The following is a 144,179-nucleotide window of genomic DNA, read 5'->3' on the forward strand; positions in this document are numbered from 1 at the left end:
AAATCCTTGGAATGGTGTGGGAGTAGGAATGGATTTTCAGAGGAAAAATTGGAGACTACAGGAACCAGGAGCACTACTTGGGTGATCCTGAGGACACAGATAAACTTCCAAGTACTTCAACCATCCTGTAAAAGGATGCAGATAACCAGCTGTCTGCAAGAAATATAAATCCTTCCATTCCCCGCCATCCTGTCAGTGCTGAAGAAGCTTCTTGGATGAGAAGCAGAATATCTTCAAAGAAAAAACAAGGAAGTCCAGTTGTCTCCTGAAAAAAGCACCTTTGGGACAACCATGACCTGGATGACTCAGAATCTCCATAGACGTTTAACTACACAATTTGGGATGAACACCCTTGGAATGGTGTGGCAGTAAGAATGGATTTCCAGAGGAAAAAATTGGAGACTACAGGAACCAGGAGCACTACTCAGGTGATCCTGAGGACACAGATAAACCTCAAGTGCTTCAACAACCCTCTAAAACAGGGGTGTCAAACTCAAGGCCGGTGGGTCGCATCTGGCCCGCGGGATGCTTAGATCTAGCCCGTGTGCTCGCCCTGGAAACAGTGAAGGACCGGCCCACAGTGCCTCTGCCAGCGAAAACAGAGCTCAGGATGGCCGCGTGTGGCCCTCCTGGGCTCTGTTTTCAGCCACGACAGCCTCCTGCATCCCTCTGCCAGCGAAAATGGAGCCCAGGGAGGCCGAGTGCAGCCCTCCTGAGCTCCATTTTTGCTGGCAGAGGGATGCAGGAAGCTGTCGTGGCTGAAAGGCCAGTCCTTCACTGTTTCCAGGAGCTTTGATGAGAAATGTTGAGCTGGCCATGGCCCCCCTGGCTCCCCAAGGTCAAACACAACTCTGATGCGGCCCTCAATGAAATAGAGTTTGACACCTCTGCTCCAAAATGATGCAAATGACCAGCTGTCTGCAAGAAATATAAATCCATCCATTCCCCACTTTCCTGTCAGAGCTGAAGAAGCTTCTTGGGTGAGAAGTGAAACATCTTCAAAAAAAAAAAAAAGTCCAGTTGCCTCCTGAAAAAGCACCTTTGGGACAGCAATAGCGATAGCACCTAGACTTGTATACTGTTTCATAGTGCTTTATAGCCCTAAGAGGTTTACAGAGTCAACATATTGCCCCCAAGCAATCTGGGTCCCATTTTATCCACCTTTGAAGGATGGGAGGCTGAGTCAACCTTGAGCCGATCAGGATTGAACTGTTGGCAGTGGGCAGAGTTGGTCTGAAATACTGCATTATAACCTCTGAGCCACCAGGGCTTTTAAGAGATTAAACCAAGCGGCTTGCCTCGGGTGAAAAACTGAAAGGATCTGGACAGGCTTGGGTGGTATTTCTGAGATGCAGAACCCTCCCGTGGTTGTGAGAATCAGTGCAGCCCAAACTGGGAACCATCAGAAGAGCCCTATTGGGTCTTCTATATGTATCATACAGCGGAGACCTGGATGCATAAGAGACACGCACAAACCAGGATTCGAGGGCTGCATCCCTGTCCCGTTTTGCATCCCAGATAATTGTGCAAACCAGAATCCAGGGGATAATAAACAACCATCCCGACTAGTAGTTACATTCTCCACGGAACCTGTCCCGTTTGCTTTTTAAAGTGGCCAGATTGCTAACATATTTCATAGTTTTAAGTGTGCCCACAGTGTGGAAATGGGAGGGGGGGTTAAGCTCCTCCCTTGGATATTTGCCATCAATTTGTTGAAATGGTCACAAGATTTGATAAAGCCAACAAGTTACATCCATGGATTTTTAAAAAATTGGCATGTTTTAATTTTACCATTGTGGGAAGAAATATCCATCTGGTTCAGTTCCAAGTTGGGAGAAAGACACTGGAAACATGGAGGCTGATTGGAAAGATCGTTTATTGATGAAGCAGAACCACATGGGTCCTGGGCAGCTAACAAAATGGAGTTGAGAGTGGCAGGGATGTTATACCTTCTCTTGGGCTTTGCACTTGAGCTTCCTGTTCCTGAGCAAGAACATGTATTCTATTGGCTGTTGTCAGATTCCCATTGGGGCATGTAGGGGTTATGTAGGGGTCATAGCTGGCTCTATAGGCAAAGTACAAATCCTAGGTGTTTGTCTGAGCTCCCAGGTTTGGTTGAAGTTTGGACTGCTCTGAGATGATGCAATGACTGAAATATCCTTAGGAAATTATGCAATGTAGTGAGCTCTGTGTCTTCTGCTAAATGGTAGTGGGTTAATCCTATTATGTGCTAAAGGATCATGTCCTGTTCTTCTTAATCCCATCATCCTGGATCTGAAGGTCCTATGTTTTGTAGATAGGCTGGTCCAGTCTTTCTTAATGGGCACAAAATATATTCTTGGGGGGGGGGGCTATTAAGAGTGAATCTGCTTCATGCCTCTGAAAAAACATGTATCTCCATTCCTCGTTCAATGAAATATAATATTCTGCTTTTTTAATATTCATCAAAATATTTCATTCTTCTAGGAGGGGGAGCCTCCCATATCATAATGTCTATTACAAGAGTGATTTTTCTCTTGTATAAAGAATAAAATCCCACTATTCCTCCTAAAATGGTTTGCTACTTTGTCAAGCAGTGGATTTAAAAAGAAAGCTAAGCTACTTCAAGACACAAGACAGAGGAGAAACAGCACTCCCAGATTGGGAGCTCTACTATCAAGCGGCGGTGTTATCATGGGTAAAGGACTGGATGGAATTAAAAAACAGCAGGATATTAACAATTGAAGGCCACGAACTGCAAATGGGATGGCATTCCTTTTTATGGGATGAAAGATATAAAACACATACCTATTTTAAAAGACACACAATTAGGAATACACTACTACTAATTTGGCTAAAAATTAAAAAACAACATTATACAAAAATTCCGAATTGGCATCACCATCAGAAGCGGTAAGGCACCCAAATTTAACAGAACCCAAAAATATAATTAGATATAAAGACTTAATTGATTATTAAGGGAAGCTGAAAACCAAACAACAATTGGAACTAGAGTTAAATAGAGAAATTGATTAGTGGATTTTCACACAGATCCAATCCAAACACAAGGAACACATAAAAACATATGAAATCCACAGAGAGAAACAAGAACTAGATAAAATTATATTAGACTCACAAGATAAATTAATTAGTAAAATCTATAATTTTCTATTGTGATATAAGATGGAGGAGGAAACAGTAAATGATACAATGATTAAATGGATGCAAAATTTTAAATATACAATAGATTTGGAGAAGTGGGAGGAATTATGGCAAATGAATACAAAATTAACACTAGCGGTGGCATACAACGAGAACCAGTTGAAGATGTTTTATAGGTGGCATATGTCGCCCACAAGATTGGCAAAAATTCATTCAAAGAATAGTTCATTATGCTGGAAATGCAAAAAATCGCAGGGTACCTTTTATCATCTATGGTGGACGTGCCCGGCAGCAAAGAAGTTTTGGTCTAACATCAAGAAATGGTTGGAACAAATAACAAAATTACAAATAGAGATGAAACCAGAAACTTTCCTGCTAGGAATCTTCACAAAAACATAACCTAAAGATATAAAATATCTGATAATACATATTCTAACGGCAACTCGAATAACATACACAAAGAACTGGAAACAAGAAAAAATCCCAACGGAAGAAGAGTTAACAGATAAAATCGCACAGTGTGCTGAAATGGATAGACTAACAAAAGAGATTAAGGAAAAAGAAGAGACAGAGTACTATAGAATATGAGACAAATGGTACCTATGGTATAACACCGCTAATAAAGATATATAGGTGCAAGAAAAATAGAATAAAGATGTAAATAGATATATTAATAATTTCCTATGGGCAAGTAAATATGAACAGGAGTTTTAAAACAAAAGTATAATTCAAATATAAAGATTGTTAAGAAATCCTAAGGGGAGGGGGAAAAGAAGAGGAGGGGGGAGAAAAGGGAATGGGAAAAACTACTAGGCTAAACATAAGGGGGAAATCACAACTGTATTAATTGAAGAACCACTACGAAATATTGCTTTAAGAAGAAAATTTACTTATACGTTGTATGTTTTGTAAATGTTTTTTATATGTGTTTTATATGTGTTTTAATAAAGTTTATAAATTAAAAAAAATAAAAAGAAAGCTCTGTGGAACATATCTTATTTTACTTTCATTCCACTGAGATATTTACATATTCTCGTGTTTTATAGCAACAATTAATTTGGCTACTAATAGGAGAAATGCTAAAATTTACTTTGTTCTATCAAATATGTGTGATACACCTAACTGGAGAAAATTTAGTCTTCAGTTTTCTAAACACCTCTCGTGTTTTTTTTTAAAGCTTTCTTAAAAGCTATGCTCCTTCCAGAGGACAGGAATTCCAAAGGTTTTTTAAACCTAAAATATACAATGAATGGTTGCAGGAACTGGATACGTCTAGTCCAGGGGTGTCAAATTCGATTTCATTGAGGGCCACATCAGGGTTGTGTTTGACCTTGGGGGACTGGGATGGGCAGGGCCAGGATGGGCGTGGTCAGCATGACATCACTTCTCGGGCAGCACTTGTGGCAGCCCGAGTGCTCTGCTAGCAAAAATGGGGTCCCAAGCTCCGTTTTCAGCTGCGATGGTCCCCCACAATCCTCTGCCAGCAAAAACGGAGCTCGGGAGGGCCACATGAGGCCTTCGTGAGCTCTGTTTTCACTGGCAGATGCACCACAGGCCAGTCCTTCGCTGTTTCCAGGGCGGCCCTGCAGGCCAGATCTAAGCGCCCAGCAGACCAGATCCGGCTCCTGGGCCTTGAGTTTGACACCCCTGATCTAGTCTAACGAAGAGAAGGACTAGGGGTGACATGATAATAGTCTTCCAATATTTGAGGGGCTGTCACAGAAAAGAGGAGGTCAGCCTTTTCTCCAAAGCACCTGAGGGACAAGACAAGTAAGGGATGGAAATTATCAAAGAGAGATTTAACCTAGAATTATTTCCCTGATAGTGAGAACAATTAATCAGTGCAATGGCTTGCCTCCAGAAATTGTGGGTACTCCGCTATGAAAGTTTTTTTTTAAAAGATTGGACAGCCATTTGTGTGGAATGAGAATTTTCTTGATTGCTGGGTCAACTGGAAGAGAATTTTCTTCCTCTTCCAGTTGAACCAAGAGAACAAGGGATATGAATGATTCTTCTTTTACTGCCCCCAATTTTATAAGAATCAGCAAATGTTACATGTGTGCACACTTACAATACCAAGGACACTTTAATAAAAACATTCGAAGCAATGAAAATACTTCTTTTTACACCGGATAAAAACATTAAAAGGCACTTTACTTATATATACATAATGCTTTAAGAAATAAAATATTTACATTTTATAATTGAGATACATGTGTACAATCAAAGTATTAAAAGTTGCAAATATTGCACTTAGATTAAAAGTCTGAAAGATAAAGACTAACCTCGTCCTCATTTCTGAATAGAAAAATCAATTTTTAAAATCAAAGTAATATCTGCTTTATCGTTTACCAAAAAGCTGTAAACTTTTCAACATTCAATAGCAATAATGAAGGAATGTACCAAGTCCATGTTCCTTAGAGATGAGCTCTGTTCATCCACCTACACAAATGTGAGGAACAGTTGTGAATATTGAAACAGGATCATTTGTTGCATGCTGAGAATATTGAAATGTAAACCATTTTCGAGTCCCAACACATTGAAATGTGTAGATGAATACATTTTTAAAAAGAACATCGTCCTCTTTTTATTATTAAAAAAAATCATGTAATAGATTCATTATAAATGCAAATTATTCTCTTGCTCCAGGTAGTGCTTCAATCCGTGCTTCTCATTCCCACGAACAAGACATATCATTCCCTCTGGTGAAGATGCTTTTGATTACGAACATGAACTTTCTGTGCCCAAATGTCTGAACATTATTAAAAGCATGCAGCCCTAACTGACCAGTATAACTTTTGTTGAATAGTGCATTATGCTCTTTCTTTCATAGATTTCACAGGTCTATAACACGGGATCAATTTTTGATGTGGGATAAACCTTCATACATCCCTTTTGCCACATAAGCATGGTGAAATTGGCATTGTCATCTTCAAGCATGATGCTGCTCAGATACTCCTCCTTCACACAAATCATTCCAACATAAAAGACAGTGCTATATAAGAATCGCCTCCTGTTGTTTAACGGCTAGATGGCCATTTCCCTTGACCAAGAACAACCCAAGGATGAAATCAATCAACATATCCAAGAGGAAACTCTCCACTGATTGACTCTGTCTTTCTTATTTCTCAAACCAATACAAATGACACAGTAAGATTTGGAGTAAGGTTGAAAAGGCTGGGTATAAAATACATTACCGGAAAGGCACATTAATTCTTGCTGCTACAAAGCTGCTACACATTTAAAGAGGGGAGATCCCCACAATGCCCAAAGTGAAAATATATAACAAGCTATTGTTTTCCTGAAGAAACTTCTGATGAAGACCCCTTTAATTACAAACTTGAATGCTGTTGAGTTTTTTCTGCCCAAATGTCTGAACATTATTAAGAGCATGCAGCTCCGATCAACCAGTACAACTTTGTTGGATCGTGCATTATGCTCTGAATGCTTACAACATAAAAATGCACAGCTAGCTGGAAAAAAAAATCATTCTTAGGCTGCCAAAGAAGAATGTTATGATGACAGAATAAATTAACGGAATGAAATGGCACTCAGAATTGTATTGCCGTGGAGCGGTTCATCTTTGGTGCTGAGGCATAAAATCTCTGTCAGGTTTTTCTTTAAAAAAAAAACAAACAAAACAGTACTGTTTAAAAACACCTTAAAATTGTTGGGTTTGATGTCCAAGGCTTAAGGATATCCTTCAGTTTCAAATAAAAGCAATGTTTACGCAAGGACGGAGAATTAAAAATACGGTCCATTCAAACCATTTGTTCTGTCCAATTTTAGTCCCAAACAAAGCAATTGGAAAAGAAAAATAATTAGACTCCCTTCATAATCCTGCACAGGTTTTTCAAAAAAGAAAAAAAAATCCATCGTCCGTTGTAAAAAAAAATAAACTTTTGGTGCTATCCTTTCTCTGCTTTCTGTGGGATTGGGAAGTCATCAACTGTTTTCTTCAGCTCGCCTAATTTCGGCCAAATTGTTGCCCAGAACTGCCGTTAGGGAGGCTCGCCTTCGACGCATGATCCGTCCAGAAGCGATGAGGTCAGCGTAACCTCGCTGATGGGAGAAGGCATACGCAGAACGACGGCCAGTTACCCCGCGACGGAGAACGCTCCGCCTTCGCTTCCACTTCTCCTCTTCGGCCTTGTACTTTTTGCGATTCTTCCGAATCTTTAAAGGAAAAAATCGTAGAACAGATTAAGAGGCAGAAAGAGGCTCAGTAGCAGCTATTAGAGAAGATTAAACCTCTAAGTCTCCTGGGATTTTGGGAGCACTTGCAGTGATTTTTTTTAAAAGAATAATTTATTTATTTTTAAAAATCCCTCTCTTTGACTGACAGGTGGCACCATAAATTTTCAGGCATAGACAATACAACAAATGCTCAGTCAAACTCGGGTCTGGACATTCCCACATTCCTACCCATGGCTGAACTGGTGGAGGAGACACAGATAGACAAACCGAGGGCACCACAGTTCCGGCTTGTTCCCATTATTCTAAATACAGGTAGACCTCAACTTATCACTAATTGGTTAGTGACCATTCAAAGTTATGATGCCCCCCCCCCAAGGGAACCTATAACCCAGTTCTGAAGTTCTGATGGCCACCCACTCCAATGCTTACTGACCACATATTGGGGGCTCAGCACCCAGTTCTCATTTATGGCCCTTCGAGCCATGTGACTGCATTTTACATTGGTTTTGCCCAGTGGTGAAATCCTCCCCGGTTTGCCACCAGTTCGCTGCCCACACACATGCGCATGCATGCAGATTACACACCAAACACGCGCTGCGCACAGAAAAAGGAGGCTTGGGAAGGTAAGTAGAACAGTGAGGGGGGAACAGCTGTGCCCTGCGATTTAGATTCACTAGAAAGCCGTATTTCTTGCTTTCTAGCTATTTTAAAACGAGTGGCACAGCTGATCATCGGAAATACCGGGTCGGACCAACCGGTAGCTTTTTTTAAACTACCGGTTTGCTGAACCAGTAGCTTTTATCACTACCAGTTTGCACAAACTGGTGCAAACCGGTAGGATTTCAGCACTGGTTTTGTCCCAAACAAGCATTTACTTCTGGCTTTTGGCAAAACTGGGACATAATGATTAATAGGTTTGCTTGATGACCGTTGCAAAAAAAGGGTTTCCAAATTGGGTGGTCACATGAGTGACCCAGTTTAAGACACTTATAACTCATGATTCTTTTGTGTGTGTGTGTGTGTCTTTTAATGACCCCGTAATCTCTTGCATCGGGGTGGAGTTGGTGGGGCAACTGAATGGAGCAGAGTGTTTACTGGCCGGATGCCCTTCCTATCGCCAACACAGAGTTCGCAGCTGATCAGTGGTGGGTTGCCCCCTGTTCGCACCTGTTCTATAGAACCGGTAGTAAAACTGGGGGGAGAGTCCGCCCACCGACCCCGACGTCATCAAAATGCTTCTGCGCATGCACAGAAGAGCACACACGAGCGCGGCCCTATTGTGAACATAGAACCCACCCGTGCAGCTGATATTTACTCATTGTGCCCAGAGACAGAAATACCTGCTGCTACCTAGGATCGAACTCAAAATCTCCTAATTGTGAGGCGAGAGCTCCACCTCTAGGCCACTGCGGCACACACAACTCAGGATTCATGATTATACAAAAAAAAACTAACCAGCTCTTCTTCAACTTGTTGGTAACTTGGATTAATAACCAGAAGTCTCCTACATACCTTTTCACTTTTTGTAGGCCAGATGGTCATCATCAAGAACCGGAGGGCAATGATGGGCAGCAAACAGAGAGCGACAGATAGTATTATGGTCAACCAGATATATGGCTGTCGGAGGGCATTTGCAGCGGTACCTGGGAAGGAGACATGACAGTTACAGTGAGGTGGTTGACACATGTGGAGTTCCTTCAAACCAACAAAACCTAAAAGCAAATGATGAAAGCCGCATCACACTGAGAGATCCACTCCCATATCTGCGAGAATGGAGGGCAGAGCTTCCATCGCAGTGATGCCATGTTGCTTTGTTTTAAGAAGTGCATCAGATCCTGCAGGGAACCTTGCAATTTGATATTACTAGTTTTGGGGTGCACAGGTGATACGTTTCTGTTTGTAAAATACAGGTAGTCCTCAACTTAGGACCATGATTGAGGCCAGAGAATTATGGTTGTAAATTGTATCGGTGGTTTAAGAGGGCCATCCTGTGATCAATCTGATTTTATGACATTTTTGGGGTAGTATTAAGCAAATCACTATAGCCGTTAAGTCAGTGGTGAAATCCAAAATTTTTTACTACTGGTTCTGTGGGTGTGGCTTGGTGGGCGTGGTGTGGTTTGGTGGACATGGCAGGGGAAGGATACTGCAAAATCTCCATTCCCACCCCACCAGAAGGATACTGCAAAATCTCCATTCCCACCCCACTCTGGGGCCAGCCAGAGGTGATATTTGCTGGTTTTCTGAACTACTCAAAATTTCCGCTACCGGTTCTCCAGAACCTGTCAGAACCTGCTGGATTTCACCCCTGTGTTAAGTGAATGCAAAAGTCGTTACGCGAACCCATTATATGCAATGGGTGGGGGTTTTTTGACAGAAATGGGAAATAAATACAGATTTCTGGCAAAAAAAATTGTAAATTGCAATTTACATGTGACTTGAGAGATGCTGCAAAAAGATGTAAATGTTGGATGGTTGCCAAATGCCCAAAATATAGTCATGTGATTGTGGGGGGCCCAGGGCAGCCATCAGAACTACAAATCTGGGTGGTAAGTATTCTTTTTGGGATCTGTAATAACTTCAAACTGTTGCTAAGTGACCAGTTGTAAATGGAAATACAGTATATGCTAACATACTAAGTTTTTTATCCTTTTGCATTTGTTCTCCATCCGCAGTTTTTGTACAGCTCAGAAAGTGGTTGTCTTTCAACCTAATGGTTGGTTCATGCATAATCTAAATAAAAATATTTTTTGAGGTGTTTTGGGTTTAGCATTCTGATTTGTAAACCTTGTTGTTTGGCTTCATGGAATGTATGATCCAGGACAATGTGGCTTCTTCCAGGAATCATACTTAAATTGTAGCTTGTGCAAAGGATGAGTCTAGTTAATTGCTATTTTTTTAAAAAAAATATTCAAACGTATCAAGTTTTTTTTAAAAGTATAAACTCATTTAATCTCATAACTAAAGGCAGTGGTTAAGGTGTTGGCATTATGCTAGGCATAATGCCAGGTCCAACTGAGTTCCCCGCCAAGAAACCTTACTGGGTGACCTTGAGCCAGTCATTCTCAGCCTAGTCTACCCTACAAGCTTGTTGCGCTGGGAGTAAAAATCTAAGGTGCCTGAGCTCCTGCAGGAAAAATGAGATTATAAACCTACCAAATCAAAAGAAAATAGGCATGAGTTCAAATTCTAAATCAAGTAATAGAGCCATAAAGTGCTAGCATATTTTAATCTAGCATTATTGTCATAGAAATAGTCTTCGACTTACAACAATTCATTTAATAACCAAAGTTACAATGGCACTGCAAAAAGTAATTTATGACCTTTTTTCACACTTACAACCACTGCAGCATCCCTACAGTCACATGATCAAACTTCAGATGCTTAGCAACTGATTAATATTTATGACGGTTGCAGAGTTTCCAAGGTCATGTAATTGCCTTTTGTAACCTTCTAACAAACAAAATCAATGAGGAAGTCAGATTCACTTAACAACTGTGTTACTAACCTAACAACTGCAGGGATTCACATAACAACTGTGGCATAAAATGGGGCAAAACTCACTTAACCAATGTCTCACTTAGCAACAGAAATTTTGGGCTCAATTGTGGTTGTCAAGGACTATCTGTATTACTGCCAAGTTTCATTACATTCTTTAAATTGTGTTGGGTCATTTTAGTTCGTTACCTTTTGAAGCTTACAATCTTTTTCAGTCCAACCTGAGTTACTAAGCTTTTCTTTTTAAAAAAAACAAGATCAGCTGGGATACACAATTTTGACATTTTAAGAGAGTAACTTGTTTGCAGATAGAAAAAAAGAAAGAAAAATCAGTACCAACCTGTAAACTGAAACACGGAAGGAAGGAGGACGTGGATCCCAGCACTATGCAGATCAAACATGATGCCAAAATAAAGTGCAATACTGCCAAATATTGAAAAGGCATTAACAAATGTCCAGTAAGATGTATCCATTCCAATCTACAAGCAAACAGGAGAACAAGACAGAAATATGAGATCCATAAACAAGATAGGAAGAATGGGAGACAGAGCAGCATTTTTTGAAACTGTGGACCAATCAGCTCCCTAGGAAGATCATGAGAAATTTAGAAGCAAAGGGGATGACATGATTTTTTTAAAAAATCTGTCAGCAAATTGGGAAAGCTATCAAAACTAGTTCCAGGTTTTGCTTGTGCAAGTGCTGTTAAGCGATAGAAGTTTGATATATACATTAACTGTTAATGTTTAGAAGGGAATGATATATTAATTGCTTGTCCTAATCCAATTACATATTATTTGGGAAGAAGGAGTCATATAAATTTCTGGAGCTTCTGGAGTAGAATCAATTCTCTTTATGTTTAATATGGAAAGTCTATGGAGATTCTCAGTCATCCAGGTCATGGTTGTCCCAAAGGAGCTTTTTCAAGAGGCAACTGGACTTTCTGGTTTTTCTTCAAAGACGTTTCGCTTCTCATCCAAGAAGCTTCTTCAGCTCTGACTGGATGATGGGGAATGGAAGTTTAATATGGAAAACTGATTGGATTCGCCTATTGTCCAATTTCCATTTCAGCATGAGGAGGAAGAAACACAGCTTCTCAAATTTTCCTTCCTACTGATTTCACTGCCTCTACTTCATTTCTCCACAATAGTGAGTTCCTCCAATCAGCATTTTTCCTTTCTTGGCAAAAAACAACAACAACCTGTCAGGTTTGATGGAAAGGGAAGACTTATCTTGGTAAAGACATTAGCAAGAACTACAAAGTTTCCAACCATGAATGAATGAACCATGAATGCCAACTTGGCATTTTAAAGGAGTGACAGGTAGTCCTTGAGTTATGACTACAATTGGCAACAGAATTTCCTTTGCTAAGTGTGACAGTTATTAAGTGAGCCATGCCCAATTTTACAAACCCTTTTTGCTGCAGTTGTTAAGCAAATCAGTGCGGTCATTAAATGAATTATGCGGTTGTTAAAAGAATCCAGTGTTCCCCATTAGCTTTGTTACTTGGAAACTGGTTGGGCAATCACAATGACAATCACTGATGCTTCAACTATTGTAAATGCATGCTGGTTGCCAAATACATGAATTTTGATCATGGGGAGAGTGACCATGGGAACACTGTGATGATTGTAGGTGCAAGAACTGCTCATAAGTCACTTTTTTCTCAGCACCGTCATAACTTCAAATGCTCGTTAAATTAATGGTCGTAAGTCAAGGACTGTCTGTTTGGAACAATGAAGGCTGATTGACTTGCCTGAAAATTAACCGCAATTATGAGAGAAGATGAGGCAGTGACTGCAAATGACTGGTAGTCGGAAGGAGCTTCTCCATCCTGTCCCATGGTTTGTAGGTAAGCACCGTACGGTATGAAGAAAATGATCAGTGATGTTATAACACCATGCAGCAGGCTTAAGAAGAACTTCTGGTAGTTAAAAAGCAAGTCTTTTTGTCCCAAGATGTACAAGTTAGGAAACCGTATGCTCAGTTTATCACTCACATCCTGAAGTGAAAGAAGTAAGACAAATGACATTCCAGTTGTGGTTTTGCTTGAAAATCATTTACCATGTAATGCATCCCCACAGCAGAGGTGCAACATCAAACATCAAATAGAAAAATAGCCACATTTTAGCTAATGCATCAGTGGGCAAAAATGAGTTGGCAATGCAAAATATCTGCAGAAAATTAAAAAAGAAGCTAGATTCACTTTTCTGTTGTTTGAGAATGTTGCAATATTTTCAGGATCAGACTCAATAAAGATAATAGGAGTTAGAGTTTTAAATATATTTCCTTTTAATTATGATAGGCATTCTATATTCACTGAATATTCAAGGTAGAAGCAACGAGAATGGTGAGGGTGGCTCCTTATATATACAAGGGGTGGAGCTAGGAATGGGAGTGGTAAGTTATGAATACATTAAAGTCCAAAGAATAAGTTAACCTCTGATGTTCCATATATACATTATTTACACATTGGAGAATAAGGCATTTACATCTGACAAATCCCCCTCTAAATGCCGGTTCGTTACACAACACCAATTACATTCTGATTCAGGACAATATAATACATATAATTTAGAAGTTAAATATTTGTGTTGTTTAGAAGGTAAGGGTTTTGTTAATATGTCAGCTAATTGTTCAGAAGTATCGCAATGTATTGCTTTAATGAATCCGTCTTGAGACAGTTGTCTCACATGTTTAAACTTTATATCAATATGCCTGGACCTTTGTCCAATTGCATCGGATCTGGATATTTCAATGGCCGCTTTATTGTCTTCATGCATAATAAATGGTAAGGTGGGTTTCTTCCAAACATCAGTGATCAGATCATTGAACCATACAAGGTTATTTGCAGCCTTGGACAAACAAACATATTCCGCTTCTGTAGTAGAAGTGGCTACTAGTTCTTGTTTACCAGTATACCAGTAAACTGGACAATCATTCAATAGAAAAACATAACCAGAAGTACTCTTTCTGCATGATGTATCACCAGCCCAATCTGCATCAGCATAACAAGTAATTTTTGGTTCTCTGTCATTATTGGGTTCCAACATTAAACAAAAATCTAATGTACCCTTCAGATATCTTAGAATTCTTTTGACAGCTTCCCAATGATACAAGGTTGGTTTACTAACATATCTTGACAATAGATTGAGAGGTAATGCAATATCTGGCCTAGTCCAATTAGATATATAAAGGAGTGAACCTATAACTGATCTGTAAAATGTGTTGTCTTTAAACTCAGGGGAAGATTCATCAGTGTTTCTAAGAAAATCAGTTTGCATAGGGGTGTCACAGGTTTTGGCATTATTTAAGTTACATTTGTTTAGGAGTTCGATGATTTTATCTTTCTGTGTAAGTTTGAATCCCCTTTTAGTTTTGTTAATTTGCACACCAAGGTATTTATTCACTTTACCCAGAGATTTCAGTGAGAAGTGTTCATTTAACTTATTTACAAAGATTTCCCTGCTCTCTTTATGCTTTCCAATGTATAAAATATCGTCCACGTAAATTAATACAAATTCAATATGATCATTACTCTTTTTTACAAAGAAACAGTTATCAGCAGTGGTGGCGTTGAAATCCATGGTCTTAAGTACTTTTACCAAGCAATCGTACCATCTTTTGCCGGATTGCTTTAATCCGTACAGACTCTTATTTAATAACCAAATTTCGTTCTTATTAGTGTATTGACTGTGTGGTGCTCTTACATATATTTCCTTATCTAATTTTGCATGTAAGTATGCGGTCTGTATGTCATATTGGAATACGTCCAGATTGAGTGCAGATGCTACTACAAGGGCTGTTTTGACACTCTCTGTTCTCACTGTGGGTGAATATGTATCAGTATAGTCTTCTGGATATTTTTGTGCATAGCCTTGTGCAACTAGTCTAGCCTTGTATAAGGTATTGCCTCCTTCTAAGTTCTTAATTTTATAAATCCACCTGGTACCTATAATTGTTTTATCCTTAGGTGCGATCGCAGGTGTGAATACATTTAATCCTTGTAAACTTTCCATCTCTTTTTCCATAGCTAGTTCCCATTTTTCTCTTTCTTCATGTGGAAGTTTCAATACTTCTTCATATGTATTAGGTGTTATTTGTTCTCCATTCATATGCATTATGTAATCTTTGTATTTATTTGGTATTTGGTTTCTATTGTTTCTAATAGTTCTTTCAGGCTTGCTATGGTTATCATGCAAATATCTAGCTTCCTTTTTTGTTAATGTGTCTGTCTTTATTTTATGCTGACTATTAGTCCAAGTTTTGGTTTTGTTCTTACTTTTGTTAATATTTTGATTTTCTGTTGTTCCTTCCTCGCAAGATATCGTATCTTTACATTTATTAGGAAATATTTCATTAAGGTGCAATTTTGACCAATTGGCCTGTTCATGGAACACAGCTGTTCTGGATACTATAAATTTGTTATTACTATCAATAAATCTGTACCCTTTGGTTCCAGTTTCGTATCCCATGAATCTTAATCTCCTGGATACGTTTTCTCCCTTTCTCCTCAATTGTTTAGGTATGTGTACGTCTGCAGTGACTCCAAATATGTGCATGTGTGATAATTTGGGTTTTCTATTGTACATCACCTCATATGGTGTCTTATTCACAATACTGGACCAGGTTCTATTTTGAGTGTAATTCGAATAATGTAATGCCTCTGACCAAAATTGTTTGCCTAAACCAGCATCCTCTAATGTGCACCTAATCATGGTTTGTAGTGTGGAATTTTTCCTCTCTGCAACTCCATTTTGAAATGCAGAAAAAGGATTGGACGTGAAATGTAACATTCCTCTATCCTTTAACCATTGGGAGAATTCTTTAGACATGAATTCACATCCCCTATCTGTCATAATTTGCTTTATTCTGATATTATGTTGTGTTTCTATACGTTTGTAGAATTCCTTAAATTTCTGAAATGTTTCATCCTTGTGCTTTAATGTGTAAACAAAACCATATCGGCTGTAGTCATCCACTATTGTTAGAAAGTAACGTTTTCTATAGGTAATTGAGGGACTTAATGGACCAACTAAGTCCATATGTACCAAATCAAAAATATTGTTAGTTGATCTGTTAGATTTTTTTGGTCTGGGACTGGTTTTTAGTTTGGTGGATTTACATACTGAGCATTCCAAATAATTTTCACAATTTTTTATTTTGACACCTTCTGCGTGTTCAGTCATTTTTTGTACTACAGGAAAGCTTGCATGTCCTAACTTCCTGTGTAAGATGTGAGCACACTCATCATGAATTGGTTTACCTATTTTTGGTTTCTTTTCCTTGTATGTATTTTTGTGATCATGAGTTATTCTACACTCATCATTGTCACTGTTACTGACATTTTCATCATCTGCTTCAATACAATCTTCCATATTTGAATCAATGTTGTGTAAACATCTTTCTTTAGTTATTAGATAGGGTAGACCTCCTTTTATCATTACAGTACCTACATTTGTTTTGTTCTTTTCTATAGTTGCTTTCCCCTTTGAGAAAACTATATTGATATCAGATTCTCTGCTTAATTTTATGGCACTTAGTATGTTGTGAGGTATTTCTGGGATTAATAATACCCCCTCTATTTTCCCTAGACCAGGCAAGGTCACATTTCCTTTGCCTAGTACTTGAACCTTTTCTTGATTAGCTACCTTTATCGCAAACTTATCTTCTATAAATGAAGATAATATACTTTTGTTGTTGGTGGTGTGATTTGTTGCACCAGAATCAATAAGCCAATTGTTATTCTCATCCTGCTGTGTTCTGGTGCTGTCTTGTTTATTTAGCCCATTCAGTGACCCAGATTTCCTCTCTTTTGAATTTTCTCTACCCCTTCTACCTTCTTTGTAATTTGGTGGACTTCTATATTTGTGTCTATCTGTGGAAGATTGTCTGTAATTATATTTGCTCCTATATTCTGGTCTATGTCTCTCTCTTGAGACTTTGGGGCAGTCTCTTCTACTATGTTCCCTGGATCCACAATTGTAGCATCTAAAGGCCTCATTATGTTTATCTTGAAAGACTACTTTCCTAAAAGGTTTGTGGTCTGTTTGGTTACTGGATCGATTTTTTCTTGAATTGTCTTCTGCTATCAATTTGTTAGATAGACTTTCTATGGATAAATATCCCAAATTAATGGTATCTAAGTGTGACATAAAGCTATCCCATGATGGATCAAGTGAATTGATAATAACACTTTTCATTGTTTGATCTGAAATCACTTCCCCCCTCAATTGTAGCTCAGCTCTTATTTTGTTTAGATTTATCAAATGCTCACTTATAGAAACCCCTGGTTTTACTCTAGAGGAAAAGAAATCCTTAGACATTCTTGTGGTTGTAGCTACGCTATCGCTGTGAAATAGATTAAACATGCATTGAATTATTTCTGATACAGTTAGGTTTGGTTTGATGCTATGATACATTGCAGGAGACACGCTAGATATTATTATGAAAAATGCTCTATGATGTAAACAATCTATTTTTAAAGTCCAAGGTCTTCTTGGAGGGCTAGTTATAAAGAATAGTAAATTTTCTTTCATGAAAATAACCTGAAGCTGTTGATACCACTCTTGTAAATTAATGCCATCAATTCTAAGTTTTGGGAAGTCACTGGGTAAGTTACCTACATTATTCTGTCCATTACTTACAACCTGGGGCAGTCCGTGATCTCTCAAGTGCAGGAAATTACAGAACGGCATTGGGATGCTTGCAATGAGTCTGCGCGGTTCTCTGGCCAGTTCAAGTCCTTCTGGGTCGTCTACGTAGTTTCGCACATGCGCGTTGCTCATTTCTTCTTTGGTGGCGTCGTGGAAGGTTCTCTCCCTTTCAGCTCTCTCGATCCGCTCCTCCTCAGATGAGTCGGTCTCTGGCTCGGTTTTTGGGGTTCTGGTGGTGATGACGGTTCTTTTCTTCTTTTTGTGTGTGTTGGTATTCGATTTTGTCTGTGGTGTAGGGCGAAATCGGCATGGCTCTCTGGGCTCGGGCGTCGTCGCTTTCGAAGTCAGGATGGGAGCGTGCAGGTCTTGAGTTGCCGGTTTGATTTCTTGCTTCTTCGTAGATGTCTTGGTAATTTTCAGTCTTGGCCCAAAAGCAGCAAAAAGCGTTTTAATTGCTGATTTTACTTGAGATTTTGTTAAATCGTCTTCACTTTCTGATTTTGGATCATCTGAAGAGTTTGAGACTTCTTTCTCACTTTCTTCGTCTGATAGTGTTTTTCGCGCCAGAAATTTTGAACTGAGCGTTTTGATTGGCTCTGCTCCATTCTCTTTTGAAGTTCGTTGAAACCAAGATGGCTGCCATTCAAAATTTCGCGCGGGATCACATCTTTTCTTTTTAACAACTATTTTCTCAGTAGTCATCTCACTTACGGTTTTTTGATCTTTGGGTTTTTCTTTAATGACGTTTTTCTCTCTCGCTGCTCCGCTGTTCTTCAGCATCTCCTGGAGGTCCGCGATGAGACTTTCATCATTCTTTTGGCTTTTTAGTATCTTTAATATCTCTGACCTGAGTTCGTTATTTTCTATTTCGATTTCTTTCTGGTCATTATTTTCACTCATTAGTTCTTCTTCTTCAGTGGTGTATTCTTCGGATTCTCTCGAAATCGCATTGGTGGATTCGTTGATCATCTCTTGATCAGTTTCTATTTCTTTGCTGTAGGCCCTGGTGTTGGGCCTATCTTTCTTGGACATTTTTAATTACTTATTGAGTCAATTAACCATCCTCTGCTACCAGCTTGTTGCAATATTTTCAGGATCAGACTCAATAAAGATAATAGGAGTTAGAGTTTTAAATATATTTCCTTTTAATTATGATAGGCATTCTATATTCACTGAATATTCAAGGTAGAAGCAACGAGAATGGTGAGGGTGGCTCCTTATATATACAAGGGGTGGAGCTAGGAATGGGAGTGGTAAGTTATGAATACATTAAAGTCCAAAGAATAAGTTAACCTCTGATGTTCCATATATATATTATTTACACATTGGAGAATAAGGCATTTACATCTGACAGAGAAGTTACACGTTAACTTCCTGATAAGACTTCTTGAAGCCTTCCACCTACCCATCTTATAGAAAAAAATAGAGAACTCAACTCCCATCTTGCAATGTTCATGCACAGACCTTCTCTCTTTGGATGTCCAAATCAACACCAAAGTGTTCAGAGAGGACCAGTGACATGCTCAGTGCTTGGGATGGCTCCACTCACACTGAGTCATCACAAAAGCTCATAATATGTAAAGATATATCTAGTTGAGTGAAAAGAAGGACCAGGAGTGACATGATAGCAGTGTTTCAATATCTGAGGGGCTGCCACAAAAAAAGCAATGGATGGAAACTAATGAAGGAGAGAAGCAACCTAGAACTAAGGAGAAATTTACTGGCACTGAGAACAATTAATCAGTGGAATGGCTTGCCTTCAGAAGTTGTGGGTGCTTCATCACTGGAGATTTTTAAGAAGAGATTGGACAGCCATTTGTCTGAAATGATACAGGGTCTTCTATTTGTGCAGGAGGTTGAACTAGAACAGTGTTTCCCAAACTTGACCCTTTGAAGATGTATGGACTTCAACTCCCAGAATTCCTCAACCAGGCATACTGGTTGAGGAATTCTGGGAGTTGAAGTCCATACATCTTCAAAGGGTCAAATTTGGGAAACACTGAACTAGAAGACCTCCAAGGTCCCTTCCAACTCTAAAGGTAAAGGTAAAGGTTCCCCTCGCACATATGTGCTAGTTGTTCCTGATGCTAGGGGGCAGTGCTCATCTCCGTTTCAAAGCCGAAGAGCCAGCGCTGTCCGAAGACATCTCTGTGGTCATGTGGCCGGCATGACTAAACACCAAAGGCGCATGGAACACTGTTACCTTCTCACCAAAGGTGGTCCCTATTTTTCTACTTGCATTTTTTATGTGCTTTCGAACTGCTAGGTTGGCAGAAGCTGGGACAAGTAACGGGAGCTCACCCCGTTACGCGGCACTAGGGATTCAAACTGCTGAACTGCCAACCTTTTGATCGACAAGCTCAGCATCTTAGCTACTGAGCCATCACATCCCTTTTCCAACTCTATTATTCTGATAAACAACTCAGTCACTAAATGAAGACTTCCTGTACTCTCAATTTGAACCAATACAAGAAAACTGTTAATTTCCATAGTATATTTGTTGAGTTATAAGCTTATGTTTTACTCTGCTCTTTCACTGACTAGCTTTCCTATAAAGGATTCTAATGATATGATGAGTACTTCATAGGCAAATGGCAGCTTCAAAGATGTGGCATTACCATAATAAAGAAAGCAGCCACATGATGGCACTATTTGTCCAATATTAATGCAATATAGTGTCAAACACTGGGAAATGGTTTTGCAACGGAAAAGATAATCCTGACATAGTGGCTATAATGCATTAATAAGCCAAAACCAAAGAAACCATATCATGACTTATTGCACTCTGTGAATTTAGTCAACAGAAATTTCAGAAATTTGCATCGCACACAGAAGCAATGATCAACTTTTAAGGATCAATTTTTAGTTTATTGTTCAGACAAACCTGGTCAAGTAATCCAACAAGAAGAACTGGTAGGCTGGAATATAATACATTGTATAGCGTGATAAACCAATCCTCGTACGCTGTCTGTAATTGCAAAGAAAATATATTACACCTTTTAAAAATATTTACTTAAATTGTATTTAAATAAAATAAAATAAATCCATATCGGAGGGGGAAAAAACAACTTTGGCAACAAGCAGTAATTGAATAAAACAATAATTTTAAAACAATATAAAAATCCACATTAAAAGATAAATGTTACCAAAATGGATATACAAACCCTAGGTAAAGAGGGGAACTCAGAATGAGATGGAGCCAATCTAATGGCTTGTCTGATTGATTACTGTCACCAGAGAGGGTGGGGCTTTATTGTTTTTTATTATTTGTATACTGGATTTTTATTTTTGTAAGCCACTTAGAGTCACTGAGGGTAACTGGGTGGCCATATAAATTTTCTTAAATAAATAAGAATGACCAGCTCAACAATGGAGCTATCTAAGTATGTCTTCTCTGGAAGCCCCAAGCCTGATGACATAACCAGATTTTGAGGCACTTCCGGAATATCAAAAGGAGTGGAGCTAATTTCAGAGGGAAGAAAATTCCATAAGAAGGAAGGAATGAGAGTGCTAAATTATCAAGTCAAGTGCTATGACAGCTAGAACTTCAAGGACCAGTCATAAATACCCCTTGTTCAGCCCTATCATAACTTTGAACAGTCACTGAACGAGTTAAGTGTAGTGAAGTCTAACTCTTCTAAAGTATTCCAATCCTTTTTCATTGCGCAAATCAACAGAAATATATAAATTCATAAATATTAGTAAATATTGATTGCTGCAAAGTTTCCCAGGTCTTCTTGATCCTTTACCTGAGCAGAATAGCCATTGAAGAAGGAGTACCAGAAGTGCACTAATGTAAAAGCAAAGTTTTTGTAGAAGAAATACCGAAGGAATTTGCACATTCTAATGTAAGACCATCGACCATGAACCAGCAACAGCCTCTGGAGATATCTGAACTGGCCAAAAGAGTAGTCACTGGACATGACGGCTTGCATCCCTTCTTGACCACTTATCCCAACACCAATGTGGGCAGCTAGAATAAGAATAAAAAATACACACCATTGAGCTAACTCATTTATTGTAATCAGCTATTGAGTAATTAATTTTTGAAAAATAAATAATAAATAAATGTTTCAAGAAACATTATGGAACAAAAAATAATTAATTCCTGTTTTTGTGTATTATTATTTGTGTATTATATGTCATGTAGCCTTCCTTATTATTTTTATCTCAGCCATCTCTAAAACCGTAGAGTGGTTTTTTTAAAAGTGTATTTCAGGAATGCAAACAGCACTCATTGTTTTTAAAAAGCTTTCCATTATTAAAATTTTAACAAAACTTTATTGTGTAATACAATGTGAAATCCAGAAACAGCAAACAAAAAGATAGAGCGCACAAAATGCAAAGAATGTGTAGGCTGAGGAACTAAATAAAACACAACAGTAATAGTTTGCATAAAGCCATCACTATCATGAGAATAAAACTTGAGATATGCATACAAACACGTTCATGCCTTTTCTTGGGAATGAATTTTATGTAACACGCAGAAAGGGAGTAAGAAATAATAGAGCAAAAAGATTAATGCATGATGTAAGAAAAGAAAACATAATTAAAACTAGTTTCATCAGACAGGCTCAAAGATACTGATTTTCAGCAGCTGTCTGGGTTTTCTTTGGTCAATCAATTATTTCAGTTTTTACAGAAGTTTTATTTCTTTTCTTTTCATTTCTATTTCATTATTTTATTTTATTTATTTTTAAACCTTTGTATAGAAGCCCATCTTTCAGCCAACTCTGAGTGGTTCTCAAAGATTTTAAAAAAACAAATAAAATCATTTTAGTATGGATGGACCAAGCCTTAACTGTATCCATGTCACATTGAATGTTCCCTGCTAAAGATAATGACAATATCAATCAGTGAGAGAAATGATTGGTCCCAAATTCTTGGATATTTAAATGTAAAACTGTATGGAATAAGAGTTAAGGGTGTCCTCCTTCAACTCTGATTCAAATTTGATATTTAAGTTCCAAATTCAGCTTATGTTCAAAAAGAAAATGTTGCATGCTTTTAAAATAAACTTTTCTGCTTCCACAATTTAGTTGGCAAGATTGGCTCTTTTTTTTAATTTTTTTATTTTTTTTATTATTATTTTTTTAATTTGATTTATATGCCGCCCTTCTCCGGAGACTCAGGGTGGCTTACAATGCGTTAAGCAATAGCCTTCATACTTTTGTATATTTATACAAAGTCAGCTTATTGCCCCCACAAACTGGGTCCTCATTTAACCTACCTTAGAAAGGATGGAAGGCTGAGTCAACCTTGAGCCTGGTAAGATTCGAACCTGCAGAAATTGCAGGCAGCTGTGTTAATAACAGGGTGCATTAAACCACTGTACTACCAAGGCTCTTAATTTTTGTTTTGGCAAATCAGAGAATTGGCGGTTTCAGGGAGAATTATGAATTCAATGGTTAAAGGGAGACTAGAGACTAGAATAGAATTCTTTATTGGCCAAGTGTGATTGGACACACAAGGAATTTGCCTTGGTGCATACGCTCTCAGAGTACATAAAAGAAAAGATACATGGAAGAGCAATGGAAATGCTAAAATACAGAGACTAGGGGACAATGGTAAGGAAAAACTCAGTTTCAAAAATCTCAACCTTTCTCTTTAGAAACTTCCACCCTAAAACTGCTGATGTTTTTTTTTTTTTCCTGAGATGAAAAAGCCTTGAAGAAACTTTTTAAAAAGTCTTTTTTCTTTTCCTAGTGAAGGAAAAGGTATTACTGTTCTTCCAAGTTTGGCTTGGCTTTACTGCCAACTCTGAGATGAACAGAGGGCTGGGGTTGTTTTTCACAACCTAGGAGAATGAATTACCAGCTGCTTGAGAAAAGATCTATGTAAAGAAATGTTACAGAAAACTTTAACAGGCTAATATTAAGAGCCGAGCCAAATCTCCGTTAAACTGGGAAATGATTTTTCAAGCCCCAAAACACATTTATACACCAAAAAACCTACTTTATGATGGCAGTGAATAGTTTGAGGGAAATTGTGAACACTGGTTGGAATAGTTCATTAAAGTCCATTATTGCCTTACAAATTCTAGATCCAGCAGACTTTTTTCATTAAACCCTACTCTGTTAAACCCAGATCGCTTAAATTTAGGTTTTACTGTACTTAGAATATAGAAAGATACTTCAACAGAACTGACACACCAAAAATCTATTTATTTATTGCATCAGCCTGCTTGTCAAGGGCAAAACACTCAACGCAGCCTGGCTACATAAGGATCTTTACTGCATACTAGGATGAAACCATGTTAAATGTGCCCTTTTGTCAAGACAAAGTTGAGAATGTTCTTATACCCACAGTGGTTTAATTATAGTGTTATTCCAACAATTTCACAGATTGTGTTGTATTTTCCAGCCTCTGAACAAGGAACTCTTAGCTGCTGAATTCCTGCCCTAAGAAACTGAAAGTGTCAGTATAATTCCTACAGGTTAGTCATGAGTCAGGTTTGACATGCAAGTCTTCCTCACCTGACACTTGAAGGCTTTGCTGAAGGGCAATCTGGCTCTGTCTTTCATGTCTTTCTCAGTCTTGAGAAAGGGACTAGACCTTGACAATCAGGTCAGAGGTTCCATCTACTGATGTTCTGTCTTTCAAGATGCATTTTGGGGCAGACGAAAACTCCCTCTCTTTGCTGTGAAAACTCAAAAGAATACTGAAAAGTTTGTCTGAACTTTGTTGTATAATCTTGTGCAGCATAGAAGCATAACTGAGTGCCTCCAGAAGGTTCCATGGTTAAGGTAGAATCAATAACTGGTTTTCCCAGTTGCAATGTATGGCTGTGAAAGTTGGACTATAAGGAAGGCTGAGCACCAAAGAATTGAGGCCTTTGAACTATGGTGCTGGAGAAAACTCCTGCGAGTCCCTTGGACTGCAAGGCAATCAAACCGGTCAGTCCTAGAGGAGATCAACCCTGACTCCTCTTTAGAAGGCCAGATCCTGAAGATGAAACTCAAATACTTTGGCCACCTAATGAGAAGGAAGGACTCACTGGAGAAGAGCCTAATGCTGGGAAAGATTGAGGGCAAAAGAAGAAGGGGACGGCAGAGAACAAGGTGGCTGGATGTAGTCACTGAACAGTCGACGTGAGCTTAAATGGACTCCAGAGGATGGTAGAGGACAGGAAGGCCTGGAGGAACATTGTCCATGGAGTCGCAATGGGTCGGACATGACTTCGTGACTAACAACAACAATAATTGTGCCCAGCAATGTTAGTTACCCAGCCTGAAACAGACAATGATGCACTAGAAGAATCATTAAGAGATCCAACTAAAAGTAAGAAATTTTCTGATAATGAGAAGAATTAATAAATGGAGTAGCTTGCTCCATCACTGGAGGTTTTCAAAAATAGACTGGGCAATCATTGGACTGGGATGGTATAAGGTCTACTGCCTTGAGCAGGGGGTTGGACTAGAAGACCTCCAAGGTCTCCTCCAGCACTATGCTTCTATCTTCTGTGTTCTTTGATTCATTGACTGTGAAGATACATTGACTGAAAACTTCCTATCTTCTTCAGAAAACAGAACCCAACTATATGCAGTAAACCCACAAGAAGAAAAAAATGTTAAGCCTGACTTACTTTTAATCATATTCACATCATTAGCACCATCTCCAATAGCCAAGGTTATGGCTTTCTTGTATCTCTTGACCAGGTCGACCACCATGGCTTTCTGTTTGGGAGTAACTCGGCAGCAAATCACAGCATTGCACTCGCAAGCTAAATCCACAAAGTTCCGTTGCTGTTGCTCCTTGTACAAGTCTATTCTTCGCTTTGTCTCCTTATGCTTTTGCTTCTCTTCTGCTGTTTTGGGAAATTTCAGTTTCAGGAGCTTCTTTTTCTTCATTTTCTTCTCCAGGAGAATTTCATTCTGTAAAAAAAGATTCATCTCTATAAATAGATAGATAGATAGATAGATAGATAGATAGACAGATAGACAGATGGATGGATGGATGGATAGATAGATAGATAGATAGATAGATAGATAGATAGATAGATATGGATGGGTGGATATGGAAACATATTTCTTATCTGCCATTCAGAGGAACACATGATGCAAAGACATGAAAAAAAATTTAACCATACAAAAAGGACAGATATCTGTTATTAGTAAAAATAGGTCTTTAAAAATAAGCAAAACTGTCTTCAAGAGAACATGGGATTGGAAACAAAACAATAGTTGACCTAATAACCACATTAATTCTTTCTTTTAAAACTTTTCTAGTCAAAGAAGTGTCCTATAAACCTATCTATGGACCAGTTATGAGCATTATAACTGATAACTGAACTTGATCCCATCCTCTCAGTTTTTTAATCGAATTTCAGTTTTAATTGGGTTTAATTGGGTTTAAATTCGGGCCAAAATTATTTAATTGTTTTTTAAAATGTTTTTTAATTTTATATGCTATGTTTTATCCTGGCTGTACACTGCCCTGAGTCCCGCAGGAGAAGGCCGGTATAGAAATATAATAAAATAAAATAAATAAATAAAATAAATAATGAGTGATGGCAATCCAAAGACAACTAAAACATTATGAACACATCTGTATTCATGAACTTCTACAAATTCATTTACCAAATACATTATTTATGAGCCACCTGACCATGTCTGTAAAAAATACCTGTTTCAGAAACCAACCATTTATTTGGTGCTCTAGGCTAGCTAGGAAATTTAGACAAATAGCCCTAACTGTGAAAATACATAGGTGAAACTGCCAGCCTTCAAGGTGGCTCAGGCCAAGAAACAGACACTCCAGTGATTCCAGAAATACTACTTTATAGCTGTAGGTATAATAAGAGAATCTGAAAAGTCAGTTTCTTTAGTCCCCAACTTATGCTAAACAAAATCAAGGCAGGATTATTTTGTTTGTCAGATGCTTCCTACAAGTTTGCAACTGTGTAATAACTTCTACAAATCCCTCATTAAAAGCTTTCATATTTTTCCAAGATTATCTCTAATTTCCTTTACAGAAGGGTGGGGGAGCATCTCAAATTCTGATTTCACAGAAGCAGCCATGAAAGGCGCAACCTTGATTCATTAAAAAAAAAAAAGCTTAATAATTCTATTGCAACTTCTTGAAAGGAAGGAGTGGGAATTATGCTGGTTCTCTTAGGTGGGCATGTAATTTGACAGACCTCTAGAACTGAAACGTTTATCCAATTTTTTTCATCCTTATGTTCTCCAAATGAATTACAGTTCTTAAAATCCCCCATTTCCCAAAATGGTCAACACTCAACACATCTTGATAGTACCAAGTTGCAAAACTTTTTCTTTTTCCATTATTAATGGTTAGGGACAACCAGACCCAGATGTGAGAACCCAGTACTTACCAACCATGATCCAGTGATAATTAACGCTTGGTTTTTGCCTTCCGCGAAAAAGGGTTCATTGGCTGTAGTGGAAGATTTGTCATATGTTCCGCTTCGGTTCCTCTGATTCTCCAACCTTGTTTGCAAAAGAGCGCTAAGGGAAGGGAGGGAAAGGAGGGAAATGTTTTTAGAATCCATCATGTAAAATAACATCAAGTCATACTGACTGAAAACAGAAGTATTTCTTTAAAAACCCTTAACCAAGAGGATTTAGCAAATGGCTTTTTGCAGTTTAAGGTATGCAACATATTTCAGAGGGCACTGCCGTTTTCCTAGAACCCTACTCTATTTTGATAGTTACAAGGTGAGTGAATTGCTTAATTGTGTAATCTCTGGATGTCATCATAAAAAGTTATCCACCCAAACAAGAACTTCCAGAAACAGCTCATCTTCTTTGGTTCATATCAACAGTGAACAGCTGAGTTCATTCGGAGAAAAGCAGGAGGGAAGTGATAATTCTACCTATCCTCTTTCTCATCCCACAATATATGAGCAACTTCTTTAAAATGTTGAAAAGTATATTTGCCATGGAAAGTAGGAAAAGAAACACTGAAACGCAAAATTCCATATTCAAGGTCCATTTGTAGTACACAAATCAGAATAGCACAACCTCATATCAGTGGTGAAATGTAAATTTTGTTACTACCGGTTCTGTGGGCTTGACTTGGGTGGGTGGGGGGTGTAATATGACTGAGTGGGCATGGCCAACTTTTTTTTTTTTTTTTGCTTTTAAAACCATTTTTCTACCACCTCTTCAGCTGAAGAGGTTGTTAAAAAAATGCTTTTAAAGCCTCTGATGATCGCAGCTGACTTGCCTGGTCAGCAGAGGCTTTGTTTTTACTTTTAAAAGCATTTTTTCGGCCGAAGAGGTTGTAGAAAAAATGCTTTTAAAAATAAAAAAAAAAGCCTCTGATGATTGCGCTCAGCTGGGCAATGGGAGGGGGGCAGTTCTCCAAACCACCCGCCTCCATCACTACCGGAATGGGCGATCCAGTCCGAACCGGGAGCATTTCACCCCTGCCTCAAATATTATTCTGGTACTGCACTAACTTGCCAAAGATGGGCTACCATTTTTTGATTTTCAATTAAAGTGGCTTCAGTACAAAAGAATACATTGCAGTGGTGGGTTGCCCCAGTTCGGACCGGTTCACAAGAACCGGTAGTAAAACCGGCAGGAGGCTCCGCCCACTGACCCAGATGTCATCATAGGTGATCTGCGCATGTGCAGAAGAGCATGTGCACGGGCACGATGCGAACCAGTAGTAAATGTAAGTAGAACCCACCCCTGATACATTGCAATCTTGTTCGATCCCAAGCACAGTCAGCAACCCAAAATACGGTAGGATATGATGTTTACAGTATCTCATCTTAACAATAATTCTGGGAGGTACAGTACATAGATGAAGAATGCACAATTGCCACAATATCACCTAATTAGATATGTGGCTAGCTAGGCTAACTATCAACCCTGAAACACATTAGATACTGTGGAAATTGGTCACCCTTGAGGTATTTCTGCTATTGTCATTAAGTAGCTCCTGGTAGCTTGTAAATCATCTTGTTTGCATACTTTTTATGTTATGCTTTTAAATCTGTTTGCTTTAGCTATGGTAATAATAAAAGTTAAATTTCCTTTATTTACTGGTGCGCTTATTGTCTCTGGATCCAAAAGACCCAATTACCTGGGTACTTGATACTGGGCAAAATATCACACATTACATTAAATGTTCCACACCAACATCCCTCAGACTGACTCCCTCAACTCAGAGAATGTTCAACTAGATGACTGTCTCATCTAAACAGTCCCTGGCCATTTTGGCTTGTAATTCTCTGAGCATATTTAGAGATACAAAGATACAGCACACATCTGCCACTTCTCAAAGCTGTTACACATTTGCAGCAAATGCACAAGGGTTCTATGATCGCACCCTGGGGAGTCCAAAGCACTTATTAGAATCAAATCCAAAACATTCAGATCGCTTTTAATATAATCTCTTGCATTAAAATGGATTTACCTGATGTCTTCTCCATAGTGGATATTAGTTTCATCTGTTAAGAGTTCACAGGAAAAACCAATATTTTCAGCAGTTTCTGTAAGAGGAGAATGCCAGGACACAGTTTATTTTCTCATTTTTCCCATGCATGCAGGTGAACATGTTCAGTTATCAATTTAAACAAGTAGAAACTTTAGAATTATTTGCTGCCCGTAGGTAATTTACCTTGCGGAAAATAAACAGCAACTGATGGTACAAATTACCTTTTTTGTCACCTGTCAAAACCCAGATCTTAATATCTGCTTTTGCCAATTTGGAGATGGTTTCTGGCACCCCGTCTTGTAACTTGTCTTCTATTGCGGTGGCACCTAAAAGCTGCAGATTAAGAAAGGATGAATTTTATTTAATATGGATACAGTATGTACATTTTAGCTATTAATGGTTTATCACTCACACAAACTATCAAAATATTAAAAGTGGCTATCCTAACATTCCATGAGAAAAGCTAGGATAGGATATAACCATGGTTTTTAGTGTACCTAGATAATATTTAGCTATTATTTATATCCCACCCTATGTTTTGATGCTCAAGTTGTCTTACATGGGGGTATCTCTAATTTTATCTCCAGAAATAGGATGGATTGAAAGAAAGGTGATTGGCCTTAATGAGATCTCCAGCTGAAGGGGAATGCTAGCAATAACATTTAGGCTGTTACACTAGCCCATAGTGTTTTACAGGACTCTCTGGGTAATTTACAATGTACAAACATTATTTGCACATTGCCCCAACAATCTATGTCCTCATTTTACTGATCTCAGAAGGATGGAAGGCTGAGTCAACCTTGAACCAGTGGTGGGTTGCTCCCGGTTTGGTCCAGTTCTTGCGAACCGGTAGTAAAAGTGGCAGGAGGCTCCGTCCACCACCCGGACATCATCATGGATGATTTGCGCATGTGCAGAAGCTTCTGCGCATGTGCTTGGGCGCTCCCATTGCGAACCAGTAGTAAAGGTAATTCCAGGCTGTGGGCAGAGTTTGCCTGCAATACCACATTCTAACCACTGTGCCATCAGGGCTCCTAACCCAAATTTTCACCATTACACCATACTAGGAAGTCCCCCCTTCCCAGATTAAAATATTCTTTATTCTTAATATTAAGAGAGGCAGGATAGAATATTTCAAAGGAGAAATGGAGGAACATGTTCTTAAAGGCAGAAAGCAGTCCCACTCTTCCTGCATAGTAAACCAGTCTCCAGCAGATGTCTGACGTCTTTAGAGATGGATATTTTGTGCCCATTAAGTAATCCAGGCCAGCCTATTCATAAACAAAACACCTTCAGCCCAGCTCCCCCAGAAGGGATTCAAAGTAGAAAAACAAAGACTCCTAAAATCTACAACCCCCACCCAAATTCTAAGAACAGGACATGACCTCAAAGACATAATAGGATTAACCCATCACCATTAGAATAGCAAAAGGCATAATAAAAATAAAAGGCACAAGGCTTACTACATTGCACAACCTCCTGGAGCATCTCAATCAGAACCCTATAAAAATCCATCCAGTCACTCAGCCATTTGGTCAGCCACCCTAGAAACATGCTTCTGTGACTGAAGTTTCTGGCAACCAAATAAACAGAGACTTTCTTTCCAACCAGATAGCCTCCATTTTATTTCCAGCATCTTTCTCCTGGCTTGGAACCGGACTGGATTTTTCTTCCTACACTACATTCTTCTTTTATCCCAACCAAACACCATCCAATTACAATCCCATGAGTTAGGTTACCCTGAGAGAAAGAGAGATCAGCTATCTTAGCATCATCAAATGACATTCATGTTTACATGTGGATCTGAATCCAGGTTTCTCCAATTCGTAGTTTGACATTCTAAATAGGACACTACCTCTAGCTTTCATTACCAAAATATGGAGGAACTAAAGGAAAATCAACATCTCACTTGTATTTTTTTTCCTTTCTGGACTGCAGGTTCTGTATGGGCCATAGTTGGCAATCTTAGGGCTCAGGTTATACATTACATTTATACATTTTTTTCTAGGTCAGGTTCCCCACTCCCTCAAATATGTTAAGACTTCATCACACAGAATCCTTAATCTTCATCTACGCAAGCTGAGAATTTACTGGAGAAAACACGCTGGGGAAAGTTGCTTTAGCTAGAAGGATAAAATTCCTCAATGAAAATATGTAAATTATTGGAAACTATTTTAGGGGCATAAGGCTAACTTTGGATTTGTTCTATATCCAATCTTTCAATTTATTATTAAAGAATTATATCTTCATTTGATCTATACTTCCTGTTTTTGTTTAACGTGCTGCTTATGGTTTGCAATTTCAGCAGTGATTAAACACATATAAACCAGAATGGGATATCTGGGTTTTTATGAAGTTTGAGAGTAGGTAGCGGCAGATATTTCTCTCTCCTAGAGCACAAAGAAAAAAAATATCTGCTGTGAACTCTGTGTGGCATCAGGAAGGGCATCCAGCCAGTAAACACTGAGCTCCACCCAGTTGCCCCAACTTTACCTCAAATTAAGGGATTACATAATCCCTTAATTTGAGGGATTATGAGTCATAAAAATGGAGGGGTTTTTTTTACAGAGAAAAAATATGAAATATTCTACAATATTATTATGACGTATTGTGTCTAAGAAGCAGGAGGTGGTGTGATGGACTAAAGTGAAATGGCAGTTTCCCAGGAAGGAGGACATTTCAAGGAGTGGTTGAGAAAAGGGGCAGCCCAGTCCAGAGCTGAATAGGAGGCAGAGGAAGAAAGTTGGGATGGCCACTCCCTAGAGCAGAGGTCACCAACCTTTCGGACCTCAGGGACCACTAAATTCATAATTTTAAATCCCACAGACCACTAATATGATCCGCCTAATGACCAGCTGGGCGGGCATGGCTAGGTGGTCATGGATGGGCGTGGCCAACTCGATGTCACTCACGTCAAGGGGCGCCTCACCGGCCTCTACTTGCCCCTCCCCTCCTCCCCGTCCAGGTTCCTTAGGGCCCCAACAGGAAGCAGTTGTTGGAGATAAGCAGCCATCATGAGAAAGAGTTGGCAAAACAGTTGGCTCAGTTCAAATTGGATCTGACCAAGAAGGAGTCTCAGCAGAAGCACCTCACTGAGGACTACGAGCATAGGCTTTCCAAGCAAAGGGAAGACCTGTGGGAATGCAAGGCCAGGTACCGGCACCTGGAGGCTCAGTGGGCTGAGATGGTCAGCCAGTTCCAGGCCATGATGCAGTCCCACTGGAACAAGGCCCTCCAGTTCTTCATCACCAGCGGCACTTCTCTCCAGCCTTCGCCCAAAGCCCCACACCAGGAGGCTGAAGCAGACCCCAAGTAGGAATTTCTGTCCCCCTCCGACCCTCACAAAAAGACCTCGAAGGGGGAGGCTCTCTGCAGCAACACAAATGTTCATTGCACATATCCGGCCCAGGGGGCGTAGTTTGAGGACCCTTGATTTAGTGCAATATAAAAAAATGCAAATATTTTTTCTGCAGACCACCAAATTTTTCTTGTGGACCACCAGTGGTCCACAGACCACCAGTTGGTGACCGCTGCCCTAGAGAATCTCTGGGGGGGGGAGGGAAGCAATAAAGATTTTGGCTGGCAAGATTCTGTCTATATGCTGTGAGCAAATAAAGAACTGAACTTTGACTGAATTGTTCCAAGTTGTTCTTGGGTTGGGCCTGAGAGTTATAATCCTTAATACCGTAGTATACTGGAACGTATTAGTTTTTAAAAATGCCTCAGATCCATCGTTTACACACCTGTGTTTTATTATTCATACCTTATTTCCTGTTTTCATGCATCTTTTATTATATTTCTCTTACTTATATTATCTTTACTGATATGTTTTCCAAATAATAAAAAAGCAATAAAAAAGAATATATGTGCCTTTATAACTATTGTTTGGACTGGAAAATCAAGGTGAAAAAATATAAATGGGATAGAACATTTGTAAGGTCAAATGGAAGATCAAAGAATAAAACTCCTATCTCAGTTCCCCATCAGACTTACAATTAGATTTCGCTCAATTTCTTCATACACTTTGTCAAGAGCTGCCTCACGGTTTCTTAAGGCCAGAGAAGCTGCCATGAACTTCTTCTCCCATGCTTCATATTCATAATGGCTAATTTCCTTGTAGCAAAGGCACAACGTTCGAAGGGTTTCGTTTGCAAACATCTGTCAAAGAGAGAAAAACAATGGTTGAAAGAACATATTTGTTTCTAATCTGAACAGATTCTCCTATGAATTTTCATTCTTCCTAATCATCATCGTTATTATTTATCAAACTTATATGCTGTTCAACTCTTAAGAAATCTGGCAGGTCACAACAATCAAAACGAAGAACTGCATATACCCGTGATGGCGAACCTATGGCACGCGTGCCACAGGTGGCATGCGGAGCCATATCGGTGGGCACGCGAGCTCAGCTTATTTTCAGACCTTCTGGGCCCACTGGAAGTAGGGAAACAGGCTGTTTCCGGCTTCTGGAGGACCTCGGGGGGGGGAGGCCCGTTTTTTGCTCTCCCCAGGCTCCAGAGCCTTTCTAGGAGCCTGGGGTGGGCGAAAACGGCCTTCCAGTCACGCCAGAAGTCAGCAAACAGGATGTTTCTGGCCTCCAGAGGGCCTCCAGGGGGATGGGGGAAGGCTGTTTTCACTCTCCTCAGGCTCCTAGAAAGGCTCTGGAGCCTGGGGAGGGCGAAAAATGGGCCCACCATGCCATCGCATGCCAAAAGCGGGGGGAGTGCAGAAGGGTCACGGGCGCATCATGAGGGAGCGGGGTGCAACAGAAACTTCTAGGTTAAGGGCACTCCTAGATAGAAGGCATTACAGTAGTCATGCCATGAGGTGAATAAGAAAGTCAGACATTTTCATTTGTATTAATACTGGATGCCTTCGGAAAGGAAAATAATGGAGGCGTATACAGGCAAATCAACTATGAAAAATTAAAAAATATATTAATGATGTTTAGTCTGGACCTATGGTATAAAATCGATACCAACAACTACAATAAAAAAGTAAGAACAAGAAACTCATCAAAACAGTGCAATTTCATGTTGGTACAAGAAAAACCCATTAGTGTTTTTTTGGGTTTTTTTTAGTTTTTATTATATTTGAATACCACCCTTCTCCTGAAGGACTCAGGGCGGTGAACAGCCATGATAAAACAACATACAAGACAAAATTTTAAAAACATATTAAAACAATTCAATCTTTGGCCAAAATTAAAACTTCCAATTAAAACCATTTTAAATCACTTTTAAAACCCAATTTAAAATCATTTATCCCATCAGACCGGCTTGCTGAAATAATAGGGTCTTCAGAGCACGACGGAAGGCACGGAGGTCAAGGATCCTTCGTATGTCCGGGGGCAATTCATTCCATAGGGCAGGAGCCCCCACAGAGAAGGCTCTCCCCCTGGGGGTCGCCAGTCAACATTGTTTGGCTGACAGCACCCTGAGGAGGCCCTCTCTGTGGGAGCGTGTCGGTCGGTGGGAGGAAAACGGTGGCAGAATGTGGTCCTGTAAGTAACCAGGTCCTAAGCCATGGAGTGCTTTAAAGGTGGTAACCAACACCTTGAAGCGCACCCGGAAGACCACCGGGAGCCAGTGCAGCTCGCGCAAGAGGCGTGTTACATGGGAGCGACGAGTCGCCCCCATTATCACTCGCGCGGCCACATTCTGGACCAGTTGGAGCCTCCGGGTGCTCCTCAATGGGAGCCCCATGTAGAGAGCATTACAATAGTCCAGACGGGAAATGACGAGGGCATGAGTGACTGTGCGCAAGGCGTCCCGATCCAGAAAGGGACGCAACTGGGAAATCAGGCAAACCTGATAAAAAGCCCCCCTGGCTACGGCCGTCATATTATCCTCTAAAGACAGCCGTGAGTCCAGGAGGATGCCCAAGTTGCGAGCCCTCTCTGAGGGGGTAAGATCTCATCCCCAATAGCCAACGATGGTGTTAGCTGGCTATATCGGGACATCAGAAACCACAGCCACTCAGTCTTGGAGGGGTTGAGTCTGAGCCTGTTCCTCCCCATCCAGATCCGCATGGCCTTCAGGCAACGGGACATCATGTCAAGGGCATCATTGGGTGGCCTGGGGTTGAAATGTACAACAGCGTGTCATTGGCATACAGTTGACACTTCACCCCAAAGCCACGGATGATCTCGCCCAGCGGCTTCACATAAATGTTAAACAGGAGGGGCGAGAGGACTGACCCTTGTGGCACCCCACAAGTGAGGAATCTCGGGGTCAACCTCTGTCCCTCCGTCAACACAGACTGTGTACGGTCAGAGAGGAAGGAGGAGAACCACCGTAACATGGTGCCCCCCACTTCCACCCCCTCTAGCCGACGCAGCACGATACCATGATCGATGCTATCAAAAGCCACTGAGAGATCTAGGAGGACCAGGACAGAGGAGCAACTCCTGTCCCGGGCCCTCCAGAGATCATCAACCAATGCGATCAATGCCGTTTCCGTGCTGTAACCCGCTCTGAAACCTGACTGGCACGGATCTAGATAGACAGCTTCATCCAGGAACCGAGGAAGCTGTCTCACCACCACACTCTCAACAACCTTCACGGTGAAGCGGAGGTTGGAGACAGGACGATAATTAGCTAATACAGCCGGGTCCAGGGAAGGCTTCTTGAGGGGCCTCACCACCGCCTCTTTCAGGGTGGATGGGAAGAAGCCCTCATTCAACGAAGCGTTGATAATCTCCTGAAACCAGCGTTGTGTAACCTGCCGGGAGGCCAGCACCAACCAGGAGGGACACGGGTCCAATAAACATGTGGTAGCGTTAAGCCTCCCCAGAATCCTGTCCACGTCCTCAGGAGTCACAGGGTCAAACTCCTCCCAGATAACATTGTCTTCAGGGGCCTGACTTTTAATATTGCAATTGTTGATTTGTTTTATTTATCAAATTTAACAAATTTAGGTACCATCCATCTCACTCTCAGATGTCTTTCTATTTCGGTCTCAGAAAAATGCTACTGTATACTGAAACAATTTTCAGTTTGTAACTAGTTTTAATGGTTATCCTGGTAAAGACATTCCAACTTACATTCAACGCATCTTCAGTATCTTGTTTGTTAGGATTTCTTGGATGCAGTCGTTCAAAAATCACTGTATCAGCTCCTTTGCAATAAAGTTTGATGGCCCCATTGGGATCCCTTGCTACAAAAAAGCAAACAGAAAGAATTGAAAAAGGAACCATTTCTTTACTGAAGCTAAGTTATTAAACAGATATATTTTACAGAAAATACATGCAGTCTTCCACTCGAGCATTGCCACACAGTAATCTTTGCAATACTCCAGAATAATATTCAGGATTTTACTATCATCATTAAGTGAACCAATTATTTTCTATCTAGCTGCAAGAAGAGTGACCTTTCAATTTGCAAATAATAAAGTCTTGCAGGGTTTCCATAGGCAGATGTTCTTCCTTCATTCTGTTCCAGAACTTCAAGTGTTCTGTTTACAGGTCCTTTAAGGGGAATAGTGGCTTGACAGCTTTGCAGAGACCACCACCAACACATTACAATGATCAGATTTTATTTTATTTTTTTGCATAAATTGTGCAAACATACACCACCTTACTGATTCCTCTTTAAAATGCAACCTGGATTGAGCTGGGCTGTTTGACTCTTTCAGATCATGGCAATTGTTCTCCATAGTAGCCTAAATGAAGGGAGTCGGGATAATACTGATCAGGTACATGTTGATCCCTTTTTATTAGAGGACCAATGGAGAAAAGATAATTTATTTCCTTTTTATATAGTATGCAGCAGGAGATGAGGCAATCGTTATTCTAGAGTGGAGAGCTGATTTATTGATAAATTCATTAAATTTATATGCTATCCATCTCACTCTGAAAAGTGAATGATTAGATGGTGCATTTCAAAATCATTGGAGAGATTGGTGAGTCAATCAGCAAAAAAAATATTTTGCAAAGTGCCCAAGTGACACTGCAAAGGGCACCAACAATTTGTAGGCAGAAAATGTTAATTATATTCATCTCCTTTAATTTCTCTATAGGTATCCAGAAGACATTATATGGAAGCAACATAACAGTATGTGGGAATGACCTTAGAAAATAGGGGGGACAGCTAGAAGAATGGTTGGATATAAGGCAGCGTAGCCCACAAATGGAGTATGGGCATAGCAGAAGGGGCCCTTGGACTATAAAAATGATGGAGTGAAATTTAATTTCAGACTTGCAAGATTCTGTTAAGATAAACTTACAATAAAATAGAATTGGTTCATCAGGCATGCTTCTTGCCTGGACTACCTTGCAAGGTTGGCATGTGGACAATGGAAGACCACAGTGAAAATACAGAAATTGGGGTCACCACCAATTCTTTAAAAAAATAGCTCTCAGTCCCTTAACTGATTCACAGAGCTCAATTTGATTAAGGTAAGTTACAGGGGTATTTTTTTCCTACTGTTTACAATCTTGGGAATAAAATTAAGTTGTTCCAAGTCCTTGGGATGTAAATAAATACAATCAAACTTTAGGGCAAAAGTGTAGAAGATGTTCATCTCACGTTGCCAAAGATTTTAACCCTAATAATGGTGAATTATATAGCTATAGTGATTTGTCCTTAGGGAACTCTGTCATCTATTTGGCTTAGCACATGAAGAGCAAGAGGCATAGTCTGCTAAACTGATACCATCTTCATGGTCCCAAGGTTAGGTAACATGGAATTTGATTGCATGGGAGAAGTAAGCTTAAAGCTAATATGACTGTTTGGTATGAAGTTATACTGGAACAGCATCTATTTTAATTATTTTCCTTTTAAAACCGACAAGCTGAGGCATTTTCTTCCTTAAATAGAACTCTGTGGTATTTCTAGAACTGGAAAAAAGCTGTTGACTTACTGATAACAGACATCCTTTTTCTGTCACTGTTGAAATCCAAAATGGCAAGCACATCATAGGTTTTCACAATTCCCATTTCGCTTATTGTAATGGTATTTTGCGTGCGTGAGATGAAAGCATAACCCAAGTTTCTGGCTGCAGTCACCAATGCCTCTTCGTCTGGAGAAGCAGCATGATAGTTGAGCTCACCTTGATGAAAAAAAACCAAATAAGAAATCCTTACATTCTTTGGAAACTGATGCTGCAGTTAACAAATCTACCTCATTCCTAGTATTTATTTGTTGCATATATCAGGAGTGTCAAACTCAATTTCACTGAGGGCTGCATCAGGGTTGTGTTTGACCTTGAGGGCCAGGGTGGGCGTGGCTAGGGTAGGGGTGGCTAGCTCGCCATCACTCGTGTCAGGGGTGCCTGTGGTGGCCTAAGCGCTCTGCCAGTGAAAATGGGCTCCTGAGCTCCATTTTCGGCTCCAATGACTTCTTGCAACCCTCTGCCAGTGAAAACAGAGCTCGAGAGGGCCGCTCGTGGCCCTCACGAGCTCCATTTTTGCTGGCAGAGGCACGGAGGGCCAGTCCTTTGCTTGCAGGCCAAATCCAAGCAACTCTTGGGCAGGATCCAGCCCCCGGGCCTTGAGTTTGACACCCCCGGCATATATTCATTCTCTTACATATTCATCATCATCAGTCTTTGTTCCTGGAAACTCAAAGCGGCAAAAATAAAGTTGCCCTTTGTGTCATCTTCTCCAACAACTCTGTAATCTAGTATGAGTTAAGTCAGAGCAACAGCTCTCAAGTTAGGACTTGTACATGATTCTCCACAGTCCAAAACAGTATCTTAACTAGTGTATTACACCAGCTTTTTGCGGATTGGATCATTGTGCACATGTGGCTTTTCCATATTGGTAAAACAATATATAGGACCTTCTAGCATCACCTCTGAGCCTCAGATTTTAGCAGATTATAAGGCAAGATATTCTATCATCAGAATGTGGTTTGAACAACAATGGCGGCAAAAAGGACACAGGTAGTCCTCAACTTACAATCACAACCCAAAATTTATGTTGCTAAGTGAGACATTTGTTAAGGGAATTTTGCCCCATTTTACAACCTTTCTTGCCACATTTGATGAATGAATCACTGCAACTGTTAAGGTAGTAACACAACTATGAGGTGAATCACCACAGTTCTTAAGTTAGAAACGTGATTGTTAAGTGAATCTGGCTTCCCCAATGACTTTGCTTGTCAGAAGGTCACAAAAGGGGATTACATGATCCCAGGACAATGCAACCGTCGTAAATATGAACCAGTTGCCCAGCATCTGAATTTTGATCACGTGGCCATGGGGATAACTGCAAAAGTTGTAAATGTGAAAAATGGTCATAAGTCACTTTTTTTCAGTACCGTTGTAATTTTGAACAATTACTAAATGAACTGTTGTAAATTGAGGACTACCTGTATCTTCACTGCCATTAAACCAATCCTGAAGTTGGTTTAATAATCTGATTTATTCCAAACCTAATTAATGATTGTTTCTCATTCTGTTGAACTGCAAAATCATAGTTTATTAAAGACCTCATATAGAACTGAGAAGCAAGTAAAGCAGTGTTTCTCAACTGCTGGCTGGGGGATTCTGGGAGTTGAAGTCCACCCATCTTCAAGCTTCCAAGGTTGAGAAACACTGAAGTAAAGGATATTATGCAAGCAACCATGCTTCTGATTCAGTTGTTAACCAAGATAAATTTGTTTAATATGGACTAGAGTTTAGGAGGTGGAAAATTATGAGATAAGAGAATGCTTTGAGTACCAATGTCAGCAAAATGGTTTCTTAGCACTGCAAATATTGGCCAACAAATTATCATATGATAGTAATATTGTAACAGTAGGTCAGATGTTCCTTTTTATTTATTTATTTATTTATATGCCGCCCTTCTCCAGAGACTCAGGGCGGCTTACAGTGCGTTAAGCAATAGCCTTCATACTTTTGTATATTTATACAAAGTCAGCTTATTGCCCCCACAAACTGGGTCCTCAAATAATATATGCTTTGGAAAAATAAAGGTATAAGAGATTTTGAAAATTAAACCCAGTCACAAATATGAAGTGGGTAGCTGCTCAAAATGAATAAACAAATAAGATTTTTTGACAGTGTACAGTGCATATTAAATACCATGTATTTGATAAGACCATCTCATTGTCTTTTTGGGCCCCAAAATAAGCACTAGGGCTTATTTTCTGGGGTGCCTCCCCCCATGTATGGGAGGCCCACTACTTCTGCTTGCTCACGGTGGGGCAGGAGGCTGTGTGGCACACTAGTGCCGCCGCCACATGGTGGGGTGGTGGTGGTGGAGCTGCCCCATGTGCCCCGCACTGGTTTATCTCAGGGCCCCCACAGCCAGGCCATCCACCCCCCAACACCTGCCTCACCTCACCGCCACAGCACCAGCAGTCAAAGAAGCAGAAGTGGGCCAGCTGCCATGTGGGCTCCTGCTGCACATGGCTGCTGATGCTGCCGCTACGAGGCAGGTGTCGGGGCATGGATGGCCTGGCTGTGGAGGCTCTGAGGTAAGCTGGTGTGGGGCACATGGGGCAGCTCCACTCCCTTGTGGAGCTTGTGGCCGCGACACAGCAAGCAACCAGAGGGAAAGGATGGGTGGCCGGCTGTGCAGGCTCTTAAGTAGGGCTTATTTTGGGGTAGGGCTTATATTAGGCACATGCGTAAAAACATGCTAGGTCTTATTTTCAGGATAGATCTTATTTTGGTGGAAATTGGGGTAGGAGTATATCAGATCATGCCAGGTAGCACTTACCATCAGTAGTATCTACCATCACAGTATGACAAATTGCCAGAAGGAGGAAGAATTGCTGAATTTCAGTTTCTTTCCCAGTTTTAATTTTTTCAATCAGGTAATGATCGTAAAAATTAAGTTTTCCATCTGCGTATATATTCCAGCTTAAATCAACTTGCTAAAAAAATAAAAAAATAAAATACAACATAGTAATTATAGGTATTATTTTAAATAATGACCAATCCCTTGATCTAATTCCCTAACAGAGCACCCATGGCACCGATCTTCCCATCTGCATGCTCATCAGCTACTATCTTTACTTCCCAGAATATTTAATTTTGAATATTAAGGGGTTTATATACACCACTGACTTAAAGGTAATGCCCATGTTGCCATAATGAAATACGGTGGGTGGGTGGGGGAATCCTGAGATAATAATACAGGTAGACCTCAATTTACAGCCACAATTGAATCCAAAATTTTCTGTTGCTAAGCAAGACAGTGGTTACGTGAGTTTTGCTCCATTTTATGCCTTTCCTACCACAGTTGTTAAGTAAATCTGGCTTCCCCATTGATTTTGCTTGTCAGATGATCGGAAAAGGTGATCACATGACCCTGGGACATTGCAACTATCATAAATACATGCCAATCATCATAAATATATGCCAAGTAGCCAAATTTCAATCATGTGACCCATTTTAAATTTGCCATATTCAATCCCACAAAGCTACCTATTGCAGGTAGCAAAATTATCATCCTCATCATCATCTATGGCTTCCTTAAATCCTTGTAAATAATTTTTGTCAGGGCTAGTTAGATGGTCCACCAAATTTGCATCACTTTACTCTATTTCCAGTTTTATTTTCAGTAATTTTAAGCACCTGTTGTCCTGACACTAGTCAGGACCAGGTTATGCAAGATGAGACAAACTGATTCTTTCCATTTTTGTAGCCGCCCATTTCCACTACTCTCCTTTAGACAATTTCACCGGCTCCAGAAAGGAGTGAAATTTGAAAAGAAAAAGGGAAAGAGAGAGAAAGACCAGGTTTTCTTCATAACTTGCATGAGGAATTTAATTCAGATTGATTCATCCAGTGCTTAAATTCTAAGCAAGTAAATAAGAAAACTGAGCAAGGAGATATATATTCCAAGCAAGGGTGAAATGCTACTGATTCACTCCGATTCAGGTGAACCAGTAATAAAAAAAATGCTTTAAAAAGTAAAAAAAGGTTCCAACAATCACAGCTGTGCCGCACGATCATCGGAATCTTTTTTTTACTTTTTTAAAGCATTTTTTTACTACCTATTCGCCCGAATAGTAAAGGAAAAAAAGGTTCCAATGACTGCGCAGCACAGCTGTGATCGTCAGAACCTTTTCTTTTACTTTTTTAAAGCATTCTTTTACTACCGGTTCGGGCGAATAGGTAGTAAAAAATGCTTTAAAAAAGTAAAAAAAAATAAATTGGCCACGCCCACCCAATCACATGACCTCCCCTTCAAGCGACACCCACCAAGCCACGCCCACAGAACTGGTAGCAACAAATTTTACATTTCACCACTGATTCCAAGGATTATCTAGTTGGTCCCTGGGATCATAAACATTGGCTCACAGACAATGGATCATCACCACTCAGTACCCAAAGTTCAAAAAGACACGTACTCCCGTGCAGTCCATGGTCTACCCAATTAGAAACAGCATAAGCCTACCCCTCTACCCCTTTCCTTGAAGTTGTAAGAGACATATGCAGGAGACAGACACTCTCTCCTGGAATTCCACCAAATTTGCAGAGAGCCACTTTGGATAGTGAGAAGCATATAAATTTAATAACTAAGTAAAAGTAAAAATAAAAAAATAGATAAATGGTTATGCTTACTTCTAAATGATTATGCTCTTCGCCTGTTTTATCCCTGCATTCTCCTGAAAAGCAAAATAAAATATCAACTCTGGTGCAAGCACTATCTTGTCTTATCAGAAGAACCTATCTTCTTCAACCCTGTCTTTCTAAGAGTACTGTAGGAAGTCAGAGCTGCATAGAAACAGACCCTGATGGGAATTTGCACAGCTGAGGCAAGATTATCAGCGATTTCATCTTCCAGCTGCCGCTCCATGTGGACATAGCCAAAAATATCTGGCAGATCAACCTAATCTTCTGCTGAGGGTTTCCAGGAGAAAGGGAAATTCTTGTTTGCACAATTACCGTCTGGTCTTGCCATACTGTAAATAATTACATTCATTTGCCTAATGTTTTATTACAGTCACTCAAAGCTATTTTATCTTTGTGGCAAGCAATCTTGTAAGTTGACTATACCAATCAGTGAAGGAATAGTTCATGGCATCATAAAGGTGGGGGGAGATATTGGGGTCTTTGAATTTTCCTTTCTGCTTATTGCAGGAATCCAAATATAAGCATCCCAAGCTGATGCTTCCACTTGAGCACTCAACAATCCAGTAAATAGGAGCCCACTGCCTTTTCCCTAAAATTCATTCGGAATCTGCCTTCTATTCCATATTATGCATTTTGGAGCAAGGGAGAACTCTTCTATGTGACATCTTTTCAGTGCTGCTAAATCTGTTCATCATAGTCTTTTACCACAGCTAACCATAAACAACTCCTTCAATTTCTCTTCATACCATCTTTCCCTAAAAATAAGACCAGGTCTTATCTTAATTTTTGCTCCAAAAGATGCATTAGGGCTTATTTTCCAGTTAGGTTTTATTTTCAAGGAAATACAGTACTAAATGCATCCGTCTGGCTGACAATCTTAACTGGGGCTTATTTTTGGAGTAGGGCTTATATTACGAGCATCCTGAAAAATATGCTAGAGCTTGTTTTTCCTCTTAGGTCTTATTTTGGGGGAAACACAATAGAGCTTGCTTTCTAAGCCCTGAACAATTATTCTCATTCTCAGAACCCATTCTCATTTGCTGAATACTACTTGAGGTGTAGCGTTTCAGTCTGCACACAGTGCTTGAGCTGGATTTTGACGGAAGCCAAGCAGAGGGAAATGAATAATTTAGAAATTATAATTTTGTGGATTTTATTCTAAAACTACATTGGCCCTTTTTGCGATCACATACTTCTGGCTCATACTTAACTTGAAATCGACTATTGCAACAATTTTTTTACAAGTATTAATTAACTAGATATCCCATACCTGTGTGATTTATTTTCTTTTCTAAGTAATTTTCTAAGTAATTTGCATTTGTCTATCCAATTTCATACTATTATTTTCAACCTATTTCTCCAATTAATCGATAATCTAGTTTGGAATTTCTACCTTTCAGGAAATTAGCTATTCTCTCCAATTTTTTATCATGTACAAATCTGATAAGCACCACCTCCATCTCATCACCCAAGTCATTAATGAAAATAGTGAAGAATGGGGGACTTATCCTTGTGGCATCCTGCTTAATCCTCAGATCTTCTTGGTTTGATGAGAAACATTTGATGAACATACTTTCAGTATGATTTTCATAGCAATCAATTATTTGGGTTTTTTTTCCTCCATACCATGAATGTCTTGTAATCATTCAAATTAAAAACTAGATTTACCATAGATTTGTCCATTTATGCAACATTTTTTGAAGGTCATGATATTCTGCGTCAATGTGCCTGTCTTGTCTGAGAAGATGTAGTGGATCTGTCCCAGCTGTTCATTCAAAGTGGTAGTTCTTGCTTTTGCAGCTGTATCCTTCTCTGGATAATACATCTGCAAGTCCCAGTTGATAAAATAACTTTGGCCCAGACGGATCACTTCAACACTAGTGAGTAAGAAACCACAAAGATTACCCAGTTTTCAGAACTTGAGTGCACAAGAAACATTGAAGAAGAATTGTTTTAGAGAAGTAGTAAGGAATGACCTATCAACTTCAAACTGAATCGGACTGACATCATTTTCACGCTTTTCAGTTGCCACACTGTATGGGGAGGGGCAGTGGTGGGATTCAAATAAGTTAACAACGAGTTCTCTGCCCTAATGACTGGCTGGCTGGGCGTGACCCTGGTGGGCGTGGCCAGGGGTGCGTGACAGGCAGCACTCAACCTCCTGCAGCCCCCTGGGAGGAAAAATGGGCTGCGGGGAGGCCACGCCGCACCCCCACACCCCATTTTGGGCCTAGTAGGCCTCCCTGCAGCCTCCTGGGAGCAAACACGGGCCACAGGGGGCTGCGCCGCACCCCGCTACCCCCACCCCCCTGTGCCCCATTTTGGGCCTAGTAGGCCTCCCTGCACTTACCTGGGAGCCAAAATGAGGCATGTGGGGAGTCCTGGGAGGGGAGGGGAGGGGCGGAGCAAGCCAGCAATTTAACAACTAGTTCATCTGAACCGGCCCAAATCAGCTGAATCCCACCACTGGGGATGGGGGAGGAGGTTGTAATACATTGCCAGACACAATACCAATCTTTCTCTTGGGAATCAAGGTCTGCAGGTGCCGGATGAAAATAGGGGAGTGTCTAAGAAGCCCGCCAATTGACTTTATTGGACAATGTGACTGGCAACACTTGGGGAGGGGGACATATGCTATTTTAATTATACTGTAACCCCGGGGAATAATTAAAGTTGGTTTTGCATTTAAGCGTGCTGATATGATGTACCCAATAAAGAAGTCCTTTAAGGAAGAATCCAACCTTGGAGTTCTTATTTGCTTGGGCTCATTATTCGAAACCTTGACATGACCAATGAATCAAGCAATTTCTGAAAGGGTTGTAGAAAACTATAGAATTAAGTGAAATTTTTATGGATTCATTTTCATATATATACCAATTTGGATTTTTAAAACTGGGACAATTCCTGAGGGGGGGGGTTCCTCTTCATCAAATATGTACATGTGTAGAGGCTCATCAGCCATCTGTAAAGAATATGGAGTCCTGCACTGAGTAAATAAGAATGTGTATCAACAATTAACTTTCCAATTCTTATGATTCTATAAATGCTAAGCAATACTGTCTGGTATTTTAAATTTCAAAGCAATTTTTAAATCAAAATGCCCATTTCTTACATTAGTATTTAGTGAGCCGTGCTGCATTGGTTAGAATGCAGTATTGCAGGCAAATTCTATCAACTGCCAGCAGTTTGATTCTCACCAGCTCAAGGTTGATTCAACCCTAACCTAAGGTTGGTAAAATGAGGACCCAGATTGTTGGGGGCAATATGCTGATGCTGTAAACTGCTTAGAGAGGGTTGTAAAGCACTATGAAGTCTAAGTGCTATTGCTATTTACAAACCTGCCAATTACCATATCCTAATCAGAGAAGGGACACATTTTTCTGCTTCTCAAACAACGACTGGAACCCCTGATTTATTAGAACAACTTCAATCTTATACTCAAACCATAATGAAGGTTCTTGTCTTTCTTACCTCACATAGAGGGATATGGGAACCATGGTGTTAAGCACAATGATGTAGCCCCAAAAGTTAAGGAAGCCGCGGTATGAAGGGGAATTATCTTCACCATCATAGAGATACCAAGAAGAATTGCCAATTTGTTGTTCCCAATAAGTGTGTCCAATAGCCAGACCGGCAGACTCCAGGATGAGTAATACGAAAATCTGAAATATAAATACAACCAAAACCATGCTTATGAAATAATATTCTATCCCCTAGCTATCATGAAGAATCTCAGATTCACACACTGGTGCTTGAAGAGGAGAGAAAAACAGATCTGATCATTGCTGTTGCAAATGAGTTTAGAATGTTCTGTCCTAATAAGAGACTTACTGTAGCACAACTAATGAATGATATGGGCAACTCAGCAGCACTGAGCTAATATTAAAAATAAACGTGTCACCACCTTGTTCATTCTCTATTGATATGAATCCAAACAATAAGATCAGAAATTGCATAGGACAATGCACAAAATAAATAATTAGATGTATTTTTTAAAAATTTCCATAATCTTCACAGTGGCTTCCCGTGACTCTCTATTCAAACTCTATAAGAAACTACTGAAAGAGTTGGCCATGTTTAGCTTGAAGAGGTGAGTCTAAAGGTAAGTGATAATAATCTGGTAATCATCTTTCAATAAGTGAGATAGGCTGTCACAAAGGACAAAGAACAGAGCCAATTTCTATTGCTGCAGGTGGCAAGATAAGGATCAGTGGGTTGAACAGATTTTAGGAAGAACTTCATAATAGCAAGAGCTGTTTGTCCTCTTTTAGGAGCAGCTGGCTCTTTCTAAAGTTCTTCTGCAGTCACGATTTAAGCCTAAGATTGAAAATCAGGCTTCTCAGATGTTACATCTTTTCTATCCTGCTCTACGGAGTGGATAGTTGGTATCTAACAGAAAGCCACTTGAAGAGATTAGAAGCATTTGAAATGTGGATTTATAGATGGCTGTTACCAGAGGTAGCATTCTGCCGGCTCAGACCAGTTTAGGTGAACTGGTAGCGGTGACTGTGGGTGGCCCAGCGTAAAGACGTCCTATTTAGCCACATTTTTGAGGACAGGTGCATGCGCGGAAGGTGCGTGCATAAGCAAAGCACATACATGGAAGGCCGGGCACACGTGTGGAAGACGCACGCGAAGCAAGCATGCACGCGTGGGGCAAACCGGTGGTAAGCATTTCTGAAACCCACCACTGGCTGTTACATATAAGCTGGGTTGACAAAATCAGAAATGAGGTAATAAGCCGCCTGGGAAAGCCAAGGGAAATCATCAAAACCATTAAAAAGCGAAAGTTAGAATATTTTGGACATGTGATGCGACACCCCGAAAAATACATACGGCATACCTCACTTAATCCTCCAGGGAAAGATTGAAGGCAAATGAGGTTCAGGCAGAAGAAGATCATGGCTTCAAAAATCTAAGGGACTGGTTTGGACAAAACTCAGCAGCACTTTTTCGTGCAGCTGTTGATAAAAATAGGATCACCAAAATTATCACCAATGTCCAGGGGTAAAATGCTACCGGTTTGGACCACTTCAGCCGAACCGGTAGTGGCAGCGGCACGTGGTTTGGAGAACCGGTAGCGGCGGCAGCACGAGGCTCCGCACACCTGCCCGGACATCGTTACTTCCTGGTTTTAACCAGGAAGTGATCTGTTTTTGACCCTCTGCGCACGCACAGAAGGCTTTGCACATGCGCAAAGGGTCCAAGTGCGCACATGATGCATGGAGTGCGCACTTCCAAACCAGTAGGGAAGGTAAATAGATTTCACCCCTGCCAACGTCCGATGACGGATATGGCATAAGAAGAAGAAGAAGGCTGTTTCTATTCGCTATTTGCATTTAAGAAGAGGTATTATGCAGAAGATGTATAAATATATCTATATAAATATAGATCCTGCATTCTATTTGTCAAGACTGGTTGCAAGGAAGCCAGAAACTTTCTTCCCTGATACCATGATAAATATTTGACTTTAACAGTAAACAATTTTGTGCCATAGCTTTTGTTAACCCTAACTAAATACCAAGGAGGAAAAATAAACTGAAATATCTTACCGTGTATACCATATAATTCATAAGCGAGTCAATTTTGGTCCTTTTAAACCGTGTTTTTCCACTGTTCTTCATTATTTTTGTATCAGACCCTAAAATCACATAAAAACTACAGTGTAAATGTCATTATTTTCAGACACATATTAATAATACACATTTATTTTCATAGGTGCATAATAAGAATATTTGGCAATTTATTATGTTGTATTATTTATCATAGTCTTAACATGTCAAAAACTGAATATACATTTGTGAAAAAAAACCTGTCTCTTTTTACATCAAAAAGCCAGCAAGTGATATTTCATTCATTAGATAGATACCTGCAAATATGACAAGTCCATGACATACTTCTGTGTTCCGGATTTTACAACCACGCAACAAAATTTTATCAGAGTCCAAAGCATATCTCTTTCCTCTCCATATCATGGTGCCTGTAAATTTATCTAGACGATTGTTGGGCTCTTCACACTCTACCAGGCCTAGGTGGTTATTAAAAAGAGCAGCAAGAGGAAAGAAAAGATTTTAGGTCACAACATTGTACTTAAAATATTTTCATGGCAGATTGCTCTATCTGGAAAGTGAACAGTAGATGACATGCAATTCAAGTAATCCTTGTTTAGCTACCACAGTTGGGACTGGCAATTTAGTCGTTATGCGAAGCGATTGCTAAGTGAAACTGTGGCTCTACTTATGATCTTATTTCAACTTTTCCAAGAAGGCCATAAATGTAAGGATTGGTCAAAGTTACTTTTTCATCACTTCAAAATTGCATCACTAAACAAGACAGTCACTAAATGAAGTCTATCTGTCCTTCATACATAGGAGGGGGTTACAGGTGCTAGTCCTTTTCTTGACACATTTTAGAGCCTCTTGAAAATGTTGATTATAACTTCAGAAGGCCCCTGGAAAAGGGTGAATCATGCATACAAAATCTGAAGAATCCTAGTTAAGAGTCTTTGTGTATTTTGCACAACCAATTTGTATGAAGGGAACCAAGTTTTTATGTACCACTTTGGAGACAGAGGATCATGGTCAGAATGACAATTAAGTTTATTACTGTAATTACCTTCTGCTACTAAAGGCTTGCATCTCTGAGCTTTCTAGCTTCATGGTAGGTAAAAATGATTAAAAAAAGAAGGAAGTACAGTAAAGCATTTTTCTTATAAGAGCCGAGCTGGAAGGATGCACCTGAGAATATCTGTCTTTCAAGGAGGAAAGCAACCAACAGGAAATCTTTCCATTTGATCTTTATTCTAATGCCCCTAATGATCAATAAGATAAAAGGTGTAAAGTTTCCCTGCTTCTGGAATTGTGTCTACAAACAACAGTAGCATAGGGAATTAAGAAGGAGGGATCAGGGGTGCTATTTAGCAGGTTCTGACAGGTTCTGGAGAACCGGTAGCGGAAATTTTGAGTAGTTCGGAGAATCGGCAAATACCACTTCTGGCTGACCCCAGAGTGGGGTTGGAATGGAGATTTTGTAATATCCTTCCCCCAGGAGTGGGGAGGGAATGGGGATTTTGCAGTATCCTTCCTCTGGAATGGGGTGGGCATGGAGATTTTGCAGTATCCTTCCCCTGGAGTGGGCTGGGAATGGAGATTTTGCAGTATCCTTCCCCTGGAGTGGGCTGGGAATGGAGATTTTGCAGTATCCTTCCCCTGCCATGCCCACCAAGCCACACCCACCAAGCCACACCCAGCCACACCCACAGAACCGGTAGTAAAAAAATTTGAATTCCACCACTAGGAGGGATACTCTCTCCCCAAATGAGATGGAGACATCTACGAAGTGGGGGTTCTTCTCGAAGATAGTAAATCCAACTATGAATGGGCCCATTTCCCCTCATTCTAAGTTCATGTCTGTTCTATTTAGAGGAGCCCTTAAATGTTCACCTCCACATGGATGAGCTGGAAGGTTATTGGAAGAAGAATGCAGGGAATGAGTTCCATGGCATTCTTATGCAGTTAAATGCAACTCATTGAATTTGGCAGAAATTTAATATTTTCTGTTCTATGATATGCAATAGGAACATACTTCAGTTTTTCTTTCAATGTGAGCATCTCATGTAGAATTTCACCTAATAAAGCAGCTTATGGAGAAGTTCACAAACGACTGAGACAATCAGAATGGAGAAGCTAAGTAGTTACATCGAAAATAATATGTGCTTTTTGCAATGGAAAAATGTTTCAAACTTAATGACTTCTACTAAGAAGTAAAAGGGAACAGCAGGTCCTAATGTTAATGGGGTTTTCTTGGTTACTGAGCTTGTTAAAATGTTTTTTCGGTATACATGTGAAAAAGTTCCTTAAAGACTGGATAAAAATCTTTGGATTTGATGGAAGATAAATTTCTAAAGATAATTTACAGATTAAAAAGGGAAAGTATGTTTGAACAAACCATCAAATACTGCAAGTGCACTTTCTTCCTGAAGGCACCTGTCTGTTACTTCCAGTGACATTTTGAACTTTAAGTTGGTTTCACTAGCAGAGAAAGAGAGAGAGAGAAAAAGACATAAGTTGCAGTGGTGGAAGTTTAAGAAGATAAATGAAGGATTTCAGTTCTTTTTTTAAGTTTGCTTAAGACTCTGCATTTATTTATTTTTTATTACATTTCGTCTTTCCTATTTTTCTGGTTATTATATTTAAAATATGAATAAAACAACAGGGGCAAAATCTATAAGCCTTCCCTACATGAAATCTCAAAATGAATTGTATTCCAATTTCTAGATGTGCCCCATGGCCAAGTAATTTCATAGATTACAAGCTGCTCTACTTCTTTCTCCATTAAATCTAATTAACAATGCATTTTGTTAACAAAGTAGAGAAGTAAGTTGCATGGGATGATTAGAGATATAATATGGTGGTTCATGGTCATTTGGGGGAATTATATCATTTTGCTAAGGAAAACAAAAAAAAAGCATTTTTTAAAAATGAGAATGGGAACTACTGTACATAGAACCAGCATATAAAAGTTTCCTTTTTTTGCCATTGTATGACAATGGGAAATGGCTCCTTGTAGCTGTTTGTGTCACCTTGTTCGTGTTATTTGTGCGGTGATTATATAGGAGAACTAAAATACTATTGAACCAGATTAGAGAGCAACAGCCAACCAAACAAGATGAACCACAAGAATGATAAATTTCTTCTTTAAAAGAAGAAAGCCTCACCATAATTTACAGGAAAAAACACAATTTATACATTTTAACAGATTGGTCATGCTATATTTCTCTCACTTATATTTTATATCCTTCAAACAGAATTAGTTGCGTAGTTCTTAAAAGCAAGATGTTTTGTATATTGACAGATCTATGTATATTCCCAATAATAAACTGTAACCTACAAACAATATACAATACTATTTTAACAACAATACTTCAGCTTTACTTCCTTCATGTCCTAAATATGCAAATGGAATAAAATATAACATTTTAATGTTTAAATATGTTCCCTAAAATTACATTCTGTAAGAATGTAAATCTGTTGTTAAGACAACACACAAGCAATATTTTGGGCATGTTTGGAGAATGAAAGTGAAAATAAACAGACTTACCCATCTAATTCAGCTGTTTCTACGTAACAAAGGCTATTCGGCTCTGAACTGGACAACAATAAAATATCAGCCTAGTTAAATAAACAAAATAAATTAAATGTACATCAGTGCAACATTTAATTTTTCAACGTAAATTTATACACATTCAAAGCTTTTGTACTTACAGGAACAAATGCATTTTTTCCCAAACGGATGATATCACCAACTGCAATGTCTTTCCATTTTGTGTTCTGAAAACTAAGTAGCAAGATATTTACACATAGAAATGTGTACATTATATACACAGAAATGAAATTATAATGTAATAATTATTAAAGTAAAGCTTCTAGTATTTTGCTCCAAAAATGTATAGAACAGTAATGCAAACTTCCCTATAAAAACTTTTAAATGTTTAGCATGCATCACCAGCCATCAACACACCAATCAACCATTAGGAAGGCACTACATAAATACAAAGAATGGAATAGCCCAAAGCACATATTCCAGTAGAGAGAAGTTCCCTGAGATGAGCTCCAGCACAAATCTGAAAACTTGGAAGAGTTTTCAGTGAGTTTTCCTCTGGTCCCAGTGATCGACCCAAATTGGATCTTGATTTTTCTTCCCCATTTTATTACTTCAAAAGTGACATTAGAATCATTCAGCTATGTAACATTCAGGAAAATTGTTTGCTTAGTTATTTGTTATGCACGTGGCTGAAAATTATCTAATGATTGACACAAATTCACCGCTATGTAAACATTAGACTTGTACAAACTGGATTCAAGTCAGATTACCAGTTCAATTCAAATTAAGCTGATCAGATTTGAAACATTGATCCAGTCTGAACTTCCAAACCAATTCAGATTAAATCAAACCAGATGGAAAGCTAAAAGTAATTGTGTGTTTGTACAAAACCACTGCAGTTGGTTAAATGGAGCCGATGTGAAACAATCTTTTGATTTCAGAAATCAGGTTCAGAAATTTGCCTGAAACTAAGAATCAAATATTTGCATGATAGACAGAAATGAAAAGTTTAACAGCTTCAAATATCATGAATATAATCCTACACTTCAATTGTGAATAATACACACAATCCTTGGTAGCTGATTCTACACCAGAATGAAGTCATCTGTTTCAAATGGATCATGAGAAAGAGACAATAAAGAAATTTTTCACTAAGTGGGAAATTAGTGTGTGTGCCCAGGGCACCCTCATTTTTCCTGCCTCCCTTCACAAGTTAATAACCATTGCACCTGTAAAAAATTATATATATAATTAGAAAATTATATAGATATCTCACTATAGTACCTCTTGCCCTTGATTACATCACATGTTCGATTGTTAATTTCATTGTCCATCCGATGGCGTGCCTAAAAGAAGAAATAAATGAAACGATATTAAAAAGACTCTCATTATTTAACATGAAGAAGCTGTAATAACGATCATAATATTAAAAGTATCTCTCCTCCCACAAGATCTCTTCCTACTTTTGATGGATAGGGATAATGCACCAAATATTTCAGAAAATAATAATAATAATTCAGGCTATTAAATCACTTGTTATCAGGAAGGTATCTGCATAATAATTGCAAAATATGTTTATTTGTTAGATTTTTATCCTGCCTTTATTACTTTATAAGTAATTCAAGACAGTGAACAAATCTAATACTCCTTCCTACTCCTATTTTCACCATGACAACAACAACCCTGTGAGTGGGTTGGGGTGTGCGAGAATGACTGACCCAAAGCCATTTAGCCAGTGGTGGGTTCCTCCTGGTTCGGTCCGGTTCGGCCGAGCCGGTAGCGGTGACGATATGACATCACCGAACTGGTTCTCCCCCCCCGCCCCCACCCCCCCCACGTTATTCTTACCTTTTATTTGGTCCCACCCCCAATCTATTGCTGCCTCCTGAGTCCCAGCTGATGACTAGAGGGAAAAAAACTGTTTAAACTCTTGCCGCGGGGCTTCAAAGGGCCGTCCTACAGCTGATCAGTGTTAAAAGCAAACAAATGAGTCGGGTTGTAAGTGCAAGGACTGGTCGTAAGTGCGAGGACCTTCCAGAAATGACTCTGACCAGGTAGCCACGGCCACCTAGTCACATGACCTCCAAGCCACACCCACAAAATTAGCCACACCCACAGAACCGGTAGTAAAAAAATTTAGAACCCACCCCTGCATTTAGCCAACTTGCATTCCTAAAGCGGGACTAGAACTCTCTGTCTCCTGGTTTCTAAGACAGCACCTTAACCATTACAACCAAACTGGCTCTTTTGAGAAGCAAAGTCATGCCTTTCCTTTCTTTTAATTTAGGGAACCCAGTAATCTGCTCTGTTTTCCTTTGTCTGTTGTTCTATTGAAAATCTTTTATCACTCTTTATACATTTTTTTAAAAAGTGAAAAGCAAAAATTCTTACAATATCGTCCACTAGATCTTTAACTGCAGTGATACCCAAGACCAGGAGTAACGGAATCAACGTAGTATACCAAGACAGAGTTGTTATCTGAGGAACTGTCTGCAGTGAAAAAAACAAAACGCATCAGTTAATTATTTTTGTAAGACACCACATAGATATCCCAAGTGGCTTATATATTAGATAGATTCCTGATGGCAGATTATGCTATTCCTATTAAATGTAATCCTCAATTTACAACCACTTGTTTGAAGTTACAATGGCATCACAAAAAGTCAATTAGGACTGTCCTCACACAGTCATGTGATCAAAATTGGAGCGCTTAGCAACCCACGCACCAGTGGTGGGTTGCCCCCGGTTCGCACCGGTTCTATAGAACCGGTAGTAAAACGGGCAGGAGGCTCCGCCCACCGACCCCAATGTTATCAAAACGCTTCAGCGCTTGCACAGAAGAGAGCGCAGCCCCGCTGCGAACTGGTTGTAAAGGTAAGTAGAACCCACCCCGCCACACACGTATATTTATGATGTTTGCAGGATCCTGGGATCATGTCATCGCCATTTGCAACTTTCCCAGATGACTTCTGACAAGCAAACTTAATGAAGAAAGCTGGATTTGGTTAACCACTGTGTGATGCACTTAACAATTGCAGTTATTCATTTAAAAAATTGGCAAAAAAGGCTTTAAAATTGGGCGCAACTCACTTAAAAGCCTCCTTGCTTAGCAATGGAAATTTTGGTCTCATTTGTGGTCATAAGTTAAGGACTGCCAGTAATGAATCAGAGTCCTAAATCAGGTTGAGAATACTGCCTCTGAACCTTTATTCACAATTCTTAGATTTAGTAAATTTAAATGCATGGTTACAAAATAAGGATTATCCCAAATAGATCCAATTTAAGTACTGCACAGTTAACTTAGAAATACTTTCATTGAAATATAGCATATCCATCTGGTTTTGAGTCAGAAATACTCTTATTATTTTTTCTTTGCACGGTATTGTTCTAGTCCTATCCGAAAAGCTTAAAACAGTCATCTTTATATGAGCTGTGGTAAATACTAGACAGAGCTAGCAAGTAGCAGTAGGAACTCTACCAAAAGGAGAATGTTAAAGGTTAACAGTGGTGAAGCAAGAAAACCCCGTTCCCTAGAAGGAAGTACTGATTTTTGGTATTAAATACAAAAATGCTCCATTATTGCACATGCCCTCTGGGGCTAAGATGTCTGTCTGTAGTCTCCACATTACATTACAGTAAGCTGAACAAGGAAATTTGGATCAGCTCATGTTCAAATGTTGCTACACCAATACAACATAGATTGAATTGTGTAAAGCATCACACATATATGAGCAGATTGCTCATATACTGTAATTTGTTATATGATGGCTCAACAAATTTGTAACTTGTTTTCTGAAAATCAGTCAAGAACTTCCCTTATGCGATTAAAACCACAAAGTACGTATATAAAATCAACCAAAATGGTTGACAATCTGGGAGACCAGACTATACATACCTTGTGGTATATAAAACCACAAAGTACGTATAGTCTAGTCTCCCAGATTGTCAACCATTTTACACCGGTGGTAGATGTACCGTGTTGCCCCGAAAATAAGACCCAGTCTTATATTTTTTGAACCCCGAAATAAGCTCTTGGCCGTATTTTCGAGAAGGTCTTATTATTTGGGGGCGTGTGGAGCAAGACGGGGCTCCTCTTGACATCTTACCTGATTTCCAGCTCTGTCTCCCTAATCCTAACCAGAGGAAATAGTGGGGACAGGCTGCGCATGCGGTTAAATATTTTCAGGGAGGGCTTATTTTCGGGGGAGGGACTTATTTTAATGCATGTGCTTAAAAGTCCGATTGGGCTTATTATCATGCTTTCAGGGAAACAGGGTATACTGAATCAATCTGCAGCTCTAAAATTGACTATAAAGAGGGTTTACTCCATAATAAATGTCAACATTTATTATACCTGTAAAATAAGTAGAATAAGGAAATAGAAATTGGCAATTCTTTTAAACTGTTCATACAAATTCAATGGCAAAAAAGTAATTGGATTATACTTGTAGGTTTTGATGGCGTTCCCCTGTTGAAGACAAAAAACAAAATCACTTTACTTAAAGCATTAATATAGAAATCATAAAAATTCATTTTGTATTTTAAATAAAACATTATTAACCAAAGTGATTTGATAGGCAAGTGTATTATACAAACCAGACTACTCAACAGTCTATGGGATTTTATTGTTTTGCAAAAAGTCTTATCCCACTCCATATTATTCCACATAAAAAAATAAAACCAACTTCAAAAAAGCACTGAAGGAAAATAGAGAGGCTTTCCCCACTTAATCAAGTATTAAAAAGTTGCCTTGGGAAGCCTAAGCAATCCTCATTCTCAGTTTCTCTCATAAATGGATTTCATAAATATTCTCTTTTTGGAAGTGTTGAGTTTTTTTTAAATATACAAAGGAATTTTCACCAACTCTGCTGTTCAATTTACTCAGCTTGATTTAGCCTTACATCCTTTTGAGATCAGTAAAATGAGGGTCCAGATCAGTGGTGAAATGCTCCCATTTCTGCTACCGGTTCATTTTTATTAGTCCACATCAAATTAGTTGTGTCTGCCATTCATTTAATACCTTGTTTTTCATTTTTAATGAAAGCATTTGGAACAGAAAATTAAACCTTGGAAGAATTCTTCTTAATCAAGACAATTTTAACTTTCTCCATCTTAAAAAAAAAACACCTGTATGTTTTTCCAGATCCCGGAGTAATTATTTTTAGATAGGAGTCTATTGATTTTATGATTTTATGGTTGGTTTTAAATTTTGATATGGATTTTAAATTGATAAATTTTAAACTATGGGCCAAATTTAATTATTTTAAATCTATTTTTAATCGTACTTTATGTATAAATGTTTTTATTTTGGCTGTTCACCGCCCTGAGTCCGAAAGGAGAAGGGCGGTATAGAAATTCGAATAATAAATAAATAATAAATAAATATTGTTTCTTTCTCAAATATATACACACCTATTGAACCTTTTTACCATGATGTTAAATCTTATTATTTGGTTTGGAAACATTGCTTTTCTTCCTCAGCTAAATTCCATGTCAACATATGAGTTATTTCATTAATTTTAATTAAACTAAAATACAAGGAAATCACCTCCAATTTAGCTCTAACCATTTTTGAAAGTGCAGCTTCCAAAAGGCCATTGAAATGCAAATTGAATTATCTGGCACAAAAAAAAGATTAATGGCATTTAGAAAATAATTAAGTAATTAAAACTGCAAAGGGTAAATATCTCTTTAGATGAGGTCTTATTTGAGAATGAAAAAGACCAGAGCAATTTTAGGATTGATGGAAACTCCAATGCAACAACCACTAGGCTCTTCAACTATGTTAAATGCCAACTGCAATGAATGTGCATATTAAAATGAACATTATTAGGTCATCCAGTTTCTCTGTTTGTTTTCCTTAAAACATGCTGGACAAAGTGGCTAAATACACTATAGTAAGAACTGCACTCAAATGCATCTAGAAAGTGTAACTTTTGCAAAGTCTAGACCTAATGAATCCATGACTGTACAAAACAATTAATCAATTAAGATTTTCTCTTTAGATGAGAGGCTTAAGAACTATTGGAAACTACTACGTATAAAGATGTTTACTTACCGCGTATTTACTTTTCTGAATACAAAGGAATATTGTTTCCTTAAATTGGGGTTGCTCATAGAAAGCTCTGTCATTTGCTTTAACTTGCCAGCTGCAATCTGAAAACACAGCAAAATATTTAATTTGTAAATACTTGGAAGCAGAGAACGGGTTTTCCTTCTATATACTATTGTAGAAAGTCAACGCCTACCCCTCCTAGAAGAATTAAACATTTTGGGAAATATTTAAAAGCCCCCAGAATATATTTCCCCAAAGGGAGAAATGGAGAAACATTTTTTTAGAGGCAGAAAGCAGCCCCCCCTTTCCTTAAAAGCCCACAGCAGATGTCAGCACTTAAGAGATAAAGAGCTTATTGAAAGAGGAAGACAAGTATCTAGATAGCTCTATTCATAGGCAAAGCAAATACTGCAGGCAGAAATCCATTCAAGACAGGATATTTTGAAACTCCCTGCAGCAAAGTCTGAACAAAGGCAGAATGGTAGGATTAGAAGCAGCCCCCTCACTCAAGATCCAAAACAGGATGAAAGCCATTAAGCCACAATAGGAATTGCAATACCCTTTCAGAACACAAGCTCATTCATTGCACCATCTCAGGGCAGTCCAAACTTCACCTGGGACCTCAGATAAACAATAAACCAAAGGCTGACCAGATTAGCTCAGACAAACCTAGGACAGTGATGGCTAACCTTTTCCGGGCCACGTGCCCAAAGCCCCCCACGCATGCACACGCAGCCCCCTGCATGCCCCCCACCCTGTGCGTGCATGTTTGCGCCCCTCCACATGTGCCCTGTCCCTCCCATGCATGCACATATGCCCCATCCCCCGCACATGCACGGCAGAGACCTGATGACCAGCTGGCTGGCAGGAGGTGCATGCACATGCGTGGCGGAGCTGAACTGGGGTGATGGCTTGTGTGCCCACACATGCCATAGGTTCACCATCACAGACCTAGGATTTGCATTTCCTCTTTTGCCTATAGAACCAGCTATGACCCCTACATAACCCCTACATGATCCCATAGAAATCTGACAACAGCCAATAGAATACATGTTCTTGCACAGGAACAGAAAGCTCAAATGCAAAGGCCAAAGAAGGTATTAACCCTCCCCCGCTCCATTTTGTCAGCTGCCCAGAACCACAAACCCATGTGGTTCTGCTTCATCAATAAACCATCTTTCTAATCAGCCTCCATCTTTCTAGTATTTTTCACCCACTTGGAACTGAGCCGGATGGATATTTCTTCCCACAATATGTATTAAGTGGGAGTGTGCACCCCTCCTTTTTAAAAAAAATCTCAAAGCAGCTGCACCATTTGCAAAGCTCAAAAGGCAAACATTCTGCATTATATCCTTGATTTTGCATACATTCAGAAATATCTTGATGCTGTTCAATTTTGCTTTAATAAATCAAAACTAGCAGTACTGATGAACCAACAAAATGTGTAGTATTGACAGAGAAATGCTAAAAGCGGGAGAACAGGAGCTGTTAAATGGTAAAATTAATTTTATCTGGAGGGAGGGGAAAGGACACCTTACTAAAAAGAACCACAGTTATGTCATCCATTTGTTTTGTTTTGTTTTTACTGAAAAGCTTGCTGAAAAGTTATTGTAATGACACATCTATTTTCTATGCAGTTACTAAATCCAATTGAAAAGTTGACATAATCTAACCATTGTTTTTCTGTGCCTTAATCCTTATTCACATAAGTATTTGTTACTACTTGTTCATGAATAATGTCCCCAAAATATATCTCAATTAATGTACTGAATTTTGATGGGAGAAAAATCTCCTTGATAATCTCTTCCATGTTGCAAATGTTCTGAATTAATTACTGATTTATGATGATGGAAGTTTTTCTTTGTTCATCAAAATAGGCATGGGAAAGTTAAAGGTCCCAGGCATCTAACAAGATCTAAATTAGATTACCTATTAAGTTTGTTACTGGGCAACTAATTGATCTACTTAAATAATTACTCTGTATTTCCAGAAGGATGTGATAGCAGTGCTCCAATATCTAAGGGGTTGCCACAAAGAAGCGGGAGTCAAGCTATTCTCCAAATGTCCTGAAGGCAGGAAAAAGAAGCCATGGATGGAAGCTAATCAAGGAGAGAAGCAGAGGTGGTATTCAGCAGGTTCTGACCAGTTCTGGAGAACGGATAGAGGAAATTTTGAGTAATTTGGCGAACCGGTAAATACCACCTCTGACTGGCCCCGCCCCCATCTATTCTCTGCTTCCCGAGTCCCAGCTGATCGGGAGGAAATGGGGATTTTGCTGTAACCTTCTCCTGGAGTGGGGAGGGAATGGAGATTTTACAGTATCCTTCCCCTGCCACGCCCAGCAAGCCACATCCATCAAGCCATGCCACGCCCACCAAGCCACGCCCACAGAACCAGCAGTAAAAGTTTGAATAACACCACTGGAGAGAGGCAATCTAGAACCAAGGGGAAATTTCCTAACAGTTAGAACAATTAATCAGTGGAACAATTGCCTCCAGAAGTTGTGAATGCTCCAACACTGGACATTTTTAAGAAGAGATTGGACAATCATTTGTCTGAAATTGTATAGGATTTCCTGCCTGAATAGGGGGGTTGGACTAGAAGACCTCCAAGGTCCCTTCCAACTCTGTTATTTTATTCTACTCTAAAGAAAAAAAATCTTTCAAAATAATCACTAGCCTTTGGTAATAATTTCTTGCATTCTCATTACAAAAGATAGAATTCAAACCAGAGCTCTTCCTATTAGGAATAATAGATCCAAAAATAGAGAAATCTTCACAATACCTAATACTTCACATACTAACCGCAGCAAGGATTACCATTGCACAAGGGTGGAAACAAAATAATATACCACCAGAGGAAATAGTGATTAGGAAAACTTTACAATGTGCAGAAATGGATAAAATGACAATGGAAATTAAGGAAAGAGAAGATTCGGACTATTATAGAATGTGGAACAAATTCTACAAATGTTTAGAAAAAAGAAATCTAAATAAGAATTGAGAAATTTAAATTAATATCGCTGAAATAAAGAACTATATGTTACTAATTATTGTTAACCTTATAGTATTGATTGTGTAAATAAATATAATGTAAATGTATGTATTCAGTAGAAGAATTGAACAAAAATAGACAATATGCATGTCGACACAGAAGGCTGTAAAAATAGCATATAATATATTGTTATGTTTGTCATGTTTTTTACTCTGTTTTTGTCCTTGTCCTTTTTTTCCTGTTTTTAAAAATAAAAAGCTTAATAAAAACTATTTTGTAAAAAAATTCTTGCGTTCTCACCTTTTCGAAGTGTGTCTCGGGTTGCTTCCACCTCTCTGTTAAAATAGTTTTGCTCTGGCTCAATATCAGGTTGAGTGTCCAAGTCATCTTCCGTCTCATCGTCGCTATATGGAACCTCCTCATCATTGGGCTGAGAGTCTTCATCAAAGGTTGTTTCAGAGTCTCTTTCTGAATTCATCCTGCCAACAGATCCTGAAAAACAAAAGTAAAAGCAGATCAGTATCAACCTGCCATGGAATTCCTTCTTGCCATTTTTCATCAGAGCAAATTTGACCAGTTAAAACAAATTTATTTAATCTATGCTTTAAAAAGAACCTATGCATGGAATCCTTTCCTTATCATTCAGGGCCTCAGTGCAGGGCAAAACTTCTGTAGCAGAGGTGGGATTCAGCCGATTCGTACCGGTTCAGGAGAACCGTTAGTGGAGATTGCGGGTGGCTCTGTCCACCAGCCCCGGCACTATGCTGTCCTATTTAGGCACATTTTTTAGGCCAGGTGCATGAGCGGAAGGCACGCGGGTGAGCAAAGTGCATGTGCGGAAGGCAGGCGCATGCGTGGAAGCTGTGCATGCATGCAAAGCAGGAGTGAAATGCTCCCGGTTCGGACCAGATCGCCCGATCCGGTAGCGATGGCAGCGGATGGTTCGGAGAACCAGTAGCAAAAATCCCTGCACACCCCCCCCCCCACCATGCTCAGCTGAGTCGCACGATCATCAGAGGCTTTTTTTTTTACTTTTAAAAGCATTTTTTCTACAACCTCTTCCGACGAAAAAATGCTTTTAAAAGTAAAAAAAAAAAAGCCTCTGATGATCACGCGGCTCAGCTGGGATCCTCAGAGGCTTTTCAAAGCATTTTTTTCTGCAACCTCTTGGCCGAAGAGGTGGTAAAAAAAATGCTTTGAAAAGTCTCTGACGATCCCAGCTGAGTTGCCTAATCGGCAGAGAGGCTTTTCAAAGCATTAGAAAAAAATGCTTTGAAAAGTTTTTTTAAAAAAAAGTTGGCCACGCCCACCGTCACATTAGCCCACCACCACCAAGCCACGCCCACAGAACCGGTGGTAACACATTTTACATTTCACCCCAGCGCAAAGCATGTGTGCGCGCAGCAAACCAGTGGTAACAAAATGTGAAACCCACCGCTGTAGCTTGCAAATCAATCAATTAATCTTTATGAAGATGTTAAATCTTATTATTTGCTAGATATATTGCTTTTCTTCCTCCATGTCAATGTTACTTCATTCATTTTAATTAAACTAAAATACCAGGAAATCTGACCTTGAACCCCAACCAGTCATGCTTTTAGATGCCATTTTTCTTTCAAAACTTATCAACAATTTATATATGGAAAATCATCCTATGGATCAATTAAGTGGGATAGTAAAGTAAATTCACTTGTGAAATGTCTTATAAAGGAACTAAGTCTTGAAGCACTACAACTTTAGTGCATCACAGGAAAATAAACAAAAATCATAATTTAAAAAACTACAGATAAGAGGCAAAACTATAGAACTGGGACCTCTCTCAGGACAAGCACTGTTTCCCTAACATTTAGCCTTATTCTAGCTAGGCAATGGAGAACATGGTTGCTAGCAAATAGCTCTGGACATAGAGAAAGTTAGACACTGGGAACAGTGGTAGGTTTCAAATTTTTTTACTATCAGTTCTGCGGGTGTGGCTTGGTGGGTGTGGCAGGGGAAAGATACTGTAAAATCTCCATTCCCACCCCACTCCAGGGGAAGGTTATTGCAAAATCGCCATTTCCTCCCAATCAGCTGGTACTTGGGAGGCAGAGAATAGATGGGAGTGGAGCCAGTCAGAATTTCTACCGGTTCTCCGAACTACTCAAAATTTCCGCTATCGGTTCTCCAGAACTGGTCAGAACCTGCTGAAATCGACCTCTGACTGGGAAGTTCCAACAGGCTGAGGGTTCCCTTCTTACAAAGAGGACCTCAAGGGGTCCCACTGAGGGGGACAGGACAGGCCAACAGGTCAGCTTCCATCAAATGACTCAAAATGTATCATAATTAGAGACATAGAAATTCAGACTCTCAGATATGCTGGGACAAAACCAATTTGCATATCAATAATTAACAGGATAGCTTTAGAAATGTCTATATGCAAAAAAAGTGTGGATGCTCTTGAATTGATAGATTGAAATATTAATTATGCATGCTCACTTTATAAAACATGATCAATTGTAGTAATAAAAGCGGAGAATAACAAAAGAGGTTGTAGAACCCAAGATAAATAATTTAAGGATCTTAAAAATTCAATTAATGTGGCTGTGCTGTACCATTTCCTCTCTACTCCATCTCTACTAATGTTATGTACAATGGCCTGAATGATCATATAAAATATAGACAATTAATTAAAGCTAAATAAGATTTAAACTTGCCATGTCCCGGCCTCTAGGCATTCCACCCAAAGCCCAAGTCAGCTCTGACAAGGCCCATATATTTGGTTTAGAATAACAAAAAGTGGTAAAACTCACTTTAATTAAATCTTATTCTATAATATAACCTTCTTCAGACATGGGACCTACAATTATTTGGGACTACAGTTCCCATCAGTCTGACTAATTATGTTGGCTGGAACTGATAGCAGTTGTAATTTGAAGCTCCTAAAGGACATTATATTGATAAATATAAACATTTTTTTTATAAATAATTTTTATTCAACATTTACATCTTTAACATCCTTGTTACATTTTTACAGCTTTTCGATACCGGCATCTTTGATAATGTCTATTTTATCTTTAACCAACTATATACACATACATTTTATATATTACTTACTAATTTCTATATTCACTACAACTTATACCTATCTATTACACAATAACAATTTCACTCCTCTCTAATATCTTCTCTTACGTTTATACATTTATACCTTAATTTTGGATTCTTTCTCCAACCAGTTATACCATATGGTAAATATAAACATTTTATGGTGCAAATAGCCTGTTTTAGTTTGGCAAGAAACAATAAAGGAAATTGGTTAGAGAAGGAGTGTCAAACTTAAGGCCTGGGGGCCAGATTTGGCCTACGGGGTTGCCGTGGAAACAGCGAAGGACTGGCCCGCAGTGCCTCTACCAGTGAAAAGGGAGCTTGGGAGGACCGCATGTGGCCCTCCTGAGCTCCGCTTTTACTGGCAGAGGGTTGCAGGAGGCTGTTGCAGCTGAAAACGGAGCTTGGGAGCCCGTTTTCTGTGGCAGAGCGCTCAGGCCACCACAGGCACTCCCGACACAAGGTATGTCGAGCTGGCCACATCCACCCCAGCCATGCCCACTCTGGCCCCCCGAAGTCAAACACAACCCTGATGCGGCCCTCAATGAAATCGAGTTTGACACCTCTGGCTTAGAGTGTTTCAATATGTCTTTCTTGGTTTTTGGAATCTGGCAGCCATCATGAGTTTGTGAGAGAAAGAGGAGTCATCAATTATCAAACAAAAAACAAAATGTAAGCGGAACCTCTTTAGAAACTTGCATAGAATGAAAAAGAAAGCAAATAAATCCTTTGTGTGTGCACCTCCGTGCATGCGTACAAAATATTGCAAGATACAAGTCTGCAAGATTACTGTACCTATTATAAAAGTTAATACTGCCCTCCCTCCGGGATCTCAAAGGGTCTACGCAGAATTTCATTCCAATGTGATTCTCACATCATGATAAGTTGGATGAGTAAGTGTGACTGCCCCAGTTAACCCAATGAGCTTTTTACATGCTCAGGTACATGCTGCAGTAAGAGAGGGATAGAATCAAGATCGTGTGAAGTGTTAGCGCCACTTTATAATGCCTTGGTAAGACCACACTTGGAATATTGCATCCAGTTTTGGTCGCCACGATATAAAAAAGATGTTAAGACTCTAGAAAGAAGTGCGGAGAAGAGCAACAAGGATGATTAGGGGACGGGAGGCTAAAACATATGAAAGAGTTGCAGGAACTGGGTATGTCTAGTTTAATGAAAAGAAGAACTAGGGGAGACATGATAGCGGTGTTCCAATTTCTAAGGGGCTTCCACAAAGAAGAGGGGGTCAGCCTATGCCCCAGAGCACCTGAAGGCAGGGCAAGGAGCAATGGATGGAAGCTAATCAAGGAGAAAACCAACTTAGAAGAAAGGAGAAATATCTTGACAGTGAGAACAATTAATCAGTGGAACAACTTTCTTCCAGATGTTGTGGGTGCTACGCTACTGAAGATTTTTAAGAAGATATTGGACAGCCATTTGTCCAGAATGATATAGGGCCCCCTGCTTGTACAGCGGGTTGGACTAGAAGCCCTTCAAGGTGCCTTCCGACTCTGTTATTCTGGTAATCTCCCAACCCTAGTCCAATGCTCTTAACCGTACATTGTCCACTTTGGCTGAAGATTTTTTAACATTTCTCATTTCTACCTCAGAAATTCAAAGGACAATGGACATCTAGGAGCATATTCATCTGTCCAATAGAATGGGAATGAAAACATACATACATAGATATGTGTGAATTCTACAAGACACAGCTTCAATATACCTTAAAAGTACCAGGTTCATAAAGGCTGTTGAATATCTGGATAATACTTGGCACTTTCAACTTTATCTGAAATGCTGGCAAATATTTATTTTAATTCTCGGTATCACAAAAAAAAAAAAAAGAAAAGTAGATATGTTGAAAAACGATTTTGCATTAAGCTCCACACCCTTAGTTTATATTCCCATTCTTCAAAGAGATATCTTCAGGTCTTCTTTTTCTATTCTTCTGCACTACATGACTTTAATCAAGGTTTCATGCCTTTATTTTATCAACTCCACCCTATGAAGCTTTCTTTCTATCTGAACTCAAATAATACCCGTAGATGCACTTCTGTACCTACATTTTCTGCAAACACTGGTTGACTTATATTGTAGGGAGTGGCAGAGTTAATGCATAACAGGGTTATTTAAAAAAAAAAAAAACCCACCTAGCCGACTATTTTGCAATCCTTTGTGCTGCGAGTTAGATGTTCTCAAAGAAAAGAAAGTTATGACCTTGACTGCTTCCTCATAAAGATACTGAAAAGAAGACAATTAAGTCAATTCTGCAAACTGTCTTACACACCCACATACAACCAGATCCTCCTTTTCCATTAAACTTTGACACCTTTGTAAAAGAACAAGCAGCTGGCATGCAAGTCGGAGTCCTTTTTTAATTTTTTGTATAAAACTGCATACCTTGAGAATGAGAAGAATTGTGTTCTTTTTCCTCCCACTAATGTTTCACATAACAAATTAAGACGCTATAAAAAACATTGCCTCCGGAAAAGTTTGTGTTAAGTTGTTTCCTTCTTTCCTCAGGCTTGTGGCATAAAGATAGTCCTCGACTTACAACCACAATTGAGCCCAAATTTTCCATTGCTAAGCAAGATCGTTGTTAAATGAGTTTTTCCTTATTTTACAATCTTTCTAGCCCTGGTTGTTAAGTGAATCATTGCAGTTCTTAAGTGAGTAACACAGTTAAGTGAATCTGGCTTCCCTGTTGTTTGCTTGTCAGAAGGTCGCAAAAGCTGATCACATGATCCTAGGACACCACAACCATCATAAATACATGCCAGTTGCCAAGCCTCCTAATTTTGATCATGTAATCATGAGGATGCTGCAATGGTTATAAGAGTGAAAAACTGTCGAGTCACTTTTTTTCAGGGCCATTGTAACTTCTAAAGGTCACTAAATGAATGGCTGTAAATTGAGGACCACCTGTATATAGTATGCCAGTGACTCTAGATTCAAATTCTTGATATCTCTCAGCAGGTTTAGCAGAGAGCCCAATGCAAAATCCAGGGGAGTTATTGCAGGATATGTAACATCCAACTGGACACAGCAATATCAGATAACAAAAGGAAGGGACCCATAATCTGAATAGTAATAATCCAGAATCAGGGTTTCTTCATCTTCGTAATTATTCAGTATTATGGGAAACGCTCAGTGGTGGGATTCAAATAATTTAACAACCGGTTCTCTGCCCTAATAATTTCTTCCAGCAACCAGTTCACCAAACTGCTCAGAAAGTTAACAACCGGTTCTCCCGAAGTGGTGCGAACTGGCTGAATCCCACCACTGGAAACGCTATTCTATAGTATAAGAGTAAGTTGTCTGAAATTGGCATGACGTTTCTTGTATAAAAGGCATTTTGTTTTCTTGCTGGATGGGTTACGCAGCTTTAAAAAAAAAAAGAACTGCTGTAATTTATTTTGTTTTTTAAAGGCAAAAACAAAGATCCATTCTGTGTCTGAAAAGCAAACTGTACACAGAATATAGAAATAAAATGCACAGGTACAGTATAGGTGATACCTTGCTCAACAGTAGTAACTGTGAGAGGGATCTTGGAGTCCTAGTGGACAACCATTTAGATATGAGCTAGCAGTGTGCAGCAGCTGCCAAAAAAGCCAACACAGTTCTAGGCTGCATTAACAGAGGGATAGAATCAAGATCACGTGAATTGTTAATACCACTTTATAATGCCTTGGTAAGGCCACACTTGGAATACTGCATCCAGTTTTGGTCGCCCCAATGTAAAAAAGATGTTGAGACTCAAGAAAGAATGCACAGAAGAGCAACAAAGATGATTAGGGGACTGGTGGCTAAAACATATGAAGAACGGTTGCAGGAACTGGGTGTGTCTAGTTTAATGAAAAGAAGCACTAGGGGAGATATGCTAGCAGTGTTCCAATATCTCAGGGGCTGCCACAAAGAAGAGGGAGTCAAGCTATTCTCCAAAGCACCTGAGGGCAGGACAAGAAGCAATGGGTGGAAACTAATCAAGGAGAGAAACAACTTAGAACTAAGGAGAAATTTCCTGACAGTGAGAACAATTAATCAGTGGAACAACTTGCCTCCAGAAGTTATGAGTGCTCCAACACTGGAAGTTTTTAAGAAGATGTTGGATAACCATTTGTCTGAAGTGCTGTAGGGTTTCCTGCCTAAGCAGGGGTTGGACTAGAAGACTTCCAAAGTCCCTTCCAACTCTGTTATTCTATTCTATTCTATTCTATTCTATTCTATTCTATTCTATTCTATTCTATTCTATTCTATTCTATTCTATTCTGTGTCTGAAAAGCAAACTGTACACAGAATATAGAAAACTCTAAATTTGAATTCAACAATCTCATTCCCAATGACGTTTCTCCCTATTCTAAACCTAGCCAGATTACACTGCAAATATCCATTTAAAAAAAGGAACAAAACATTATGGTATTTAATGCAACAGACATGAATCCCACCATCTGACCAGAACAAACAGCTTCTTCCTTCTTGAAGCTTTGCAATTACTTCAAATTGGCACCCAAATAAAGCATCAGCAAGAATATCCATTAGAATAATTTACAGATAGGAAAACCGTCATTGCAGATGATTTGGAAGTGAAGGTCCGGTTGTGTGCACATGTGTACATTAGAACATGTAGAACCTCACTGGTTTGTTGGGATATTGTTAAGAGCAGAAAATAGAATAGAATTCTTTATTGGCTAAAATAAATAACTGATAGCAATTATACTTTTAGAATGCACAATGAATTATGCTGCTATTAAGAACATAATAAGGGGAGAGGTGAGTATTTTTCTCTATATTTATTAGAATATTGTATTTCTATACTTTAACAAGGATAACATTTGCCCTCAGGTGCAACTATTGCTTTATATTCAACCATTCCTTTCAGAATTGAAAATTAAACACTTTTTTTACATCGGATGAATGCAGCTTGACTACAATTATACAGAATACCAAGAGATTTTCACTGACAAACAGCAAATTGACTTCGTACAGCTATAGATTTGTCTAGTTGCCTTTTAAAATCCTTTTAAATGATATCCTTAATCTCTGGAATATGCTTCTAGACTTTTTCCTTGAAACTGAAAAAAATTAAACTTTGATTTTAGGTTTGTTTGTTTTTTTTTTTGCAAAAAGTTTTTTTTTAATTTTTTTTTCCAAACATACAAATTACATCCTTTTGGAACAGAGCTTTGATTTGGTCATCACTTTGTTCAATTTTTAACAAAATCTTTAACAAAATTTTATCTATACTATTTTGCCATAGCACTTATTTCTAAATCTTATATCACATATTCAACTAATACCATCTTTAAAAAAAATTAACACATATTTACTTAAAACTTTGATTTTAGGTTTTGATGACTAGAATAATTTCGTCATTATAGAAATGGCTTGAAATGTTGTGAACTGTAAAGCAAAAGGTTGAAGTTGTATACTTTTTTATTTTACTGCACTGAAAAGAGTCAGAAGTCACTTTTTGTTTCTTTCTCTTTGCAGTTTCCTTTTTTTCTCTGTCTTAGTTTTCTAACTTTTTTCCTGAATTGTATTTTATAAACTTAATTTTTAAAAAATGATGTCCTTAAACTCAGCAGTCAGTATCCCACTCATGTTTGATTATGCAAAATTATCCTTTTGTGGGAAAAAACATCCTTTAATCAATCATGAACCACCCTGCATTTAGTTCCAACAGAGGATCTCAAATTATAACTATGTGAGAGAGGAAGAAAAGGCTTTTGTCTACTTTTTCCCTACAAGTGATCCTTCCTCTAAGCAACCTCTTCAGGATTAATTGGTTGGAAAGGATCACTTCATTCCCACCTCCACCATATCCTGCAGATTACCCCTTCAATTTGCATAGATATAGTAAAGATTAAACAATTTAAAGTTCTGAACATCAAACACCAGAGGAATAGGGGAAAGAGTAAGCAGTAAAAGTGTATTCAGAGTTCAACAAGAGTGTTTGCTGAAGGAACAGCAGCACTGCACAATCACACCTCCCAGAGTTCAAACAAATAGCTGTTGCACATCCTTTTTAATATCTGTGGGTGTGTTGGAGCCATACAGTTTAAGACATCCAAGCAAAGCTTTTTAATCATTCAGATATTCACCAATGAAAGCAGATATACGTGTCTCAGGATAATATTGCACAATCCAATGAGCCAGTGCTGTCTGAAGACGTCTCCGTGGTCATGTGGCCGGCATGACTCAACGCCAAAGGCGGACGGAACACTGTTACCTTCCCACCAAAGATGGTCCCTATTTTTCTACTTGCATTTTTTACGTGCTTTCGAACTGCTAGGTTGGCAGAAGCTGGGACAAGAAACGGGAGCTCCTCCCGTTACACGGCACTAGGGATTCGAACCGCTGAACTGCCGACCTTTCGTCTTAGCCACTGAGCCACCGCGTCCCTATGGCTGATATATGTCACTAATAAATAGCACATTTTTTCTAACAAGAAACCCAAATAGCCACACAAATTTGCTGCACTAAGCTTGCTTATGTTTCAGCTGTCAGGAAAATAAAATCCTATGCCAAGAAAGGCCTTGCTGATAATTATTTCACATTTTGCAATTAAAGAGACTAGGTGTAATATAGTGCATTTATTGTAATTGAGGAAATCTGAATACAGAATGCAAACAAAAGAGCAAAGGTCATACTGAGACACACAAAGCTACTAAGGAAATTTCAGAAAAGTATATTTCAGTTTTCAGACTTTGCCCTTCATACACTTGCTGCCATCCTGGCACAAAGTTAACATCCTTTTGTTTCTTATCAAGTATTTCATAACATCGCTACCTCAAAGGGAAACAGGAAAAAAGAAATCCATAAAGCTAAACTGTACGCTAATATGAAAAAATTGAAAATGGAATTGGAAGTTATTCTTAATTCCCATGTTTGATTGATCAATTATGTGCCATAGAATCGATGCCAACTCTTAGTGAACATATAGATTTTTCTCTATGGAGGTATGATATATCATAATAAGGGAGTATAAAGAAAATCAATTATCTGTAAGATAAGCATTCCATGATGTCTATTACTATTATCTTGTATTCTGTCCTAGATTGGATTGGCCTATTTTATTTATCTGTTAACGTTTAATATTTCAATTTTTCTCCAGAACCTCAGTATGCTCTCCATAGTATTTCCTTCATTTTATTCTTATCTATATATTTTGCATATTTAAGAAACGCCCATCTCTTTCAAAGAGGAACTTTGGGTGGCGTACAATAAAATATTAAAAACTTAAAAACAGTGTATAAAATTTAAAGGAGGCAAGGAATGTTAAAATTTTGATTTTTATGCACCCCAAGCAAGGCTATAGAGCAGAGCCATGTTTTTATGCCTTTAAACAAGGCCTGGAGAGTGGGTGTCCACCTCACCTTCGGGGTGGGGAGAACAGGGGTGGGTTCTACTTACCTTTACTACCGGTTTGCAATGGGATCGCACATGTGCAGATCACCGATGACAACATCTGGGCCAGTGGGCGGGGCCTCCCGCCGGTTTTACTACTGGTTCTTGCGAACCGGTCCGAACCGGGGGCAACCCACCACTGGGGGAGAAGTGTTCCACAGGGCAAAGGTAACAATAGAGAAGGCTCTCATCCTAGACCCTGCTACTCAGAATTCTTTAACTGATGAGGTCCACAATATCCACAACAATGGGTGGAAACTAATCAAGGAGAGAAGCAACTTAGAACTAAGGAGAAATCTCCTGACAGTTAGAACAATTGATCAGTGGAACAACTTGCCTCCAGAAGTTGTGAATGCTCCAACACTGGAAGTTTTTAAGAAGAGGTTGGATAACCATTTGTCTGAAGTGGTGTAGGGTTCCTGCCTAAGCAGGGGGTTGGACTAGAAGACCTCCAAGGTCCCTTCCAGCTCTGCTATTCTATTCTATTCTATTCTATTCTATTCTATACAATACAATACAATACAATACAATACAATACAATACAATACTATAACTATTACTATACTATATACTATTCTATTCTATTCTATTCTATTCTATTCTATTCTATTCTATTCTATACTATACTATACTATACTATACTATACTATACTATACTATACTATACTATACTATACTATTACTATTACTATTACTATTACTATTACTATACTATACCTTCCCTGCCTGACCAGATTCTGTCAGTAACCCTACAAGATAGGTCAAGTTGAAGGAATGTTTGTCCAAATTTACCAGTTACTTTCATGACCGAGTGAAATCTTGAATCTAGTTTTCCCTGGTCTAATAATACTTGAGCCATCATACCACACTGCCTTTCACAGTGTGCCTGGGGCTGAGTAAATATTTACTCTGGCTTGTCCAACAAACCAAGGAAGTTAACAAAGAAATTGTTTAGTGGAGGTACGGAAAACAGTTCCATTTTTGTTTTATACTAAAATGCATAATCAAAACTTGGACTGCCCCCGAGCAGTAGGACTGACATTTTTATCTTTTATTTTTAGTTTTGAACCTGTTTAAAACAAAACAAAACAGAAAATTATACTGCCATGTACAAAACGTTGCTGTTAATACTCTTCCAGTATTAAAATACTGGAAGAGCTGCAAAAAATACGGTAGCTACTTATTATCAGTAGCTTATTATATGTATAATAATTTTGCTTATACGGCCAGTAAAATGCTCTATCCCAAAACAAGTCAGAGAAATGTTTAACAAAACAATACCACTTGTTAATAATAGCAAGAAATGAAGCAAGTAAATCTCTGATAGTGAATGGTTTGGTAAAGACTGGATGACTGGATTCCTATTGATAATTTGGTCTGCATGTATGCATTGGCGTACACTCAAGAGTGGGTACAGCTTGTCCAATCTATGTACTACAGACAGTCCTTGGCTTACAACTATTCATTTAGTGACCTTTCAAAGTTACAACGTCCCTGAAAAAAAGTGACTTATGATCATTTTTCAGACTTATGGTCATGTGATCAAAATTTGGATGCTTGGCAACTGGTTCCAACCTGGTTAGGCATGCAATAATGATGGATGCAATGTCCAGAATCATGTGATCAACTTTTCTGACCCTCTGACAAGCAAAGTCAACGGGGAAGCCAAATTCACTCAACAACCGTGTTCCTAACTTAGTAATTGCAGTGGTTCACTGTGGCAAGAAAGGTCATAAAATGAGGCAAAACTCAACGATCTTGCTTAGCAACAGAAATTTTGGGCTCAATTGTGGTCATAATTCAAGGACAACCTGTACGTGACCGCTCTTTTTCAAAAGTTACTTTTGTTGTTCTTGTACCAGAGAAGAAAGAATTATTCTGACTTGTTGCTTGGAGCTAACAAGATCCCTGCTCTACCTGTTTCTTTAGATTTTTTTTTTTTTAAGAGAAAATAAAAATATGAAAAAGCAGCAAAATAAAAAATAGCCTCCAGCTTAACTTTTATTTCTAACAAAGCTCTGAAGGCCTTAGAAATAGCCTTAGAAAACACAATGGTATTATTTGTTTTCTTATATACAGTTGTTTTGCAATTGAGTGCATCCAGTCATTTGTGAGGTTATGAAACCAATGTTCACCCACCCAAAAAGATTGGAGGAATTCCTGATTAATTCGATGCAATGGGTTAATAAATTTGCAAATTTATATGTGTGTGTGTGTGTGTGTGAGTGTGTGTGTGTGTGTGTGTGTGTTTCTATCGAGGCAGCTAGTATACCCCAATATGAAAGGGAGCATACTGCTTCCCTTTCGCCTTTCAGCTCCAATCCAGGAGCCCTCAAGCAGTCGCATTCACGACAAACCATTTTATACCAAATTTACATTTCACTGATAAATAAAAGAAGACTAGTATATTTACTAGTCTATTTAAAATATATAATCTACAGATATAACTGAAGATTTGTGCAAACTGTATGGAGATCGAGGCTATGCATGCTTCAGAAATGATTGGAAAAACAGATGTGATTCAGATTATTTGGGAAAGTGAACACAGCCCCTCTTTAAAGCAGCCCAGTTTTATGAATTTAAGAAAAAAAAAAGACTTGGCTGCTTTAAGGAAATGGCTATCCTCAAACCTAGACTCAGATTATGAAGCAAGGATCCAACCACCAAGTTCATGAAAGCAATGAAGCAGTGCTTCTGCTTCTGAGAAGAGCACCAGACCCAGGGGTGAAATCCAGCAGGTTCTGACAGGTTCTGGAGAACCAGTAGTGGAAATTTTGAGCAGTTCAGAGAACCGGCATATACCACCTCTGGCTGGCCCCAGAGTGGGTGGGAATGGAGATTTTCCAAGGTACTTCCCCCAGGAGTGGGGAGAGAATGGGGATTTTTCTTCTTTTTTTAAAAATAAAGTTTATTTTCATTTTTAAAAATACAATACTTTACATATATACATACAAGGTTATTGCAACTAACGTACACAAATCTGCGCCTATGGGGATTTTTCAATATCCTTTCCCTGGAGTGGGGTGGGAATGGGATTTTGCAGTATCCTTCCCCTGCCATGCCCACCACGCCACGCCACGCCCGCCACGCCACGCCCACAGAACCTGTAGTAAAAAAATTTGAATTTCACCACTGACCAGACCCTAGATAATTTCCAGACTGAAGTAATGGTCCTCTGAGAAATACGATCTATTTGTTCTCCTGTATCTCAGATACAGAAATACTGATCTACTTCTTCTCTACTGAGAACTTCATTCATTCAGCCATCCATCCATCGTCAAGCATGTACTACTTGTGATTAACAAAGTCCAGGAAATGTTAAAATTCAGATATCTGGCCTAGGTTCATTCAAGCACTGAAAGCATTATGACTATGGGGTTCTTTAAAAACCAATCTCTGCCATCTTATCTCCAAGGATAAGTTGACCTCTATCTGAATTTTGACAAGAGTTCCTGCCTAACCCTTCAATCTTGCTAGACAGACTAGAAACCTTGAGTCTTGAACTTTGGAGAAGATCTTGCCTATTGATTTCTCTATTTCTCACTGGGGCTTTTTTAAAACCATGAATGGTATCATGACTCTTTTTACCCTTTGATTCTTAGCTTTATCTTATCTCTTAATTGTTAGACGTATTAAGATAATTCCTATAACTGATTGTGCTGCAAAATGGAAAGGACTTTAATCCCTAACATTTATTACCTGCTGTGGCTCGGTTCAGGCAAGCTGCTAAATGTCATGGAAACATCTTAACTTCATTATCTCTGTGGCACATTGTCCTTTAATTACCCCCTCCTCCCCATACAAACCAATTTCTGCATGGTGTTGATACAACATGGAGCATTCCTACCATTTATACAACACCAAGAAATATAAACAAACATATATACACACACAAACACACCCCCTGCAGATTTTTGTTATACAGAAGTAAACAGAAAAGGGTATCTTATTTTTAAAAGCTTACAGATAAATAAATGTAACAGCTCCAATTATTTACCAGCAACACCTGACATGCAGAAGAAGCTTCAAACCTGCTCAGTGGCTTTTAACAGAACTTCCAAAAATGAACTCTTCTCTTCATAAACCCTTGTAATTCCAGTTTGAAATATACACAACATTGCCTTCAGCTAGGCTGCTCATTTCAGAAACTGGGAATGTGTGGTGCTCAGAGTTTTACATTCTATGTTCCATGTTTTTATGGTCTATTTCAGACCACAGAGCTGCAGTGACACAGTGGTTGGAGTGCAGTACTTCAGGCTACTTTTATTGACTGCCCGCTGATTGCAATTTGGCAGTTCGAATCCCACCAGGCTCAAAGTTGACTCAGCCTTCCATCCTTCCAAGGTCATCCACCCACCGCCATCGCTACCGGATCAGGCGATCCGGTCCGAACTGGGAGCATTTCACCCCTGGGGTGAAAACAGAGAAGTGGGAAAACAGGGTGCATTGGATTACTTGTCTTAATAGCTGAAAACACTGCCCAAGTATGAAGGAATAACTTCTGCTATTGTTATCATGGCTTTTCTCCAAACAACAACAACAACAACAAAAACCAGTGGGAATGTATAACACACCACCTACACATCAACAGATCAAAAAGAGATCCATTGTGATTCTTTGTCTGACCAGAATGCTCATCAGAAATACCCTAAAACAAAAGAGGTATACTTTCGGGATGCAGCTAGGTAATTACCTGCTTTCTTTATTCAGCCAAGAATCTACCACAAAATTTTCCAGAGATAATGAGTTAACCCAAAGAGTGTACAACAGTTTGCGTATACAGTACTCAAAAACGAAGGGAAAAAAGTATTCTAAACAACTCATTCTAGATTCTTCTGTTGAAGCATACTGTGCGTTCAGAAGGAAAGAGCACATGCCCAGGACTGCAGAAAGCTTGAAAATCTAGTCTATGACTATTTAAAAGACATATAAACACGTTTTCAGCTTAGTTTAGTAGTGCTGACTGCTTGTAAAAGTATTTGGCCAGAAGAGCAAGAAGATGAGGCCGAGGGGGTCTGTTGAGTGACGGGATGGGATTAAAGAAACACACTATTACTGTTAAGTGGATTAAATATTTTCAGTTTTGAGATTATGCTCTGTAATATCTATTTTTATGTTATGGGCAATCACAGCAGCATCTCAACAATATTTAAAAGTGACAACATCTTCAACAAGGCAACTCGAATAGCAAAGCAATCTGCCAAGTACATGCCTGATAATATTCATTCTACCTGGAATCAAGACACACCTAATTTAACTTTGGCAAGCATACATCCTGTCAGTTAAATTTATAGCTGTGTATTTAGGCTTTCATATAGGAATCTGGAACCTTCTGACTACATTTGGCAACAAGGAATGTTGAGTTTAGATTGACTTCATTCAATCACAATATAAAACTTGACAAGACACAGACAGAAAAGAGAAGGCAACCGGTTCAAACCTGTTTAATCCTCCTATTTTTCTTTACTATACTAAATGTTCTTCCCCAGACTAATTTAACATTTACTGATTTAAAATAAAATTAGGAGACCTGCCTTTCCACTGTAATATATTTGTGAGAATTTGAAACGTAGCAGCTTAAAACAAAGCATTTATGGAACAATATGTCATAGATGAACATCAGCATCAAATCCCCTACCTGTACCATCAGCCCGAAATTCATGCCGTCGCTGAAGCCACAATCCAGGAAAATAAAATCTCCACCACTGGATGCCCAAATAATAAAAGTTTAGCTATTAAGCTTACCTCTGTGAAGAATGTATGGCCGGGCAGCTGCCCAGCCACCAAATAAGACAATGCTGCCAATTACACACACTATTTGTCTTTTTCTAATATCCACCACGTGGCAAAGTAGTCAGAAGAATAAGCCTTCATACTCATGTGTCAACTACACATAAATCTTGTGTTATTATTGTTCTGGTACTAGCATGAGTATGGGAAGTTAAGTGACAACAACTCATTCTGTTCAGTGTCCTGTAAATCACAGGTAGTAATGTCTTTGTTATTCTAAAACAGCTCCTGACATAATGGTTTTTAAAACATGGACCATGTCACCAGTATCTCAGGTAACTGGTTGCTGAGAATTAGGATCTTTCTCTACAGGGACACCAAATATATTCATAGACAACCTTCCAAGATGGAAGTTTAGCCAAGTTAACTCCAACCAAATTGCTAGACATCCAACAGCAAGTATATCCAATTTCATTTCAGAGAATATCTGAATTATTATGGTGGGATTCATTCTGCTCAGTTCTGTTGTATAAATAAGCAATAAATAAATGCAACCTCACTATAAACAATGAAAGAACACATAAATGCCATTGTTGGATTTTTGATAACTACACGGACAGGTGCATATTGATCTGTTTCTACTATTAACTTGTTACTCTTTTTAGTGATATTCTAGCAATCTCTTTGATCCCACCCATTCATTTTATCCATTGTCTTCCCCTGCTTCCCTCAGCCTTAAAGGGCGTAATCATTCTTTTAGTTATTTAGCTGTTTCCAAGCATACGCATAATATATTGAGTTTCTTCTTCCTGATCAGTATGTCTGAACAGCAATTTGGATTCAAAGAAAAAAGGATGATGCAAAGGGCACCCAAGTGTGCCTTTATCTTGTTAAATCAAAAGTATATTTTCTAGAATGGTGCATGAATCCAAGAAGAATCATAGATTCTTTGAGAGTTTTCTATAGGTGCTACATTTTTTAAATAATTTCTTTGAATCTGGATCACTGTACAGATTTACTGAGAATATAAAATCTTCTCTGCTGGACTGGACTCCTGGCCCATTTAAGCCAGCCATCATTCTCACAGTGGACAGTACAAGGAAGCAAAATCATCTGCCATGAAATGATCTATATCATCACTCAAGAGAATAGTTAAGTCTTTATTTTGTTGTGTATTGATTCAGTTCTCAATTCCATGGAACTTTCAGAGACCATCCGCAAATCTGTAACAGTAAAGGCTCCTTATTTTTTCTGGTACTTTTTTAGTAATTCAACTGCCAAGCTATATATTATAGTATCAGTGACTTTAGTATCAGTGACAAGATAACTGCTGGAAAGACCAATGCTTCTGTATTGCCTTAGGAGTATCCATTTTCTTTTATGATTTTGTGTAAACTGGTCATTTTCTTCCACCCTATTATTTTTCAACATGCTTTTTGTCTTTTATCCTTCAGCCTAAGGAAACAAAATTACAGTATCTACTCCTTTCATTTCGTCACCACCAATTCTAAGTTCACACCAACAGATAAGAAAAACAATATCCAAATACAGCATAAAGAACTTCGACACAGAATAAAACCAAACCACAACCATAACAGCTTCAAAAATTTCAAGATGCTATGCAATTTCTAACAGGCCATGCAATCTGAATCTTACACCAAGTGCTAGCTTTCTAACATTTCCAGTAGAAAAATATACTGCTCAAAAAAATAAAGGGAACATAAGCAGAAGACATCCGAGATCTAAATGAATGAAATAGCCTTATTAAATACTTTGTTCTTTACATACAGTAGTTTATACACTGCTCAAACAACTAAAGGGAACACAAAACTACTGTATGTAACAAACAAAGTATTTAATAAGGCTATTTCATTCATTCAGATCTCGGATGTCTTCTGCTTATGTTCCCTTTATTTTTTTGAGCAGTGTATTTTTTTTCCTATTGTGCTTCCTCCTTTTATGTTCCTTACAACTGGAATGCTGAAATTTCCATATAGGCTTCTGCATTATTAGAACTCTGCAATTACTTCTAACAGTGTAAATACAAAGCAAGAGTGAGCTTGGTACATTAGGGACCCATAATTTAACAGAACCAACAAAGAACCTTGGGACACTATAAAGAAGGTTATATTTAGTACAAGTAATCCTCAACGTATGACCACAATTGAGCCCAAATTTCTGTTGCTAAGTGAAACATTTGTTAAGTGAATTTTGTCCTGTTTTACAATCTTAAAATTCTTGAAAATTTTATGAATTTTCTTGAGAAAATCTGAGGTCCCTTCACATATTGTTCTTCCAATGTGATGAATGCCATCATTTGCCAGCAATGTCATTCTAGATTCTACATCGGATATATGGGACAAACTTTGCACCAAAGAATTAATGGACTCAGAATTAATTTTACAATAGACCTCAGAACAGGTGCAAAGTAGTAGTATAACATTTCAATCTCCCTGGCCTCTGTACTGCAGATTTCAAATTGGCCATTTTGGTAAAAATAAAACTTTTAACAGCATTGACAGAATGAAAGAACTCACACACATCAAAAGAACTCAACAAACAGAACAGGTTTTTAACACATTGCTAATTTGCAGCAATGGGTTTTTAGCACATTACAATTGCTAACTGATAAAGTACTTGTAATCTGTTTCACATCTGCATATCTAACCTGCTTCCTTTTCTTCCACATTATCCCAATTCAAATCCATATCAGTTTATTCAGCCTATGCATCTGGTGAAGCTCATGAAAGCTTATGGCTTTGAATAAAATTCCTTAAACAGAAAAGGTGCAACAGATTCCACCTGAATTTAAGTCACTCAGGTGTTCTGAAAGATAGTGGGGTGAGGGAGATTTGGCCAGAGAAGACAAGGAAATGGATAAAAAATATACAACAATCAATGCAAATACTGTATACGTCATTACAGAAACATTACAAAAGGCTATGTTGAATTCAAAAATTTTATGGCAAGCTATAAAAGCCACTGGTTGAACAGAACAAAACTTGCTGTACTGTCTTAACAGCAGCATCTCTTGTGCAAAATTCCTCCCTTCTGTGTAACACTTAGCCATATACACACATATGCAAATGAATACATTCCATGTATGTTCCTATAATTATATGGCACACTTTTCTCAAAACACTGGAAACACATCTTCTGTTATATAATGTTGAACAATCATATTTTGCTTCAAAGGACTCGCTGTACAGATACATTCATGGGGGAGGAGGCTAAATAAAGGCAGAGTATAGCTCATCATTTGAAATGTGTCACAGAAAGTGTGTCTAAAAAATGTGAATGCTGTTCACTGGTCGAGAATGAACATTTGTTTTTTTTAAAAAAAAGGAATCTGAGCAATTTGAAGTGTCATAAGTATCACGTGGAAACAGATGTGCTTGCTTTTGGGTAAAAGCCAGGTCATTTGACATATAGGGCCTGAACACTTAGAACTGAGTGTACATTTATGCCCTGTATATTAAATTGTTGCAAACAGTTCCTTACACCTGAAATTCAGTACTTCTGGGCGAGAGTGAGGAGGAAGTAGATCAGTGGTGGGTTTCAAATTTTTTTACTACTGGTTCTGTGGGTGTGGCTTGGTGGGCATGACATGGCTTGGTGGGTGTGGCAGGGGAAAGATACTGTAAAATCTCCATTCCCACCCCACTCCAGGGGAAAATCCCCATTTCCTCCCAATCAGGTGGGACTTGGGAGGCAGAGAATAGATGGGGGCGGGGCCAGTCAGAATTTTTACTACCAGTTCTCCCAACTACTCAAAATTTCCGCTACCGGTTCTCCAGAACTGGTCAGAATCTACTGAAACCGACCTCTGAAGTAGATGCTTCAAATCAAAGCATGCCCTTTGAAAACACGACATTCAGAATGTCCCAAAGGTGCTTTTTCAAAAAGTCAACTGGACTTCCTTCGTTTTTCCTTGAAGATGTTTTTGCTTCTCTGAACAACCGATAAAGCTTCTTAGATGAGAAGTGAAACATCTTCAAGGAAAAACAAAGAAAGTCCAGTTTCCTTTGAAAAAGAGCCTTAGGGACAACTGTGACCTAGATGACTGTGAATCCCCATAGACTGCATTCAGAAGAAGCGATGATGCAAGTTCAGAAATTCAGGAAGAGCAGCAAGTGCCAGGAGGAATGAATGTATATATACACACACAAATGTAATCCATTCAAAGAAGCAACCTCAATACCTTGTTAATACATTTACAGCAATCATAAATATTTACAGAACTTTAATACAACAGACTGCAAAATGGGAATTTCCATGAAATTTGTATCATTTCTTTCTACTTTTGTCCTTACCTCTTTCAAGGTAAAGACATGCAAATGAGGACAGGGCTCAACTTGTGACCACTGGAGAAAAAGCACTCCCAGCTATGTCTTTTCTCGAACTTATTCAAGTCACACCTACCTTACCAAATTTTCTTCTCTTTCACAAGTACTTCAGAAGTACTGGAGTTTTCTTTTTAGGGTTGTGCTCACATAGTGCAACACACAGTAAGTCAAAGCAGCAGCATTATAATTCATCAGGTTTATGCATTTATTTTATTAATGCAAACTTAAATGTCTGATCAGCTCAGAGGTGGGTTTCAGCAGGTTCTGACCAGTTCTGGAGAACCGGTAGCGGAAACTTTGAGTAGTTCGAAGAACCGGTAGTAAAAATTCTGACTGGCCCCGCCCCCATCTATTCTCTGCCTCCCAAGTCTCAGCTGATCAGGAGGAAATGGGGATTTTGCAATAGCCTTCCCTTGGAGTGGGGAGGGAATGAAGATTTTACAGTATCCTTACCCTGGAGTGGGATGGGAATGGAGATTTTTATTTATTTATTTATTTATTTATTTATTAGACTTCTATACCGCCCTTCTCCCGAAGGACTCAGGGCGGTATACAGCCATATTAAAACAGATAGAATTACAAAATTTAAAACCAATTAAAATCAAATATATATTTTTTTATATATATAAAAAAAAAAGTCTCTCTGGAGACTCAGGGCGGCTTACAATGCGTTAAGCAATAGCCTTCATACTTTTGTATATTTATACAAAGTCAGCTTATTGCCCCCACAAACTGGGTCCTCATTTAACCTACCTTAGAAAGGATGGAAGGCTGAGTCAACCTTGAGCCTTGGAGAGATTCGAACCAGCAGTAAATTGCAGGCAGCTGTGTTAATAACAGGGTGCTTTAAACCACTGTAGTACCAAGGCTCTTGCCTTGCCTTGGTATATATATATAGATATATATATAAAATATATATTTTACAGTATCCTTCCCCTGCCACGCCCAAGCCACACCCACCAAGCCACACCATGCCCACCAAGCCATGCCACGCCCACCAAGCCACACCCACAGAACCAGTAGTAAAAAAAATTGAAACCTACCACTGGACCAGTTTATTAGAATATTAAAAATAAAAAGAGAAAAAAAAATAAAACCTGAAGTTTCCTAAATCCTAATCATAATAAGTTTCCTAGTCACTAAAACACCAAGGGAAACCATCCTAATAGCACCTATTATGCCTGATGGGAGGGAACTTACTATAGCATCAAAAGAACTACATAATTTTTTTTGATGGCGCAGTTAATGAAAACATCTCCTTAATGACTGGAATGTGGTTGAGCTGTGGATCCAGATTTGCCAACCTCGTAAATTCTTAAAGAATAAAAGAGGAGGATTTTATAGTCTGCTCATTATTATGAAGCATTTAAAATTAGAAAGATACTAAACAGTATCTTTGACTTCACTCTGATAGATGTCATATGAAAAGGGAAGGGAAAGCAAGGTAGATATAGACTTTTGAAAATAGTAGGAGAAAAGATTACATCTTCATATAATAAATTTAAAATGCCATTTGAGAGGTGCAACAAGGCTTTGGAAAGTTTTTTGTTGCAAATCTGAAACGGACGCAGGTAGTCCTCAACTTACAACAGGGCATTTAGTGAACATTCAAAGTTGCAACGGGCACTGAAAAAAGCAACTTATGACTGTTTTTTACACTTACGACCGTTACAGCATCCCCATGGTCATGTGATCAAAATTCTGATGCATGGCAACTGGCTTGTATTTATGACTGTTGCAGTGTCCCGGGGTCATGTGATCCCCCCCCTTTTTTAATTTGATTTATATGCCGCCCTTCTCTGGAGACTCAGGGCGGCTTACAACGCGCTAAGCAATAGCCTTCATTCTTTTGTATATTTATACAAAGTCAGCTTATTGCCCCCACAATCTGGGTCCTCATTTTACCTACCTTAGAAAGGATGGAAGGCTGAGTCAACCTTGAGCCTTGGCAGCTGGTCTTAATAACCAGCTTAATAACAGGGTGCCTTAGACCACTGTACTACCAAGGCTCTTTTGTGACCTTTTGGCGAGCAAACTCAATGGGGAAGCCAGATTCTGGCTGCAGTGATTTGCTTAACAAATGTGCCAAGAAAGTTCATAAAAAGGAGCAAAATTCACTTAACAAATGTCTTGCTTAGCAACAGAAAGTTTGGGCTCGATTGTGGTCATAAGTCGAGGACTATCTGTACATGTGCATGCGTGCATGTGTGTAGTTTCCTAATATATTGAGCTAGTTTTTAAAAAAAAAAATCTGGCAAACAGAAGGGGAAATATATTTTATAATTATATTTGATGAAATCACATTTGGTTCATCTCATTCCATGCTTTGTTATGGCTTAAGGCAGGGATCCCCCTGTTCAAAACCGGGCTGCGGGAGAAATGGGCAAGCATGCACGTGTGAAGCTCCACTCGCACGAGCAGTGGGCAGGTGCATGCACCCACATGAAGCTCCACTTGCACAAGTGGATGGTGCTTGCACTCACGCAGGAAGCTCCATTTATGTGAGTGGAGGGCACGCGCGCGTACATTCACCTGCCACTCACAGATTGCCCCACTCCACCCCAGGCCACCAAGCTGGAAAGGGCCTAAGGTAAAAACAATATTAGAATCATAGAAATTATGCTGAAGGGAAAAATGCCACCAATTTTCAGATGACATGCTAGACCATGGCTATGCTAAGTAAGCCAAGGCAAGCCATGTATGTAAATCCACACGCATACATATACTATAAAAAAAAAACTTTCCCAAACCTTGTTTACCTTTTCTAAGTGTTTCATCTTAACTACTATCTGGCCCAGTGGTGATATCCAAATTTTTTTACTACTGGTTCTGTGGCGTGGCTTGGTAGGCGTGGCAGGGGAAGGATACTGCAAAATCTCCATTCCCACCCCACTCCAGGGGAACGATACTGCAAAATTCCTATTCCCTCCCCCTTCCTGGGGGAAGGATATTGCAAAACCTGCATTTCAACCCCACTCTGGGGCCAGGGAGAGTTGGTATTTGCCGGTTCTCCGAACTACTCAAAATGTCCGCTACCGGTTCTCCGAACTGTTCAAAATTTCTGCTACCTTCAGAACCTGTCAGAACCTGCTGGATTTCACCCCTGATCTGGCCCTTATCCGAATTTTGACAATCTGCTAAGCAAAACCAACATTGCAATGTGAAATGGCCCATAATTTAGATTTCTCATACAGGTGATTAAGTATGCCTAACTCAGCTGAATGTTCCTAAAAGTACTTTATGGTAAAGAGAGAATTTTTTTTTCCCTGGAGCGAAATGAAATCAGCAATCAACAACGTCTCTTCCGGTACAAAATGTTTTTCCTCTTTTTTCCATATCTGGGCAGGTACAAACTTTCCATGAGTAAACCATGGCAAATTGGTTTGACAAATTGATGTCTAAGATTTTTGACTTGTAAACACCGCAGAAGGCCAAAAAATTAACAAATGTCTTTAAACTCCTATTCAGAAACCTCATGCAAATCTTTTATGACCAAGTAGAAAATACTTTTAAAACCTACTGTCACTTCCAGGTCAGAGTTTGAAATGGATAAAAATACACTATGCTATAAATTATTCAAGGCTGAACCGGCACAAACTAATCTCACAGTTCACAATCTTGTGTCAGGAAAGGTCACTGGCGGTACTGTCAAACTTTACCAAACCTGGCTAACCTTAATGATAGCTTATACCATTGACATGACTATCTACATTCATACAACATATAAACCAACACTGCATTCTCTTGATGCTAGGCTAAAATACAATTAACTAATTTGTGATTTAGTATGTCACACATGCTATAGTGTTTCTTTTTCACTCAGCATGTTATACAAACCACTGCAGTTTGTAAAACCTATGCACTATGGCTTGATTAAACAATGCCTTTAATAACATATGTAAATACAGATATTTATGCATTCTTTATTTTATCTCTTCATAGTCTATTATTTTTGTAAACATTAGTGGTTTAATCTGGTGTTTCTTGGCAATGTCTCTTAATAAACTTTACCATTGTGTTGGGGACGCGCTGGCTCAGTGGCTAAGATGCTGAGCTTGTCGATCGAAAGGTCGGCAGTTCAGCAGTTCAAATCCCTAGTGCCGCGTAATGGGGTGAGCTCCCGTTACTTGTCTCAGCTTTTGCCTACCTAGCAGTTCGAAAGCATGTAAAAAAAAATGCACATAGAAAAATAGGGACCATCTGTGGTGGGAAGGTAACAGCGTTCCGTGTGCCTTTGGCATTTAGTTATGCCGGCCACATGACCACGGAGACATCTTTGGACAGCACTCGCTCTTCGGCTTTGAAACGAAGAGGAGAGGAAGACCGCTCCCTAGAGTCGGGAATGACTAGCACATATATGCGAGGGGAACCTTTACCTTTACCCTTTACCTTTACCTTTACTATTGTGTTAGAGAACTTCCTTTTTCAAATAAGTAAAATTTTTGGGGAGACTTAGTGCGGCCACATGTTTACTGGACCCGTGTCCCTCCTGGTTGGTACTGGCTTCCCAGGAGGTTACACGAGGCTGGCTCCAGGGTGTTATCAACGCTTCGCTGAGTGAGGGCCACTTTCCCGCTGCCTTGAAAGAGGCGGTGGTGAGGCCTCTCCTCAAGAAGCCGTCCCTGGATCCGGCAATATTGGCCAACTATCGTCCTGTCTCCAACCTTCACTTTATGGCGAAGGTTGTTGAGAGTGTGGTCGCGCGACAGTTCCCACAATTCCTGGAGGAAACATCTTATCTAAATCCGTTCCAGTCGGGTTTCAGGTCTGGGCACAGCACGGAAACAGCATTGGTCGCGTTGGTTGATGATCTCTGGAGGGCTCGGGACAGGGGTTGCTCCTCTGTTCTGGTCCTGTTAGATCTCTCAGCGACTTTTGATACCATCGACCATGGTATCATGCTGCACCGGCTGGAAGAGTTGGGGGTGGGAGGCACCGTGTTGCGGTGGTTCTCCTCCTTTCTCTCTGACCAGTCGCAGTTTGTGTTGGCAGTGGGGCAGAGGTCGACCTCGAGGCCTCTCATCTGTGGAATGCCGCAGGGATCGGTCCTCTCGCCCCTTCTGTTCAACATTTATGTAAAGCCGCTGGGCGAGATCATCCGTGGCTTTGGGGTGAGATACCACCAGTACGCTGATGACACCCAGCTGTACATCTCCACCCCAGGCCACCCCAATGATGCCCTTGAAGTGATGTCCCAGTGCCTGGAGGCTGTGCGGATCTGGATGGGGAGGAACAGGCTCAGGCTCAACCCTTCCAAGACTGAGTGGCTGTGGCTCCCGGCATCCCGATATAGTCAGTTGACTCCATCACTGACTATTGGGGGAGAGTCTTTGGCCCCCACAGAAGGGGCTCGCAATCTGGGAGTCCTCCTGGATAGGCAGCTGTCCTTGGAGGAACATCTGACAGCTGTAACCAGGGGGACCTTTTGTCAGGTTCGCCTGATTCGCCAGTTGCGGCCCTTTCTTGATCAGGATTTCCTGTGCACAGTCACCTCTCGCCTTGACTACTGCAACGCTCTCTACATGGGGCTCCCCTTGAAGAGCACCCGGAGGCTCCAACTGGTCCAGAATGCAGCAGCGCGGGTGGTGATGGGAGCGACGTGGCGCTCCCATGTAACACCTCTCCTGCGTGAGCTGCACTGGCTCCCAGTGGTCTTCCGGGTGCGCTTCAAGGTGCTGGTTATCACCTTTAAAGCGCTCCATGGCATCGGGCCTAGCTATCTTCGAGACCGCCTGCTGCTACCAACGACCTCCCATCGTCCTGTGCGCTCCCACAGAGAGGGCCTCATCAGGGTGCCATCAGCCAATCAATGTAGGCTGGTGACCCCCAGGGGGAGGGCCTTCTCTGTGGGGGCACCTACCCTCTGGAATCAGTTGCCCCCAGAGATAAGGAGAATCCAAGACCTTAGCGCCTTCCGCCGTGCCCTTAAAACCCACTTTTTCCAGCAAGCCGGGCTGGCTTAAGAAGAAATTTTAAATGCTTTAATTGGTTTGTATTTTTAATTTTGGGCCAAATTTATATATATTTTAATTGTTTTTAATATTTGTATTTCATGTTTTTTAATTCTGGCTGTACACCACCCTGAGTCCTCAGGGAGAAGGGCGGTATATAAATTTAAAATAAAATAAATAAATAAATAAAAATGTGTGAATAAAGATTAACTTGTGATAGTTCCACACGAAGTCTTCTAAGCTCCAAGATGAATATAAATGAACTCCTGGCCAAAGTCTATTCAAAATAATTCAAACGTATTCTTATAAATACCAGATCCAAACTAAACTCACATCACATTTTATAAAAAAACTGTAAAAGAACAGAATACTATTAGGGAACTGAAAGCCAAATATATCATTTACAAACAAGGGTCACCCAACAACATTTCTTGGATGGTACATACAGGACTGAGCTGATAACAATATATCAATATATCTTATCTCATTTTAATGTGAAATCAGATGAAAACAGGTGTGTAAGCATGTACAAATAACATTTAAAAGCTTTTGAGTCTAAATGTAGTGAAACACTTAACATTTTAAACTTCATGTCTTCACAAAAGCCATCTATTTTGGAGAACATTTGTGCCCGACTGAAGAGAGCATCATTGTAAGATGATTTATTGCATTATACAATACAGCAAGAATCTACTTTATGCACAGAAGTAAAATAAACAAAAAAGACTTTTAACCACTTTGCTAAGAGTATTACTCAAGAGTAGTACATACAATACGCAAGTAAAAATTTCAGTTGAACAATGTGCCTGGATATGATGGGAGAATCATGTGCTAAGTTCATCATCACATCAGAATTATTTATTTGAATTTGGCTTAGTCAATCAAATGTTTCGATTCGAAACTGCAATTGTGCAAATTATGGCTAACCTACAAGATTTGGCAATACCCTACCAAAGCACCGTGCTTATAACGTATCTACATTATTTTCCAAGTACACCAGTGGGTTGCCCCCCGGTTCGCACCGGTTCTATAGAACCGGTAGTAAAACCGGCGGGAAGCTCTGCTCACCGACCCCGACATCATCAGAATGCTTCTGCGCAGAAGAGTATGCGCACGTGAACGAAGCGACCACACGCGCACGGCCCCGTTGCGAACCGGTAGTAAAGGTAAGTAGAACCCACCCCTGCAGTACATCTAAATAAATCAAAATAATAAATCTTGAGAGATCTCAAGTCTGAATTTTCAGTCTTTATACATGGGTTCTTGTGATGCCACATTCTCTCTCCTAATTTTTAGCATCCAAAAATATGAGATTATACAGCAGAACGCAGAAACCTGCTTAATGCAATAAATGTGAATTAAGAAATATATTAACTGGTTGATGGCATAATGCTTACCAATGACACTGGAATAAAGATTTAGAAGCAAAATTTAATTAATGCATCTCAACTTTAATAGATTTCAGGGTTTGAGTTTTTTTGAAAATAGTCTCTAGACAAGTCTGAACGTACAGAACAAAGCATTATTGTGAATACATTATTATCTTTCATCTGTGCTTTATCAGAATTATTTTGCTGCTTTTTAAAACCCACCATAAAAGGATTTAACTTAGAAGTCATTCCAAAAGATAAACTAAGGATGGCTCTGGGAGATTTTTAAGTTAAAGACACAGGTAGCCCTTGTAATACGGCTTTCAAACTCATGTCTATTGCGGCCTCACAAACAACTCAGGCGGCACCAGAAATCCCAGATTAAGCAAGGTAGGGAAAATATGCAGAGAGTAGCTTCTGGAATTCTTTCCAACCGCTTAATAGCTGGTCCACTTTGGGTCACATGACCAGGAGAGCCAGAAAGGGGGAACCTAGAATGGAAGAGCTGACAAGATCTTTGCCATCTGCCTCTCCGTCGGAATTTATTGGGGGGAAAATTCTGGATTTTAGTTCTTTGAAACCCCTAATCAAATCCAACCCGTTTTAAACTTAATCTTTCCTTTCTTAGCTTCTCCCATCACACCAGGTTTTCCTTAGTGTCAGCCTGCTTATGGAAAAGCTAGTCTTTAGTTTTTTTGCATCATTCAGTTGAGCTGTCAAGAACAAGAGACTGAGTTGATTTAAGTATCCACCATACAATACAAGCTTTGGACCAAAATAAAAATTCCCTTTTTTATGACCCTGTAATCCCTTAATTCGGGGTAGAGTCGGGGCGACTGGATGGAGCGGAATGTTTACTGCTTGGATGCCCTTCGGAGTTATCTAGGATTGAACTCTCAACCTTCCAAGTGGGAGGCGAGTATTTTCACCACTACGCCATTGGTACAAATACTAGTGGTAGTAGAAAGCAGCCCAAGTGAACCAAACAATTTAAGAAATGAAAATTAGCAACAACTGGAAAGGAAATGTGCGAACAAGCCACTAAATCTTCTAAAAGTTACTGGATTTCTATGAAGTTGTTGTAGAAGGAGAACCATGTTAGTTTAAAGTAGCCAAAAATCCAATATTTTATAAAAAAGCAAGAGCTTTCAAGAGCCATAGCACACATGTCACTCAATGCATCTAAATGAGCTCACAAAAGCTAATGTCATTTAATACAATTTGTTAGTTGGAAACAGTGCTACTAGATTCATATAGATTTTTGGATCTCTATGATCAGTTATAGTTATCACTGCCAGAACCCAAAGAACAAGAAACAACATAATCTCTACAATATGCAGAGTAATAAAGTATACTTAAAAATGCTGAGATGAGTTTGTCAAGAATCACATTTAAATGTCATCCATAATTTTCCATTTGCAAGGATGATAATATTGGTCCGCTTGAGTGACTGTTGAGGTTTTCTTTCAGTGCCTATGAAGTTCTTTGGAATCTAGAAAACAAAGCAACTCCAAAGTAATACATTTTAGGACAGAGATGACAAGTCTCTGTGCAGAGAATTGGAAAGACTGCTAACATTAGATTAGAGAAAGATGAATATAGCTTAAATTCTGGAGAAAAATCACACACATAAATTAATATAACCAACTTTCTTTACTAGGATACCCCCCAGTGGTGGGTTTCAAATTTTTTTGCTACCCGTTCTGTGGGCGTAGCCTGGTAGGCATGGCATGGCTTGGTGGGTGTGGCAGGGAAGGGATATTGTAAAATCTCCATTCCCACCCCACTTCAGGGGAAGGTTACTGCAAAATCCCCATTTCCTCCCAATCAGCTGGGACTCGGGAGGCAGAGAATAGATGGGGGAGGGGCCAGTCAGAGGTGGTATTTATCAGTTCTCCAAACTACTCAAACTTTCCACTACCGGTTCTCCAGAACTGGTAAGACCCTGCTGAATACCACCTCTGCCATAGACATGTGAATAACTGAAGACAAATACAACTCCTACATTTTCAGAAGACACTGAAATATAAAACCTTGGAAAGCAGTCCCTTTGAAATTGAAAGTCTCACAATCACAACTTAAGAAGTCTCCTTGATCCAGTAAAAATGGAAACCAGGTTTTGATTCTCTATCAGATTTATTAGATAGATTCTACTTGGTTGAAAATTTGTTTATGGATCTAATAATAAAGGTGGCCAATTGTACACATTCACTCTACCGGATCTGCTTCCCATCATAACCTTGCTCTTAAGACATCAGAGTAAAACAAATCATGAATCAGTCATTCCTCACTTACCTTGCTTCTATATCTTTGTGTCATATGTTTCGGCACATGAGAAGTGCCATTTTCCCCCAGTCACTGGTGTTACAGGTCCATGAACGTGACCTCATTCATTGTTTAGGAATTGCATAAACTATGACTAATTAGTAATTACTGCTCTCATGTGGAAAATTTGCTACTACAAATCCAGGGACTTTTTTTTCTTTTTTTTACAACATATCCTGAATGAAGTTTAACTAATTTGTCTCCTTTTCTCTCATCTAACTACCATAATTTTCCTTTCCACTATCAGGAAAGGATTCTATTTTCATTAAAATTTGCTACAAGGTTCTAATCATGGCTATTGGATTAATTTGGTCTAAATGTAGCCATAGTTTTAACTAAGAGCTCACTTATATTAAATTATGATAATGTGTGAACTGCTCTGCAACGTGTTATATCACAGTGAGGTGACTTGGCTGATAGAATAGAATAGAATTCTTTATTGGCCATGTGTGATTGGACACACAAGGAATTTGTCTTTGGTGTATATGCTCTCAGTGTACATAAGGACAATAAAATACATTCATCAAGAATGAAAAGATACAACACTTAGTGATAGTCTAATAAGCTATCAAATCGTACTAGGAAACGAATAAAAACAATATAAATTGAAAGATAGAAGCAACACGGTTATAGTAGTAAGTGGGAAGAGATCAGTGGTAGGTTGAACCCGGTTCACACTGGTTCTATAGAACCGGTAATAAAACCTGCGGGAGGCTCCGCCCACTGACCCTGATGTCATCAAAAAGCTTCTGCACTTGCGCAGAAGAGCGTGCATTTGTGCAAAGCATGCGCGCGTGCGCCCGGCCCCGTTGCAAACCGGTAGTAAAGATAAGTAGAACCCACCCCTGGAAGAGATAGATACTAGTAAGGAAGAGAAGAATAATAGTAATGCAGTAAATTATTTGACAGTGTTGTGGGAATTAATTGTTAAGCAGAGTGATGGCATTCAGGAAAAAAATGTCCTTGTGTCCAGTTGTTTTGGTGTGCATTGATCTTCAAAATACTAACCAGAATTGGGGTTTGTTTCTAGAGATCTCTCTGCAATTCCAATACTAGGAAATTAAAGAAAAAGGCCGCCAATTCTTTAGGGTTTAGAAATTTTACTAAATTGTGGTTGGTTTATATTTCAAGCAAGGACTTCATTATGATTGTGTTGGATAAGAAACAGGTGTATAGTTATCATTTTCAAAAGCCCTGCACGATATGGAACAAGGTTATCTGAGGAACCATCTCTCCTCAATTTTATCAATCTGGCCCACTCAGTTGTTGTGGTCCGTCAGCAGCCTGTAGAGCTGGCAGCGGAGTCAGACAGTGAGGAGGTTGGGGATGAACATGGGCCAGTCCTGGAGTCTGGGGAAGGCCTGGATGAGGGCTCTGCATCAGAGGCAGAGAAGGGGCCAGGGCCATCTGGGAGTGATGTGCGGACTCAGGAGCCTTCAGAGTCAGACAGCAGAGAGGCAGAGGAACAGGAGAAGCCTGTTCCTAGTGCACGCATGCGCAGAGCTGCCAGAAGGCATGAACAGTTAAAACAAAAGGGACGACTCGGGAATAAGGCCTGGAGATGATTGGCCCTTCCCATAAGGCTTAAAGGAGGAGCAAAGGCATGTGGGCACTTTGCAGGAAAGCAGCGTTGTTAACTCTGTTCCCAGTCAGCATCTCTGTTTGATTCTAGAATCCGTGTGGCTTTGCCAAGTAGGTCTTTGATAGAGTGTCAGGGGAGATAAAGGTTTGTGATTATCCCAAAGGACTTCTCCTGAAGGACTTTTTGCAACTAATTGGGACTCAGCTGTGAATGAATGTAATTCACAGCTGTTGCAATAAAAGAGGTTTTTGGGACTACTTGTGTGTTTTAATGACTCAGGAAGCCTAGGTCACAACATCAATCCAGCAGAAGAGGCATGCTATATATACAATAGGGGGCATGATGGCTCAGTGGTTAAAGACGTTGAGTTGGTCATCTGAAACGCTGACAGGCCAGGTTACAGAACGAAACATTGCATGACTGGGTGAGCTCCTGTTCCTTGCCCCAGCTCCTGCCCACAGTTTGAAAGCATGCAAATGCAAGGAGATAAATAGGTACCACTTGGATGGGAAGATAACAGCGTTCTGTGTGCTTCGGCATATAGTTATGCTGTCCCATGACCACTGGAAGGGTCTTCGGACAACACTGGTTCCCTCATCTAAGAAACAGAGATAAGCACCGAGTTAGAGATACGGGACAGGGCAACCTTTACCGACCCCATTAGTCAAAGAGTTTTGGCTGGATCTAGAAGCAGAATCTTTTCTGCTTTGGCCCCCACATTATGGAATATATTTCTGCTTGAGGCAAGGTCTGCCCCCGCTCTTTTGGCCTCTGGAAGGGCATTAAAACCTGGCTTTGCCAGTCTGGGGTCCAATGTGGGTGTTCAACGTTAGTGGATTAACTAAGAAGATACTACTGCTGTTACAATACTGATCTTGCCTTTTTTTGCTTCTTGACTTTGTACTTAATATTTTTAATATCTATTATATTATTTTAATAGTAAGCTGTCCAGAATCACTTTACAAGGTGAGAGGAGTGGCATATAAATTTAATAAATAAACAAATATGAATGCAAGTCTCGTTGTGAATTTATTCCCACCTCTCTAAATCACAGTTTGGACATCTCACTAAATGTGATCTTAAATGTATTAAAGTCCCTGAATATTAGACACCAAGTTTACTACACTAAAGCTAAGTGGTTTGCTTTTTTGTTTGTGCCTCAGAACGTTAATGATAGTGATTTTTTTTCAATAGACCTTAATGAGCAAACCATTATCTTAGACTGTTAAACCAACTATCTCAATTTACATGTAATGCAAAGTTAGTTTATTTGTTTTTGGCTTAGTGTGATTCATCAATCCGTTCAATTAGCACAAAGTTTGAATCAGTCACCGAGGATGAAAAAAATGAGTAAACCATCAGTTTCATTCCATTCTTAAATCTTCAGAGATATCTGCTTAGTTATTTCTAGACCCCGATCACAGGCAATGTAAGAAGAAATGATAAAAGTCAACTTCTACGAAAGCCACTCACTCTCCACCTTTGCAGTAGGGCAAATCTTACAATCACTGTTAATTTCACAAAGGAGAGCAGCAAAATATAGTGAAAAAGTTAATAGTTTTCTTTTCTTTTATGTACATAGAGAGCGTATGGACCAAGACAACTCCTTGTGTGTCCAATCACACTTGGCCAATAAAGAATTCTATTCTATTCTATTCTATTCTATTCTATTCTATTCTATTCTATTCTATTCTATTCTATTCTATTCTATTCTATTCTATTCTATTCCATTCCATTCCATTCCATTCCATTCCATTCCATTCCATTCCCAGTTAACAGTTTTTTAAAACAAGGAATTGCTGCCTTTAAATACTCTTAAGTAAAACATACTCTTTAAAGTAAAACCATTTAAAGTCCTGGTCTTATGGTAAGCATCCATACGATAACAAAATAAGCCATTTTCCTGGGTTGCAATTTTTGTTAACCTACCTCATTAAAGAGTTTTTCAAATGTAACTAATCCTTGACTTACAACCACAATTGAGATCAGAAAATTTGTTGTTAATCAGTGCAGTCACTAAATGAGGCATTACGTGACCACTCCCAATATTATGACCTTTTTTCCCATGGTAATTAAGACAGATCACATGAACGTAATTTGAGATCTTTAATTTTGATTTTTAATTTTGATTTGATTTTGCTTGTTGGAAGCCAGCTGGGAAGGTCACAAATAGTGATCCCATGATGCTGAAATCATCGTTAACACATGCCAATTGCCAAGCATTTGAACCAAGATCATGTGACCACAGGGACACTGCAACGGCCATAAGTGTGAGGTTTGGTCTTAAGTCACTTTTTTCAGTGCTGCCATGACATTCGCTAAATGAATGGTTGTAAATTGAGGATTACCTGTGGTTATTTCCTTCCATGTAGGAATGGTTTAGTTGAATTCAATGCCCCAAATGATGTCATTTACCCTATCCATATCTTCTATATTTGAACTTTTAAGGAACTATTTGTTCTATCATGTTCCTTTTACAGTATGTAAAAGAAAACTTACGCAATTGGCATTACTTCCTGGTCTACTAAGGCTGTAGTTATACATGCACACATATATACTGTACACACACACACACACACACACAAACACATGCTTACCCTTCAAAACTATACAGTATATAAAATCCATTAAACACTAGAAACCTATTTTCATGTTATAAACAGGTTGATTAAGTCAAAACGCAAACTGGTGATTTATCTTTTTCCTAGATACAGTTTGATTCGATATATTTATATTATTTTATAAGCTGAAATTGGTCTACTCAAAGAGCATCGCTTGATTTATTTCAGACCTAGTAAACAGATTATTTCTCCTACATACAGTTTATTGTCCTTTTGTTTGCAACAGTTTATTTTGCAAAAACAAATTTCCATCTCTGGTAGAAAATCTACTTTATTATCTTGAGTCACGTAAAGAATTGTAGATCTGACTTCCATTGTTGGCAAAACTTCTCAGATTTCTGCTCAAACACAATTCTACATTCAAGGTAAACTGAATGTAGTGGGACACAATTCTTGTATACTGTAGTTTTCTTAGAAGATCCAATTTCCAATCTAATCCTTTGCGTGTATATTACAAGCCCGGTGTAATTCAAAATGCTTAAAGGTGTACATATTTGTGATTTTACTTTCACCGACTGAATATACATGAATTGCTTAAATGTGGAAGAAACATTCATGTCATACTTCCACTACTGTAGTTTCTTCTATTTTGTTCCTGTTGCAACAAAAGAAATAATTGTGCGATAAATTGATGTTCTTAAGCCAGGACAATGAGCCAAGGGACAAACTCATATCAATGTCCTTTAGTTACACAGGCAAAACTTACTACTGTTCTGAGACTATAAGGACAAGGGAATTACTGTAGAATAGGCTGGAAACACAGTACAGGCTTTTCAGAGCCAGTAAATTGTTCATTCTCTTTGATGTTATGACCACTGTAAATCTTCTAGGAGAAATATTATCCAAAGACAGAGAAGAACCTTGATTAATTTTGAAAAACACTAAGCAGAGTCACAGCTAGTTAGTATATTGGGATAGGAGAGTACTAGGAAATCTCGAGATAAGGGAGAAAAAAACCCTTAAAGCCTGGCTCTAAGCATCTGATGATTTTAGAAAATGTTCCTCAATTCAGTTCAACTGTAAAATGCTAAAAATTGACATGATGTGGTTGAACTTTGATCTAATTTACTATCTAATGTAGTCTTTAATTAAAGTCAATTAGCCTTTTAAAAAAACACTGCTACAAGCTATACTTACTTATGGAAACAAAACACGAACTGTGCCAGTCCCAACATGTTTACTATGTAATTTTTCCTAAAGAAAAAATAAATAAATTTGCTTTGTTTTAACACCAAGGTGCCAACAGCAACACTGTCAGGGACAGGGGTGAAAGTCACAATTTCACCAACCCAGATAACGTCTAATTGTTGTTTAATGGAAAATAACCTCCTTTTACTTCTAAAAAAAATTATATTTACTTGCCATGTCTAACATGGAAAAATCTGAATCTCTGGGTAAATAGTGTACATATTTGAAGAAGGTCATACTGAATTCTGGACTAAACAGTGGTATCTCCAGACCAACCTCACTTTTCGAGTCTAGTTGGAACTTGCTGAAATTCCTGCTCTGGTGAATCACCAACAGATATCTCTTGAGCTACGCAACCTACACCAGGAAAGGGTTTCTAAACCAATCTTCCTGAAAAGCTATTTTAGTCTTGTAATAAAAAGTTTAAATTCCCATTATTCATCCATGAAAAAAATCACTGTTTACTGAATAAGGCATCTTTGGCTGTGTTCCTATAACACAAAGCCACACAAAGTAGCTAAATGTATGCAAACGGAACAAATCATATTATGTCTTAGAATGAAGGCAATCATTCTGTTTAATTGCACTTATTCACAAATAATTGTATAACGTGGGTGAATGCAAAGGAAGAATACACCCCCACACTTAAGAACAGCCCTGCAGCAAAAATTTGAAGCGTCAAGCCATCCTGTCTGAGGTTTCAGCAACTCCACCCATTCTTCCTCACCTTGCAAAATTTAGTCAGCCAGCAAAGGATTTCTAGAGCAGGGGTGTCAAACTCGATTTCATTAAGGGGCGCATCAGGATTGTGTTTGAACTCAGGGGGCCGGAGTGGGTGTGGCTAGGGTGGGCATGGCCAGTTTGACATCACTCATGTTGGGGGCGCCTGTGGTGGCCCGAGCTCTCTGCCAGAGAAAACGGGCTCCTGAACTCCGTTTTCGGCTGCAACAGCCTCCTGCAACCCTCTGCCAGTGAAAACGCAGCCCTCCCGGGCTCCGTTTTTGCTGGCAGAGGCATAGCGGGCCAGCCCTTCACTGTTTCCAGGGTGGCCCCACGGGCCAGATTTAAGCAGCCTGAGGGCTGGATCCGGGCCCCAGGCCTTGAGTTTGATACCCCTGATCTAGAGGCTAAATCTTAGGATGAATAGTTGAAGGAGCTAGGCATGTCTAGTCTATCAAAGAGAAGGATTAGGGGGACATGATGACTATCTTCTAATCAGTGGTGAGTTGCCCCCGGTTCGGACCAGTTCGCAAGAACTGGTAGTAAAACCGGCGGGAGGCCCCGCCCACTGCCCCGGATGTCATCAACAATATGACATCCGGGGTCATCAACAGCGAACTGGTAGTAAAGGTAAGTAGAACCCACCCCTGCTTCTAATGTTTTAGGGGCTGTCAGAAAGGACTGACATATTCTCCACAGCAATTGAAGAGAGGAGAATAATGGGAGAAGCTGATTAAAGAGAAATCTAACCTAGAAGTAAGGAGAAATTTTCTGACATGAGAACAATTAATCAATTGAAGAGCTCCCAGAGTTATGGGTCACTGGAGGTTTTCAAAAATAGACTGGACATCCATTTGATTGGGATGATACAAGGCTCATCATGCCTTGAGCAGGGATTTGGACTAGAAGACCTCTGAGGTCCCTTCCACCCTCATGTTTGTGTTTTTCCCATGAAATTGCCACCATGGGAGGGAGTGAAGGGTCCCTCAGGTCTACTGATTGTGCAAATGCACATGACTACTGCTATTTTTCTGTAAATAGGGACAAAACAACTGAATTTGAATAATTTATAATATTATAGCTATGGTCTTGAATGTAGAATTTACTTTTGAGAATGCAGCAGTAAGGTAAAAATGACTTTTAAAGATATGCTACTTAGAAATTTTCTAATGCTATTCTTTCATGACTTCTACTCACAATTTTTTTAAAAATACACTGAACATAATCAAAATGTAAAAAGCTAAGCCAGTAAAACCAGCAATAACAAAAAACCCAGTCTATGCATTAATTCATTAAACGAAGGATGGGGGGTAGAAGATAAGAGAATACTTTTCACTGAGTCCCTGGACCAGAGCTTTGTGCATCCTTGAAATTTTTAAGTGTCCTGTATTATTAAGATTGTGTTTGCCCTTGCTTGAATGGTTCAATTGTCAAAACAGTTATTCTCTGAAACAAAAGCACCATTTTATCACAGAAAAAAGTCCGCAACAGTTACAATTTTAATTTCTCCCATCTTAATATATCCTCCTTAATTTAGTTCCATGTCTTAATGTTGAAGTTGCTTCAAAACAACATGGGTAGCAGATAAAATATATAAAATAATATAAAACCTAAAACCTAAAATATAAAATATAAATCTTGAAAAAACATACAATTCAAACTTTTCATACTACTAACCAACAATTTCTTTTTGGAATTGTATGTGAGGATACAATTCAAGAGGAAGCTCAAAAGCCAATTGCTTATATATTTTTTCATCTTTTCTTTTTCTTTATCTTCTTTTCTCTTGGTGCCTTTTTTTTTTTTCTGTTCCACATTTACGAAAGTTTTTTCTTTTAATGTATTTCATATTATATACGCGAACTATTTTAATGCAAACTATTAAAAGCAAAGATTCGTTTGCCCAATATGCTAACCTATTGTTAGCTAAATCTTACTATTATATTCACCTGACTGGGTTCCCACAACCCAGTGAGCCATAAACTAACCACACCAACTAGTTTCAAATATTATAATGAATGAACCTCAAACCAAGCAACAGGGTGGATTTGATTTAAATCGAGTTGATTTAAATCACAATTTAAATCATGATTTAAATCACTAGTAAAAAGGCTTGATTTAAATCAACTCGATTTAAATCATAATTTTTAAAGAGCAACTCCATCTCTGCTACTCCTTTGACCCACTGTTGACTCACCGATAGTCCCAGTGTTGCAGAATATACAGCCTCATGCTACATAACTAAGCTCCATTTCATGCTGAATAAACTAAATTATTTATGTATCTTAAATAGAAAACTAACTTACGATAGATTTTTACCCCGAAAGTTTTTTATTAAAATAAATTCGATAAAAATAAAAACAATCCGATTTAAATAAAAAAAAAATCCGATTTAAATAAAAAAAATTGATTTTTTTGATTTTTTTTAAAAAAAATCATTGATTTTTATCCACCCTGCCAAGCAACCATACTGTGTCATATGGATTCAACCTAAGTGTGAAAAACTCAAAGCAATGGGCAAAAATGTATCTGTGCTCTTAATTCAACTGAATAATAAAACTCCTTAGAATATTCCCAAAATCACTTGCACAACCACTGCCCAACATCTTTAACATCAATTCCTAATGAAAAGCCAAATTGCTCACTGAACACCCAAACATAGGAAGACATATAAATGACCCACAAAAAAGGTGCCAGGCTTTGAACTACCATGTCAGCAACTGACAATCCTGAATAGGATTCGCACCTCACATGGCGTCTGCCTGGACTCTGTATAAGTGGGGCATAGTATCCTCCCCTCCGTGTGATTGTGGGGGTCCCACGTCAAGATCACATTGTGACCGGCTGAAGGCATATAACTTCATCTGATTTTTTTTTAATATCAACAATGCTGCATTTCAATATCTTAAAAAGGTTAAATCATGGCAACTGGACCAAAGTTTATTAAAAATGAGAGTTTCATTACTCATACAAGTAACTTCTTCTGTCAAAATGAAGATTTGGGTAGGCAGAGAGTCAGATAGTTGTTGGAAAGAACCAACTCTTGCCATATAGACTGCAGGGGGTTTCTCCCCAAAATGAAAAGCAACATGTAAATTGCCCAATATGCTAACCCACTGTTAGCTAAATCCTATTATATTCATCTGACTGGGTCCCCACAGCCCAGTGAGACACAAACTAATTATACCAACTAGTTGCTATGCTTCAGTGGAAAAATGGCCTAGAGTCCTAGACAATGGCATTTGAACATACATCTTTTTAACACTCCACAAGCAATTCCATCAACAGATACACTGACCTACAACCAGCCTACGAACCCTTCAGAATCCAAATCAACCACACAGCCAATCAGAGACAGACCGACTCTCAAGCAATCCACGCAACCCAACAGCATTTCATTTCCCAATGAACCTGATCTGATGTAATCTCATCACAAGACCCATCACAAGACTCTCACTGATGACTCACAGCTGACCCATCACAAGACCCTCACTTGACCCACCCATACCTGAAGTCCTTATAAACAGAAGAACACTGACATCCCATAAACTCTGCTGAAGTTGTTACCTAGCCTGGTAACAAAATGTTTGGAAACCAACCCACAAACTCAGAGAATGAACCTTCACCCTCATCTTTTTAACATTTATGTTATTGTGTTTTACTCTAGGTGACATGTTAGTACCGTATTTATTGCTAGTCCATGCATGATATTTTTTTGATATGCCATATGCTGAATAAATAAATCCCCCAAATCTCCAGAGTCTGGACTGTTCCCAAGCCCTTCAGCCTTTTGCAAGGCCTTTAAAGAGTTAGTTTTCCAACTGGGCCTGGAGATCTAGACGAATGGAATGAGTGTGTTGATTTCCTGAAGATGGTTCTGCTTTTTACGTTGGTGGTGGGTTATATGTGTGACATAGTTTTTAATTATTGTGTTATGGATTTTTATTCTGTTTATAACTGTGTTAACCTTCCAATGTAAAGAATTTAAGACGAGTGGCCACATAAGTTGAGATGATAAAGTTTTGCTCACTAAAAATGAAGGATATGAAAATTACGATATTAGAAGAGTTCCTCAAGAAACTCAGATCCTTCTCGAACTGCTGGATTAGAAAGAAGGGACAACATTCTTGCTCATTTCCAATTTCTTCAAGTGTTGAAGCATAGGATACTTCAGTACAGGTAGTCCTTGACTTACAGCAGTTCATTTAGTGATCATTCAAAATTACAATGGCACTGAAAAATGTGACGTATGGTTATTTATCACAGTTACGATCTTTGCAGCATCCCCATGGTCATGTGATCAAAATTCAGATGCTTCGCAACGGGTTCATATTTATGACCGTTGCAGTGTCCCAAGGTTAAGAGATCACCTTTTGCGACTTTCTTATAAGCAAAGTCAATGGTGAAGCCAGATTCACTTTATAACTGGGATACCAATTTATCAACTGCAGTGATTCAGTTAAAAACTGTGGCAAGAAAGGTCACAAAACCCGTTTAACAAATGGCTCAATTGTGGTCATAAGTCGAGGACTATGTTATATAGATTGTTTTACTGCCACACATTCAAGCAAAAAAAGGTGTGGCAAGTCAAAATCCTTCCAAAATCCTCTATCCCAAAATTATTTACGTATTACGCCTTCAACTATTTGGCTTTTTTTTTTTCTTTTTCTGTCTTTTGTTTTTAAAAGGGCAAAGAATTTCCTAACTGCAATAACAGTTTCTGCCCCATCTTTAACTGCGGTGGTTATCAAGCCTCCTTTAATCAAATACCAACAGGGATCTTATTCAGAAACATAGACACTTTTCACCGTTAGAAACCCAGCGCTAGCAGACTCTGCCTGTGAATGTCAATCCACCTAATGACAGGAATAAGGAAACAGCAGCCAGAGGCATCCTCAAGCCTGAAGATAGAAAAAATCCATCTGAGAAATTATAGGAGGAGTGTGTGTGTGTGTGTGTGTGTGTGTGTGTGTGTGTGTGTGTATGTATGTATGTATGTATCAAATTTATATTTGCTGAATGGCTCCTGGATTGGAGCTGAAAGGCGAAAGGGAAGCAGTATGCTCCCTCCCATATTGGGTAGACCAGGTGCTTGGACAGAAAAAAACACTTAATGTGTGTGTGTGTGTGTGTGTGTGTGTGTGTGTGTGTGTGTGTGTGTGTGTGTGTATGAGATTTTCAAATGGAAAAAATTCGAGAAAAATTGATCACCAGATTAAATATTAAAGGGAAGGAGAACAAATCAGAGCCAGAATGTTAATGTGCTTTATTCCTTTCACACATGCATACTTATCTGCACTTAGCACAAAGTTACTAGTTCAAGGCCAAAGGACAAGTTCTCTATCAGCACGTTCAATGGCCAGCCCAAGAGGCACAATTCTGCCTGCCCAAATCCACCGCCAACAAGCCCCAAAACGTGAGAAAAACATTATCCGTTACCAAAGATCTGGGGGGGGGGAGCGGGAGAGAGAGAGAGAGAGAGAGACTCAGCCACCAGCAACTCCCTCTGACACCCCTCTTGCTGCCAAGCCCCCCCCTTCGCCAACCTGGCGCCCGCCAGATGCTTCCCTATAATAAGCTCTCTCTCGCACTCAAGGCAGCGGGGGAAGGTGGGACTCGTCGTCCACTCTGGAGACAGGACAGGTCCATCTGGAGAAACGGAGCGGCAAGCGGCGCGTTCAGCGGACTGTCAGGTGAGAACAAAGCCCAGGAAAGCCTTCCAAGGGCTTCCCTCCTTGCCGGATCCGCGGCAACCCTTCCTTCCCCAACCCCCCCCTCCCCACACTCCCTACCCCTCGCCGTCCCTTCGCTTACCACCCCCGGGCGCCTCCAAGCGGAACCCCCCTCTGCGACCGTCGCTCCGTTTGGCTTTCACGCTCTTTATTTCATGCCTGCGCGCGCGCGCTCTCTCTCTCTCTCTCTCCCTCGCTCTCTCTCTTTCGCTCTTTCTCCCCGGCCACAAGCGGCTGCACAGCCGGCCGAGTTGACGAACAAGTTTTCCAACTTTCCTCGCCTCCTCCTCCTCCTCCTCCTCCTGGTTTCCTTCGCGCAAGAGGTTCGCCTTCTCCGCCACAGGAGAACCCAGGAGGCGAGAAGAGGCGAAGCGAGTGGAGACAGGTCCAGTTTTGGACACTCAGAAGAAGGAAGGAAGGAACACACTCATACACACACACCCCTCCCTCGACGTCCCTCCCCGGCACCTCTGACAAGCGAAAGCCCATCCCCTTGCCAGGAAGCGCCCACGTGACTCGCTCAGGTAGCGGGGTGCGCCGCCCCCTGCCTCGCCTCGCCTCGCCCCGAGAGAGCGGCTCCAGCTGCCAGGAGAGCGCCCGCGGGAGGGAGCGCGCGCGCGCGCGCCGGGAGTGGGGTGGGGTGGGGGCCGCAGGGAACAGGTGCGAAAAAGCGCCACAGGCACGCGCCCGCACCTGGCGAGCCGGTGGACTCTCAGGAGCGCGCTTGCGCATTGGGGATTGGGGTAGGCGGGGTGGGTGGGAGAGGAAAGCTATTTCTTTGGGGCCGCTGAGGAGAAACCCAGGGGTGGGATTCTCCTCAGGGGTGGTGTGTATAATATTATACATCCCAGGGGTGTGTGTATAATATTATTTTCTCCCGCGCTCTTGGGGCGACTTAACGGGATCCTAATGGGGAAGGAGAGAAAGGAAAGGACCAAAAAAAAAAAAAACAACGGAGGGGGTTTTGCAAAATGCGGCGAAGTATATAACGTTAGAAGAATATCAGCTATTGCGATGTTTTTCCTCCCTCTCTCGTTCCTTTTTTCTGATTTGGGAGAGCCGTTTGTTTTCTAACCGCACGAAAATCGATTAACTCGTGATTTATTTATTTTTTATCTACTTTCTCCACTCTGCCCCAAACGTACCGCTTCTCACTCAAGTCTTAAAACGAATGAACCCTGGGCTAATTTGAATGGCTGCTGTTGAGGTGATCTAGAAAGCCAGGTCTTTGTGGTCCAAAATACTGCCGAAGTGTGGGGAGTTGCTTATGGCTTGACGAATAAATCACAGCCACAGGTGCTAAACCATGGTTTCAAACCACAATGAACTCGCATGGCTGGTAAGCCATTGGGGCTTTTAGAAAACTTCAGAAGGTTGCTTCTCTTTGGTCTCTTTAAGAGGGAAGCGCCTCTTAAAAGCTGCTTCCAGAAGCAAGGCAGCCCCCTCCGCTTTTAAGCAGCATTTTGCAAATTACCAGGTAGTTGCCTTGTGCAAAAAAAAAACCCTTCCAACAAATCCAACAGACTGTGTAAGAAACTTCTGCTTAATGGAAGCTTTAGAGTAAAGCACTTCAGGGAGTGAATTGTAGCCGCTTTTCACATCCTACAGGTCAAAAGTGAACAAACCATGATATAGTTTGCCTTTGCACAATGTGCAGAAGTTAAGCTACTCGGGCAGAATAAGTTCATGTCAGTGGTTTTTCCAAACAATCATTTAGTGTGCTATCTACATGAAATGGTTCATGATGATAAATGTCATTGCGTGATCCTAATTCCACATTTATCTTCTCTCTCTCTGTTTGAAAAGTCTTCATTGCCGTAGATCTGGGTGCCATCCCTTCACTTTCTTCTAGTGCTGGATAGAGATGGTGGGAGAGAAGAAAACCCAAGGCATGAATGTGCATGATAAAGTGGATAACAAGTAGTCCTTGGCTTATGACCACAATTTGGATAAGAATTTCCATTGCTAAGCAAGGCAGTTAAGTGACTTGTGCCCAATTAGATGATCTATTTTACTATGATTATTAAGTGAATCACTACAGTTGTTAAATGAATGATGTGGTCATTAAGCCAATCTAGCTTTCCAACCCCCTTGACTTTGCCTGTCAGAAGCCAGTTGGGAAAGTTACGAGTTATGATCACATGACCCTGGGATGCTGCAATTTAGGACCAGTCATAGGTTACACTTTTTGTTGCAATATGAATAGTGGCTAAACAAATGGTTGTAACAGGGATAAAGTGTAAAATTTGTTACTACCGGTTCTGTGGGCGTGGCTTGGTGGAGTTAATGTGACTGGATGGGTGTGGCCAACTTTTTTTTTTAACTTTTCAAAGCATTTTTTCTGCAAATGCAAAAAAATGCTTTGAAAAGCCTCTGCCATCAGGCAACACAGCTGGGATCATCAGAGCCTTTTCAAAGCATTTTTTAAACACCTCTTCCGCTGAAGAGGTTGCAGAAAAAAATGTTTTGAAAAGCCTCTGACGATCCCAGCTGAGCTGTGCGATCATCAGAGGCTTTTTTTTACTTTTAAAAGCATTTTTTCGGTGGAAGAAGTTGTAGAAAAAATGCTTTTAAAAGTTAAAAAAAAAAGCCTCTGTTGATCGTGCGGCTCAGCTGGGCATGGGGGGGGGAGGGATTTTTAATCTCCGAACCACCCACCGCCATTGCTACTGAATCGGGCGATCTGGTCCGAACCAGGAGCATTTCACCCCTGGGTTGTAAGTTGAGTACCAGTATTTTTTTAAAATATTTTTTTTTCAGACACACAAACAAAAAATAATTTCTGAATAGAGTAATGACCGAGTTAAAGTTCATACAGCTTATTTTCTCCATATTTACTATATATACTCCAATTTTTGGCAATATTCTACTTTCCCCCTTTTATCTATTTTTTTAATAACATATATAATCAATATTGCCATCCGCCCTCACCTCCTTATCTTCACCTATCACAATTTTTTAATCTATGGAAACCCTTTACTTTAAGCACAGTCATTCAAACATTTAATTTTTCACAATTATTTCTTTAATGTCAATTTTTCCCAAAGATGGACCAAATTTTATCCTATCTTACTACTTTATCTGTTATTTGACCCTTTTAAGTATATATTTCTTTAAATTTGTTTTACATCATCTTTGTCATTAATCATTTTACCATTTTACCCAAAACAGTGCAAGTCTTCCCATTTACTTTTATAACCCACTTTTTAAGTAAGCCTAACTTCCATTTCAAATTCATTCCAACTTTCCCTTTCAAATAAGTCCTTTTTTTATAATTCAATTTTTACAATCCCGGTATTAATACAATTTCTTTATGCCAGTTGCCAAGTGCCTGAATTTTGATCACATGATCTTGGAGATGCTGCAATTTAGGACCAGTCATAAGTTACACTTTTTGTTGCAATATGAATAATGGCTAAACAAATAGTTGTAAATTGAGGAGTACTAGTATGGTTTATGGTGGGCTTGTAATATCACAGAATAACAGAGTTTGGAGAGACCTTGAAGGTCTTCTTGTCCAATCCTCTACTCAGGCAGAAAATCCTATACTATTTCAGACAAATGGTTATACAGTCTCTTCTTAGAAACCTCCAGTGATGGAGCACCCATAACTGCTGGAAGCAAATCCTTCCACTGATTAATTGTTCTAGGAACTAATTAGGAACTAATTTCTCCTTAGTTCTAGCTTGCTTTTTTCCTTGATTAGTTTCCATCCATTGTTTCTTGTCCAACCTTCAGGTGCTTTGGAGAATAGGTTGATCCCCTCTTCTTTTTGGCAGCCCCTTAGATAACATAATTTGATATTGTAATTGTAACATATGTTAAACTTTTGGCAGTTTCACCAAGGTAACTTGGAACCCTGGAACAAACCATATATTTGCATCCAAACTATCAAGGCTTTTATTTGAAATTCTTGAGCTGAATTTAAAATGTGAGTCAGCAATGGTATGCATTGCAGACATAGAAAAAATTAAAAAAAAGCAATATAAATTAAGTTCAGAAGCAGAGCTACAAATACTTCCTGAAGTGTTTTGAAGAATTATAGCCTTTCGCTCACCTCCCATTCATCTGAGAAATGTTTATACATCTGTTGTCAGAACGAAAGGTGGGACCTGGTATTCATTCTAACATTGACCCAGCCAGATGTGAGGCACAAACCTTTTCATCAAAGGCAGCTAGCAGACAGAAAGTCGTGGCAGTTGTGGTTTTGTTTTTACAGGGGATATAAGGTGAAGGAACATTGATGGCCGCCTTGCACAATTCAGGGTGTGCTGCAAGAATCTGCAATGTTTCTCCACATATATAAACCACTATTCTCCATTACGTGCTTATAATGAACATTTTCACTCTGCAGAAAAAGAGTTATTTTGATTAAAACAGCCCCCTACGTTCCTAAAATTTCTCAGATTAAGTAATATTAATGTTAAAAACAACAACAACAACATGGCTTTCAAATCTTGAAAGATTGCCAAATCTCTTGGGAACTGGTATTATGTATGTAGACAAAACAGTAACTAGCTTTGGTACACGGATTGCCTAGTAATAGTTTTATTAGTTTAAATGCTGCAATCCATGCAAGAAAGTTACTGTTTGTATGGATTTTTAGAAAACCTGTTTGAAATATTTCAGCCATCCATCAAAACAATACTTTTCATATTCCAGTTATAATTATGAGAAATAGCCTATATTCAAGATTGCAGAAGTGTTTCTAGGATTAGATCCAATGGTGCAACATATTGGTTTTAGAACAGGGTTTCCCAACCTTAGCAATGTTAAGACACATGGACCTCAACTCCCAGAATGCCTTAGTAATGCTGTCTGGGGAATTCTGGGAGATGAAGTACATGTGTTTTAAAGTTGCCAAGTTTAGGAAAACCTGTTTTAGAAGCTGGCTGGAGAATTCTGGGAGTTGAAGTCCATAAGTCTTAAAGCTGCCAAGTTTGAAGACCTCTAAGTTAAAATGTAACAAAATAAAAAGAAAAGGTATTTATTTTATTGTTTATTTATTGGTTTGATTTATATGCCGCCCTTCTCCGGAGACTCAGGGCGGCTTACAATGTGTTAAGCAATAGCCTTCATACTTTTGTATATACCTGCTTAGTAGGGCTTTCGCCCCCCCTAAGCGGTGTTCTTTTTATACAAAGTCAGTTTATTGCCCCCACAATCCGGGTCCTCATTTTACCTACCTCGAAAGGATGGAAGGCCGAGTCAACCTTGAGCCTGATGAGATTTGAACTTGCAGTAATTGTAGGCAGCTTTTGCTACTTAACAGCACTTTAGTCTGCTGCGCCACCAAGGTATATCATTGTAGTTGTACTATCTACAACATTTCCCTCACATAGAACCTGTTTTGGCTGCTCAAATGTTATGAGATTATCCCTCGGGTCACCAACTGACAGTAAGGCACCCAAAATGATCTTATCCTGTCTCAGCAATTATTTTTCAAAGAAGTCTTGTGCCAGTTGAGAAGCTTAAATGGATTTGGTAATGAGTCCAGATCTTTCTAGTTCATCATTAGAAAGTTAGACAGGATCTCTCAAAACCTAGAGAGCATTTACTACTGATTTCCATCCTATACTTAGATAGCTGACAGTGTAGTGTTTCAACTGAATTTCCCCACATTTTCAAAATCACTTTAGGTCTTCCAATGTGAATTTTTTTACTCTTATTTCCTCATAATAATCTTGTAAAAGCTTTCAGGAGAACATCACTTCCTGGTGTAGCCTTTCCTTCTCACTGTTTTTTTATGAGTTCTGCAGCTATTGCTCAATCTTATATGACAGAACAAACTTGTCTCTCTTCCAATCCAGCTCTACCACATATTAATTCTTCAACCTCATGCCTGGGGTTTTAGCTGTGATATCCTCCATCCTTTGCACTGTGCAATTTTACAAGGGAAAAATTATGCCACGATGTTAAGCAGATGCTATGGAAAACTCTCATTGAGATGAAACAGACTTGTAGAGCTGGAAGGATTTAAAAAAAACCTAAAATATGTGATACCAAGAAGAAGGCATCACTTTCTACCACTTCTGTGGACAAGCAACTTAATGCTGGCTTTGAAATTCCATTAAACTATGGCCAAACAGTTGCTGTGATGAAGTTTCAAAGCTTAATAGCCACGGATTCCTCCTGTAGGTTGTATATTCTTAAGAATGCACCTTCTGACAGAACAGAAAAATAAATGATTTGACTGGACAGGAAGGAATCGAGTAAAAACACCAACTCTTTAGAAAACCTGGTTTCAGAATCAGAATTGCATTCTGATCTTTTATATTGTTTGCAATGAGGTTCATAACAAGGAGCAAAGTTATAAGTGCCTTTTTTAATTAAAAAAAAATCAATGCACTATTCTACCAGCGAGAGAATCTTAGGTTTTATGGATGTCAGCTATTTATATTTGTCAGGATCTCCTAAATTTCTCCAGAGAAATCTCATTCTCATTTATTCAGAGATCAGGCTGAATTCTTGCTAGATCCATTAATGGAAATTTTTAGCCTAGTAATACTTGCCTAAATAAGGTTATAAATTCTTTTTGGTATCACATATTTTCGTTTTTTAAAATCCTCCCAGTTCTACTAGTCTGTTTCATCTCAGTGAAAGTTTTCTGTAGCATCTGCTTAACACCACGGTGTAATTTATAGCTTCATCCTACTGCTAAATCATGAAGTGGAAGCTGAGTTTTTAAAAAACAGGCTAGTTTCAAATTCTTTGACATAATGTAATTTATTTGGTTTAGGTTTTGCATGCTCTGTGAAGCTCACCAGTCATGGTTTATTCCTATGTTATGGTTAACATTAATGAAATATTAGATCCAGAATGGTGTGCAGGATTCTTCAAGTTATTAATGCAATGTCTTCTCAGTTGTAAATTTAACTTGAAACAAAGCAGGCAAAAAGATAGCAATGCAAATCCTGCCTCTTTCGTATGTTGCCAATGTGTACAAAAGTGTTGGAGCTTGCATCATAATTCTGAATCCACCATCTCTCTCATTTTGGTACCATCACCATCCTTCTTGAGACCAGTGATGTACAATATATCTAGAAAAAAAGCTTTACTACCCAGATTAAATATTTGGTGCAATCACTGATGATTAGTGAAGAGCCATGGTGGCGCAGTGGTGAGAATGCAGTATTGCAGGCCAACTCTGCCCGCTGCCAGGAGTTCGATCCTCACCGGCTCAAGGTTGACTCAGCCTTCCATCCTTCCGAGGTTGGTAAAATGAGAAACCAGATTACTGGGGGCAATATGCTGACTCTGTAAACCGCTTAAAGAGGGCTATAAAGCTCTATGAAGCGGTATATAAGTCTAAGTGCTATTGCTAATTAAATTAGCATTCAATTAAATTGCAACCCTACTTGGATCGGGAGGCTCTCCTCACAGTCACTCATGCCCTTGTCACCTCACGGTTAGATTATTGCAACACGCTCTACATGGGGCTACCCTTGAAAAGTGTTCGGAGACTACAGTTGGTCCAGAACGCAGCCGTGCAAGCTGTCGTGGGTGCACCTAGGTACACCCACATTACACCAATTCTCCGCGAGCTGCACTGGCTCCCTATCGGTCTCCGGGCACAATTCAAGGTGTTGGTTATTACCTTTAAAGCCCTACATGGCTCAGGGCCAGGTTATCTTCGAGACCGCCTTCTACCGCATAGCTCCCAGCGACCGATAAGATCTCACAGAGTTGGTCTCCTCCGGGTCCCATCAGCTAAACAATGCTGGCTGGCAGGCCCGTGGGGGAGGGCCTTCTCTGTGGCTGCCCCAGCTCTCTGGAACCAGTTACCTCCTGAGGTCCGGACCATCCCCACCCTATTGGCCTTCCGAAAATCAGTGAAGACCTGGCTTTTCCGGCAGGCCTGGGGCCGTTTATCTCTCTCTTGTGATCTGGCGAGATCTGGCCATGAATGGTGTGAATGAGTTTTTAATGTTTTTAATGTTTTTTAATTTTTCAATGTCTTTTTATAATGATTTTTTAAATGTATTTTGAGCCGTCCTGAGTCTTCGGAGAGGGGCGGCATATAAATTGAATTAATTAAATTAAATTAATTAAATTAAATTCCCCCTATTGTACTCAAAATCCTTTCATTAGTTTTAAGAGCTTGATGGCTTCGGGCAATGGTTAACCATCGTATAGCAAACCATGATTATTATTATTTCCTTCAAGTCAGTGTTAACTGACTGGACAAGATCCTGCAGTTTTCTTGGCAAGATTTCAAAAGTGTTTTTCTATTGCCTCCTTCCCCTGGCTGAGAAGAGTGTGATTGGCTCAAGGTCATCCAGCTGACTTCATGCCTAAGGCAGAACTAGAATGATCTCCCTGCTTCTAGCCTGAAGCTTTGATCACTCCCTTTATGGTGAGCACAACTATTTGTTCAGCACACATAGTCCCTTCCCTTTTCATTTTTTGCAATTCAATTGGAGAGCATCGCATTAAGTTTCCAATTTTGTAAAAGCATTTTTTCGGTGGAAGAAGTTGTAGAAAAAATGCTTTTAAAAGTTAAAAAAAAAAGCCTCTGTTGATCGTGCGGCTCAGCTGGGCATGGGGGGGGGAGGGATTTTTAATCTCCGAACCACCCACCGCCATTGCTACTGAATCGGGCGATCTGGTCCGAACCAGGAGCATTTCACCCCTGGGTTGTAAGTTGAGTACCAGTATTTTTTTAAAATATTTTTTTTTCAGACACACAAACAAAAAATAATTTCTGAATAGAGTAATGACCGAGTTAAAGTTCATACAGCTTATTTTCTCCATATTTACTATATATACTCCAATTTTTGGCAATATTCTACTTTCCCCCTTTTATCTATTTTTTTAATAACATATATAATCAATATTGCCATCCGCCCTCACCTCCTTATCTTCACCTATCACAATTTTTTAATCTATGGAAACCCTTTACTTTAAGCACAGTCATTCAAACATTTAATTTTTCACAATTATTTCTTTAATGTCAATTTTTCCCAAAGATGGACCAAATTTTATCCTATCTTACTACTTTATCTGTTATTTGACCCTTTTAAGTATATATTTCTTTAAATTTGTTTTACATCATCTTTGTCATTAATCATTTTACCATTTTACCCAAAACAGTGCAAGTCTTCCCATTTACTTTTATAACCCACTTTTTAAGTAAGCCTAACTTCCATTTCAAATTCATTCCAACTTTCCCTTTCAAATAAGTCCTTTTTTTATAATTCAATTTTTACAATCCCGGTATTAATACAATTTCTTTATGCCAGTTGCCAAGTGCCTGAATTTTGATCACATGATCTTGGAGATGCTGCAATTTAGGACCAGTCATAAGTTACACTTTTTGTTGCAATATGAATAATGGCTAAACAAATAGTTGTAAATTGAGGAGTACTAGTATGGTTTATGGTGGGCTTGTAATATCACAGAATAACAGAGTTTGGAGAGACCTTGAAGGTCTTCTTGTCCAATCCTCTACTCAGGCAGAAAATCCTATACTATTTCAGACAAATGGTTATACAGTCTCTTCTTAGAAACCTCCAGTGATGGAGCACCCATAACTGCTGGAAGCAAATCCTTCCACTGATTAATTGTTCTAGGAACTAATTAGGAACTAATTTCTCCTTAGTTCTAGCTTGCTTTTTTCCTTGATTAGTTTCCATCCATTGTTTCTTGTCCAACCTTCAGGTGCTTTGGAGAATAGGTTGATCCCCTCTTCTTTTTGGCAGCCCCTTAGATAACATAATTTGATATTGTAATTGTAACATATGTTAAACTTTTGGCAGTTTCACCAAGGTAACTTGGAACCCTGGAACAAACCATATATTTGCATCCAAACTATCAAGGCTTTTATTTGAAATTCTTGAGCTGAATTTAAAATGTGAGTCAGCAATGGTATGCATTGCAGACATAGAAAAAATTAAAAAAAAGCAATATAAATTAAGTTCAGAAGCAGAGCTACAAATACTTCCTGAAGTGTTTTGAAGAATTATAGCCTTTCGCTCACCTCCCATTCATCTGAGAAATGTTTATACATCTGTTGTCAGAACGAAAGGTGGGACCTGGTATTCATTCTAACATTGACCCAGCCAGATGTGAGGCACAAACCTTTTCATCAAAGGCAGCTAGCAGACAGAAAGTCGTGGCAGTTGTGGTTTTGTTTTTACAGGGGATATAAGGTGAAGGAACATTGATGGCCGCCTTGCACAATTCAGGGTGTGCTGCAAGAATCTGCAATGTTTCTCCACATATATAAACCACTATTCTCCATTACGTGCTTATAATGAACATTTTCACTCTGCAGAAAAAGAGTTATTTTGATTAAAACAGCCCCCTACGTTCCTAAAATTTCTCAGATTAAGTAATATTAATGTTAAAAACAACAACAACAACATGGCTTTCAAATCTTGAAAGATTGCCAAATCTCTTGGGAACTGGTATTATGTATGTAGACAAAACAGTAACTAGCTTTGGTACACGGATTGCCTAGTAATAGTTTTATTAGTTTAAATGCTGCAATCCATGCAAGAAAGTTACTGTTTGTATGGATTTTTAGAAAACCTGTTTGAAATATTTCAGCCATCCATCAAAACAATACTTTTCATATTCCAGTTATAATTATGAGAAATAGCCTATATTCAAGATTGCAGAAGTGTTTCTAGGATTAGATCCAATGGTGCAACATATTGGTTTTAGAACAGGGTTTCCCAACCTTAGCAATGTTAAGACACATGGACCTCAACTCCCAGAATGCCTTAGTAATGCTGTCTGGGGAATTCTGGGAGATGAAGTACATGTGTTTTAAAGTTGCCAAGTTTAGGAAAACCTGTTTTAGAAGCTGGCTGGAGAATTCTGGGAGTTGAAGTCCATAAGTCTTAAAGCTGCCAAGTTTGAAGACCTCTAAGTTAAAATGTAACAAAATAAAAAGAAAAGGTATTTATTTTATTGTTTATTTATTGGTTTGATTTATATGCCGCCCTTCTCCGGAGACTCAGGGCGGCTTACAATGTGTTAAGCAATAGCCTTCATACTTTTGTATATACCTGCTTAGTAGGGCTTTCGCCCCCCCTAAGCGGTGTTCTTTTTATACAAAGTCAGTTTATTGCCCCCACAATCCGGGTCCTCATTTTACCTACCTCGAAAGGATGGAAGGCCGAGTCAACCTTGAGCCTGATGAGATTTGAACTTGCAGTAATTGTAGGCAGCTTTTGCTACTTAACAGCACTTTAGTCTGCTGCGCCACCAAGGTATATCATTGTAGTTGTACTATCTACAACATTTCCCTCACATAGAACCTGTTTTGGCTGCTCAAATGTTATGAGATTATCCCTCGGGTCACCAACTGACAGTAAGGCACCCAAAATGATCTTATCCTGTCTCAGCAATTATTTTTCAAAGAAGTCTTGTGCCAGTTGAGAAGCTTAAATGGATTTGGTAATGAGTCCAGATCTTTCTAGTTCATCATTAGAAAGTTAGACAGGATCTCTCAAAACCTAGAGAGCATTTACTACTGATTTCCATCCTATACTTAGATAGCTGACAGTGTAGTGTTTCAACTGAATTTCCCCACATTTTCAAAATCACTTTAGGTCTTCCAATGTGAATTTTTTTACTCTTATTTCCTCATAATAATCTTGTAAAAGCTTTCAGGAGAACATCACTTCCTGGTGTAGCCTTTCCTTCTCACTGTTTTTTTATGAGTTCTGCAGCTATTGCTCAATCTTATATGACAGAACAAACTTGTCTCTCTTCCAATCCAGCTCTACCACATATTAATTCTTCAACCTCATGCCTGGGGTTTTAGCTGTGATATCCTCCATCCTTTGCACTGTGCAATTTTACAAGGGAAAAATTATGCCACGATGTTAAGCAGATGCTATGGAAAACTCTCATTGAGATGAAACAGACTTGTAGAGCTGGAAGGATTTAAAAAAAACCTAAAATATGTGATACCAAGAAGAAGGCATCACTTTCTACCACTTCTGTGGACAAGCAACTTAATGCTGGCTTTGAAATTCCATTAAACTATGGCCAAACAGTTGCTGTGATGAAGTTTCAAAGCTTAATAGCCACGGATTCCTCCTGTAGGTTGTATATTCTTAAGAATGCACCTTCTGACAGAACAGAAAAATAAATGATTTGACTGGACAGGAAGGAATCGAGTAAAAACACCAACTCTTTAGAAAACCTGGTTTCAGAATCAGAATTGCATTCTGATCTTTTATATTGTTTGCAATGAGGTTCATAACAAGGAGCAAAGTTATAAGTGCCTTTTTTAATTAAAAAAAAATCAATGCACTATTCTACCAGCGAGAGAATCTTAGGTTTTATGGATGTCAGCTATTTATATTTGTCAGGATCTCCTAAATTTCTCCAGAGAAATCTCATTCTCATTTATTCAGAGATCAGGCTGAATTCTTGCTAGATCCATTAATGGAAATTTTTAGCCTAGTAATACTTGCCTAAATAAGGTTATAAATTCTTTTTGGTATCACATATTTTCGTTTTTTAAAATCCTCCCAGTTCTACTAGTCTGTTTCATCTCAGTGAAAGTTTTCTGTAGCATCTGCTTAACACCACGGTGTAATTTATAGCTTCATCCTACTGCTAAATCATGAAGTGGAAGCTGAGTTTTTAAAAAACAGGCTAGTTTCAAATTCTTTGACATAATGTAATTTATTTGGTTTAGGTTTTGCATGCTCTGTGAAGCTCACCAGTCATGGTTTATTCCTATGTTATGGTTAACATTAATGAAATATTAGATCCAGAATGGTGTGCAGGATTCTTCAAGTTATTAATGCAATGTCTTCTCAGTTGTAAATTTAACTTGAAACAAAGCAGGCAAAAAGATAGCAATGCAAATCCTGCCTCTTTCGTATGTTGCCAATGTGTACAAAAGTGTTGGAGCTTGCATCATAATTCTGAATCCACCATCTCTCTCATTTTGGTACCATCACCATCCTTCTTGAGACCAGTGATGTACAATATATCTAGAAAAAAAGCTTTACTACCCAGATTAAATATTTGGTGCAATCACTGATGATTAGTGAAGAGCCATGGTGGCGCAGTGGTGAGAATGCAGTATTGCAGGCCAACTCTGCCCGCTGCCAGGAGTTCGATCCTCACCGGCTCAAGGTTGACTCAGCCTTCCATCCTTCCGAGGTTGGTAAAATGAGAAACCAGATTACTGGGGGCAATATGCTGACTCTGTAAACCGCTTAAAGAGGGCTATAAAGCTCTATGAAGCGGTATATAAGTCTAAGTGCTATTGCTAATTAAATTAGCATTCAATTAAATTGCAACCCTACTTGGATCGGGAGGCTCTCCTCACAGTCACTCATGCCCTTGTCACCTCACGGTTAGATTATTGCAACACGCTCTACATGGGGCTACCCTTGAAAAGTGTTCGGAGACTACAGTTGGTCCAGAACGCAGCCGTGCAAGCTGTCGTGGGTGCACCTAGGTACACCCACATTACACCAATTCTCCGCGAGCTGCACTGGCTCCCTATCGGTCTCCGGGCACAATTCAAGGTGTTGGTTATTACCTTTAAAGCCCTACATGGCTCAGGGCCAGGTTATCTTCGAGACCGCCTTCTACCGCATAGCTCCCAGCGACCGATAAGATCTCACAGAGTTGGTCTCCTCCGGGTCCCATCAGCTAAACAATGCTGGCTGGCAGGCCCGTGGGGGAGGGCCTTCTCTGTGGCTGCCCCAGCTCTCTGGAACCAGTTACCTCCTGAGGTCCGGACCATCCCCACCCTATTGGCCTTCCGAAAATCAGTGAAGACCTGGCTTTTCCGGCAGGCCTGGGGCCGTTTATCTCTCTCTTGTGATCTGGCGAGATCTGGCCATGAATGGTGTGAATGAGTTTTTAATGTTTTTAATGTTTTTTAATTTTTCAATGTCTTTTTATAATGATTTTTTAAATGTATTTTGAGCCGTCCTGAGTCTTCGGAGAGGGGCGGCATATAAATTGAATTAATTAAATTAAATTAATTAAATTAAATTCCCCCTATTGTACTCAAAATCCTTTCATTAGTTTTAAGAGCTTGATGGCTTCGGGCAATGGTTAACCATCGTATAGCAAACCATGATTATTATTATTTCCTTCAAGTCAGTGTTAACTGACTGGACAAGATCCTGCAGTTTTCTTGGCAAGATTTCAAAAGTGTTTTTCTATTGCCTCCTTCCCCTGGCTGAGAAGAGTGTGATTGGCTCAAGGTCATCCAGCTGACTTCATGCCTAAGGCAGAACTAGAATGATCTCCCTGCTTCTAGCCTGAAGCTTTGATCACTCCCTTTATGGTGAGCACAACTATTTGTTCAGCACACATAGTCCCTTCCCTTTTCATTTTTTGCAATTCAATTGGAGAGCATCGCATTAAGTTTCCAATTTTGTAACAGCCAAGAAAATGTGACTGTTAGCTTCATGACCAACTGAAATTGAAAAAGCAACTTCAGCTCAACATTATCTGTTACTTGGTTCCAAATTAGTTTGGCTAAACCAAGAAAAGGCGGTTCAGTAGAGGTTTCTTTGTTTGTTTGCAGGCATATCGCAAGTTAATGTACACTGCTCAAAAAAATAAAGGGAACACAAGCCGAAGACATCCTAGATCTGAATGACTGAAATAGCCTTATTAAATACTTTGTTCGTTACATACAGTAGTTTTGTGTTCCCTTTAGTTGTTTGAGCAGTGTATAAACTACTGTATGTAAAGAACAAAGTATTTAATAAGGCTATTTCATTCATTCAGATCTCGGATGTCTTCGGCTTGTGTTCTCTTTATTTTATGAATATTTAAATTATAAATTACATTATAATTTATATTTTATTATATTATTTATAATATATAATTTATATTTTATTTATATTATTTATAATATATAATTTATATTTTATTATATTATTAAAGTATATTTAAATTAATGTACATGCTTTGGAAATGGCTCAGAAGTACTTCAGACAGATCCTGCAAGAATACAATAGGTCTTTGGTGTATATTAAAACAAGCTAGTCTTTTTTAGGCTTCTGTTAAAAAAGGCTGGTTGTTTTAAGGGTTATATTATGAATAGGCTCTTTAAAGCAGCATCTTTTTCAAGCCCATATAGAGCCTGAAAAAGGTCAATAACAGAATGATGCTGTACTTGTATGAGGTCCAAAGCCTAATATATACAGATAGTCCTTGACTTAAACCCTGAGTCTTATGCATGAATCTTATGGTCATAAGATTCATGCTGTCCTTAAGCAGGTCACCATGTCACTTTGCCTGCTTTTATGACCTTTTTTTGCCGTAGTGTTTAAGAAAACCACCATGATTGTTAAATGAACATTGCACTCATTAAGTGAATTCATTTTATCTACTGGGGCATTATTTTTCCAGAAACAAGAAATAAATGCCAGAAACTGGGAAAAAAATCTGGATCATGTAACTGTGGGACCCTAAATAGCTATAAAGCTGAGCCAATTGCCAAGTGCTCTAAATATAACCAATGCCCAGATTTCTTCCACTGCTTTTTTCCACTTAAGGGACTAGGGTGATGGGTATGTATCTTTGAATCAGTATTGACTGCTTGGATGAGTCCTTGCAATTTTCTTGGCAGGATTTCAGAAGTGATTTGCCATTACCTTTTTCCTAGGGCTGAGAGAGAGTGGCTGGACCAAGGTCACCCAGCTGGCTTTGTGCCTAAGGTAGAATCAGAACTCGGGATCTTCCTATTTTTAGCTGCACCAGATTGGCTTTCCAAAGGATTAGGATCATTTCAGCAGGAGAAACTGAACATATGTTCCTTTCTTAGGTACCAGTCTGATGTAGTATTAAAATCTCTACTTCCACTGTGTGAGAACTGACTTCCATGCTTAAACCAATTTTGTTATAACCTTAGCAAAAAAACTGAGCCCTGGTGGCACAGCAGACTAAAGCACTGTTATTAACATCAGCTGCCTGCAATTACTGCAAGTTCAAATCTCATCAGGCTCAAGGTTGACTCAGCCTTCCATCCTTTCTAAGGTAGGTTAAATGAGGACCCAGATTGTGGGAGCAATAAGCTAACTTTGTATAAATATACAAAAGTATGAAGGCTATTGCTTAACATATTGTAAGCCGCCCTGAGTCTCTGGAGAAGGGCAGCATATAAATCAAATCCAAAAAAAAAAAAAAGTGTTCATAAGCTTGGTGTGGACCAAGGGTGTCAAACTCGCATCATCACATCGTCCTCACGTGACGTATCATGACTTTTTTCCCCTTTGCTAAACTGGGGGTGGGCGTGGCCAGCGTGTGATGCATCCGGGCTGTGATTTTGGCACCCCTAGTCTAGACTCTACTAGTTAAGGCATCAGACTAGAAGGAGGGAGACTGAATTCATCCCACCTTAGTGATGAAAGCAGCTGGGTGATTCTTGGTCAGTCACTCTCTATCACTTCACAGGGCTGTTGTGGGGGTAATAGAAGAAGTTGTGTTGCATATGTGTGCCACCTTGAATTATTTGCAAAAGTAATAAAGGCAGGATACAAATAAATCAAAATTAAATATATAGGTCTGATCCAATACGCCTAAATTGTGAAGGATCCTTATGGCACTTGGAGCTTGGTTGTTTTTCTTTGCAGATGTTTCATTACCCAAACTAGGTAATAGCAGCAGCACAACTAGTTTGGATAATGAAACATCTGCAAGAAAACAATCAAGTTCAGAGAATACCAAGGACCTCTCATTTCAACCCTCAGCTACAAATAGTTTTCTTTATTGGTACACTCAATTATATTAGGACTGATAAGTATAATTCAGACCATTTAAGAAATGTAAACAGTTATTTAGTTCTCCCAGTGGAACAAACGTGAGACGTTAAAAGTAATTAACTTTGATTGGAGTTTTGCTCTTAACAGTGCAGTTCTAACCTAACCCTAACTTAGAAATAATAAAGTTCAATGGAACTGACCCTCCAGAAAGATCTGTGTAGAACTGCATTCTTAAATATGATTTAATGTTGATAGGTAACCATGAAGGGTCATAGTCAAATGGCTTGCAAAAATAAATTCCATGCTTCTCCAAATTGACACTGTAATTCACTGCTATTTGTTTAGATCTATGTTTAGACAGATCCTCAGGAGGATTCTACTAATATTGGATGACACAGGTCAAGAGGTGCTATGGCAGTAATTTTTGTGCATCAGTAGGGTCAGACTGAATAACCTTTAAGGTATCTTCAGCCTTGTTCCTGTGCCAGCCTCCTGCCTATTTTATGCATAAAGAATGTGGGTTGACAAGTGTTCCATAAATCTTCAGTGCTTGTTCTTCTTTAAATAAGACATTATAACATCTCTGCCTCTCTTCAATGTTATTCAAATATAAATAGACAGAATTCTGGTAGAACATATCCAGCCTGACCACACATTTTCCAAAAGAATAAATACATTTTTCCTTGTCTCTAGAAGAAATAGTCCAGCCTTCCATTTTGATGTCTATTTATTTGCAAAGTATTCCCCCCCCCCCCACCATTGTAAGTGTCTTGATCATTTGGAAAATGCAGTTCATGCAGCTATAAAAAGAGAAAAGGTCAACCGTTCAATGGGATTTCATTCTTACGCTGGATTCTCAGAATGCTTCTTGAGTGGAAGAGCAAATCTATTCTCAACTCCAGAGTATTTGTAAGAAAACCAAACCACAACAGTCATGCATAAATGAAGACTGATTCTCTTACTCTGTGATCAGTTGGTGGAGTAAATAGCAACTGAAAATTCCAAGGTGGATAAGGAATGGAAGAAAAATTATGAAAGTTTGGGAAAAATTGAAAAAGTTACCTTAAAGGAGGATGGGCCCCTCTATATATTGGCTTGAGATCCTGAAGAACAGGCTGGGTGCAATTTAATAAATTTAATAAAGAATTTCATCCCCCTTTGAAGTTTTTAACATGATTCGTCTTACCCATCTTCTGCAGTAGCCCTTTCCAGAGTGGACACCAGGATAGATACAATGGTATATGGGAATGACTTTAGGACAGGGGACTCCAACCTTGGCAATTTTAAACCTGGTGGACTTCAACTCCCAGAATTCAACTCCTGGCGGACTTCAATTCCCAACAAAGCTGGTTGGGGAATTCTGGGAGTTGAAGTCTGCCAGGCTTAAAGTTGCCAAGGTTGGAGACCCCTGCTTTAGGAGACAGGGGAAGAAAAGATGCTACTAGGAACAGTCTGATAAGAGAGGGTATAGCCTAGCAGGGGTATCATACTGGCGGCCTGTGGGCCGGATGCATCACGCACAGGCCACGCCCACCCTGGCTCCACTAGGCAAAAGAACATCGCAATACATCACGTGTCATGATTGAGTTTGACACCAGTGGCCTAAAGCTTCCTACAGGTAGTCCTCAACTTACGATGACAATTGGGACCAGAGTTCCATGGCTTAGCATGATGGTGGTTAAGTGAGTTGAGCCCAATTTTGCAACCTTTTTGCCACTTTTGAAAAGTGAATCACTGCGGTTGTTAATTATGTGGTCATTAAGCTGGCTTCCCCCATTGTTCGTTGGAAGCTGTCTGGGAAGATTGCAAATGCTAACCACATGACCCCAGGATACTGCAAATGCATGCTGGTTGCCAAATGCCCAAATTTTGATCGTATGACCATGCAGATGCTGCAACAGTCATAAGTGCAAGGATCAGTTAGTTATAAGTCACGTTTTTCAGTGCCATTGTAACTTTGAATTGTCACTAAATGTAAGTCGAGGACTATTTGTAATGATGAAAAGAAAGAAATTCAGAAGGAAACTTTGGTAATTTCCAAGGTTGTAAAAAAGACAGCTAGTGATTTGTACTATCAGATTTACAAGATTAATATAGCCGTTAATGTAGCCTTTACAATACAGAAGGATTGCTCATCTGATCATGTTTCCTGTCTGATCTACCTGGGAAGGCTGACAATAGCAAGCGAAGACTCTAAACAGAATTTCTCTTCCAATGGAGAAACTATCTGTGTGGATACAATACTTACCTAGCTGGCATGCAACTGTTTACCCGATATCTATCGTATAGTTCTCTGCTTCAGTGCCAAGTCCAGATTAAAGTTAATGCATCTGCAAGTCTTGCCAAAGGAATCAAAAGGGTTATAAAATCATTTCCCTTAAAATAATCACGAATACATTTTCAAGCAACTTCCAACTTCTTAATACAATATAAAAAGGTTTTTTTTAAAAAGATAACCCATAGAGGGCAGAAGAGACCATAGAAAGCTTCCTACCCAGGCTAAAAAATCAGAGTGAGTTTGGCAGGTTAATTTAATCAGCTGCTGCAATTTCTTTGGGCTTCTGGAATTGGATATGGCCTTTGAGTCTAACCTCTTATTTAGTGCAGAAATCCAAATTAAAGTTGAATTTCAGAAGTTGTCTTCATCCTCAGCTTGATTGCATTCAGTGGATGAGAGCCTCCCCCCCACTCTTGTCTTACTATTAGGAGTTTTTTTCAGTCAAATCTTCTTTTCCATTACTAAAATCCATTATTTTGTGTCCTAATTCTGCAACAAGAACAAACAAGTATTGATCATCTACTACAAGACCAGTATTTGAAGGAAGCTATTCTGTACCACTTATTACATCAAAACAAAGCTTGTTCCATGTTTCTTAATGCAGTTTAGTTTCCTTCCCCTTTTACCTGTGGAGATTCCTCCGATACAAAGCAGAATATGAGTCTAAAGTCAAAATTCCATCTCTAATCCGGAAGAGGTTAAATGCAGATGGCACACCGAGCAGAAGAAGACCAATCTTATACAAGAGATTGGTTAATCTATTTATCATTCTCCAGTTGAATTCTATAATAGCCTAGGTTATTTACGTTATTTTGGCATCTCTGCCATCCTAATTTAGGCAGCCAAGTATAAAGTACCTCATTAACCAATGCCTAACAAAGAGAGTCAATTTGGCAGTGGTTAAGGCACCAACCCAGGAGATCCGTGTGTTTAGTCATGCCTTAGTCACAAAACAAACTGGTTGACCTTGGGCCATTTTCTCAGCCCTAGGAATGGCAATGGCAAACCACTTCTGAAAAAGTTGTCTAGAAAACTGCAGGGACTTGCAGGAGTCCAAGACTTTTGACAACAAAATCAGCAACAACAAAAACCAAAGATTGGATTTTTGCTACCATGTTTCCCCCAAAATAAGACCGGGTCTTATATTAATTTTTGCTCCAAAAAATGCATTAGGGCTTGTTTTCTGGTTAGGTCTTATTTTAGGGGGAAATACGGTACTAAATGCATCCATCTGGCTGACAATCTTAACTCGGGCTTATTTTGAGGGTAAGGACTTATATTACGAGCATCCTGAAAAATCATGCTAGGACTTATTTTTCGGTTAGGTCTTATTTTCGGGGAAACAGGCAAAAGTTAGGTTTGATGGCTTTTTAAAAGAAATCTGGGGGGGGGGGAATCCATGAGTTGATGAACCATGAGTTAGCATACCTTTAGTATACAAACAGTTAAAGTGTAATAGTATTCTCGTATCTCTGCTTGTGAGTTCCCACTGTTGGGGACAAAGAGAGGTGAATTAAACAAAATTGTCCTCAGAACTAGTAATGGAAGACCTGCCACCTTAATTTACTAAATGATCTTTCCCTTTCTCTTCTGTAGAATGATTCAGCATGAAACTTTTGACAATCCTTCTCTTAACACCTGCATCCACCGTTGCACTTATGGACGGAATCACTGGGTTGGAATGAACTGAAGGACATGGCTTCATTTCCTTAAAAAGGAACAAAACCATCATCAGTTTGCTGCCCACTAACACAGCCTCTTTCCTGGCATCTAAATCTTTTCTATGTATTGCTTCCGTTCTGTTTGTTTTCCTGATAGGGCAACCCACACTGGAAAATCCCCAATTATCTGAAAGCCGAGTTGAGCATATTCATGGCCTTCCAATAGTTGTCTCTCTTGCTTCCCTTTAATGCAATCCAGAATGGCAATTCCTCTGTGTGACTGCTTTCCTGTTTCATAACTTCACGTTGCTTATCCTTATTTCCCTTCTGGGCCCCAGTATGCTGATCTCTAGCCAACCTCTGCCCCCTGCCTCAATTACAGTACCTCCATCCCATACAATATTAAATAAAACTTCTGGGTTTTAAACATTTGGATCTCACACTTGAGTTTTCCATTGCAGTTTTAAAAGCTGTGTGCTGGCTCCTTGAGAGCCCAATTTCATCCAGAAAGTTGTGTAACCTCAATTGCCCAAAACCCAGCATAATTCATATTATAAATATGACACAGAATAGAAAATTGGGCTTGTGTACAGATAGTCCTTGATTTACGACCACAACTGAAGCCAACATTTCTGTTGCTAATTAAGACAGTTGTTAAGTGAATTTTGCCCCACCTTTCTTGCCACAGTTCTTAAATCAATACAGTTGTTAATTAGTAACAGGATTAGTAACATGATGAATCTGGATTCCCCATTGACTTTTGCTTGCAAAAGGTGATCGTATGACCTTGGACACTGCAACTGTCAAAATGCATCCCATTTCTAAACATCCAAATTTTGATCACCTGACCATGGGAATGTTGCAATGGTTGTAAGTTTGAAAAATGGTCATAATTCACTTTTTCAGTGCTGTTGTAACTTTGAACAGTCATTAAACAAATGTAAGTTGTGGACTGCCTCTAATCAGTTTATGACAACAGAATTATTTTGGATAAATACAGGATAGGTTTGTTTTTTTAGGTGGAAAGGATTAGATATTGTATGTCGGTGTGGAGTTCCTGTACTTATTATGAGATCACTGCTTCTGAACCCAATCCATTTCACATGAGCGAAAGTAAAGAAAATGTGCTACCGTGTTTCCCTGAAAATAAGACTCTGTCTTATATTTTTTTGAACCCTGAAATAAACGCTTGGACTAATTGCCATGTGCTCAAAAGCCCGATTGGACTTATTATCAGGGGATGTCTTACTTTGGGGGAAAACAGGGTGTTATTCCACAGTTGCTGGAATGAAACAGACAGCAGCAGCCAGAATCAGTTTTGCAAAATAATTCCACAGATTGAACAGGTCTAAAAATTTTGGCCTTTTTTAGGAGGGTTCATTCATTGGTCCAAGAGACCATTTTCAGTAAAAGAAACACTCCGTTATAATATTATTTAGCTTTTTTTGTCCCTCCTGATCATTTTTCCAACTGAAACAGATAGCCACAAAGGTTTTTTTTTTTTTTTAAAGAATCCAGCTGAATAAATAATAGGTGCATTCAATTTCTCTTCTCAATATGCTTGGGAAATATTATGTACTACCGGTTTGCCGAGCTACAATTAGTGCAAAATTAATTTGTCTTATGGGACAATTGATATATAGCATCTGGTGAATAATTTGCAGGAAAGCAAAGAGACCTTTGATATACTGTGCTGTGAAATCCGCATCAGAGACAAGAATGAAATATTCCCTTTTTCCAGGGCCGGAAAAGGGAATGATTGGAAATCTCAGCTGACACCAGACACAATGGCATTATGTATTATCCTGAAAGCTGACATGACCTGCAGCCTCCTGTCTGATTTCTAAGCAACACATTTCCCCACCTTCGTTGTCTGTTTTTTCTTGAGACATGAATGTCTCAAAGGTGCTTTTCCAAAAGGAAACTGGACTTTTTTGGGGGGAAACTTTTTTTTTAAGAAAAAAAACATTTCATTTCTCATCCAAATTCATGAGAAGCAAAACATTTTCAAGGAAAAAAACAAGAAAGGTCAGTTGCCTTCTGGAAAAGCACCTTTGGGAGAACCATAATCTGGATGATTGAGAATCTCCATAGATATTGAGATGTGAATGATGTTCAGCAAGGGCATTCAGAACAGATGATGGCTCAGCAAGGGGATCCAGAATGAAACATTGTCTAGAATGAAGTACCATCTAGAATAGAAGGTGGGCAACCTCAGATTCCAGGATCCAATGCAATTCTCTATTTGTGATTCTAAGAACCATCTCTGTCCATGACTGTTGAATATACAGTATTGTTCCAGCCAGGGAAATAGAGAAAAACTGCAGTGGAGGTTCTTGAATAAGGCATACATGTAAAAATGAGTTGAGATCTTGGTAACTACATTCATGCCTTTTCCTTGACAAGTTATGACTTTAGTGTTATGAAAGTGGTCTACTATTGCTCCTATTCTTCTTCATTTTCCAATAGGTCTGGAGATAAAGTGCTGATTCAAGTACTAACAAGGCTGATCCTTCTTAGAGTCCCAAGACAGTCAAAGTTGGTAAGGCACTGCCACCTGCTGAGGCATCAAACAATAACCATGAAAACACCTTCCATTTGCACTCTAGAACTGTGTATGTGTGATGAGATCCCATCTATATTATGGTCCTCTTTCCACCCAGAAAGTCAAACATGGCCCTTGTTCACTTTTAGTTGAGACAATCTGCTTTTTCTACAGTCTAGCAAGGGCCAGAGAAAGAATCATTGTTCAACTCCACATCTGGAAATAGAAATAGTATGTCAGGGCTGGGTAACCTTCCTTGGTCCAGATGTTGGACTTAATATTCTTCAGCATCAATAATTTCCAATTGTTATTGGTAATAGTAATTGTAATCTAGTTACAGCCTGAAGACCACAGGTTCCAGAGTTATCATACAGACCTCTACCATTTATAAATAGAGGGATACCTAGACCATGTAATGCAAGTGATCTAAAAGATAGAAAGGGGGGATCTAATAGGGCCCCTTAACCAATTTAGCAACAGTTGACCAACTGTGGCTACTTTTCACGTTGCCTGCCCCTTCTGTGTTGTCAGAATGAAATTTGTTAAGGCGTGGTTACAGCATAATTCTCTTTCTGACGTGCAAACAGTTGCTCAACACTTTTTCCAGGACCCAGCAGGAAAGGTGAAAATAGAACTACAATGACTCCCTAAAGAAAATTAGGAAAATCATTTGGTTGCTAGCATTTTTATAAATAATCACAATAGCATTTGAAGAATTCCCTAGAAAATTTAAAATGCTTAATAATATCAGTGAAAAGTAAAGAATTTTTAATGTTAGTAAGAGAACTGACTTCACATAACTTTACTCAATAAAGTAGGACTTATTTTTATGTTATGGATATAAAGTATGATATTTTACTAATAAAGAATTTTTATTACATTGGTAACATTGGCATAATGGTAACTATGTTCTTGCCTAGGGTAAACAAATTTTATATTTGTAAACATCCATGATAATGGTGCAAGATAGAAGGCTCTGTTAGAGTAGCCCCATAGGAAGACCTGAAGGGCCAACTTGTGGATAGATTATCATGGGGAAAATATGTTTAAGTGGTCACTGATTTAATGACACATAATTAATTAATCATGAAGGTGATTAAGTGCATTTAGTAAAATGTGCATTGCAGGACTGTTGCAGTTTTCTTTGGTAACAAAGTGATCTGAAATGTAGAAAAATATAGATGACCTCTCTTTCTGTTGTTAACACAAAGAGGAGCCTTCCATGGGCTCAAAGAAAATAGTTCTAAGAACTTTCTCAGTTCAAACACTTTTCACAAACATAATCCAGAAAAGACCCAAGTGAACTTCTCAGAATTATTAACGCTCCAACCTTGATCTCCCTGGCATAGATGGATGGATGGATGGATGGATGGATGGATGGATGGATGGAGAGAGGGAGGGAGGGAGGAAGGAAGGAAGGAAGGAAGGAAGGAAGGAAGGAAGGAAGGAAGGAAGGAAGGAAGGAAGGAAGGAAGGAAGGAAGGAAGGAATTTGAGGACCATTGGCAAGAAATGTTCTTGCTAGTAACAAAACTTTCAGGGACCCACTTTTGAAATCCCACTAACTTTGAATATATTGGAGAAATTTTTCATAGAGCTTAAATTTAACAATCATTAAACCAACAATCAACAGTTTAAAAAGCCTTACAAAGATTGGATAATATATGTATAAGCTGTTTGGAATAAGAAATGTGAACATCTTGTATGACAAAGGCAATGGCCTGGAGATTTAAGAAATGATAAATATGTTTCCTAGTTAATTCAACTGCAACAGCAAACAATTCTTTGTGTATATTGGACTTCCCAACAGATGTTTAAAAGACATTTGGAGATGTAATAAAATTAAATTAGCTTCTTGGGAGGAAGTTCAAGTTTAAAGATGTTAAGGCAGTGTTAAATTATATCCCCCAAATCCATCATTCATTTTCATATGAAGAGCTTTGGATGTATTGTTCTGGGGGCTGTAGCAAAATTGGTGATGATGAACAGTGATGATATATTTTTGGAAGGATGTCTGCATGACAGACTCTGAAGTTTGGCTTAATGAAATTTACCAGTTCCCAGTCTTTCAATTGGCTCTTGATCAATCAAAAGGAAAGTACAGAAAGTACACATCCATGTGCCTCAGTTTGTTGTTTAAAAACTGAAGTCTATGACTTTGATGAAGATGTCATTGTCTATCTATTTGATAATACAAAAATAAAGCTTTAGTGTTTTTTGTATTTTTTTTTATTTTTCATTCTATTTTCCCTAATAGTCTTAGTTTTCTAGACACATAGATAAAATCTGTCAGTCAGATCTGAACTGGTTGAATGGCATTTTATACATTTCACGTCTTCTTATTTGACGTTTGGAGAAAATGTATACAATTCGTTTTTAAAAAGAGCAAACTGCAGATCAGGATATGCAGATCAGCTGAGTTCAAGAGATTTTTTTTTTTAACCATTAGAAATAGTCACCTCTGTTTTTAATGGGCATCCTTGTTTATCTGTCTTTGACTCATGGAAAAATATACAGTATATTGTTTCTCTGTGCTGGCCAATCTGATGCTAATCAGTGTTAATTTTTAGCCTTAGTTTAAGGTGAAGAGTAAGCATAAAAGACTTAACTAAGTTGAGTTCTTGGCCAATGTGTACATGTTGTTTTCTTGGCCAGTTTGGAACTAGTTTCCTATTGTCTTTTAAGATTAAAAAAAGGGTAAAGGTTTCCTTTGTCCGGTCATGTCCAACTCTATGGGGCAGTGCTCATCTCTGTTTCTTAGTTGAGGGAGCTAGTGTTGTCTGAAGAGAGTGAGCCTTCTCTGTAGGCGCACCTACCCTCTGGAATCAGCTCCCCTTGGAGCTCCGGGTGGCCCCTGACCTTCGCTCTTTCCGCCGTGACCTTAAAACATGGTTGTTTCGCCAGGCTGGCCTGGACTGAATGGGGTTTTAATGGGAATTTTAGTTTCTTTTATTGTTTGAATTTTAATCTGGACTTGTTGCTGCTTATGTGAGCTGCCCTGAGTCCTTGTGGAGAAAGGGCAGCATATAAATCTGATAACTAACTAACTAACTAACTAACTAACTAACTAACTAACTAACTAACTAAATAAATAAATAAACAAACAAACAAACAAACAAACAAATAAATTTCCGTAAGTCATGTGGCCAGCATGACTAAATGCTGAGGTGCACAGAATGCTGTTAATTTCTTACTAAAGTGGTACCTATTTATCTACTCGTATTTGCATGTTTTCAAGCTGCTAGGTTTGCAGAAGCTGGGACAAGAATGGAAGCTCACTCCATCATGCAGTACTTAGGACTCGAACTGCCCACCTTTCAGTCGACAAGCCCAGCATCTTAACCACTAGGCACTTTTCCAATCTAGTTTACAGCCCTGGGGTTCCTTGTGGACCTCACCCAAGTAGTAATCAGACTTTGCCTGGTTTAACAGTTTCAGGTTTGGCCAAATTTAACTAAGTGTTGCCCTCTGCTGTCTTGATATTGAATTTTTTTTCAATGCAATGAGGTTATAAAGAGACAGCCTCTGAACATGTGGAAATTGCTGTTATTTTTCAATTAAAGAATTGAAGAACAGATAATTGCTTAGTCAACTTTCTACATAGTAATAACTGCCTCTTCTGATTTCTCCTCTCTGGCTTGGTTTTTGCATCATATTATGGATTATTTCAATGATGCTTTGTTGAATAAAACATGAACTATGCTTGATGTTACACTCATCATGGTCAGCAGAACTGCACTTTACTAAATTTATTCAGTTTATACTTTACTCAGGTCACACAGCACACTGAATGATAAACTGAACTGGTGAATCGTGTTTTAGCTTATCACACTATGTGAACTTCTCTCATCACAGTAAGTGGTGGTTCAGCTATGATATATGACTAAATCATTACTGGTTGGGCTTACATGGTACATTAAATGATATGCCATATTTTGCAAACCAACTTATCAAGCAAATCATATTACAGGTTAAGGCAGAAATTTAATAGTTCTTTCATGACTGCAAGAATTATTAAGCAAGGGAACAGCTTGCCTTCTGGAGCTGTGATGCTTCATAACTAGTGGTTGTCAAGAAAAGATTAGACAACCATTTATCTGATGCGGTATTAGCACTCTGCCTTGGGTAGGGAGTTGGGAGTAGAAAACCTCCAAGGTCCTTTTTGGCTCTAGGATACTAGGGTAGAATCTAGCCAGGGAAAGCTGGATATATGTTGGGAGGGGTCTTCCTGATTTGCAGGCTTTGCTGTTCATGAACCAAAAGTATCTCTCACTTTAATTGATTGAATGCCATTTCATATTAAGGATGGTTTTAAGGTTCTGTTGACAACAGGTTAGTCTTAAGGGATGCTAATCATCACTTGCCAGAGGTGAGTAATGCTGAACTTGATGCATTGCAGCTGTGTCAGTTCTCAGAGCTTATTCTATCATGTGAAACATGTAGGTGACCAGGCTGAGCCCAAGGGTGTGGTCCAATCATGATTTATCACTTATATCTTTTATGTACACTGAGAGCTTATGAACGGAAGACAAATTCCTTGTGTGTCCAATCACACTTGGCCAATAAGGAATTCTATTGTATTGTATTGTATTGTATTGTATTGTATTGTATTGTATTGTATTGTATTGTATTGTATTGTATTGTATTGTATTGTATTGTATTCCATTCCATTCCATTCCATTCCATTCCATTCCATTCCATTCCATTCCATTCTTAGTAGCTTGGAGTCACTATGCTCCATCCCCCTGTGAATTCCATTGACTCTTATCTAGCACCAATTTGCCTTGATCATTAGTAGATAAGATTCTTATGTATAGGTAGCATAAAATAAACTCATAGTACTTTTTATCTTTATTGTGGTTCCTGTTTTTTTGTGCTTGACACACATCGGTTTACAAAGGGAGTTTGTACAGCCAACCACCAGTCATCACATGCAGAAAACCTAAATTGGATGTGCCATAATTAAATGCCCACCACTCTTTTTATTGCCCCAAAGCAGTTGATGGATAAATCCAGTCTCCTTCCCTATATTGATTAATCTGGAGAGGATGTCTAGAGTAGCAAAATTCCATGTAACCATTAAAAGGCAGCTAAATGGCAGAAAATTCAATATCGCCCTGCTGCCATCTAGATCAGTATTTCTCACCCTTGGCAACTTTAAGACATGTGGACTTCAACGCCCAGAATTCCCCAGCCAGATGTGATAGCCCTCCTATATTAGTTTGCAACAAAAAGAACTCTGGAATTTTAAGGGTGAATATGTTTCCATAGGAAGAGATTTCTGAAATAGATTTTTTGGCCAATAGGATCAGTGGTGTGTTTCAAAATTTTTTACTACCGGTTCTGTGGGTGTGGCTTGGTGGGTGTGGCATGGCTTGGTGGGCGTGGCTTGGTTGGCGTGGCAGGGGAAGGATACTGTAAAATCTCCATTCCCATCCCACTCCAGGGGAAGGATACTGTAAAATCTCCATTCCCTCCCCAATCCAAGGGAAAGTTACTGCAAAATCCCCATTTCCTCCCGATCAGCTGAGACTTGGGAGGCAGAGAATAGATGGGGGCGGGGCCAGTCAGAATTTTTACTAGCGGTTCTCCGAACTACTCAAAATTTCCATTACCGGTTCTCCAGAACTGGTCAGTACCTGCTGAAACCCACCTCTGAATAGGATCTACATTTATCTATATATTACTCAAACTCTCACTGTCATTACCTTTAATGGTGTATCTTAGGGCAACAATTTTGAACCCAAGTATCCCAAATGAGCTAACTTACAGAACATGTCCAAAATTGCTGGCCCATTTGGGGAAGTTGTGGTTGCTTCAATGTTACTAGCTGCTGCTGTGGTCACAGGATGTTCATTTTCGATGTTCTGTGACTGTTTCCCAGACAGTCTTGAAATCCCTCCCTCCCTCCCTCTCCCACCCAGAGATAGCCACTGCCTGCTGGGGAAGAAGGAAGGGAGGGAGGGTTTTTATGCTCCCTGCCAGATATATTTCAGGAAATATCCCTGAAATGATGTCCCAATGGAACACAAATTGTCTAGTTTTAAATAGAGCAAAACTACAAAATAATTACATAGAGCATATTGTGGCCATCTGCTTATGCCCAGAAATTGGGGGGGGGGGAGGGCGGGTTGGAGGAGGTGTAAAACATCTACTACTTTTTCTTCAAGCCAGGCAATATCAGATCAAGACCCACCATCCTTCCTCAAAACACTGTCAGCTTTGGGGCAATATCACCAATATTTCAGCAGAGATTCTGCTAATCTCTTAGAATAGAATAGAATAGAATAGAATAGAATAGAATAGAATAGAATAGAATAGAATAGAATAGAATAGAATAGAATAGAATAGAATAGAATAGAATAGAATAGAATTCTTTATTGGCCAAGTGTGATTGGACATGTCAGGTTAAATGTCTAACTATCTCACACAACAACCCCACAGCCCAGCAAGAGTTAACAAATCACATATCCCATCATCCACATAACCACACCTTACCTCCTGACTCCTCCCCCTGGGTATAAAACCTTCCACCACGAGGTCATCCAGCAGTTCCAGATGTATACCTGCAAAGGAAAGAACAAAGGTCAGTTAGATTTAATTAAATAGGCCTAGGATCAATTCAGGCCTGTAATAAAAGGATTTAAGAAATACATATGCTTGTAATGTGAGTTATTGGGTTAGATCCATCTCTATAACAGGACACACAAGGAATTTGTCTTTCATCCATATGCTCTCAGTGTACATAAAAGAAAAGATACATTCATCAAGAATCATAAGGTACAACACTTAATGATAGTCATAGGGTACAAATAAGCAATCAAATAATATTAGGAAACAATCAATACAAATCTTAAGGATACCAGCAACAAGTTACAGTCATACAGTCATAAGTGGGAGGACAAGTTACTTCAGTTTCGTTTGAGTGTCTGTGCACCAGTTTGCAGGGAAATCAAATTGCTCTGGGCAAAGCATTCCCTGACGGCCATCAACTCTTGCAGAAGAGGAGGTTATCATCAATATTAAGTCCTGTGATTATTGTGAGTGCAGAATCCTTGAAATTGATTGAAAATCTTCCAGAGATCACTTGTTGCATCTTCACTTTTCTTCTGTTGTCTGCATTAAGGGAAGAGCATGGACTAGAGTCCATTCAATCAGACGCAGAAAATATTATCTTCAGCCAACAGAAGTAATTCTGTCTTGATAAAATTTGGAAGCTAAGATCTAAACCTCACTCAGCAGAATTAACCAGAGAGTTTTGGAGTATCCATTGAGCTCCAAAATAACACATCACTATTGAAACAGAACCTTGTGAGCCTCCTAAAATCCTGTAAGCCACCAAGTGTTGTTTTGATTACAGCAGGAAAGAAGTGTGATTAATAAATAAAATTTTGGGCGTAGCTCCAAAGAATTCCAGAAGTTGTTATTGAATTGTAATTTGGCATATGCAAGAAAGCAAAACATTACTAAAAAGTGGAGAGAAAAGTAAATTAATAATGTTTAATATTAATTGACTGGAAACAGAGATTTAATCAATCCAGATTGCATGTTTACCTTGGCTCCTCCCGTGGCATTGTTACATTAGCTAGGAGACTACAATGCTATTGAACAGTAGTAGTTTGGTTGCCTGTTTTCCAGCTCTGTTGGGTACATACTTGCACACTTTCCATGGTGGATCACAAGCTAGAAAGGAAAGATGAATGGTTCTTCCTGCAGCCTCATCCAAGGCCCCCTGCTCCCTGGAGCTGCCTTGGAAAAGAACATCGCCACCAGGAAGGTTCAGAGCTGGTAGGAATTTGACTGCCTGCACAGAGTACCAACTCATCTCCCCTCTGAAATGTTACCTATTTATCTACTTGCATAGAACATGCTTTCAAACTGTTAGGTGGGCAGAAGCTGAGGCAAATGATGGGAGCTCACCCTGCCACACAGTGCTAGGACTTGAACTGCTGGAACAGAGACCATCTCCAGTGTCATTATGCCATTGACTATTCAAAGGACAATTCAGCTAAATTGGCAGGAATATATTGTCAACCGAGAGGCAGGTCCAGAAATTAATCCCCTTTCTCTTTTCTGCAGAAATCTGACTTCGAGGTCCACATGTAGGGATAGACTGCTGAAAAGTGTTAAAAGGATGGAAAGATGAAGGACAAGGCCCAGATGTAAATTGGAGAAATGCTGAATGAGATGTACGTTTTTTTCCTGGCTATCAGGGCTTGCAGAAGTTAAATTACTACCGTAGTCAGAAAGAGGAAGATACAAGTAGTCCTCAACTTACAACCATTCATTTAGTGACTATTCAAAGTTACAACTGAGTAGAAAAAAAATTGTCCACAATCATGTGATCAAAATTCGAAGATTTGACAACAGGTATATATTTAGTTGCAGTGTCCCAGGGTCATCTGATCACCATTTGCAATCTTCCCATCTGGCTTCCAACAAGCAAGTTAATGGGGAAGCTGGATTAGTTTAACAATGATGTGATTCACTTAACAACAGTTAAGTGTTTGCTTAACAACCCTGGCAAAACAGGTCATAAAGTCAGGCATGACTCACTTGTCTTGCTTAGCAGTGGAAATTCTTACAACTACAGTTGTAAATCATGGTAGACGGTTACTAGCGAGGAAACAGTCTTCACTTATTCACATGATTTTGTACACCTTCATAAAAATGATCCATCCTTGGCTTGAAATGACACCTGTCTTCCAATAATGTCTGAGTGGGTCCCCACCCAAAGAACACTTTCATAAATGTTCACAAACACTTTCACAAATGTTGTCAAAATGATTTTAAAAAGTAAAGAAGATGCAAAACAGTACAACAGAAATTGCAGGCCGTTAAGCAAATCCCCATTTTTTTTTCATTTCACTTTGAAATACAACTTAAATGTTTACCTTATCTGAAGTTTAGGAGAAATATATCAGGTTCAATTTGTTAAGCAGGTATAACGAGGCCATGAAGCAGTTAAAAGATTTTGTAACAGTAATGTATTCTGCTTCCCACTGGTTGCATAATTAACTTACTCACCAAAGAGGAGAAGAGCTCACTTCTTACATTCTTTAAAATTAAGGATTTAATATTTAATAAAATATTAGGGGTTTGCTAGTGGACATGTTGTAACCATCCCAGCATCCTTTGGGAACCTCTTTCATGGTAACCTAATCATGATTCTTTGAAATCTAAGGTTAAGAGGTCTGGGTTGCAAATACAGACTTACAAACTTTAGTTTAGCTATTGTATTGTACAATAGCACTGAAAACTTATGCGCTTATGATTTTCTCAGTCTCACTACTGTCATGTGATCAAAATTCAGGCAATTGGCACCCGGCATATATTTCTGACAGTTATAGCAATAGCAATAGCACTTAGTTTTATTTACTGCTTCACAGCCCTCTCTAAGTGGTTTTACAGAGTCAGCCTATTACCCCCAACAATGTGGGTCCTCATTTTACCCACCTCGGAAGGATGGCAGGCCGAGTCAACCTTGAGCCTGGTGGGATTTGAACTGCCAAATTTCAGGCAGCTAGCAATCAGCAGAAGTAGCCTGCAGTACTGCACTCTAACCACTGCACCACCGAGCTTCCTATGATCTCCATTTGAGAATTACTGAGCTGGTTTCTGACAAGCAAAGGGGGGAGAATGGAGGAAAGCTGGATTTGCCTAATGGCCACCTGATTCATTTAACAACTGCAAGTGATTTGCTTAACAACTATGGCAAAAAAGGTCATAAAACCAGGCATAATTCACTTAACAACCATATTCTGGTCCCAGTTATGGTCATAAGTCCAGGACTACCTGCATCTGAAAAATTAATAGATGGCAGCAAAGAGGCACAGAAAACATGTTTGTTGCCATCTAATGTTGCTTGTTTTTTGCAATCCAGATCTGGCAGCCCTGCTGAAGACTATGAGATGTTAGGACATCTCATAACAGAAAAAAAAAACGTCATAAAAAACATCTAGAAAAAAAATTGATGAGCTCCACAAATGCCCTAAAAATGAGCCTGAGATGGCGTAACAAGTTTCTGGAATAATTAACAACAAATTTGATTTATAATATGACTAAAACTTAAATGGTGCAAATCACTAATTCACTTTTCAGATGCATTACCTTAATTGATCTTCTATGTAATTTGCAAGTAGCTATGTAATGAGAAAGTATTGACATCTTGACCAGACAGGGCATTTTTAAGCCTCTGAAAGATCTTTAAATATTGCTACTCCTTCCCCACTTTTTGTTCCTGGCATCCTACATCGATTGGAATATATTTCTAAATTGCTTTTTTATATTCAGCAGCTCAGCAACTGGTGGTATCTGGGGGAAGCTGAAATATCGGTTCATTTTACTCCCTGCAAGCAAAAAAGATTGGTCATTGGATCATTTAAAATACTAAATGATATTTTGGATTGGGGGGACTTCAGATATGAGACTTGAAGCAATTATCTTCGCTGCCTATACCAGTGATGACGAACTTATGGCACGCATGCCGGAAGTGGCATGCAGAGCCATCTCTCCGGGCACGTAAGCCATCGCCCATTGCTCTTCCAGGTTCCGGTGCGCCAGCCAGCTGGTCTTCACACGTGCGGGAGCTCCAGAAACCGGAAGAACAGCTGCCCAGTGGGCATGTGCGTGCCGGGAAGATGATCTTCCGGTTTCCGCCATGCGCATGAGCAGTGACCACCTGGTTTTTTAGTTTATGACATGCATGCACGCATGAAGACCAGCTGGCTGGTGTGCATGTGTGCACCGGAAACCCGAAGATCGTTTTCTCGGTGCGCGCATGCGTACCGGGCGGCTGCTCTTCTGGTTCCCGACATGTGCGCGCACACTCCCGTTTCGGCACTCAGTGTCTAAAAGGTTCGCCAACACCGGCCTATACTCTTTAAAAGCTCTGGGAAAAATAGAACAGTGCAAAGATCGTTAGGATTTGCCTACATGCACAGGTAATCATGTCAGGTAAATCGTGAACATCCATCACCAGACTCATCCCAAAAGTGCTTTTTCAAAAGGCAACTGGACTTTCTTTGTTTTTCCTTGAAGATGTTTCGCTTCTCATCCAAGAAACTTCTTCAGTTCTGACTCAGAACTGAAGAAGCTTCTTGGATGAGAAGCGAAACATCTTCAAGGAAAAACAAAGTCCAGTTGCCTTTTGAAAAAAGCACCTTTGGGACAGCCATGACCCGGATGACTGAGAATCTCCATAGACATGATCGGGCACGGCTGTGTTGATTTTTCCATGCAGTTCTCACACCACTGGGAGGGAAGGACACAATAGACACCATTGTTCAAAGTGACACAGGCACATAATCCAAAACCTTGACTCAGCAGGGTGAGATCACATGGCAGAGAAGGGGTCACCCACATGGAACGTATGACTCAGATGTGAGATTTATGTATACATTTATTGAAATTGCATATCCATCATCCTCAGCCCCCAGTTATCATCCCATGAATCTTTGAGGTTGCTTAGGTTGTAAATAAAATGACTAATATAATCATCTAGAGAGGATTTGAACTCTGGTTGCTTATTGTTCCGTATGACTGTCGCTGGGTGTTGTGTCTTGTGATTCTTGACAAGCGTATCTTGTCTTTTTATGTACACTGAGAGCATATGCACCAAAGACAAATTCCTTGTGTATCCAACCACACTTGGGCAAGAAAGAATTCTATTCTATTCTGTTATGGTCTGTTCTATTCTATTCTATTCTATTCTATTCTATTCTATTCTATTCTATTCTATTCTATTCTATTCTATTCTATTCTATTCTATTCTATTCTATTCCATTCCATTCCATTCCATTCCATTCTATTCTCTCTTGCCAGGGGTGTCCAATGTTGGCGACTTTAAGACTTGTGGACTTCAGCTCCCAGAATTCTCCAGCCAACCACCCCTATTCTGGAAGTTGAAATTCACAAGTCTTAAAGTTGCCAAGGTTGGACACCCTTGCTTAGGGCCCTGTGTTTTGAAAATATAAGACATGATATCTGAAAAACAAGACATCTGCGTCCAGCCCATAACCACATATCCCTAAAATGTTGGGTGGGTGTGAGAATGAAAGTAGATTATAACTCATTGACTTCACCAAAGGTCTATTTCACACAGCACTGTTTATCTAACTTTATTTTAGAAACACGATTTGCTTGAGTTAAAACAAAAGAAACCCAAAGCAGCTTATAGCAGCAGGTCTGTTTATATACATATACGCAATAAAATCAAATCCATAAATTACACTAATGGTTTGGGACTCCAACAAAAGCAATAATAACTTCGAAAGTCAACAAAAAAAGTAGTGACTCAGAAATTTTTAAGAGAACCAAAATAAGAGCCCGAGTAAAAACAAATAGAAAATATTTTCAAGTAAGGGCTTTTTTAGGTAGTCAGCCTGGCTTTGGCCAATATCTAAACCATAACATAGCTTTCAACATCCTGGTGTTTTCCCTGATACGTTTCTATAATTTATAGCCATTATCATCCTGTGTTTTTCTGATCTGGAAAGGGAGAGACTGGGGAAAGTAAATATTAAAAATATACTGTACTCAATAGGCTGGTTCACATGATAAGATCAATATAATATGACAATAAACAATAGTTAAAAGTTGCACTTCTTGCATTGAGCTGTGAGATATTTTAAAAATATTTTGTGAACTAAGTTGTAAGGCTTATATCAGAGGACTCATATGTTTTCCCTACAAGAAAAGACTAAAATATTTATAGCCGTATAGCCTGGAAAAAGGGTTTGGGGAGAAAGGGAACATGATCAAGAATTATGGCCTGAAGAAATGGACAGAAGAAAGTTTTTCTCTCTTTTTCAAAATTCGAGGACCATCTAATGAACCTGAAGTCAATTTAGAGAAAGCAAAAGAAAACACTTCTTCATAAAGCACATATTTATTCATTTAAACAATTTATAGAGCCACCCATCTCTAAAAAGTGGCTCTAGGCAGTGTATAAGGATTCAAAACATTGTTAACAAATTAAAAATGTAACTTCATCCCATTCATAAAGAACATCATTAACCAACATTAATTAGTAGAGGACACCTAACCATACTATCACCACCACAAAGGCCAGTGATGGCTATTAATTGAATGGTTTTTAAAGGGGATTGGATGAATTAACAGAGGTCAGCTCTATCAAGCAGTAGGTTTGGGGTGAAAACAATGTGCCTCCAAATACCACTTAGCAGGAAACAAGGTTGTCTGTCTTTTATCTGCGAGCAAATCAGATGCATCTGGTTGGCTATTGTGAAAAACAAATTCTGATCTAGGACAAGCCTTAACTTGATCTAGCAAGACTGTTCATGTGGTTAGATAATGATTAAGTCATAAATCATGTTTAGTAACTCCAGGGCTTGGGTTTACAGCATATTAAAGGCAGAGACATCACCTTGCCGACAAAGATCCATATAGTCAAAGGTGTAGTTTTTCCAGTAGTAATAAATAGCTATGAGAGTTGGACCATAAGGAAGGCTGAACGCCAAAGAAGTTGCTTTCAAACAATGGTGTTGAAGACCCTTGATACAGTGGTGAAATCCAAATTTTTTTACTACTGGTTCTGTGGGTGTGATGAGGTGGGCGTGGTGTGGCTTGGTGGGCATGGCAGGAGAAGGATACTGCAAAATCTCCATTCCCACCCCACTCCAGGGGATACTGCAAAATCCCCATTCCCTCCCCATTCCTGGGGGAAGGATATTGCAAAATCCTCATTCCCACCCCACTCTGGGGCCAGCCAGAGGTGGTATTTGCCGGTTCTCCTAACTACTCAAAATTTCCATTACTGGTTCTCCGAACTGCTCAAAATTTCTGTTACCGGTTCTACAGAACCTGTCAGAACCTGCTGAATTTCACCCCTGCCTTGATAGTTCCTTAGACTTCAAAGAGATCAAATCAGTCCATCTTAAATGAAGTCAACCCTGACTGTTCTTGGAAAGTCAGATATGAAGCTGAAGCTAAAATATTTTGGGCCACATAATGAGAAGAGAGGACTCACTGGAAAAGATCCTGATGCTGGGAAAGATTGAAAGCAAAAAGGAAAAGGGGACAGCTGTTCTGATCTAGGCTCCCTGAGAAAGCACATGCTTAGTCCCAAAAAACCCTCTTTTATTTAAACGGCTGTGAATTATGGTCATTCACAGCCCATAATAATTCACAAACATTCTGTGAAGATTCCGACAGATGTTTGCCAGTCTTTCAAGATAATGCTGATAAGCACCCACCTTTATCTCCCTTGAAACGCTGCCAGAGACCTAATTGCCAATTAGTTTTGCAAGACCAAATGGAGCACAGAGTCAAACGGAGCTTCTCAGAATTTGAACTGACCAGAATGAACAAATTGCTTCCTGCAAAGGCTCACCTCCGTTTGCTCCTCTCTTATGTCTTATGGGAGGGGCCAATCATCTCCAAGCCTTACTCCCAAGTCGCTCCTTTTGTCTTAACTGTTCTTGTGCGCACTGGGCACAGGCTTCCTCTATTCTGCCTTGCTGATGTCAGATTCCGGAGGCTCCGGAGGCAGCACATAACTACCAGGCCATGCCCCCCTCTCTGCCTCCGACGCAGAGCCCTTGTCCGAGTCTTCCCCAGACTCCAGGACTGGCCCATGTTCCTCCCCAACCTCCTCACTGTCCGAATCTGCTGTCAGCTCTGCTGGCTGCTGGCGGACCACAACAACAGCAGAGGTTGAGATGGTTAGATTGTGTCATCAACACAGTGAACATGATTTTGGCCAAACTCCAGAAGATGATAGAGGACAGAGGGGCTTGGCGTGCTATGGTCCTTGGGGTCATGAAGAGTTGGACACAACAACAATGAGCAACAAAGGAAGTCGGTCATTCCTAAGAGTAAGGATTTACAGTACATAGTATACTAGTAGAGATGATACCTACAGAAGTACATGGAAATGTTTAGAGTAGGGATGTCAAACTGGCAGCCCGCGGACTGAATGCGTCACATGCAAGCCACGCCCACGAAGGGGAAAAAACGTTACGAAACATCATGTGACAGCAACATGATGTGGTGAGTTGGACACTCGTGATTTAGAGGAAAGAATGTGGGCAAAATTCTAGCTGACTTTTATATGACTAAGAATGAAAAACTGGACTGCTAATAGAATGGAGCATCCTAAAAGCCCGAATAGAAGCCCTTAATTGCAGTGTTTTGTTTTAAAATGTGATGTTTCTTTACATTTCCAAGAAAGATTTGAATTATGCATAATCCATCCTGGAATGGTCTCATGACCTAAGAGTAAAAGAAATGAATTGTTCTCCAAAAGGGTTAGTCAGTTCAGCTGACGCAGGACTTCAGCAGGTTCCGCTCCAAGTGTAAGAGAGATACCATAGCAGTGAGTCACGTTCTCTTAAACACACAGCTCTGCCCACCACATGAATGGCCTCCCCAACTGCTTTGTTTCATAAGAGTTTAGACCAGCCCAGTGACTACTAAATAGTAATATGTGCACAGTTCACCTACATACGTGTGTTTACTTGTATGTGCCCCAAGGTCAAGTTGGAAAGATAACACTTGCATTCATTGACTTGGATATGCCCATGATTATGGGGAAAAAATGGATGAGTCACAGTGAATAGGTTTCAGTTCTGCATTTAGAGGACACTTTATATCGCTCAATTGCATGCACCACTCACCTCTCTCTCACCAATTACAACTCAGCTCTTTAATGTAAGATTCTCTCTCTCACCAATTGCAACTCAGCTCTTTAATGTAAGATTCTCTCTCTCACCAATTGCAACTCAGCTCTTTAATGTAAGACCCACTCTCTCACCATATCCTGATGCCAAAATCCAGATTTTTGCTAATTTTTTTTTTTTTTAAGCGGTAAAATAAGTATGTTAAGTCTCTGGCCCATTTAATGCACTAATCTTTTTAAAAAAAGATTTCAAACAAGAGGCTGTGATTCCATACTCTCTGATGATATCACTAGGCCTTTGCTCCACCCTTACATTTTGAAGATTGGGGTAGGTGGGCAGGGGAAAGCTTTAGGGAAAAACGGAGCCATTTTCCAGATTGAAAAACGTTGTCTACTCCTGGTATGCAATATGAACAAATACTAAGCACGGGGAAAAAATAGGATTGTAGGAGTGTAATGCTAAGTGCTACTACCCACGGTGAAAACGTTAAAAAGTCTAATTGCTCAGGCTCTCACAGAGAGACATCAAGCAATATAAAGCACTGAGTTTCATCAGAAATGGCTTCTCCAAAGAATTCTGTTTCTTTTAAGTACTTCCATCCCACTACTAAAACCTGCACATTGCTCTAAACCAGTGTTTTTCAACCTTGACAATTTTAAGCTGTCTGGACTTCAACTCCCAGAATTCCTGAGTCAGCGTCGTGGGGATCTATGGCCCTTTTATGACTTGTGGACTTTAATTCCCAGAATTCTGGGACTTGAAGTCCACAAGTCATAAAGGGGCCATAGTTCCCCACCCCTGCTCTAGATCAGGGGTTTCCAACCTTGGCAACTTTAAGACTTGTGGACTTCGACTCCCAGAATTCCTCATCCAGCGAAGGAATTCTGGGAGTTGAAGTCCACAAGTCTTAAAGTTGCCAAGGTTGGAGACCCCTGCTCTAGATCTTTATCAGCCATTGGGATGGATTTCTATGAATTTTAGAAATTAATTCTTAAAATTGCTCTGGTTGTATTCCTGTGCTAAATTGAAAGTTGGACTTGACAGCTCTTTCCACATCTGTATGGGTAGTCCTCCACTTAAAACCAATCATTTAGTGACCATTTGAAGTTATGACAGTGCTGAAAATATGACCTACGACCAGTCCTTGCACTCATGTCCGTCACCTATCCCCATGATCACTTGATTGCAATTTGGGCGCTTACCACCAGCATGGATTTATGATGGTTACAACATTCCAGGGTCATGTGATTAACATTGTGACCAACTTCCAACAAGCAAAGTCAATGGGGGAAGCTGTATTCATTTAACAACCCCATGACTTACTTAAGAACCATGGCAAAAAAAGATCATAAAATCAAGGATTGTCACATAAGAACCCACTCAACAACTGCATCGCTTAGTATTGAAATACTGGTCCCAATTGTGGTTTAGGTCAATGGCTATCTGTAATTCCATGTTTTCAGAAACAAGGGTTTCCCAAGCTTTGAAGAGCAGAGTTAGCATTCTTCTCATCAATATCTTTCTTTCAGCCTATTTTTGTTACTTTATGTCTGTGCAAAATGGTGGGTTGGCTTCTACAGTTAAATAAAGTAAACAGTTAAGGCTAGGCCTTCTTATGCCTAGGTCACACGGGAAAGAGAGCAATTATTTGTATATTTTATAAAGACTATGTATTTACAACTACTATTAGTAGGCCATTGACCATACATTGGGAAACATTGCTATAAACAGTTGTCAGTTTGAGAGCCTTCTTTTTCTCTTTGGTGCATGTTCTAGCTTGACTTTTGCTGTCGTCTATTGTTGTTATAACGTATTTAAGCTCCCCAGATAGTTGGATTATAACTCCCATTATATCATACATGGAGATTTTGCAGGCTATGACCTATGAAGCTGTTTCTTGTCCAATAATGTTGGCTATTTAGACATCCCCACAGCCTTTGAAAATCATCCACATCTTTACAGTTGTATCTCCAGATCAGTAGTGGGTTTCAATTTCAGTCGCTACTGGTCCGCATGTGGGCATGAGGCGTGAGGCACTTCTGCGCAGAAGCGTCTGGGCGGGTGGGCGGAGCCTCCCGCCACCACCATTACCGGTTCGCCTGATCCAGGTCGAACCTGTAGCAACCCATCGCTGCTCCAGATGAATCTTTTGACTTTGGCCTATCTCAGTTTCCTAGGTGGAAATTATCATAATATAGTATTTAATGTTTGTTCTGAGTACCATGGCCTTTTTAATTTCTCCTTTATGAATTAAAGTTCCCAACAAGTTCCACTGTTAGCCCCTCCAGATTCCTCAGAAATATTTGCTTTTCATTTCAGACACTTTTTTCATACTTTCATGAAGAACGTGTTGAAAGGCTGATAATGTGCCTTTTAGAGAAATCCTTTAGAAAAGCCAAGTCTATTAAAATGGAAGGTTTTTCACCACAATTTGAAATGATACGCCTAATGTGAAATAATGACATTTGTAATTTCCATCTTAAAATGAGCTACAGTATCCTCTTCAATAAAACCTATGCTTTTTAAACAAAAGTATTTCTCTCCTGAAAGGCTCTTTCCAAAAGTGTCAATTTGGAGGAGTTTCTGGTTTGTTTGTTTTTTTTTATAAAACTGAAGTAAAAAGAGAGAGAGAGAGGAATGTAGCTTGATCTCAATTCATCAGGAATATGATTATTTGTGGAGTTCTGTAGACCTGTTACACCTCTTGCACC

General features: G+C 39.3%; 1 protein-coding gene across 3 annotated transcripts; it reads right to left on the reverse strand.

Annotated features, from left to right (window-relative positions):
- Positions 1–5,203: 5,203 nt before the first annotated feature.
- On the reverse strand, positions 5,204–103,114 carry ATP8B1 (ATPase phospholipid transporting 8B1). Of its 3 annotated transcripts, XM_087885590.1 has the most exons (29): positions 102,721–102,778; positions 92,876–92,975; positions 60,883–61,074; positions 57,592–57,689; positions 55,888–56,001; positions 53,925–54,023; positions 52,818–52,879; positions 51,695–51,767; positions 51,531–51,601; positions 50,379–50,461; positions 48,301–48,459; positions 47,984–48,072; positions 45,903–46,093; positions 44,100–44,308; positions 42,420–42,463; positions 40,567–40,723; positions 37,761–37,949; positions 35,944–36,056; positions 32,892–33,056; positions 29,120–29,231; positions 28,878–28,953; positions 26,824–26,956; positions 25,075–25,363; positions 21,239–21,462; positions 20,374–20,457; positions 12,590–12,835; positions 11,177–11,315; positions 8,851–8,981; positions 5,204–7,317 (listed from the first exon to the last, which is right to left on the reverse strand). In XM_087885590.1, exons 3-29 carry the CDS (start codon positions 61,058–61,060, stop codon positions 7,087–7,089), a joined length of 3,759 nt encoding a protein of 1,252 aa, XP_087741716.1. In that variant the 5' UTR covers positions 61,061–61,074; positions 92,876–92,975; positions 102,721–102,778; the 3' UTR covers positions 5,204–7,086. The 3 variants fall into 3 exon arrangements, with proteins under 3 accessions (XP_087741716.1, XP_034298366.2, XP_034298369.2); XM_034442475.3 differs by lacking the exon at positions 92,876–92,975 and having other exon boundaries at positions 102,721–103,114; XM_034442478.3 differs by lacking the exons at positions 92,876–92,975; positions 102,721–102,778 and adding an exon at positions 90,766–90,862.
- Between the last annotated feature and the right edge of the window lie 41,065 nt (positions 103,115–144,179).

The sequence above is a fragment of the Pantherophis guttatus genome, chromosome 2, assembly GCF_059756535.1.
Source record: "Pantherophis guttatus breed Tessera chromosome 2, ASM5975653v1, whole genome shotgun sequence".
NCBI classification, from domain to species: domain Eukaryota; kingdom Metazoa; phylum Chordata; class Lepidosauria; order Squamata; family Colubridae; genus Pantherophis; species Pantherophis guttatus.

What these genes read in the sequence shown, in the direction of transcription:
- ATP8B1 (XM_034442475.3), bottom strand. Translation starts at nt 61,060, where the DNA reads ATGAATTCAGAAAGAGACTCTGAAACAACCTTTGATGAAGACTCTCAG. An exon ending in CCGAGACACACTTCGAAAAG is followed by an intron (nt 57,690 to 60,882) that starts GTGAGAACGCAA and finishes CTGTGTTTTCAG; the next exon opens with ATTGCAGCTGGCAAGTTAAA. An exon ending in AAATTGAGCGAAATCTAATT is followed by an intron (nt 29,232 to 32,891) that starts GTAAGTCTGATG and finishes CTTAATCTGCAG; the next exon opens with CTTTTAGGTGCCACCGCAAT.